We start from the raw sequence: 144,179 nt of genomic DNA on the forward strand, positions 1-144,179 counted from the left end.
TTCAACATATGCAAATCAATAAACATAATCCAGCATATAAACAGAACCAAAGACAAAAACCACATGATTATCTCAATAGATGCAGAAAAGGCCTTTAACAAAATTCAACAGTCCTTCATGCTAAAAACGTTCAATAAATTCGGTATTGATGGAACATATCTCAAAATAATAAGCACTATTTATGACAAACCCACAGCCAATATCATACTGAATGGGCAAAAACTGGAAAAATTCCCTTTGAAAACTGGCACAAGACAGGGATGCCCTCTCTCACCACTCCTATTCAACATAGTGTTGGAAGTTCTGGCCAGGGTAATCACGCATGAGAAAGAAGTAAAGGGTATTCAGTTAGGAAAAGAGGAAGTCAAATTGTCTCTGTTTGCAGATGACATGATTGTATATTTAGAAAACCCCATTGTCTCAATGAAAAATCTCCTTAAGCTGATAAGCAACTTCAGCAAAGTCTCAGGATACAAAATCAATGTGCAAAAGTCACTAGCATTCTTATACACCAATAACAGATAAACAGAGAGCCAGATCATGAGTGAACTCCCATTCACAATTGCTTCAAAGAGAATAAAATACCTAGGAATCCAACTTGCAAGGGATGTGAAGGACCTCTTCAAGCAGAACTACAAACCACTGCTCAACAAAATAAAAGAGGACACAAACAAATGGAAGAACATTCCATGCTCATGGATAGGAAGAATCAATATTGTGAAAATGGCCATACTGCCCAAGGTAATTTATAGATTCAATGCCATCCCCATTAAGCTACTAATGACCTTCTTCACAGAATTGAAAAAAATTACTTTAAAGTTCATGTGGAACCAAAAAAGAGCCTGCATTGCGAAGACAGTCCTCAGCCAAAAGAACAAAGCTGGAGGCATCACGCTACTTGACTTCAAACTATACTACAAGGCTACAGTAACCAAAACAGCATGGTACTGGTACCAAAACAGAGATATAGACCAGTGGAACAGAACAGAGCCCTCAGAAATAATTCCACACATCTACAACCATCTGATCTTTGAGAAACCTGACAAAAACAAGAAATTGGGAAAGGATTCCCTATCTAATAAATGGTGCTGGGAAAACCTGGCTAGCCATAAGTAGAAAGCTGAAACTGGATCCCTTCCTTACACCTTATACAAAAATTAATTCAAGATGGATTAGAGACTTAAATGTTAGACTTAAAACCATAAAAACCCTAGAAGAAAATCTGGGCAATACATTTCAGGACATAGGCATGGGCAAGGACTTCATGTCTAAAACACCAAAAGCAATGGCAACAAAAGCCAAAATTGACAAATGGGATCTAAACTGAAGAGCTTCTGCACAGCAAAAGAAACTACCATCAGAGTGAACAAGCAACCTACAGAATGGGAGACAATTTTTGGAATCTACTCATCTGACAAAGGGCTAATATCCAGAACCTACAAAGAACTCAAATAAATTTGCAAGAAAAAAAAACCCCATTAAAACGTGGGCAAAGGATATGAACAGACAGTTCTCAAAAGAAGACATTTATGCAGCCAATAGACATGAAAAAATGCTCATCATCACTAGCCATCAGAGAAATGCAAATCAAAACCACAATGAGATACCATCTCACACCTGTTAGAATGACGATCATTAAAAAGTCAGAAAACAACAGGTGCTGGAGAGGATGTGGAGAAATAGGAACACTTTTACACTGTTTGTGGGACTGTAAACTAGTTCAACCATTGTGCAAGACAGTGTGGCGATTCCTCAAGGATCTAGAACTAAAAATACCATTTGACCCAGCCACCTGATTACTGGGTATATACCCAAAGGATTATAAATCATGCTGTTATAAAGACACATGCACACATATGTTTATTGCAGCACTATTCACAATAACAAAACTTGACACCAACCCAAATGTCCATCAATGACAGACTGGATTAAGAAAATGTGGCACATGTACACTATGGAATGTACTATGCAGCCATAAAAATGGATGAGTTCATGTCCTTTGTAGAGACATGGATGCAGCTGGAAACCATCATTCTCAGCAAACTATTGCAAGAACAGGAAACCAATCACCACATGTTCTCACTCATGGGTGGGAATTGAACATTGAGAACACTTGAACACAGAAAGGGGACCATCACACACCGGGGCCTGCTGTGGGGTGGGGGAAGGGGGGAGGGATAGCATTAGGAGATATACCTAATGTAAATGACGAGTTAATGGGTGCAGCACACCAAAATGGCACATGTATACATATGTAACAAACCTGCAGGTTGTGTACATGTACCCTGGAACTTAAAGTATAATAAAAAAGAAGAAGAAGAAAAAAAGAGGCAGTATACGTTAATTCAATTTTTAAAGTTTTGAAAAAAATTGTGCTATTTAGGTCTGCAAAGCATTGTAAAAGACATTTTTATTCATTTGTAATGCTGCAAGTGTCTTTTGGTCTCTTTGATGAAGCCAATTTGGGAAGCCATGGGTAAAAGTAGAACAATAGTTAAAGCCAGCCACTTGGAAGTCACTGTGGGATTTTCATTCAGTGTTATCACCTCAGAATGAATTAAATAGGCAAAGGATTAGGGAAATTTGAATGATTTCTGCACTGGTTCTAGTATTAATCTGGTGAAAAATTTGGTTGAGTTTCAGCATTGCTGTCAGCTTCTCCTATTATATAATGAGTGAGATTGACCAAGTGATCTCCAAATACCCTTCCAGCCTTAGAACTCTATGAATCTGTGTTTATGTTTCTATTATCCAGGAAACAAAGCAAAAAATTGATTATTATATACTTTAATTTCAGCTAGAACAATAGGTTTTATGGGGTATGAGGCTCTTTTGCTCCATGGAAACTATATGGCCTGGGGTAAACTAAGACAGTTTCTTCAAGTGTCTGTGCCTTCAGAGGTGAAACAGTAATAATTTAATGGGTCCCACCAACCTCAAAGTGTTTTTACAGTTTTCCACTGAGAGAAAATAGGTGTAAAGACACTGCTAATTTTAAATACAACACAAACACATATATTTGTCTTCCCTTGACATACTACTTGATATGGTTTGGCTCTGTGTCCCCACCCAAATCCCATCTTGAATTGTGCTTCCATAATTCCCAAATGTTGTGGGAGGGACCCGGTGGGAGATAATTGAATCGTAGGGGTGGTTTCCCCCATACTGTTCTTGTGGTAATGAATAAGTCTCATGAGATCTGATGGTCTTATAAGGGGCTTCCACTTTTGCCTCTTTCTCATTTTCTCTTGCCACGGTCATGTAAGAAGTGCCTTTCACCTTCCACCATGATTGTGAGGCTTTCCCAGCCACATGGAACTGTGAGCCCACTAAACCTATTTTTCTTCCCAGTCTTGGGTATGTCGTTATCAGCAGTGTGAAAATGGACTAATACACTACATTTGTACCAGAAGATTGGGGTGCTGCTGAAAATGTGGAAACAACTTTGGAACTGGGTAACAGGCAGAAGTTGGAACAGTTTGGAGGGCTCAGAAGAAGACAAGAAAATGTAGGAAGGTTTATAACTCCCTCGAGACTTGTTGAATGGCTTTGACCAAAATGCTGATAGTTATATGAACAATGAAATCCAGGCTGTGGTGGTCTCAGATGGAGAGAAGAAACTTGTTGGAAACTGGAGCGAGCGTCACTTTTGTTACATTTTAGTAAAGAGACTGGTGGCATTTTGCCCCTGCCCTAGAGATCTGTGGAACTTTGAACTTGAGAATAATGATTTAGAGTATCTGGAAGATGAAATTTCTAAGCAGCAAAGCATTCAAGGTGTGACCTGGGTGCCATTGAAGGCATTCAGTTTTAAAAAAGAAGCAGACCATAAAAGTGTGGAATATTTGCAGCCTGACAATGTGATAGAAAAGAAAATCCCATTTTCTGAGGTGAAATTCAAGCCTGTTGCAGAAATTTGCATAAGTAACAAGGAGCCAAATGTCAATCACCAATACAATGGGGAAAATGTCTCCAGGGCATGCCAGAGATTTTTGCAGCATTCTCTCCTTTCACAAGCCTGGAGGATTAGGAGGAAAAAAATGGTCTTTCTGCTGTATGCAGTCTAGAAACTTGGTGCCCTGTGTCCTAGCTGCTGCAGTCATGACTAAAAGGGCAAAGGTACAGCTTGGGCTGTTGCTTCAGATGGTGGAAGCCCCAGCCTTGGCAGCTTCCAAATGGCATTGAGCCTGTGGGTACAGAGAAGTCAAGAATTGAGGTTTAGGAACCGCTGCCTAGATTTCAGAGGATGTATGGAAATGCCTGGATGCTCAGGCAGAAGTTTGCTGTAGGGGTGGGGCCCTCATGGAGAACCTCTGCTAGGGCAGTGTGGAAGGGAAATGTGGGGTCAGAGCCCCCCCATACACTCCCTACTAGGACACCACCTAGTGGAGCTATGAGAAGAGGGCCACCATCCTCCAGACCCCAGAATCATAGATCCACTTATAGCTTGTACCATGTGCCTGGAAAAGCCACAGACACTTGGTGCCAGCCCATGAAAGCAGCCAGGAAGGGGGCTATACCCCCAATGCCACAGGGACAGAGCTGCTCAAGGCCATGGGAACCCACTTCTTGCATCAGTGTGACCTGAATATGAGACATGGAGTCAAAAGGGATCATTTTAGAGCTTTAAGATTTGACTGCCCTGCTGGATTTCGGACTTGCATGGAGCCTGTATCCTTGTTGTTTTGGCCAATTTCTCCCATTTGGATAAATTTATTGGCTGTATTTATCTAATACCTGTACCTTCTTTGTAACTAGGAAGTAAACAACTTGCTTTTGATATTACAGACTCATAGGCAGAAAGGATTTGCCTTGTCTCAGATAAAACTTTGGACTGTGAACTTTTACATTAATGCTGAAATGAGTTAAGACTTTGGGGGACAGTTGGGAAGGCATGATTGATTTTAAAATGTGAGAGCATGAGATTTGGCAGGGGCCAGGGGCAGAATGATATGGTTTAGCTCTGTATCCCCATCCAAATCTCATCTTGAATTGTACTCTCATAATTCCCACGTGTTGTTGGAGGGACCTGGTGGGAATTAATTGAATCATGGGGAGGATTTTCCCCATACTGTTCTTGTGGTAATGAATAAGTCTCACAAGATCTGATGGTTTTATGAGAGGTTTCTACTTACACTTCTTTCTTCTTCTCTAGTGCCCCCACCATGTAAGAAATGCCTTTCAACTTCCACCATGATTGTGAGGCCACTCCAGCCACATGGAACTGTGAGTCCATTAAACTTATTTTTCTTCGCATCTCAGGTATGTCTTTATTAGCAGTGTGAAAATGGATTAATACACTCCTTACATAATGTAATGGGATAAAGTATTAAAGTACTAAGGAAGTATATGTGTTTAGTGTGTGTATTATTCTGACTACTGACATACACCTTACTCCATTACATAAAACTCTTTACCTAGTATTATATTTAATTTGCATAGGTCTTGTATCTGCACTACATTGTTATTCCAAGGCATTGAGCAGTTTCTTGGATTGAACAGTTTCTTGAGTTAGAGGTAATATGTTCAGTTCAGTCATCTTTAAAATTCCCACTGTCTCAACTCTTGTAGGTACTTTAGACCCAGTTTCAATGCCAAGCTTGGATTGCAGCCAGCCTACATGCTTACTGTCATCAACGATCATGGTATTAGCCTGGGCATTGCTGTGGAGCAAATGTAAGGCTGAATTTGATAAAAAATACAATTGACTGCTCCTTCTCCAGTCTCAGAGCATGTCTCTTTATTAATCCTTTTTTAAAAAACAGTTCTAGTAACCTATTGTTGAAATGCAATAAACTGCATATTTAAAGTATACAACTCAATAAGCTTTGACATATGTATAAACCCATTAAACCATCTCCATAATCAAGATAATATTACTAATTGATCCTGATGAATCTTAAGGGAATTCTTCTGTGTTCCCAGCTGGATAATTGTCTCCCTAGAGAGAGATGAAGTTGCGCTGTGGCATTACAAACCCTCAAATCTCAGTGGTTTATTTTTTGCTCACGCTATGCCTATTTTGGGAGGCTGGGCACTGTTCTGCATCCTTACTATCCTCATTTTGGGATCTAGGATATCAACACAGTAACTCCCTGGAACACTGTAAGTAACAATGGATGGAAAAACAAAAGAAAATGTGGAAAATAAGCACTGACTTTTAAAATTTCCACCTTCTGCCTGCAAATGAAAACTATCTCCAGTGCTCACATTTCATTGTTGAAGAAATCATAAAAGTATGACTGAATAAAATGCAATAGAGAAAAACAATCTCACCAATGTTTCCAGAAAGAGAGAACAAAACATTTATGTAAAGCCCCATTGCCTACCTACAACTATATTTTAATAGTTCACACTTCAGGAAATATATTTAGAAAAAGAGATAGCTTCTTGCTGTGAATGTCTCCATTTGGCCTGTAATTTATTTATTTATTCTTTCAACTTTTATTTTAGATTCAGAAAGGACATGTGCAAGTTTGTTACAAACGTCTATTAAGTGATGCTGAAATTTGATGTACAAATAAATCTGTCACTCAAGTAGTAAGCATAACACCCAAGAGATAGTTTTTGAACTCTTATTGCCCTCCCTCCCTCCTGCTTTTGTATTGCCATTTCTATTGTTCCCATATTTATGTTCATGTGTACCCAATGTTCAGTGAGAACATGCAGTATTTGGTTGTCTGTTTTTGTTTTAGTTTGATTGGTATAGTGGTTTCCAGCAGCATTCATTTTGCTGCAAAAGGACATAATTTGCTTCCTTTTTATGGCTGCATAGTATTCAATGATATATATGTACCACATTTTCTTGATCCAATCCTCTCCTGATGGACACCTATGTTGATTACACGTCTTTGTTCTTGTAAATAACACTGTGATGAACATAAGCATGCATGTGTCCTTTTGGTAGAATGATTTATTTTCATTTCAGTATCTAACCACTAATAGAATGGCTGGGTGGAATGGCAGGTCAACTCTTAGTTCTTAGTTCAACAGAAATGTCTGAACTACTATCCACAGTGGCTGAACTAATTTACATTTCAACCAACAGGGTATAAGTGTTCCTTTTCTCCACAGCCTTGTCAAAATCTGTTACTTTTTAAACTTTTTAACAGAAGCCATTTTGACTGGTGTGAGATGGTATTATGGTTTTGATTTGCATTTCTTTGATGATTAGTGATGATGAACATTTTTCATGTTTTTTGGCCACTTGTATGTCTTCTTTTGAGAAGTATCTCTTCATGTCCTTAACCTATTATTAATGGGGTGTTATTTTGCTTGTTGATTTGTTGAAGTTCCTTAGAGATTCTGGATATTAGACCTTTGTTGGATGCAGTTTGTGAATATTTTCTCCCTTCTGTAGGTTGTCTAAGTCCTTGAACGTTTCTCTTGCTGTGATGAACTCCTTTAGTTTAATTAGTTCCCACTTGTCAATTTTTGTTTTTGTTGCCATTGTTTTTGAGAACTTAGCCATGAATTATTTGCCACGGTTGATATTGAGAAGGGTATTTTCTAGATTTTCCTCTATAATTGTTATAGTTTAACATCTTACATTTAAGTCTTTAACCCATCTTGAGTTAATTTTTTATATGGTATAAAGAAGGAGTCCAGTTTCAATTTTCTGCATATGGCTACCCAGTTACCCAGTGTCATTTATTGAATAGGTAGTCTTTTCCACATTGCCTATTTTTATCAACTTTGTCAAAGTTCAGAAAATTGGAGGTGCGTGGCTTTATTTCTGGGTTTCCTATTCTGTTGTATTGGCCTATGTATCTGTTTGTGTACCAGTACTATGCCATTTAGGTTTTTGTAGTCTTATAGTGTAGTTAGAAGTCAGCTAATGTGATGCCTCTAGCTTTGTTCCTTTTGCTTATGTTTTCTTTGGCTATTTGGTCTCTTTTTTGGTTCTCTATTAATTTTTTGATAGTTTTTTCTAGTTTTGTGAAAAGTGATATTGTAGGTTGATAGAAATAGGATCGAATCTGTAGATTGCTTTGGCAGTATGGTCATTTTAATAATATGGATTCTTCCAATCCATTAGCATAAAGTATTTAATCATGAAAGAAATGTGTTTTGTTTTTTTTTTCCATTTCTTTGAGTCATCTACAATTGTTTTCAGCAGTTTTGTAGTACTCCTTTTAGAAATCTTTCACCTCCATGGTTACATGTATTTCTTGGTATTTTATTCTTTTTCTAGCTACAGTTAATGCGATTGCATTCTTCATTTGGCTCTCAGCTTGAATATATTGGTGTGTAAAAATGCTACTGATTTTTGTGCATTAATTTTTGTATCCTCAAACTTTATTGAAGCTGATTATCAGTTCTATTAATAGAAAGCTTCTGGCAGTTTTTAGAGTTTTCTTTATGTAGAATCATATTGTCAGAAAAGAGAGATACTTTGATTTATTTTTCTATTTGGATGCCTTTTATTTATTTCTCTTGCCCAACTACTTGTCTGGGACTTCCAGTACTGTGTTAAATAGGAGTGGTGAGAGTGGGCATTCTTGCATTCTTGTCTTTTTCTACTTCTCAAGGGGAATGGTTCCAGCTTTTACCCATTCAATATATTGTTGTCTGTGGGCTTGACACAGATGGCATTTGTTATTTTGAGATTTGTGCCTTCAATGCCTTGAGAGTTTCTTGAGGGGTTTTAACAGGAAGAAATGTTGGATTTTATAGAATCTTTTTCTGCATCTATTGAGATGATGATGTGGGTTTGTTTTTAATTCTGTTTATGTCATGAATCATGTTTATTGATTTGCACATATTGAGCCAACATTGTATCCCAGGATAAAGCAGAATTGATCATGGTAAATTAGCTTTTCATGTGCTCCTGAATTTGGTTTGCTAGTATTTTGTTAAGAATTTTTGCATCTGGGCTCATCAAGGATATTGGTTTGAACTTTTCTTTTCCGCTGTGTCTCTGCCAGACTGGAATGAGGATAATGCTTGCTTCATAGCATGAGTCAGGGAGGAGTCCCTCCTCCTCAATTTTTTTGGAATAGTTTCAGTAGGATTAGAAGCAGCTCTTTTTTATACAGTCTGGTAGAACTTGGCTGTGAATTCATGTAGTCTGGGGCATTTATGGTTGGTAGGTTTTTGTTATTGGTTCAGTTTCTGAACTTGTTATTGGTCTGTTTTGGTTTTCAATTTTCTCCCAGTTAAATCTTGGAAGGTTGTGTGGTTCCAGGAATTTATCTATTTCCTCTAGATTTCCTAATCTGTATGTAAAGAGATGTTCATAATAGTCTCTAAGGATCTTTTGTAGCCATGTGGGATTAGTCGTAGTGTCATTTTTTTCATTTCAGATTGTGCTTGTTCGGATCTCTCTTTTTTGGTTATTCTAGCTAGAAGCCTAACAATCTTGTTTATAGTTACAAGGAAACAACTTTTGGTTTAGTTGATCTTTTGTGTAGATTTTTGAGTCTCAATTTTGTTCACTTCTACTCTGATTTTGGTTATTTCTTTTCTTCTGCTAGCTTTGGGTTAGTTTGTTCTTGTTTTTCTAGTTCCTCCAGGTGCAATGTTAGATTGTTAATTTGAGATCTTTCTAACTTCCTGATGTAAATGTTGGGTGCTATAAATTTCCCTCTTAACATTGCTTTAGCTACATTCCAAAGATTTTGGTACGTTGTGTCACAATTTTCTTTAATTTCAAATAATTTTTAAATTTTTGCCTTAATTTTATTATTTACCCAAGTCATTCAGAAGTGTGTCATTTAATTTCCATGTAACTATGTGAACCCTGGAGGTATTCCTGGTATTGATTTCTATTTTATTGAACTCTGGTCCAAGAAGGTGCTTGGTATGATTTTGATTTTTAAAAATTTATTATGACTTGTTTATAGCCAAGCATGTGGTCAATTTAGATTATTTTCTATGTGCAGATGAGAAGAATGTATATTCTGTGGTTGTTAGTTGAAGTATTCTGTAGATGTTTATTAGGTCCAATTGGATCAAGTATCAAGTTTAAGTTCAGAATTTTTTTTTGTTAGTTTTCTGCCTTAATGATCTGTCTAACACAGTTAGTGGGGTACTGAGCTCTCCCATTATTATTGTGTAGCTAAATCTTTTTGCAGGTCTAGAATTTGTTTTTGAATCTAGGTGCTCCAGGGTTGGGTGTGTACATATTTAGGAGAATTAAATTGTCTTGTTGAATTGAACCCATTAACATTATGTAATGTCCTTATTTGTCCTTTTTTACTTTTATTGCTTTAATGTCTATTTTATCTGATATAAGAATAGCCACCCCTTCTCTTTTTTGTTTTCCATTTGCAAGATGGATCTTTCTTCATCCTTTAACTTTGTGCCTGTGTGCTTTGTTACATATGAGCTGGGTCTTTTTAAGACAGCTGACAGTTGGGTCTGAATTTTTCTTTCAACTTGCCACTCTATGCCTTTTTAGTGGGGCATTTAGACCATTTATGTTGAAGGTTAATGTTGACATGTGAAATTTTGATCTTGTTGTCATGTTGTTTTCTAGTTATCTTGTAGACTTGATTGTGTAGTTACTTTATAGTGTCTGTGGGCTATGTACTTAGGTGTGTTTTTGTGGTGGCAGGTATTGTTCTTTCATTTCCATGTTTAAGCACTCCCTTAAGGGTCTCTTGCAATGGTGTTCTAGTGGTAATGAGTTCCCTTAGTCATTCCTTCTCCAAAAAGGATTTTATTTCTTCTTTGCTTATGAAACCTATGAGAAATATTGGTCAGATATGAAATTCCTGGTTGGAATTTTTAAAGTAGGCTGAAAATAGGTCCTATCTCTCTGGCTTGTAAAGTTTCTGCTGAGAGGTCTACTGCTATCCTGATGGGATTCCGTTTGTAAGTGACCTGACCCTTCTCTTTACTTGCCTTTCCTTTTTTTTTTCATGTTGACCTTGGGAAAATCTGATGATTATAAATCTTGGGAATGGTTGTATTGTGTAGTATCCAGCAGAGGTTCTCTAAATTTATTAAATTTACATGTCTACCTCTCTAGTGAGATTGAGAAAATTTTTGTGGACTATATCCTCAAATATATTTTGCAAAGTGCTTACTCTCTCCTTCTCTCTCAGGTCTGCCAAAGAGTCATAGGTTTGGCCTCTACATAATTCTGTATCTCTCAGAGGCTTTGTTCAATAAAACTTTTTTTATTTATTTTTGCCTGACTGAGTTGATTAGAAGGACTTGTCTTTGAGCTCCAAGATTCTTTGCTTGGCTTGATCTATTCTGTTGTTAATGTTTCCAACTATGACTTGAAATTTCTATAGTGAATTTTTCAATGTAAGAAGTTTAAGTTGGGTGTGGTGGCTCATGCCTGTAATCCCAGCACTTTGGGAGGCCGAGGCGGGCGGATCATGAGGTCAGGAGATCGAGACCATCCTGGCTAACATGGTGAAACCCTGTCTCTACTAAAAATACAAAAAATTAGCCAGGCATGGTGGTGGCCGCCTATAGTCCCAGATACTCGGGAGACTGAGGCAAGAGAATGGCATGAACCCAGGAGGTGGAGTTTGCAGTGAGCCAAGATCCCGCCACTGCACCACTCCAGCCTGGGCAACAGAGCGAGACTCCGTCTCAAAAAAAAAAAAAAAAGTTCAGTTCAGTTCTTTCTTAACATGGCTGTGTCGTTTTTCAACTCTTGGGTTGTTTTACAGGCTTCCTTGAATTGGGTTTCAACTGTCTCCGGGATCTTATTGAGCTTCGTTGCCATCCAGGTTCTGTATACTATGTCTGTCATTTGAGCTGTTCCAATTTATTTAAGAATCATTGCTGGTAGCTAGTGTGATCATTTGAAAGTAAGGAGACACCCCAGTTTTTGAATTGCCAGAGTTCTCTTGCGCTGACTCTCATCTGAAAGGGCTGGGGTGTTTATCTTTTTGAATTTGCTGTTATTTGGATGCAAATTTTTGTTTTTATATTAAATTGAGTATAGTTGATTGGCTTCATTTCTGAGTGTTTTCAGTGAGCTAAGGCTGTTTGGAATCTTCATTTGTGGCTATATTCCTGCATTAGGTTTCTCAGGCAATGTATACAGGAAAGATCTTGTTGGTAATGTGATTCACGCTGTGATCTAGTGGATGGTGCTTGAAAGTAATGGCTGGCAGATAGATTCTCACTCAGCTCCAAAGTTCTGCATTTCAGTGCATACTCATCATTGCTCTGTATTTGGGGAGATAATAGGGTGCAATGACCCCTTTGCCAGGTCCATTCCCAGGCCTTATGGGATCCCCCTCCAATTGCTGGCACTACCTCTGTGTTTCCTTAGCCCCAAGGGTGCACTAGCCATCTGTGTTCCCCTTCCTGAGAGCAGCCCAAGCTGAAATGTAGGCTGCCAGGAGACCTGCAGCACTACAGAGGTCTGCTGGTCGTCTATGCTTAGCAGAGTCAGAGCAGATTGTGGTATGTCTGCAGGCCATTTGTTGATGCAGTAATTCAAGGGGAGAGAATCTCCAGGAGGGGTGGTGTTGCCATGGGCGTGTACCTGGTGTGGCACCCACATCCATTTTTTTTTTTTTTTTCTGAGCAAACAGCTGTGGGGACTACTTATCTCGCTCTCCCTTGACCAGGTCTCCTTCTGGTGGCTGCCCCAGAATCTCGTCTGACCCGCTAGTTTTTTCCAAGCCTTCTGTACCCAGATTGCTGAGTTACTAGGTGTTCCAGGCTCTGGTGCTCCCTTAGGCAGAGGATGTGGCTAGCAGACAGGTCACATTCTTCCTAGATTGGCCTTGTAGAGGGAGGCATACCCAGCTCCCGCACCATCCCATAAACTTGCATCTCACTCTTCTCAGTGTTCTGAGAGTAGGGACTCTTCCTCCTCTCAAGTGCCAGACACAGATCTCAGCTCAGCACTCCTGAACTCTAACCCTTGTTATTAGGACTGAGCTGTCAGCTTTTGTCCCCTGGATCCTCAGAGTCAATCTGTGCTATGGGGGCTGATGTGCTCCCAGGATACCAGCAAAGTACTCAGGCTAAGCAGGAGATGCTGTGCTGTAAATATGTTCTTGCAGGAGTGTTCAGGCAGGAGCCTTGGGAGGGGCTGATAGACAGGTGGGTACACAGAGTCAATGTGTCCCAGTCCTGCAGGAAAGAGAGCCCTGCTCTCTCCTGGCCCAGAGTCTGTAGTGGTTAGAGTCAGTCCGAAGAAGAGGGAGAGCCTTAGGTGATGGGCACTCATGGCCACATTTTGCTACAGCAGCCCCAGGTGCAAAACCCACTGGGCTACATGCAGGCTCCAGCTCGATCTCTGCCTACTATCTGGGTAGATCCTGCTGCCAATTCAAATTTCTATGGAGGTCATGGGATCTCCTGCAGGGAAGATCCCAGAGGTCTAAGAAGAGAGTAAGTTGCCCTGCAGTTGTTTCACTCACTCATCCTTCCTTAAGAGCTATTCAGGATCGGGAGTCAGTTCTGGTGCTCAGCAACCCTGTGCAGGGCTCCCAGCTTCCTCCATCTTCAGCCTCAGAGTCTCTGTCACTTCTCTGTTGGCTCTCAGTATGTTCTCTTAAAACATCTGTTCACGATGTATTAGTTTACTCAATATTTTTGTCTCTCTCAGTGGAAGAGGTGCTTCCTGGCTGCATCTAGTCAGCCATCTTGTCCTGAATCTGGCCTGTAATTCAAATCTCTGAGGTTTTAAGAGTCAAGAAGGCATGAATGTCTTTGTGGAAAAAAGAAGAAAAGATATAGGGCAAAATAAATAATTGATGTATTAATGCATTCTCCAGTCACATATGTGTATTCCAAGGGGAGAATATGATTGGACTTTTAATGTCATATAAACAACTAATGATCATAACAATATCACTGCAAAAGGACTTATTTTTATCTTATGTTTTACATTGGCATTTTTTACCATAGGTAAAAAACCTAACATATGAATCTCTGTAAACACACAGACCACTGAAAATATGCTTTTGGTTATTATTGTATTGGCAACAAAAAAATATTTTGAGCATCAACTCAACACTGGATCTTCTCTAGAAACCAAAGTTCTGTCACTAAACCAAGCAGATGAGATTCACTACCTTCATGAAGGCTTCAGCTGCAAGAAAGAGAAACTACAACAAATATATAAAACACCTGATACATTAAATGATGAAAGAGCAATAAAAATATAAAGCAAAAAAAGAACAAACGTAAGAAAATTAGAAAGTGAGCTGTTCAGGAAATTCAAAGTATTTCTAATTCTGGCATTTATTAATCTTACACATTTATGATACCATTAACATTCCTTTGGCAGATATTGCTAATTATTCCTGGATATCTACTTCCTAAATTTTGCCAGAGTCTGTGGCGAACAGTTAGAGACCAGTTTCCTTTGCAACTAGGTGTGCCAGGTGGCAATGCTTTGTCCAGTGGCACATGAGTGACATGTGAGCAATTTTTGCACTGAGTTCTTAAAATCCTGCTGCTCACCTCCAACCCACTCTCTTTTCTTTTCCTCCTTTTTCAAAATTGTTATAGATGGAGCAGTCCTTAGACGTAAAGAGATAACAAGATTCAGGGCCACTTGGCATCCACCAACCTCTCACCTCTGCATCATGTGAGACAAATAAACTTCTATCTTATTTAAGTGTCTGTCTTTGGAAATGTCTTTGTTAAAGGAGATTTGCAGCACACTAACACAATACCCGCTGCCCCAGATTAATTATTATCAGTCCCCCATTTCATGCTTGAAAGTGTCCTGGATTAGACAACAAATGACAAAATCACTATAGCTGTAAACACACAAGTGGTTATTACTATATCATACACTCATTCTCCAACTTTGAGAAATATTTTGCTCCATAAGCATTATTATTCAACTATGCTATTTGTTATAAGAAGCATTCCCACATGTGAACACCCTGAAGGGCAGAGAGTCATGTCTTTTTATGTTTTGAAAGTGAATTCAGACAAACTCTACAAAGCCTTTGAAAATAAAGACAGGACAATAAAGCAGCTCAGCACAATCTTTATTCTTGAAAAACATGGCTTTCAGAGTTATATTGTCATCTTAGAGTTGCCGTGGCTTTCAACTTGAAGATTTCCTGCCTACTAAAAATTAAGAAAATCCAGTGACTCCATGGGGACAGCAAGATCCTAGCCCAGAGTTAAATAGCAAGAGCAAGAAATGAGACCAGCCATGGTCTTGGAGAAGGGTAGGACTTTTAAGTATTAGATTGCATTTGAGAATTAAAGTAACTTAGCACTTTAAACATTTCTTGAAGATCTTGGGTGGAAGGCAAAAATCATATGACACAAGGCTGCAAATCAGAACTGGAGATAAATGCTGAAAAAGATTAAGGATCGTGGTCCTGTTCTTGCTTAGGAACATGTGGGCAGGACTACCATTCCTCCTTTCTCTCCAACAAGCAACACCTCACCACCACCTGCCTTGTGCCATAATGACTAACCTTGTGCCTTTTATTCTTGTTTTCATCAAGCACTGGGAATCCCATATAATCCTTCAGTTTCATTTTCAATTTCTTTCCATGCATTCTCTTTTCTATGTACTTCTACTGCCAATGTCCAACTCCCAAAAACTTTATCAGTGTGCTGAAACTGAAGGTCACGTATGAGCAAAACCTCCTACATTCTCAGTCTCTGTGCTGAGTGTTAATTTTACCTTCTTGCTGGCACCTGATTTCCCTTTGAGAATGCTGCTTCCTTACAGTTCTCTCAGTTGGTGACTTTTTCCCCCATATTCTTATGTATACCTAGAGGTGTGTGAGGTTTCTCCCTTATATTTATGATTGTTTTCAGATATCTCATTCCTTTTTTCCTAAAAATTCCTCAGATTGGAAGTTTTAACCATTAGACTACATTAAACATTACCCAAACTTTTCTGGGTTATTTCATATTTTAATTCCCTGGAGATTTTATCACCTGATTTAAAATTACTTCTAGAGTCTCTAAAATTACTTATCTAAATTCTTGGTAAATTAAATATATCTGTGAATGATTCTTCTAATTCCTTGGCCTCTCAATTCTTTTACTTGCTTTGCTCCAGAAATCTTGTTCCAAGATCTTCTTCCAATACATAGTAATTCACTCTCACTGATGTTTCCGGGTTCTTAATACTAATAATTGTATCCCTCCATAATATAATTTAGCCACCCCATTCAACAAGTAACATCTATCTTTGTAATATGCCTAACACAGGATTTCTTTAACTACAACTGTAGTCCTTTGAGCCTACCAACTTTTTACTCTTTTTCATTCTCTTCATGTCCTTCTCCCTCCTTTAATGAGCTTCATTACATTCCATGGTTAATTATTACAATATTTCCTTTGTATACATGCTCAATTTCCTTCTACCTCACTCTACTTGTTACTCTTAGCTTGTACAGCCTCAATCCTGATTAAATCAGATTTTGTACTCATTTGGCATAGAGAAATTGTTTGAAGAAGAACACACAATGTATTACATGGTCTTACATTTTCATGACCACTATCTTAGTCTGGTTAAGCTGTTCTAACAAAATACTATAAACTGGGTGGCTTAAAATCAACAAAATATATGTCTTACAGTTCTGGAGACTGGAAAGTCCAAGATCAAGGCCAACTCAGAGTCTGATGAGGAACTCCTTTCTGGCTCATAGACAATGCTTCCTTGCTGTGTCCTCACATGGTGGATGGGTCTAGCTAGCTCTCTGGGGTATCTTTTACCTCAGACACTCATTCTATTTGTGAAGGCTCTACCTTCATAACCGAATTACTGCCCTATGTCTTAATACCGTTACCTTGGGGTTTAGGATTGCAACATATAAGTTTGGGGGGACATAAACATTTAGACCATAGCAACAAATAGTCTCAGATAGTCCCTTAGTGCTTTCCCAAAGTAAGCACACTATGGCCCCAAGAGCCAAATCTAATCCATTGTCTGATTTTCTTTTAAAGTTTTGTTAAAATACAGTCACAACCATTTATAGATGTATCCATGGCTGCTTTTGCTGTTATGCAGGGCTGAGTAGTTGTGAAAAAAACCAGATGGGCCACAAAACATAAAATATCTGTATTTATTATCTGATCCTTCATAGAAAGTTTGCTCACCTCTTTTCTTATTTATTCACTCTCTCATTCTCCTGGTGGACCATTTTTAGCCTTGTTTATCTTCTTCTTAACTTTCCAACAATACTTTCTGAATTCTCACTTTCAACTGATGCTTTTGATTCAATTTTATTCAGTAAAAAAGAAGCAGTAAACATGGAAGATCTACTTTACCACCATTTCTCTTTCTGCCTACTGCTATGTATGTTAGTTTAATGGACACTTTTTGTTTCAATTGACAATTTTCTGTTTGTTATTACAGAGAAACACGCATGCTGGCATTTGCTCTAAATCCACTTTCCTGTAGTGTACTCAACATTGTCACTCTCGCAAATTATTTACTATACTGAGTTATCCATCTTCCCATCTTTACTGGATTATTCTCTTTAGCATACAAACACGCTGCAAATTATTTCATGTTCAAAATGTCTTCATCTGACTTTCAGCTAGTAACCTGCTTTCCAGTCCTTGTTACGGAAAACCTTCTCAAAAGGGCTGTCACCATCTCTATATTCTCTCCTTGAGCTTATTTGTCTCAGGCTTTTACTATTCTCATTCAATGGGAACTCAACTGAGTGAGAATGAAAATTGAAAGTTTTCTTATCGGGATTACTCAGGACCTCTATCTGCTAAACCCAGTGGCCAATTTTAAGTTTTTCTTATACATAATCTACTAGCAGAATACAAAAGAGTGAGTTCCTCCATTTTTCTGCAAACTCTTTCTTGAGCAGGCTTCTAGAACACCATACTCTCTGATGATTTTCTTCCCACTTGACCAGCCACTTCTCTTCCTCTCCCTGACTGCACCACTTTAATGTGAGTCAGACATACTTCATAGAGCTCTGTACTCTCTCTTTTGGTCACCTTATCCACTCTCATAGCTTTTGGCCATCTCTACCTGATGACTCCCAGACCTCTCATCTGAGGTCCAGATAGAGACAATCAACTATTTAAAGGTTTAAAGGAACTTTAAATGTTGCATGTCCAAAATCAAACCCGTGACACCCATCTCCCACCAAAATGTGATTTTGCCAAGAATCTTACCCATCCTAGACAGTGGCATCTCCTCCCACCTGGTTTCTATGGCCAGAAAGACTCCATTCATCTGGGTCCTTTTATTTCTTATTCTTTCTTATGGCAGAAGCTAAGTCCTTACAGTGTCCTGCAAGGTTCTAGGATTTGACTCTCATCCCCTCTGTAACTTACTTCTAACTATTTTTCACTTGCTCTATTTGTCCCAATTCTATAGCTCTTGATTTGAACTTCTAGGAATGTTTTGACCTCAGGGCCATGGTACTTATTTCTCTTTCCTATATCCTACTGACACTTCATAACTGGTATTTCTGCTTTATTTTTCTTCTTATATTTAACACATTCTGGTGTAGTTGTTTTAACAATATATTTTTCTCCCTCCACCCACTAGAATGTAAACTTTATAAAATAAGAATTTTAACATTTTGTTTTTGTCATTTTTTTTTTCAGTGCATTATCTCCTGCACTTGGAATAGTCTCTGGCTTGTAGAAAGCTTTCATGCCATAGTTCTTAAATAAAAAAATGCATTAACATTATTTAAAGACTGCAAAAGTCAGCAGGTATAAAAAAATGATGGAGGAGAGAGAATAAGATGGTTTTCTCAAAAAGACATCCTTTCTTGTCTGACCCTGAAATGCTAGTAAATACAATTAGTCACAAGGTTGTGTGTGCATATTTATTAATTTATATTCTGTTTAATAAAGTATAAGCTGTCAGTTCTGAAAGCTTTTGTTATGGGACCTGAAGTGGAAAATTGGCTGCCTTGCATATTTTCCTTCTTGTGAGTGGAGTTTGGGAGAAATCCCTTATGGTTACACTGAATATGTTCTATTAGGTTGACTTGACTTACAGAGTAGTTTACAGCCTTTTAATTCTCATTCACAATGTCTAATCCAACATAAGTCTAAGCTATAAAATGTTTCATTTTTCCCCAGGAAAAAATGGATTATTGATCATGCATCTGCTTGGGATGGTCCAGGTCGCCTTTGAAAAAATCAGGTAAGTAAGCTCTCACTATCACAGGAAGAGTCAAATGATACAAAACAGCATCTTCTATAGATCTGTGGTATGATGGTGTTCATTGAAATAATTAATCTCTGAACACCATTTCAGTGGATGGACAAGAGACACAGCCCAAGAGTTTACAAGATTGCTATTTTAGTACAATTGATTCATTCACTTACTGAATTCATTTCAACTCAATTCCTCAACTAAAATTTTTTGTGCATCTACTGTGTGCCAATCCACTATATAAGGAATTATAAGATTAATAGGAGATATATATATATATATCCTATTGCTTCTGTCCCTCTGGAGAACCCTTACTAATACACTATAGAAACCAAAAATTCCTATCTTTCTATTCCCGCCATCCGATGCCCATTCACACAATACCAGAAAACAATTCTCTGGTTTTGAGGCTTTCAGACATGGACTAAGCCATGCTACTAGCTTCTCTCTTTCCCCAGCTTGCAGGCAGCTTATTGTGGGACTTTGCCTTGTAATCATGTGATGGGATGTGGTAATAAATAAGACTTTATAATGAGTCACCATTATTATGGAGTTTAAATTCTATTATATGAAAATCTAATATGCTAACAAAAAGAAAATATCAAATAGCGATGATAATTTTGATGTACATAAAATGGTGATGTGATTGATTGGAGAGCTACTATAGGGTGTTTCAGTGAGTCCTCATAAGGATGAGTACTAATGACAAGATGAGGCCTAAATGGTCAGGAGGGAAATAAGAAGGTATTGGAAAGGATTATTCCTGGCAAAGGCAACCATACATCACGGTACTAAGACTTCCAGGCGGGAATAAATAAATACTAAATGTACAGGTGTGTACATTAATGGCCAAATAATAGATTAGCCACTACAAGTCCCCTCCTAGAAAACTTCATTAAATATATATTAATAGAGCAGACAATTTTTATAGAAACATGGGCAATGCAGGCCAATAGAAAGTTGCTAAACAAAAACCATATATATTACCACCGCCAAAAGATAAGTTACAATTTTCTATGAACATATAATGTGTGCATATTTATTTATATAATGTGATGAGCATACCTTATTAAATGTATTATCTCTCTTTCTTCTTTTTTTGAGACAGGGTCTTGCTCTGTTGCCCAGGCTGGAGTGCAGTGGTCTGATCATGCGTGGGTGAAGCCCCAAGGCCTCTTCCTGCCTTGTCCTCCTGAGTAGCTGGGACTGCAGGCATGCGCCACCAAGCCTGGCTAATTTTATATTTCTATTTTTGTAGATAGGGGTTCTCACTATGTAGCCCAGCCTGGTCTCAAATGTTATCCAGCCTGGTCTTGAACTCCTGGACTCAAGCGATCCATCCCCCTTGGTCTCCCGAAGTGCTGGGATTACAGGCATGAGTCACTGTGCCTGGCCATAATATATGGATTCTCTAAGAGGAAAACTCCCATTAACCAGATCCCAAGTTTGGTGTTTATGATTATGACAGACTTAGCCAGTAATTCTGGAATTCTGGCAGTGGTCTACCAACTTGTATCCTACAATCATGGCAACATTTTTCAATTTTGATTTAATTTTATTTTTGTTCATGTTAAACACTTACCTTATGCAAAAGTCATAACTATATGTGATGATTAATATTAGGTGTCCAATTTGACTGGATTAAGGGATGCCTGGATGACTGGTGAAGTAGTTTCTGCGGGTGTCTCTGAGGACGTTCCCAGTGGACACTGACTTTTGAAACAATGGACTAGAATAGAAAGACCCACCCTCAATGTGGGTGGACACCATCCAATCAGCTTCCAGTGTGACTGGAACAAAGCAGGCAGAAGAAGGAGAGTAAGTAAATTGCCTGCTGAGTCCACTTGCTTTCTCTCTTCCTGTGCCATGCCAGATGCTTGGCTCCCTTTCCTCCTGCCCTTGGACATTAGACTCCAAGTTCTTTGGCCTTTGGACTCTGGGACTAGCATCAGCAACCTCCCAGGGGCTCTCAGGTCTTCAGTTTCAGAGTAAGAACTGCATTGTCAGCTTCCCTAGTTCTGAAACTTTTGGACTTGGACTGAGCTATGCTATCAGCTTCTTTCTTTCCCAAGCTTGCAGGTGGCTTATTGTGGGACTTTGCCTTGTAATCAGGTGAGCCAATTCTTCTTAATAAACTCCCTTATATAAATGAGAATTTGTACAAAAATGAAAACATTATATGCATATTTAAGATGTAGTGCCTCTAATTTTCATATCTATAGCATACAATGTAAAAAATGCACGTGCCATCATTACCAAAGCTATTAGAATATTGTGTTCATCCATTTGAAATTTTTTTTGAAACAAAAATTTCAAAGTTATTCTAGGATAATGTTTAGGTCAGCTGGAAACTACATAAAAACTCAGGGTAGAGATTAATCTAATATGGTTTCTCCCTTTGCAAGTTCTCTCATTTCAGCAAGTAGAAAGCAAAAGAAACTTGTTTGAACTGTTTTTTGTTGTTGTTGTTGCCATTGTTGTTATTTGTTTAATGGAAATTCTTTAGCAAAAGATCTAATCAGTTGTTCATACTGATTGGTTAATTAGAATGCATTTAACCAAGTGCAAAACATCTGGTCAATTTGACTCTATTATTTAAGCTGCCAATTTTATTTTAAAGAAAGAAAACTGATAGCCACACTTGCATCATTACGGCCCCAAATTCCTAAATGGTTTGAATTACTCCCTTTCCTCTTTTGGTGAGAATGTTTGGTAGACTTAGTAACCAGCATAAGTATTCAAGTTCAATTATCTAAATAGAAATGGTACCCCAAATTTGTGTACTTCAAACTAAAACAAAGCCAATAAGGACAAGAAAACATGTTGCTAAAAATTGTTGACTCTGTTCTGATCTCTCAAAGCAGATGGACTGGATCATGGTAAGGGCGAGGAGAGCAACCTAGGCAACAGGCTTGCTTCATTATTGCTGTAATCCCAGGCCAGCTCACACAGTACATCAGAAGAATGAATCTCTTTCTCTGCCCATTGTATGCCTTATTTCACATAGTGATTCTGACTAGTGAACACTGAACAATGCAATTTGCAATTACATGAAGTATTAACCACATTGATCTGACCAGTATCAGTGGGAGAAGTGCCCAGACATTCTCAAATGCATGCTTGAACTGATCATCAAAAATCTCTGCTTCCTTTGTTACAGCATTTTTTAAAAGCTTAAATTTGAATGTAAAAATATGTTTTTGTCAGTTTCACACTTCATTATTTCACTCTCAACAACAGTAATACCAGGAGCTGCAAGTAATATGTATTGAATGTTTACATGGTTTATCCCTCCTGTTACCTTCATTTTTTAGAAAAGGGTATCTAGGCTTGGAGGGGCTAAGTAACTTGTGCAAGGTTAGAGAGCTACTAACTGATGCAACTGAATTCAAGTTCATGTCATCCAGCTCCACAGCAAGTGTGCTTAACTGCTGTATTAGCAGGTTCATGAGAATAGAGACCTGAAAACACCAATAATAATATCAAAAAGGAGTGTGACTATGCTCAAGAATAAATTTTATTAATTTATATTAAATAATTACAGGTTAAGCATTCATTATCCAAAAACCTTGGGACTAGAAGTGTTTTAGATTTTGGACGTTTTCTGGTTTTGGAATATTTTCATGTACATAATGAGGTATCTTGGGGATGAAACTCAAACGTGAATTCATTTATGTTTCATATCTACCTTATACCCACAACATGAAGGTAATTTTATACAATATTTTAAATAATTTTGTGCATGAAACAAAGATTGTATACATTAAATCATCAGAAAGCAAAGGTGTTGCTAAGCCACTAACGTGGACAATTGGTTGTTTAGCATCACCATCATTTCTGGCTTTCAATTTGTATGCTACTGATGAGCAATCACTTTCCTACATTTATTCACATATAAGTACTTAACGGTAAAAATATAACATATCGTTATTATGGTAAAAAAAAAATGTGTTCAAGGTAACTAAGCAGCACATTAGCATCACCAGAATACCTGTATCAGCTGTTAAACAATAGCAACAGTAAATGATGGCAGGCTTTTGTCTCCACTTACAGACTTACAGTGTTTTTTTTTTTTTTTAATTCAAAAGCTTACTGTACACTTTATTATTTTATTTTATTTTTTAGCTAGGAAGGAATATCAGAAACAGCTGAGGGACCATAACGTGAATCCCATAGGGATGAGGAGGCGTTCTGCTGAATCATTTTTTAAAATGCTTCTTCCAGAGTCATCTGCCTTAGTAACAACAGTTTTGTCTTAGAAGACTCTCTGATTTTATAAACTGACATGACTTCTTGTTCTGTTACAACTCTGTGCTGCTCTAATCCTTCAACAGGTCCATCACACATTTTTCCTGTGTTGTCTATAGGCACTTTTTCTGCAGTGTTAATAAAGTCATTTTTATCATTGGTATTATTATGATCACCTAGATTCAAAAGCATTTTGGCTATTTCACCATCAGTCAATGAATGAACAACTGGAGCATCATTATCAATGTTAAACAAGTTCTTCAATATTCACTTCTTTCAGCTTACTGATGGATGCTGAAGGTGTATTTTGTGCTTTTGTAAGGAGGTTGGACATCATTTCTTTTCCACACGTGATATATGGAATTCTTCAGTTACTACCTTGTTCATCATCATCACTGAACATAGTCACAAGGCAGAGGTTGTGCCAGGCATACACAACTGTGTCCTCAGTCACTGTGTTCCAAGCATTGGCAATGATATATGTGGCATCCATCATGCTAAAGTCCTTTTGAAAATCTTCCAGACCCATGCCTCTCTGTTCACTGCTGCTAGCATGGTATTCAAGAAAATACTTTTATATTTACTTTTCATTGATCTAAGGAGATCCTGGTCACAGGACTTAATAGTCATGTTTGAGGAAATGTATATGATGTAAATATTTCTTTTAATGAGAATTTCAGCTGGAAGAGGAGCAGAATAGTTGTCAAGGGAGAACAAAATATTGCAGTCATCATTCAGTCCACCTTCCCTGCAGTGAACATGAGCCACTGCTACAAAATGTTTGTGAAACCAATCAGAAAAGATATCCCTGATAATATTTGTCTATTTGTTTGCATAAAAAGTGGACTGGCAAGATGCTCACTACTTGAAAACAGTGAGGATGCAAGCTTTTGTCTATCACAGCAAGTTTATGTTTATGTCTGTCTGCTGCATTAGCACATCTCAGCATAGTTATTCTCTCCTTGATATCCATAATTCTTATTGGGACTCTCTCATCAGCTAAACTTGGTATCTTTCTGAAGCAATATGACAAAACAGTGATGTTTCATCAGCATTATAGAGTTGTTCTGGCATCAAATTTCATCAACAATGACTTTGGTAAACTTGTCAATGAAATTCTTTACTGATTCATGATCAGCAGATGCTTTATCAGCAAAAATCTTTAAAAAATAATGCCATGTATTTTCCTAAATTTCTGCAATCAGCCTGTTGAATATTTCGTTTCTTTCAATTTTCAGTTTGTTGTAATATATCTTTGCCTGTTTCATGATCAGCATACTCTTAAGTGACATGTGTTCACTGTGACTCTGAAAGATCCACATTTCAATACACAATTGAAATCTTCATTTTTAGCTATATACAGTGTTTAAAAAAATGTTTTTTAACTTACATTCATCACTTTCAGCATAAAATTTGAACAGTTTGTTCTTCTCTTTCTTCAGGTCATGTACAATAGCCACTCCAACACCATACTCTACTGTAAGGCATTTCACATTGACACTGCTGTCCAGTTGTTCTCCAACAGCTTCACTTTCTGTTCTATAGATAGACATAAATACTTCCGCTTTTCAAAATCACTGTTACTCATAGGGGTGTCTTCAGGCTTGTTGATATTTTCAATAATATCTTTTACTACAAAGAACAAGCAAAACAAAATGAGTAACACACACAGATCATGGCTCCATGTAGGGCATTATGGGGAACCTACCACTAGTGTGTCTGGCCTGTACACATGCCATTTTAATATCCTTTGTGGATGTATTTCCATGGGGAATTCTGGGCTGATGTGGCATAGAGATATTATAGATGAAGGAGTATTTCTTTCTCTTGGGGATACCAAATAAACTGTGTGTTGCCTGCATTTTGACTGTGAGGTCAGGGGTAGAACTTTCCATTTGTAGCATCATGCCAGGATTCAAAAAGTTTCAGATTTTAGAGCATTTCAGGTTTCAGATTTTTGGATTAGGGATTCTCAACCTGTACAGTCATCATATGCTTTTACCAGTTATCAAATGAAATTGTGAAGTCTATTATATTTTGAACTACTTTATGATATACCTGTCTTCCCCAATCTTGATAGGCTCCTTGCACATGTTTCCATTAGCAAGGCCAGGTGACCTGTTCCTTCTCGATCTTGAGCTATGCAAGGTCAAATAAATTTTTCTTCTTGTGTCTCCAGTAATTGTCACAGTCTTGGAAGTATAGTCCTAAAGTCTTAAATGCAGTGAAATAATTGTTGCTGAATAAATTTTGCTACTTACACTCAGAAGAATAAACAAGATGACCTTTGAATATCTCCCAACTTTGTTATTTCTTAACACAGGTCTTCATAGAAAACTTACTGTTCCTAACAGCTATTTAAAACACTGAAAGGTCTTGCTAGAGTAATACATTCAGATGTTTAGGAAAGTTAATTAGTCAGCTTTAATATAGCTGAAAATGACCATTTCTCAGCATGACTCAGCAGTTTTCATATGTTGGTACAGCAATGGGTTGGCGAAATTAAATACATATATTAATTTCCTAATGATAGGATAATTATTCTTAAGTAAATAACAGGGTTTTTTTTTTTTTTTTTTTTTTTTTTTTTTTTTTTTTTTGAGACAGAGTCTTGCACTGTTGCCCAGGCTAGAGTGCAGTGGCACGATCTCGGCTCACTGCAAGCTCCACCTCCTGGGTTCATGCCATTCTTCTGCCTCAGCCTCCCGAGTAGCTGGGACTACAGGCGCCCGCCACCACGCCCGGCTAATTTTTTGTACTTTTAGTAGAGACGGGGTTTCACCATGTTAGCCAGGATGGTCTTGATCTACTGACCTCATGATTCACCCGCCTTGGCCTCCCAGAGTGCTGGGATTACAGGCATGAGCCACCATGCCCGGCCTAATAACAGGGTTTTTAAATGTTCACTTGCCACAGGGCCTGAAAGCACAGAAGAACATGGCTGCTGGAATCAAACTTTGCTTTTGAAAGCTAACTCCACCAACTTCCGGATATAGAACCTTGGGCAAATTTTGCAAGCCATTTGCCTTAATTTTCCATAAGATCCTTGTGAGGACCAAATGAATTAAGCAATGTAAAGCACTTAGAACAATGTCTGACACACAGCCCTTAATATAATTTGTCTAACTTCATGTCATTTTAAAATTCAGAATATAATTATGAGATTACTCCTTTTTACATTTGCTTTGGAACTACAACATGAATAGACAACTACACAATAATGGCATTTTTTCTCTCAAAATGTATTTTCCAACTATAGCTTTATGTCTTAGTTTAATGAAAGGGAAGGCTAGGGGATCTACCACCTATCAGGCAGTGCCCCTGTTTGTGTGAACTTGTCTAATCCTCAAATCATCTTCATAAATGAGGCTTAGAGAAATTAACTTATTTAGAGTCACACAGCTTGTCAGTGGCCGAGGTCAGATTCAAACCCAGTTCTCTCTCATTTAGAAAATGATTCTCTAGAGCAATGTTTTTCATTAGGTGGGTTGAAGAGCTTTTAGGGACACTGGAGTTATTACAACTGGCTGTTTAATCTACATGTGCAGAAAGTGCTGTCTGCAAACTGAAGTGCTCCTATGTTTCATACAGATAGGAAACAGAATTTTAGCATGCTGTTAAGAATAAATACAAATGTAGTATTTTAATAAATTTATAAAATCTTGTTCTTATATAGTACTCAACTAACATATCATAAAAATAAAACTCATAATGTAGAGAGATCAATGAAATTTGTCATTTAAAGAAAGTTATAAGGCTCTGCTATAGATCTTCCTCTAAGACATGGAGGAGAACTACATAACTAGAGGGATCAGAGTCACAGTATATATCATATACAGGACTTATAATGGACCTAGAAGAAAGGTGAGGCCTGATATAGTAAGTGTCTACCATCATGAATTTTTATTGAATGAATAAATGAATACATATGTAGATACATACATAGAAATGGAAATGGTCAGTTTGTTTAAAGTCGGTGGAACCAGCCTAAGAACAATTAGGATGATTTCATTAGAAGGGAACTATAATTATCTCCCCTTTTCCTGCCCATGAGAAGATCTAAAATAGCTTTTCCCAGAAATGTCCATTCCAGGAAGGTGAGAACTTGTATTTCTTTATGGAAAGTTTTGTGTGGTCAAGTAAGTTGGCAAATGCTGTACTCTATAGCCATCTTTTGGAGATTTGCCAGGCACATAAGTAAATTACAGGCTCCGAGAAATCTTATGGTTTAAAAAAAAAAAAAATGAAAACTCAGAAATCCTCTAACCTATTGGATCACAGAAGCCCATTCTCCTGTAACACCTATTAGCCTTCTGCAGAACTAGTTATCCAAAGTACATAATTTGGGCAACAATCTTCTACATAATTCTTATCCATCAAGGTGCCAGTCTGTTCCCTTTTGATACTTCATGTGATTAGGCTATTAGTCTTTCTAGTATTTAAATATGAGGGGGGCTATTAGATAGTCTTTCTAGTATTTAAATATGAGGGGGTAAACTCTTTCATAAAAAGAAAACATGCAATTTCTAAAATGGATCTATAAATTTCAGAAGCTAGAAAAGCAAGACCCCTGCTCTTTGTGATGAGAGCTTATGAGTATCCAGTCAGCGGCACTTCATCTCACTAACTGCCCTTTCTCTGGGTGTTCAGTTGTGCGCTAAGGTTCAACTTCCCCAGGGAAAGATAGCTCTGGGGATTGTTAGCAGGTAACACAGCTGAGTCAACTGCAAAGCTGCTAGGAGGAATGTAACGCTTTTGTAGGTTGGGGAATAAAATAAACAAAACAACTACTCCTGGGAAATCCTATGACCCAATATAATTGGTACCAGGTGCCACAAACTTCCCACCATGGAACATTCCCTTTCCACAGCTGCTAGTCTCTGAAAGGCTTGCAGCTGGTGCCACTTAACAGAGACAGGGAGGCTTTGAGATCTTTCCAGGACCTACTGAGGTGTTGAGAGCAAAGATGTCTGTTTCCAGAAGGTGATCAGAGAGATACCTTCCAAATCCCTTTTAAGAAGGTAAGATATCCAGGTGTATGGCCTGATCCCAGGATTCCCTAAGAACATAAAAAGCTGAAGGAAAGCCACAAGCTGATATGCTCGGATCTTATCCACAAATCCTCAAACTTTTGCTCATTGGAAACTACATGCTCTGGACTACATCATCTCCATTGGGAGGTAGAAAGTGAGGAGCATAATGTTCTCTCTTTTGCCCCTCAGTGAACTTAACAGCTTATTTTGGTAAGATAATGTGGATGCACTTTAAATAGATAAATCATTATGCAAAGCAATTCATCATCAGCATCTGGCAAATGGAATGGGTGCAACTGCCAGAGGAGGATAGTCCAGGTGGGCAGAACAGTTTTGAGCAAAAACTGGAAGGAAGAAATACATCAGCTCAGTGGAGAAAGGAGAAGAGTTTGGATATAAAAAAGTTCAGACGGGAGACTTGATATGAAAATGGATCTTGGAGGTCAGGCTAAAGAGTGCAGTGTATGCATTAATATTTAATAAACAAAAAATGAGCTAGCTCCATCTATCTCTAATGTTACACCCTCTTCCCCTAAAAGCATAATCTCATTGCTCTGTTCATACCCAACTATACGCTATTACCCCCATACACCATGTTTTCTCATGCTTTTGTCTGTCAACACTATTCTCACTCTTTAGAATGACGATTCTATCTTTGCATCTTGTTGACTACACTCTATGGTTTAGGTAACTCAAATATTCCAGGTGAGCTGTTATTCAATACAAATGAGGTCATATAACACCAATGCTCAGACTACCAGAGTATTTAGCTCTGCCTATGTGACCATTAGATATCAGCCCCTTCTTAGCATCTTTCCTGCTACTTCTGAAGAGTTCTCATGAGAACTGTTCACATCACAATTTATTTTTTATTTTAATCTGTTGCCCACAGGCCAAGTACTCTTTGGAGAACTGTCTCTCCTGCTGCTGACTGAGCCATCATTCAGCAATGGCCATGCTAAGCTCTCAAAGGGCCAGAGCTTATGAACTAGAAATAACAGGGTTGGGGACAGGTGGTATGGGAGAACAGGCATTGTGCTAGTTTTTTCTCACCAAGTTTTCTTTGAGAAACTGAACTTAAAATTATGAAGCCATACAACTAATTTCTTGGCTTTTGTAACTGAAAAATTCATTCAGTCGTGGCTGGATTCAAGACCTTGTATGATGTCATCGGGACCTGAACTTGGTCACCCCTTCTATGTCCTGGCTTTGATTTTCATTTTTCTGCTTCAGGCTCAGGTACATGTACAGCTGCATTGCCAGTCACAGAAGAGCTTCTGTTTCACAGGCATGTCAAAAATGTACACAGATGACCTCCGCTTTGTCTGATTTATGTCACATCCCCAACCCTGAACCAAAAACAATAGAAATAGAACATATTGACCAAACAGGATTGTATCATGATTTATCCATGCATCTAAGGGTGAATAGGTCCTGCCCCTCTCTGTAAAAAGAGAAAAACCTGCTTCCTAATAGTAAAAGAGAAACTTGGAGAATAGTACCACAAAATTAATAAGTAGATGTGAAGGAAATAAACATATTTCACTCCAAAATGTAATTCTTTGACATATTTTGAGATGGCTATCAAGGGGCCAGCAAACAGAAGTTGCCTTGCAAAGCTGTCTTTTGTGGAGGAGATTTGCATCTGTAGAGAATTTGCCTTAATGCAGCCAGTCCTCTTGTCCAGATCTAGGAAATATTAAATAAGAGTCTGACACCTTTAAAAGTCTGAAAGAAAATTTACCATCCATTCTCTCTAAGGGCTGCTACTTGTGAGATTTCATCTACATAAGACCATCTTTGCTAGCTAAAATTAACTCATGATGAATTAAAGATTTAAATGTAAAACCTCAAACTGTAAGAATCCTGAAAGAAAACATAGGAAATACCATTCTGGATGTCAGCCTTGGGAAAGAATTTATGGTAAGTCTTCAAAAAAATGGTAATAAACCCCAAAATTGACAAATGGGAACTAATTAAAGAGTTTCTGCAGAACAAAAGAAAAGATCAACAGAGTAAATAGACAAGCTACAGAAAGAGAGAAAATATTCACAAACTAAGCATCTGATAAATGCATAATATCCAGAATCTATAGAAATCTTAATCAATTGAAAAAGCAAAAAACAACCGCATTAAAAAGTGGGCAAAGGACAAGAACAGACACTTCTCAAAAGTAGACATACAAGTGACCAACAAACATGAGAAAATGCTCAACATCTCTAACCACCAGAGAAATGCAAGTCAAAACCAAAATGAAATACCATCTCATACCTGTCAGAATGGCTATCATTAAAAAGTAGAAAAAACAACAGATGCTGATGAGGATGCGGAGAAAAAGGAATGCTTATACACTGTTGGTGGGAATATAAATTAGTTCAGCCACTGTGGAGAGCAGTTTGGAAATTTCTCAAAGAACTTAAAACAGAACTACCATTTGACTTACCAATCCCATTGCTGAGTGCATATCCAAAAGAAAATAAATCACTCTACCCAAAAGACACTTGCACTTGTATGTTCATCATAGCATTATTCACAATAGCAAAGGCATGGAATCAATCTAGGTGCCCATCAGTGGTAGATAAGAAAAATAAAATGTTGTACATATACATGGTGGAATACTAAACAGCCATAAACAGAAAGAAATAATGTCCTTAGCAGCTGAAGGCCATTATCCTGTTAATTAACACAGGAGCAGAAAACAAAATACTGCATGTTCTCACTTATAAGTGGGAGCTAAACACTAGGTACTCATGTACATAAAGATGGCAACAACAGACACTGAAGACCACTAGAAGAGGAAGTGGGGAAGGGTTGAAAAGGTTAGGTACTATGCTCATTTCCTGGGTGACAGGTACAATTGTATCCCAAACTTCAGCATCATACGATATACCTATGTAACAAACCTGCACATGTACCCCCTGAATGTAAAATAAAAGTTGACATTATTTTAAACAAGCAAAAGAAACAAAGATGATAACAGCCCCTTTCTGAAACAACCAAAAGAAACAAAGATGATAACAGCCCCTTTCTGAAACAAACCCCTTCCTTGCTTGTGGACCTGACCACCTTTGTAAAACTAGCAAATTAGGCACAAGATTATAAATGGCGCAGGGAGTCATGCAGCTAGAGGTCACAAGATTCCTAAACTCCCCAATTGCTCCTATAGATAATATCACAATTGTATAAACTAAGATTGGTGTTTGAAGTATTTTTCAGACCCTACTTTCTGATGGACCAGCTGGCAGCACCCAGACAGTTGAACTGGCTCATCTGGTCTTGTAGTCCCCACTCAGGAAGTGACTCAGCACAAGAAAACAGGCTCTGACTTCCCATAATTTCTTCTCCAGCACAAACAATCAGCATTCTCCATTCCCTAGCCCCCTGCTTGCCAAACTATCCTTTAAAAACTCTAGCCTCTGAATTTTCAGGGAGGCTGATTTGAGTAATAATAAAACTCCTGTTCTTCCACTTAGCTGGCTCTGCATTTTTTAAATTTCTTATTGCAGAAACCTGCTGCTATCAGTGCATCAACTTTTCTGGGTAGCGACCAAGATGAACCTATTGGGAGAGTACATAGGGTTTATTATTTATCATGTATATATGATGGTGATGCAGCTGTACATATGCCTGAGTCTGAAGCAGACAAATGAAAATCAAAGCTAAGACATAGAAGGAGTGACCAAGTTCAGGATGTGATGACATCATACAAGCGCTTGCATCCAGCCATGACTGAATGAACTCTTCAGTTATGAGAGCCAAGTAATTATTTGTATGGCTTAATACTTTTAAGTTTGGTTTCTCAAAGAAAACTTGGGTGAGAAAAGAGTTAACTCAATGTTTGTTCTCCCATATGTCCCATCCCCATATGTATAAAAAAGATAGAACCTATGTACTATCTTTGTATATAGTGTATATGTATTACATTTAAGTGTATACATATATGTTACATTTAAGTGAACTATTAAATGTTATAGATTTATATTATAATCACAGCAGAAACCTCTAACAATACACAAACTTCTAGAGCTAAAATGCTAATAAATGGATTAAGTAGAATACTTAAAAATAGTTAATCCAAAAAGAAAGAAGGAAAATAGAAAGATGAACTAAGAACAGATGGGACAAATAGAAAACAAAGAGAAAAAAATTAGGCAAATTCCAATCACAATATTAATTATATTAAACACAAATAAGATACACATACATTCAAAGAGGTGAAGATCACGAGATTATATTAAAAAGTGAGAGCTATGTGCCGTCTAAAATAATTGCACTTTAAATATAAAGAACTAGATAGCTGAAAGTCAAAGGATAAAAAAAGTTAAGCCATTTGAACAGTAAGCATAAGAAAGCTGGGTGATTCTCTTAACATCAAAGTGGAACTAAGAAAAGCTGATTTTTAAAAATGTGAATTATCTTATAGTTGAGTGAAATATTCTATAAATATTAATTGGGTACATCTAGTTGATAGTATTGTTCAAGTCTTCAATATTCTTACTGCATAGTAAGAATTCAAGTGAAATTGAAAACTAATATTTTTAGATTATTATTAGCATTTTTAGCAATAAAGTGTTTTCATTTAGGGTATGTACATTGCTGTTTTAGACATAATGCTATTGCACTCTTAATATACTACAATATAGTGTAAATATAACTTTATGCACTGGGAAACCAAACAATTCATGTGACTCACTTGATTGCAGTAATTTGTTTCATTGCAGTAGTCTGGAGCCAGACCCACAATATCACCAAGTGTATTAGTCAGGGTTCTCCAGAGGCACAGAACTAATAGGATAGTTGTATGTATGAAGGGAAGTTTATTAAGGAGTATTGATTCACACAATCACAAGGCGACCTCCCACAAGAGGCTGTCTGCAAGTCAATCCGAGTCCCAGAGCTGAAGAACTTGAAGTCCAATGTTTGAGGGCAGGAAGCATCTAGTGTAGGAGAAAGATGTAGGCTGGAAAACTAAAGCAGTCTAGTCTTTTCACGTTCTTCTGCCTGCTTTTATTGTGGCCACGCTGACAGTTGATTAGATTGTTTCCACCCAAATTGAGAGTGGGTCTACCTTTCCCAGTCCACTGACTCAAAAGTTAACCACCTTTGGTAACACGGTCACAGACACACCCAGGAACAATACTTTGCATTCTTCAATCCAATCAAGTTGACACTCAATGTTAACCATCACACTGAGGTATACTTTGAAGCCTTTTGTGACTTTGGGTCTTTCTATGAAGAATCGATTTTGGAAGTCACATCCTATGACTATCCTTGGAAGTTACTTAGCATTACTTCCAAAATACTTTGTTGACTAGCCACCAAGTCCAGCCCACATTCACAGAAGAAGTAGATTCAACTTTGAAGAGAGAAGTATCAAATAATTTGGGGACAAATTTTGAAATACTACACTTGACAAGGAATTTGAACAAGGGAAGTTTTGTAAATATTTAATGGTTTTAGGTTAACATACCTTGATTATCTCACAATGAAGGATTTAATCATGTTTAATGGTCCTGGTATACTTGAAATCCTTTGTCTGTAGATTTTCCCATTTGTTAGTGTTTGGATGGGCACTGTCTTTATTTGCTTCTGAAGAGAATGAAGACTAATGAGAGAGTGCATTCCAATCAGTGCTTGTGCAAAGAGGCCATTCAGAGAATTCAGTATGAATGAAACATGGGACATAAATGAGGGGGTAATGGCAAATGCAGTCGGATAGCTAGTGTCCCACAGTTTCTCCTCTTCTCCTTTCACCTTCAGTTTTTGTCATTTTTACTTTCACATTTTCAAGGGTAATATCATTTATTTTCTATAACCATAATGTTTTATAATTTGTAAGTTAATTCTTTTTTTCAACTTTCATTTTAAATTCTGGGGGTGTTAGAGTAGGCGGATTGGATACCTAAACATGAGCCCCTGAGAAAAATGGGGTCTGGAAAATCTCACGCCTCAGAGATCACCAGAAACATGCATGCTAGCTTTGAGCAGAGAGCAGACGGAATCCCTGTGCAGGAAGGAACACCCCTTAAGATGCCCAGTAATTGCTCACTCTGTAGTCGATCTGTCAGAATGTAGCTGCATGCTGATAAAGAAGAAAGAGGACAAAGGAGAAATTCCTAAGAGATACACAGGTGAAATAAGTATAGATTTGACCTCTGTACAACCATCCTGGGGTGGCGGTAATGAGCAATGCAGCCATTAGGTAGAATTCACATCTAACACTGGAACCATGCATGTGTACCAACTAATAGTAAAGGAGGATCCCACAAGCTTGGGGTGGGAACTAGGTGAGAAAAAGGAGGGGACTTAAGGCAGAAGTGCGAAAACTAGACCAAAAAAGAAAGTTGAAGACTTAAGACAGTTGGGAACTTCAAGAAAAAATCCACCACCATAAAAACCCAATGCAGAACCCTCGGGGGCTGCTGGGTTATTCTGTTTCAGTAGCCTGCTCTGCCTCATCTTTCAGAGGGTAATGTCTCTCTAAATAAACTTTCTGCTCTCCTTTTCTTTTCAATAAATTCGTTTTGGCTAAATTGTCTCTTGGCTGAAATCTTTCACCCAAGATGACTAAAGACCAAGGATTCCCCCACTTCCTGGTAGCAGGGGTCCATGTGCAGGTTTGTTACAAAGGTATATTGCCTGATGTTTGGAGTATGATTGGTCCCTCATCCAGGAAGTGAGCACAGTACCCAACGGGCAGTTTTTCAACCCTTGTTCCACTCCTTCCCTCCCCCATCTTTTATTCCCCAGTATCTATTGTTCGCATCTTTATGTCATGTGTACCCAATGTTTAGTTCTCATTTATAAATAAGGACATATGATATTTGTTTTCTGTTTCTGTTACTTCACTTAGGACAATGGCCTGCAGTTGCATCTATGTTGCTGCAAAGGATATAATTTCATTTGTCTTTATGACTGCATAGCATTACATGGTGTATCTGTACCACATTTTCATTATCCAATACACCACTGATAGGCACCTGGCTTGATTCTATGTCTTTACTATTGTGAATAGTACTATGATGAACATAAGCTTGCATATGTCCTTTTTGTGAAATGATTTATTTTCCTTTGGGTATATAGCCAGTAGTGAGATTGCTGGGTTGAATGGTAGTTCGACTCTTAGCTCTTTGAGATATCTTCAAACTGCTCTCCACAGTGGATGAACTAATTTACATTTCTAGCAACAGTGATATGCATTCCTTTTTCTCCACAGCCCTGCCAATGTCCGTTATTTTTTGACTTTTAAACAAAAGCCATTATAATTGTTGTAAGATGGTATCTCATTGTGATTTTTATTTGCATTTCTCTGATGATTAGTGATGTTGAGCATTTTTTAATGTGCTTGTTGGCCACTTGTATGTATTCTTTTGAGAGGTGTCTGCTCATGTTTTTTGCCTATTTCTTAACGGGATTATTTGGGTTTTTTGCTTGATGAATTAAGTTCATAATAGATTCTGGATACTAGGCTTTTATTGGATGCATAGTTCACAAATATTTTCTCTTACTCAGTATGTTGCGTGTTTATGCCACTGATTTTTTCTTTTGCTATACAGAGTATCTTAAATTTAATTAGGTACCACTTGTCAATTTTTGGAAAGCACAATATTAACTATCCAAAATGAAGTATAAAACATTTTAAATTCAATTTGTTCTACTAACTTCTGAAAAAAACAGTCTTGAACTCTTCAACTATAATTACAGATTTGTCTATCTTTTCCTTTTAGGCTTTATTAATTTCTGCTTCATGTATGCTCAAGCTCTGCTTTTAAGTGCATGTTCATTTGAATTTGCTATATCTTCTTTAGAAAATGACACTTTATTCTTCTTCTTCTTTATTCCTGGAAATATTTTAAATTCTAAAGTCTGCTTAGTCTGACATTAACATAGCCACTTCAGTTTTCCTTTGATGGGTATTCTAATGCTATATATATTCTCATCATTTTATTTTAATTGATCAGTGTCTTTTTTGTAGACAGAATATAAATGGCTTTTCTTTGGCAACAAGTCTGACAATTTCTGCCTTTTAATTAGAATGTTCAGACCTTGTGATGGTTAATACTGAATGTCAACTTGATTGGATTGAAGGATGCAAAACATTGTTCCTGAGTGTGTCTGTGAGAGCGTTGCCAAAGGAGATTAACATTTGACCCAATGGGCTGAGGAAGGCAGACCCGCCCTTAATCTGGTGGGTGCAATCCAATCAGCTGCCAGCAAATACAAAGCAGGCAGAAAAACGTGAAAAATCAAGACTGGCCTAGATTTCCAGCCTACATCTTTCTCCTGTGCTGGATGCTTCCTGCCCTCAAACATCAGACTCCAAGTTGTTCAATTTTGGGACTCGGACTGGCTCTCCTTGCTCCTCAAGCTTGCAGACAGCCTATTGTGGGACCTCGTGATCATGTAAGTTAATATTTAATAAACTCCCCTTTATAATATATATAACACATATATTACATTACATATGTATATATACATAGATTACATATGTATATATATTAACTGCCCCTAGAGGGACAGAACTAATTATCTATCTATCTATCTATCTATCTATCTATCTATCTATCTATCTAATATAGCAGAACTAATAGGATTAGTCAGGCAAGCCTGACTAATACAGACCTTTAATTAGAATGCATAGTTAATTTGATTGTTTATATGGCTGGGTTTAACTCTACCATCTTGCTCTATGTTTTGTTTCCCCTAACTGTATTATTTTCTTCTTTTCCCATTTTCTTTTGAATTATTATTTTAATGATTCTATTTTATTTTCATGATTGGCATATTAATGATATTTCTGTTTTTCAGTGGGGAGTGTTCCTTTAGAATCCAAAGTATACATCAACGTATTATAGTCCATATTTGTCTACCATATATATCTTCATGAATATTATAAAAGCTTTACAATAGTATACTTTTATTATTTCTCTCCCATCTTTTGTGCTATTGTTGTATATTTTAATTTATATCATTTATTTTCATGTTATAAATACAATAAATTATGGTTTAAATTTTTCTTTAAGTGTAAGATTATTTAAACAGGCTAGAAATGAGAGACAATATCTTTTGCATTTACTCACATATTTCCCATTTGGAAGGTTTTTACTTCTTTACATAGATCCAAATTTTCATTCTGTTTATTTCTCTGCTACTTAAACTTTTTTTTTCTTTAGTACTTCTTATAGTGCAGGTCTTATGATGGTGAAATCACTCAGCTTCATTTGCTTACAAAGTCTTTACTTTTCCTTTGCGTATGATAGAGAATTCTAAGTTAATTTTTTTCGTTTAGCACATTTAAAATGTCATTTCACTTTACTATAGGCTCCATAGATTCCGATTAGAAGCTCATCATAAGTCTTCTATTTATTCTTGTGCACATAATGTGTCTTTTTACTTGGACTTTTTAAAAATAATTTTTAGTTATTAGTAGTTTTTTTGCATTTTAATTGTTTTGTGCTTTTCTTTGCTTTTTACTTGAGGTTCATTGAGTTTCTTGGACATGTGTGTTTATTTTAGTTTTTATCAAATTTGGAAAAATGTTACCCATTATTTCTTTAACTATATTTTTCTACCATTCCCTAACTCCACTTTGAGGACTCCAATTTCATATATGTTAGATCACTTGATATAGCTCGTTTCTGCTGTTATTTTTCAGACATTTAAAATATTTTACACTTAATTTTGGAAAGTTAATAGTTCTATGTTTTCAATCTCATTGTTTCATCTACAGTGTCTAATCTACTGTTAATTTCATTCAGTGTACTATTACAGATTTTTTCTTTCCAGAATTTTCATTTTTGTTCCTTTTTCTATCATTATTATGTTAATGTTTTAGTTTATATCAGTGGGCATATTAACAATATTTATAATACATTCTCTAAGGACCTTGTCTGCTAATTAAATGATATCTATTAGCTGTCTGTTTCTATTGATTTCTTTTTTCCGCTAGAGATGGGTAGTATTTTTTTGCCTCTTAGCATAGCAGGTAAGTTTTTAATTAGGTGCCAGATGTTGTACCTTTTTGTGTTTGGCTTCTGATTTTTATTCTATTTCTCTAAAGAGTATTGGATTTTGTTTTTTGTTCTCAACTAAGTAACTTGAAGTCACTTTATCTTTTTGATATTTGCTTTTATGTTTTGTTGTGATTGATCCAGAGAAGCCTTTATTCTTGGACTAATATAACTTGGACTACTAAGGAATGACCCTTCTAAGGAAACTTACTTGTTATGAGTTGAACTGTGTTCCATGAAAAAGATAAATTGAAGTCCTAATCCTTGGTATCTTAGAATGTGACCTTATTTGGAAACAGTATCGTTGCATATAGTTAGTTAAGCTAAGGTGAGGTCATACTAGAATAGAATGGGCCCTTAATCAAGTATGGCTGTTGTACTTAAAAGAAGAAGAGAAGAAACATACAGGAAGATGGCCATATGACAACAATTTCAGAGATTAGAGTGGTTTATCCACACGATAAGGAATACCACAGACTGTCAGCAAACACGAGAATCTAGGTGTGATTGGGAAGATTTCTCTGTTGGGGATTACAGAGGGAGCAGGGCCCTTCTAACATCTTGATTTTTGACTTTGAGCCTTCAGAACTGTAGGGCAATACATTTCTGTTGTTTTAGTGATACTTTGTTTCAGGAGCGCAAGAAAACTGATATACTACCAATGTTCCATGTATTACAAGATGTCTCTCTTTTGGTCACCGGGAATAGAAAACTCTTCCCAGCCCCATGTGGGTATCAGAAATTCTTTGACCTATTGCTTTCTTGAAAGAGTTTTATGATTTTGTTTTTATTTTTCTTTTATTCATTTGAGTCTCTTGTCCTTCTTCTCAGTCTAGTTAAAGGTTTGTTAATTTTGTTTACCTTTTCAAAAAGTCAACTGTTAGTTTTGTTAACTTTTAAAATGTATTTCTCATTTTCATTTCATTTATTTCTGCTCTCATCTTCATCTCAGTTTGGGTCTCCTAAGTGTTAAAGATCATGCTGAATGCAAGAAAAGAATGTATGTGCAAATAAATAAATTACCATGATTTGTGTCATGTAAGTTAAGCCTTCACTTACTGGATGATCTTGGTTATTATAAGAAAACGAACTATTGAGAGCTTGGGTGACAAAATAATATAGTATTTTCCCATAATAATTGAATATCTATTCTTTTTAAGGCTTTGTGCATACTATTCACATGCATCTTCTAAATAAATTCATTGAGAAAACCATGAGAGAAGGTTAATATTGCCATGCGTGGTAACTCACGCCTGTAATCCCAGCACTTTAGAAGGCTGAGACGGGCAGATCACCTGATGTCAGGAGTTCAAGACCAGCCAGGCCAACATGACAAAACCCCATCTCTACTGAAAATACAAAAATGAGCTGGGCATGGTGGCACATGCCTGTAATCCCAGCTACTCGGGAGGCTGAGGCAGGAGAATTGCTTAAACCCAGGAGGCAGAGGTTGCAGTGAGCCGAGATCGTGTCACTGCACTCCAGCCTGGGCAACAGAGAGAGACTCTGTCTCAAAGAATAATAACAACAACAACAACAACAACAACAACAACAACAACTCTGAGAAGTGGAGGTTAAATTATATACCCAAGGTCATATAATCATTCATGGGTATGAGCAAGACAGAATACAAATTCTGACTACAAAATTCATTCTCTAATATTTGCTTCTGTAATCTACCAATGAAATATTACTATCTGCTTTCTCATAGACAAAGTACAAAAGCAGCTAAATACTCTAATCATGTTTACTGGGCACTTATAATAAAAGCCAGGATAGAATGTCATGAACAGATAGAGAAAAAATTTGATGAATAGCTGAAAACATATGGGCAAATTCATACAATAAGACATTCCATTTATGTATAATCAAGGAGACAGAGAAACTCTCATTGGGAGAGGTGATAAGTAAGAAGAGATTTGCAGGTATTGGATATTTACACAAAAGGATACATTTTGATTTCACCTTCTTAGGGAATCGCTAATTACTATCTATGTTAGATCATTTCATGTCACATACTAGTGCAATAGTGTAAATAATTACACAATTCTTGTTCTAAAATAATGATTCTGCAAATAATGATGCTGAAAATAATTAGACAGCATTATAAATAACATTACATAGCTAGAACAATTGTTACATTCTAATTAAACTCAACAATTAGATTCTGCTTAGGCAGTGGAAATGGTATCATGCATTAATTAATCAAAAGTCACATACAGGTTTTACTTATTGCTAATAATACAATCGTGTCACTTTGATTGCTTTATAATTAATTCGTTCTTCAAGATAGCTTCTTCAACACTGAATGTTAACACTGCTGTTGCAAACACTATTTATTTATTTATTTATTTATTTATTTATTTATTTATTTATTTTTGGTTTTCCTAAGTTCAGTTTTATTTTTTATGGGTAGCTATTTTCTTTATCTGACTATGTTGTAAGTTTTTCAAATTGATGGACTTTTTTACCCACTTTGATTAATGGACATTTGGGCTCGTTCCATATTTTTGCAATTGTGAATTGTGCTTTAAGTTATAAACATGTATATGCATGTATCTTGTTCGTATAATGACTTCTTTCCCTCTGGGTAAATATTCAGTTGTGGGATTGCTGGATCAAATGGTAGTTCTACTTTTACTTCTTTAAGGAATCTCCACACTGGTTTCCAATAGTGATTGTAATAGTTTATATTCCCACCAGCAGTGTAAAAGTGTTCCCTGTTCACTGCATCCCCACCAACATCTATTATTTTTTTGATTTTTCGATTATGGCCATTCTTGCAGGAGTAAAGTGGTATCACATTGTGGTTTTGATTTGCATTTCTCTGATCATTAGTGATAGTGAGCATTTTTTTATTTGATTCTCATTTGTATATCAAAATGTATGACAATACCTCTTGAGAATTGTTTATTCATGTCCTTAGCCTACTTTTTGATGGGATGTTTTGCTTTTTTCTTGTACTTTGTTTGAGTCCTTGTAGATTCTGGATATTAGTCTTTTATCAGATTTACAGATGGCAAAGACTTTCTCCCACTCTGGGGGTTGTCTGTTTACTTGCAGACACATAATTTAAAGAGACACATCAAGAAATTCAAAACTCACTGCACTTTTTTTTTTGGTATACATTTGACATTTGACTTTGGAAACATCTTACTTCCTGTCTTTCCAGGAACCTATCTTTTGACTCATCTGTGAGTATCTATTTTGCAGGATTGTTCGTGTTACCAATTTTTTATTAGTCAGGGCCCAATCAAGACACAGAAAGCACTGCAATTATTTTAACGGAAATAACTTAAGGATGCATTTGTTTGCTAGGTAACTAAAAAGGCAAAAAGAGAGCATTAAAATATTGTGAAGGATGCAACCATAGGAAATGGCTATGACCTGTAGAGCTGAGGAAACAACAAAAAAAGAGGTTGGAAATTTTAAAAGTTAGTAGCTTGCAGCAGAGGTCTGAAACTGGAGCTGCAACTTAGATGTCTCAGAGGACAACATCATTCAGCTTGTGCTGGTTTTCTGAGATCAGAGAATGAGCCCATGGGGTTGTGACCCAGATCCCTGAGGATGGAACACTGACTAATGCTGATATCTCTGAGAGACCCACAATAAGGCTGAGTCTGCAAGTGTTAAAAACAATGTGAGCTTGATTCCTGAGCTGCCATAATGAACTTATTTACCACTGCTGGGTGGAGAAGCAAGACTGGGGCGACGCTGATAAGAGCATGTTAGGAGCAGGGAGCAGATATGAATCCTGGTGGAAGGCAACAAGAAGCAGAAAAGAAGGAGAATGTCCTTTCCTCTCTTCCAGCCTTGAGTCTTCCTCTAGAATCCCCAATAGTCATGGCCTAATAGGGAGCCAGATGGAAAGGCAGAAAAGTGGTTTTCAGACTTCAAGCCCAGGCGTCATCAAGTAGAGGATAGAAGCATGAATTTGGAGCTGAGAGACCATAGCTTAATACGTGCACATCCTCCTTGACATTTCCATTTTCCACTTGATTGAGAAGACCTTAAAGGCAGCAACATTTCTTATTCACTTCTACTTCCTATGTATCTAGCCTGGTGTCAAATTGAAAGGAGCATTCAATTTTTTCTTTCATTTAAAATAAAGAAATGTTAAACTGTATATATGAGAAAGAGACAGAGACAGGCTGGCAGAGACAAGAGGGAGTATGTACTATGTGCTGGACATTTTCTTTCGGTGATTGAACAGTGAACAAAACCAATGCCCTGCTTTGATGGAGTTTATACGCCCAATAAGTGTTGAATTAATAAATACCTGATACTGCCAATTTCTCCTTTTCTCTAAAATGTTTCCCTACAAGCCACATTGCCTTGCCTTCTTCTACCTCTTAATGGTTTCTCTGGGGATCCTTGGTGGCTCCTCTTTCTACCTCCATTCCTAGACATAAATATTTCTCAAGTTTCACTTGTCATGCCTCTGCTCTTTCCTTTCTCTGCTCTCACCCACTGATACCTCATCAATTCTTACGGATTAGACTGTAATGCATATTGTCCCAATTCAAATGTTTCATCAATTGTCTGCTGGAAATGTCAATTAGGACACCCACCTGTAACTTTGGACTCAACATATCTAATGAAAGCTCCTCTCCTCTCCCTTTGAGACTACTCATAAATAGTGAAGGTAAATTTCTGGCTTAAAGAATTTCACATAAAGAATTTCAGTTTGTGTATGTATATAAACATATGTGTGTATATATGTATATGTGTATGTGTATACGTGTGTGTGTGTGCTTGTATATGATGGATGAACAAAATATATTTTCTACTATGAGCTGTGGCCAAAAATATTTGAAAGCCAATGGAGTATATGAGCTCCAAATTCTAAGAACTTAAAAACATGATATGTTAATATACCTTAAACTCACAAGAATTCAATTATTATAGCAAAATTTATAGCCGTTCTACCGTGTATTCTGCTCTGCTAAGTGCTGGGATCACTGGTGATGCGCTTGTTTACTGTATTTTTCCTGATGAGAAGGCACCTTTTCCCAGGGTTGGGCCATTGAGAAGGCACCCTTTCCCAGGTGCCTTCTCATTAGGAAAAGAAACAGGAAACAAGCAAACATGGCCAAAATAACTTGACAGGTATTGTATGTTTATACATGATGTGATGTTTCTGCTGTGGCCTGATATATGTCTTTCTGAAAAATCTTCTGTTGTACAAAATTGAACATGAAAATAGCAGGGCTTATATGACTAATACAAATCAGAGTAGATCACTCAAAATCAATACAATATTTTAATCAAAGCAATAACAAAAACAACAATTTATATGCTACCTGATAACTTGGATATCCTAGACAAGCTGCTTCTGCAAATTATAAAAGTTCACATAAAATAATAGCCTTGGAGAGCTGGCTTGCAGGTACTGAATAAAAGCAGATACAAATGGAGCTCTGAATCAGCAGGGTTGCTGTTAAGGCGAACAGAAGAGGAAGTGAAACCTGTCTTTAGCAGAGGGTCACACAGGTTAGGGTTCACACCTCTGTGGGGAAGGAGACTGAGCGCACACATTTATTTTTATTTTATATTTTTTATTATTTTATAAATAAATGCCTTTTATTTGTAGTTGACACATAATAATTGTCCATATTTACATGATATACAGTGATATTCCAATGTATGTATACAATGTGTAGTGATCAAATCTGGGTAATTAGCATACCCATCACTTATCATTTCTTTGTTTTGTGGACATTTAAAATCTTTCCACTATCTATTTTGAAAATATAAACCAAAATATTATTTTTAAATGTGCCTTTCTTCCCTAAAGCTCTTTAGCCCTAAAATAGAACTAAAGCATTTCTATGCAGCAGTCAAGCTTGGAGCATTTTTTCCTTCTTGGTAAAGTTTTAAACTCTGCTGTAGTTATTGTGTCTCTCCTTGTCTAGAAAAAAAAATCACAAATGAACAAATACTCCTTCCCTACCAGAATATCAGTATAAGTCCCCTGTCCATATGTCTGCTTTGTTTTGCCTCAAGTCCATGGTGCTGGCATAGTTATTAATAGCACCCCTTTCATTCTCAAAAGTATCTGACTTTGCATAACAAATTAAATGGTCATACTAATTATTTTGATATTTAACAATCTATTGTAGCAAGGAAGACTGAAAATTCTGGATAATAGGTTGTGATAAATACAGTGATAATATTAAGCATGTGTTGATAGGACTAACAAGAAAGACACATGTAAAACATTTCAGCACTAGCTCCAAGGAGAAGACATTTAAACTGAACCATAAGATGGAACCGGCAAAAAAAGTTATTATCAATGGAAAAGGAAACAGAGAAAATTGCCTGTGCAAAAGCCTTGTGGTGAGAAACAGTCTGGCAGGTTAGAGGAACTAAAAAGCAGCCAGCATGACTGGATGTGGAGGGAAGGGAGTCAAGGATGGTGGCTTGAACTTAGGTGATCTCAAGGTGGACAGTGGGTGCCATGAGGAGGTTTGGAAATACAAATGGCAGAACTTATCAATAGATTTTAAAAGTCATAAGGGAGAGAAAGGAGACAGGATGACTCCCGAGTTTTTAGAATAAACTCAAGAGATAAGGATTCAATTTCTAGCTCTCTTTCTTAATTCTTAGATATTTTTAGTGAGATCACTTTCCTTTGGGACTCAGTTATCACATCTATGAACAGAAGATGAACCATATGATATCCAAGCATACTACCACCTTTGGCATTTTACTATTATAATTGCATTTCTCTAAGCACTTGGTTCATATGCATATTGGGGCCTGTTCCTTCATGCACATCGGTCCCTTTTAAGGAGTAAATAAAACATTTATCTCAACAAGTAAACTTATCCTTCTGCACATTTTCTCAGTGTAATTCCTCCAGGTTTCTCTCTGTTGTAATGCATTTCTTCTCATTCCCCTTTAATTCTGAATCTACTCCTTTTAGCCTTTCTGGGAATGAAGATTGGCATAGATAGTCCAAAATCAATTGGCTTTTACCACCCACCTTAAAAAAATAACACAGAAAGAAAACATAAGCAAGCAAACTGGAACCCTGACATAAGGTCACCTCCCACTGCATTCCACTGCTGGTGAATCTCCCTGGAGTAATTTGATTAAACACATTCAATTTACTTTGCAAAGACAGACTCTGCTTCTACTGGCACTCACAGACTCTGGGGGGAGTTTTCAACATTTAAAGAAATGTGTCTATTTATTTAACGGAGTGTTATTTTCTCCAAAAAAATCCTGCTTCAATTACTCTAGTGTATTCTTTCTAGGTACCTAGAAAATGTACAAACTAAAACCAAAGTGAATGTATGTGTACACACATGCATATAAGCAAGTTTATGCCATTGTTGCTTTCAAGGCTAGATATTAAAGTGCAATTGATAAAGCACATATTGGTGCTATGGAAGTAGCCCAGGCTCAGAGAGGAGCTGACCAGAGAACATAAACACTTCAAGTTTCCAGTCTTCCAGCTTTTCCCAGAGGAAATGCCCCCAAGGCAAAAGTAGAAAGAGTGAATTAAGAACAGATCCCTTCAACGTGTGATCTGAAGACAATGTGCTTTATTAAAACTGTTGATTCCTGAGCCCTATGACAGAATGGCTGATGCAGAATCTCAGGAGGCAGGGACAAGATACAAAGTTTCTCAATGTTGTACCTGTATGTGACTCATCTGGGGATCTTGTTAGAAACACAGATTCGGACACAGGAGGCCTGGGATTGGGCAGGAGATGATGCCTTTCTCAAAGCTCCCACGTGATGACATGCTGTTAGTCTGTGGACCACACTCTAAGGAACAAGGCACTCAAGTTTGGGCACTAATGTGTAGTCTAATACTGGTGTCCTGTCATTAGCAGATTCCTCTTGCCAGCTTCATTTCAAAGGTGATTGACTCACTGCTGAAGGCCTGAGAAGCAATACATAGTGGAGAATGCTTCAGATAATACGGCTCATTAGAAATGGTTCAAAAAACAATATAATCATTTTTACAATTTGAAAATGCCTATGCAATTTACCTTCTTAACACATCAACCATAGAAAGGCTCAGCGAGGTTTCATCCACCTGTCCAATTTATTTCCTGAGCAATTGTCATGTAGCATTGTCTGTATCACCTTTGTTACTATCACAGCAAAGTGGAACAAGCTGTCAGTCAGCTTTTCTAGTCTTTGATGAAGGAAAATTGAGCTTCTCAACACTGATTCTCAGCTTTTTATCACTGATTGCCCCTCAGCAAGGTAAATTCAGACTTAAAACAGCCTTTTATGTTAACATGGCTGGGGAGGGCAAGAGGTACCTGCAATATCAGCATTTATTCCTTTTTTTTTTTTTTTCTTCTTCAGATGGAGTCTGGTTCTGTCCCCTGGGCTGGAGTGTAGTAGCGTGATCTTGGTTTACTGCAACCTCCACCTACCAGGGCTTATTGCAACCTCCGCCTCCCAGGTTCAATTGATTGTCCTGCCTCAGCCTTCCAAGTAGTTGGGACTACAGGCGCTCGCCACCACACCTGGCTGATTTCTGTATTTTTAGTGGAAACAGGGTTTCACCATGTTGGCAGGACAGGTCTCCAACTCCTTACCTCAAGTGATCTGCCAGCCTCAGCCTCCCAAATTGTTGGATTACAGGTGTGAGCCACCACACCTGGCCCACATTTATTCTTGAGCTAACTCATATGCTGCTTTTTTGCTGTGGCATTTTAACATTTGAGATGCTGGCTTCCAAGCTTGCGTTATTTTTAAGGAAAATCATTTCATCTGAACGTGCTCACCAACTCCTACATGTGTTGATTTTTTGCATAGTGCTGACTGAAGTTGCCAAAAATAAAGGTAGGAACTAATATTGATCAATTTCTAATTAGGTAAACAACAACTACATCTTTATCTGATGTAACCTTCATAGTAATACTCTAGGTATGTTTAGCTACTTCCATTTTCAAATATAAAGAAAATAGGCCAGCAAGTTTAATGGAACCAGTAATGGAACTAGTAATGGAAATAATGGGAAAGTCAATTCAGGCCTAGATACCTCACTTGCAAACCCACAAATTGCTCTACAGGTATCTAGGCCTTCTGGATACTAGAATTAAGTGAGATGAGATGATATTAACCACTGGTTTACAGGCAATATTTATATAGGAGACATTTGAGCAAAATGGTCTCAAAAGATTCTTTATAATTCTAATGTTCTAATATTTTATCAACACATGAATAAAATATTTTATTCATTATGGATTGTAAACACCATGTTCCACTGAATCACACATAAGCTTAAGTAAACTGACAAAAACTTAATAAGTGATTTAAGTTAGAAGGAAGTAGAACAAAACAAAGTTTATCCTAGAACATCAAAATCACTAATAAGTGCAAGATAAAGGAGACATCATAGTTTGGGAACAATTTATGTTGAGAAAACAGGTAAATAAAAATCCCGGGGCCAGGCGCGGTGGCTCAAGCCTGTAATCCCAGCACTTTGGGAGGCCGAGACGGGCGGATCACGAGGTCAGGAGATCGAGACCATCCTGGCTAACACAGTGAAACCCCGTCTCTACTAAAAAATACACACACACAAAAAATAGCCGGGCGAGGTGGCGGGCGCCTGTAGTCCCAGCTACTCGGGAGGCTGAGGCAGGAGAATGACGAAAACCCGGGAGGCGGAGCTTGCAGTGAGCTGAGATCCGGCCACTGCACTCCAGCCTGGGCGACAGAGCAAGACTCCGTCTCAAAAAAAAAAAACAAAAAAAAAACAAAAAACAAAATCCCGGGTTTATTTGACCACAAAGTCAATATTATTGAACAATACAAGCCAAGAGTACTTAAGGATCATTTAAAGAAAGAGTTGAGTAACTTCCATATAGAGAAAAACAGTGTTGCTAAGTTCTGAACTAGTTATACTGTAAAATGGGTTTAACAGAGTAGGATCTCTGTTTTTCACCTGTAAGACTCTTTGAAATTATAATGATGTATTACGTTCTTGAACAATAACAAAGTACATTTTAAAAATCAAAATTGGTCAATTATATCTAAAATAGTTTGAATCAAGGATTACAAGCTCAAGGGCTGGTGGGGAAGAGGCAGGTAAGATAATTGAGTACAATCGACTTTGTAGAGATTGGGATAAACTGGGGTATACTGTTCTCATGGAGAGGATACCTGACCAATACATCAGATAATTGATGTATTGGAAGTAATTAGCCAAGGTCAGTTTGTGAAAATATCAATTAACAGAAATGACCACTTCTCCAAAGATTATCTCACATAATGAATGTACTGAGTAATCATTTACCAGATTACTGGTTCAACAGAAATTTGTTTCTATTCACTAACTTCTAAGGAGTAGAGCAATTTGTGTTGCTTATATGTTCTAAAATCAGTCTTTGGAATATTCTTCGTACAATTTGAGGGGAATGAGCTTCTTTTGAATTTAGATTTTAAGTGCTGTGCATTGTTCCATGTGTCAAAGATTTTATCAATGGTAAGTAGGGCAGGTATCTCTTTTCTAATTCATTTTCAATTAAATCCACTGTGTTTTTTTAGTTTTCTCATTTAATAGTTTTGCTTTCTTGAGTGGGAGAAAAAGGAAGAGTTAACAACTAATGCATAGGAATTGAGACTTGAGGTATCTGTGTGAAACAATAAGAATAGTCATAATTATTTTAAGGGATTGTTGGAGAATCAAGCCAGGCAAGTTATCTTAAAGTTCATAGTAATTAGAGAGCAATAAGTATACAATTAGGCATTCATTTCTTCCTCTGCCCATAGAGAAATATCATCTATGTATTCTTATATCAGAAAAGCAAGGAGAAATTGCTTCAACAAGAACTTTGCATTAAATTTATCATATTTCATATTTCTACTCTGTGCAGGGAAGGCCAGGCCTGGCAATGCCAAGAAGCCAGCACTATAAATGTAAGAATGAACACTAACATATTTGAAGCAGAAACAGAAAAAAACCCCATCATTTTAGGAAGTTTTTAAAAATGTACGCAAACATGTCACAACCTGATTCTTTAACAAATATCTTAATACGTTCATAGAAGGTTTTGAAGGATATTCACTAACAAATACAGAGAGAAGAAATAGAATGGAGTGTTGCAGAACAGTAACAGATGACAAGATAAAAGATGGAGAAGGGAAGATAACAAAAAGTAATTCCAAGTGGATTAGACATTGAAATGTTTTTAAAATCTTCTACACCCTTTAAGACAAAATATTGAAAAATATGCTTATCATATTACCACAAGGAAAAGTTCTCTAAAGCAGCCATAGAAAGCATGACTATAAAGGAAAAGATAAGTAAATTTAACTACAGAAATTAAATATTTCTCTGTGGAACAAAGGACAACCCTTACCGAGTCCTCAAAAAAGCAAACGCCTTAGAGAGTGGATTTGCAACCCATATCAAAGGAAACTGATTAATGTCTGTTATGGTTAGAGAACTCCTCCAAATTAATTTTAAAAGGCTAGTAATCTGATAGAGACGTGAGCAAACAATGAATGAACAACTCCCAGAGGAAGAATCCTGTTTAGACAATAAATACATGCAGAACATTAATACCAGTAGTTATTTGGTACACACAAATTTTAAAAAGGTAATATTTATCTCCCACTAGATTAGAGAAATTTTAAGGAAACTGACATTAAGTGTTGCATAAGATGAGGGAATCGCTAGCATGCAGTTTGTATAAAAAACAAATACTTTAGAGACTATCTTGGCAAAATTCACTTTCATTCTTTGCTATGTCAGAAGCACTCTTCTTAAAGTACATATAAAGACATATACAAATATATTGTTGAAACAATATTTATGGCAGTAAACATTTGAAAAGAAGAAAGACTATCCAAATAACCAAATTGTGGCATATCACCCAATAGAAGACCATATAACGGCTACCATAAAGAACTCAGGCTACCTGCATTAACTGGGATGATTCACAAACACATTATTAAGCTTAAAAAACCTAATGATGATATATAAACCATGCACTATTTTGAACAATTTTCAAACATGATAAAACAGTAGTACATATTGGTCTTTGAGAGGCTCTTGTGGAATAAAACCAAAAACCTAGGCAAGAAGGAAGCAATGCAACTTCAGCATAGTAATTACCAGGAGGAGTATGAATAGGACATAACTATTTTTCCCTGTATTCAAAATATTTTATTTCCTCCAAAAATATGAAACGTTTATACCAAACCATTATTTTGAAAACCAAGATAGGTTTGTGTTTCCTTGTATTTATCCTGATATTTTCCAAATAAAGTATTTGAAATTATTCATAATTAGAAGGGAAGAGTAAAGAAAAATGAAAGAAAAAAAAGAGAGTTACAGTGTGAGACAAAGTAAATAGTCAAGAGAAAGATAATGACTAGGAAAGAAGGAATAGAGATTAAAACAACAACAACAAACAAACAAGAAAGGCAGGGCAGGGCGGCTCGCATCTGCAATTCTAGTACTTTGGGAGGCTGAGGCGGGCGGGTCCTTTGAGCTCAGGAGTTTGAGACCAAACTGGGCAACATGGTGAGACCCCATCTCTACAAAAATACAAAAATTAGCCAGGTGTGGTGGTGCAAGTTTGTAGTTCCAGCACTTGGGAGGCTGAGGTGGGAGGATCCCTTGAGCCCAGGAAGCCAAGGCTGCAGTGAGTTGAGACTGTGCCACTGCACTCCAGCCTGAGTGACAGAGTGAGACCCTGTCTCAACAACAACAACAAAAGGGCTGGAGTGTGGGGGTGGGAGGGGTGGGAAAGAAAAAGAAATAGAAGAGAACGAGAACAAAAAGATACTGTAGCGGGAAGTCTCAAGCACTATCTCTTGGTTGGGTCTCAATTTCCCCCCTTTCTTGCATGCTTTTTCCATTTTCCCCAGGTCTTTTTTCATAGGACTTAAAAATATGCAACATACTTAAAACCAAGCAATTTTTACAACCTTATCGTATACACACATGTGTTCACGTTATTGTCTGAAACAAAATCCTCTGAGGAAGCCCCACAGCAAGTGTGTGCCGTGAAGCAGTGTTGCTTCGTGGCCAGTAAAGGACAGAAACTGGGCATGTTTAGAAACTTTCATAGCAATTTGACAGAGTAATTTTATGTCCCTTGTCATAACAATACAAAGTGTAGGCTTGTGTTTTACATATCATCTTTTAATTTCGTTGTTCTGTTATGTTTATTATATTTTACAGAGGCATCTGTCTGCAACAGGTTGAAAATTAATAATAATAATGAAGGGTTTTTGAACAGATTGATAAGCACTACTCTAAAAATCAGAAAAACAGAAAGAATTGTTCCCTTAGGGGATGTGTGTGTGTGTGTGTGTGTGTGTGTGTGTGCGCGCGCACTCCCACACATGTAAATTTGACTTTAAGGAGGGGCTGTTGTTTCTCAGTGCTCCCTGGAGTACTTTTATTCATTCTTAGATCTAAGTTTGTCATGGAAAACCTAAGCAACCAAATGAACTAAAATACCATTAATCCATTCCTCAAGAGAAAGGACCTTTACATTTAATTTACAAACCACCTTTGCTAAGGATTAAGAGAGAACCGAACTATCCTCAAAGCAACGAAAATGCAGAGCCGCCTATACCTGCTTAGGAGACTAAAATCCAGCCTGTTTGGAAAGCTAGTGTTGTCCAGTTATGCAATTTTTTTTTCTTTCACACTACGTCCTGTTCCTGTGACTTTGACCAAGAAAGCACTTTCTTCAGATCTTCAGTTTCTGGCATTGCTAGCACCCCCTTCTTCAGGGAGGATTACCAGACAGGAAAAGATAACAGAATGCTTGAAAGTCTAAGCTTTGGCGCCCGATCAAACTAGTTTCATAACTTGCCTAGGCTACTTTAGGTAATTTTTGGAAGAATTTTATAACCATCCTGAGCTTCAGTTTCCTAACACATAGATAGAAAAATGAGGATAATGTACACCTCTCTCAGAAGGTCACTGTGAAGAAAGCAGCAGCTGATATACAAAAGTGCTCTTCTCAGTGACTGAAAGGGTCAGTCATTACTATTTCTACTACTACTACTACTATTATCAGTACTGTATTAGGAGCCATATTTGTAGCCATCCCTCAGGAGAATATGGGTCATACTCAGAAAAAAGAATAATGTAACTGCATTTACTCAAAATTATATAAGATATAAATTTTTAGCAGTTGAAAGTTTTGAGAAACTTGCAATAAAAGCAAATTCAGCAATCATATAAGAATTATCTTCTGGAATTTTACAAACTATCATAGTTAAGGGTGAATAGACACTCTAGGCTGCTTAAAAAGTCAAAACATGAATCAGTGGGTGAACTTAAAGGGTGGCAGATTTTGAATCAAACAAATGGCTTTCTTAAATACTAGAATTCCAATACAGAGAAATGGACTGAAACACAAGGGAGTATACCTATATACTCATACAAATACACACACACACACACACACACACACACACACATACATATGAACAGAGAAAAAGAGAGAAATTTGTATATCAGGCTATATGGAATGCTTTCCATGTAATATACTATCTCATTTAGTTTCTCAAATGTCTTGATATTTTCTACTCAGTAGATAAACCTGGACTTCAGTTCCTTTTAGGGATTGCTTGCTCTATTTGCACCATTGTTCTGAGAAAAGTAATTCCCCATGTAAATGCATGTTACAAGTCACTGGAAAACTCCAGGCATTCTGTTTTTTTCCTGCTGCATCACATCTTGGAAATTGCCCACCATTGTGGTTCTGCTATTTTAGAAGCAGGAGCAGAAGGCAGCCCTGCATTTTCCATGAAAGGGCCCCATAGGCTTCATTAGGGAAAGACATTTCCCCTTGAATTTCCACCTCCTCCGCTGAGACTCCAGCTCCAAGCTGCATGTGGCTGGCAGAGGAAAATGAGAGAGTTTTGAAGGCATCAACAAGGCTTCCCTGACAGGCAGAAACCTGCCTTTGACACAAAGCTATGGCTTGGCTGTATGCCTAAGATGTGGGTAGGCACAAACTGATTTTAGCACCTGTATCACGATTCTATTATCATAACTGAAGCATTTACAATATGGAAAAGTGGCTTACTACCTTCAATAGATTCATCTATAGAACACTAGAAAAAATAATCTTTATAAGATCTTCTTTATCTTTGAGGAAAATTAAACTGTTTTAAATTCTTGACCTCTTTGTAAACCAATACAAATGCAAAGGTGAAGATTTATATAAAAATACAAATCATAGAAAAACATCACAGAAAGTTTAAAACTGAGAAATACTTTTAAAGTCTTTAACTTAGTATTTTACATGAGAAAAGTGTCTTTTATAAATGACTAAGTATGAGTTTACTTGAGCCTAATGCCTGAGGATGGTCACCTGGTAGAAGATTCAAGTTGCCCTTAATAAACACTCCTGAGTACAGTTTTTGACTATAACAAATGTTAAATGTGTATCTGTCAATAAATCTAACCATTAATCAATGATTTTTAAATTTCTGTCAAATTATAACTAGTCACTGTGACACCTATCCATGGTTTAGTGAAGATCCATCTTATTAAAAGGTCAAGACCTAAAATGAAATGTTAGTAATAGTCATAAATAATTTACATGTTAAAAGTTTATTTTGTGCCAGGCACAGTGTTAAGTGCTTTGTGGGACAAATCACATTTAATTTGCACACAACTCCTATGATGTAGGATGCAAAATTAATGTTCCCCTTTTATAGACAAGATAACATGGATTTGTTCACAAATATCAAATACATTGAGTTGGTTCACAACTAGATATGAACCCATGTCTATCTGAATCTAAAACTTATCCTCCAAACGACTATGTTGTAGTCTGCATGTATCAGTCATACTATCTCAATTTGAACTTGTACTTACTGAGTAAACTGGTATGGAGGTACCTGTTAGGAATTATCCCTCAGGAGTCACTTATTTAAGTTAAAATCCTAGAAAGCCTAACTCAGCCTGGAGGGAGTGTCTACATGCCCCCATAGCCATACACAGCATCAGGGAGGATTGTATCTGAGGCATCCAATCTCCCCAACTGCTTGGGTGTCATCTTGCTGTTTTGCTTAACTTGTATATCCAAAAAGTTCAAGGCTATTATAACTGTGTTTGTATTCTGCCTATAACTGGGCTGGATTATTCCTGAGCTCCTGGGATCCTGGTGGGTTTCATTGCTTGTGGACTTTATACTGCATCTTGAACCTTCAGCTCTATAGAGGCTTAACTGAGCCCAGGTAATCTTATTCAACAGGTCAAGGGAGAGCCGTTTCATTTGAATTTCATATTCACAGAAGATTTCAAATGTACAATTCTGACATTATCTGCAAAGAGTGGAGACACACTTGCAGGACTGATACATTTGCAGGACTGGAGCGTAATATACTTATCATACATCTTTAAACAAGCATTCCATTACCTGACCATGCCACTGTAATGTATTAACAACTATTTTTAAGAATTATGTAACCATTATGTAAATTGTATAGTCAAACTGCATTATACTTTGTGTTAAAATTATTTTTAAAGAAAACTTTTAAATTATATCAGCTCTGGTAACCCTATTTTGACAATTTTTTTTTTTTTTTAGATTCTTATCTATCTCAGTAAAAGCAAGCGGCATGAGCTTCTTTTGGCTTGTGAAGAAACTTGTGTATCTATCCTTGAGTTCTATATGCACTAACTCATAATACAAGGGACAAGCCTCAAGAGGAGAGTGAAACACAATGATAGGAATAAAGAAGGAAAATTAGTGGCATGTCATAGTTATCTTTCTTACTAAATTAGAATTTCCTTGAGAGTAGGCATTCTATTTTTTATACAGCCATCATGTTTTACAGAATGTAAGTTTTTATTTTTTTCTACTTGGTGGGTTCTGAAGGATGACTGTCTTAGTCCATTTTATATGGTATGAGAATGCCACACACTGGGTAATTCATAATGAACATGAATTTGTTTAGTTCATGATTCTGAAGGCTGGAAAGTCCAAAAGCATGGCACTGGCTTCGTGATGCATCATCCCATGGCAGAAAGCATAAGAGCAAGAGAGCAAGAGGAGGCTAAACTCACTTTTATAACAAACCCAATCTGGTGATAACACACCTACTGCTGGGATAATGACATTAGTGTACTCATAAAGGCAGAGCCCTCATGACCTAATCACTTCTTAAAAGCCTCACCTATCAAAATTGTTGCAATGGAGATTAAGTGTTCAACACATGAACTTTGGGGGATGCATTCAAACCATAGCATTATGCTCCTGACCAGCAAAATCCATGTCCTTCCCACAATGCAAAATACATCCATACCATCCCAATAGTCCCCAAAGTCTTAACTCTTCCCAACATCAATTTAAAAATGCACAGCTCAAAGTTTCATTTAAATCAGATATGAGTGAAGGGGCACAATTTATCCTGAAACAGATTATCTCCAGCTATGCAATGATGGGACAGGCATAGGAAACAGATAAATAGGCAGGAAAATGGGGTATTGATTGCAAATAAGTCTAAAATTCAACAAAATTTACAAAATTATATTTTAAGACTTCAGTATACACTTTTTTGACTCTGTGTCCTGCCTTCTGGGCACACTATGGTAGGAGTTGGGCCTCTCAGACCTCAGGCAGTCCCACCCTATAGCTTTGCTGGGCTCAGCCCACCCAGCTGCTCTCATTTTGCTGGCATTGCAAGCTGGCAGTGCTTCAGTTTTGGGGTCTCAGGGGTGACCTCTCTTTCACTGAGTGGCCGCAGTGTCCACTCTCACTAGGGCATTATCCTAGTGGAGACTCTCTGCAGAGGTCCCATTCCCACAGCTATGCTGGACATTGCTCTAGTGGGGGCTTTGGCAGTGGCTTTGTCATGCAACAGATGTTTGCAGCATCCTTTGAGATCTAGGTAGAGACCACAATGAACCCACAGCTCTTGCATCCCACATACCTGCATAATTAGAACCACTTGGATGTTGCCAAGGTTTACAGCTTGTGCTTTCTGGAGTGGTGGGTTGAGCTGCACCTGGATTTACTTGAACCTGGCTGGTGCAGCCAGGTGAAATATGAAAAGCATTATCCTGCAATAGCACAAGGCAGCAGATGCTAAGATCCCACAGGCACTTCTCTGGGCCCTGAAGGTCCTAGTTTGCCTTGAAGATCATTGAAATATTTTCATGGTTATTCTTCTACTGTCTTGATGAACAGAACTTGGCTTCCTTTTACCTATATTAATCTCTTTAGCAAATGATCACTTGTTCACACCTTTGGTTTGCTCTCCTAAAGACTCCTTTTCATTATTTACATGACCAGGCTGCAAATTTTCCAAATCTTTTCACTCTTCTTCTTATTTAATTACAAATTTTGTTTTAAATTATTCATTTCCTATGGTATCTTACTATATGTAGTTAAAAGTAGCCACACCACTCCTTCAATATTTTGTTTAGAAATTTATTTCACCAGATATACTTGTTTATTGCTATTAAAGTCCACCTTCCATAAAGTGCTAGGGCATGAACATAACTCAGCCAACTTCTTTGGCAATTTATAACAAGGAAGGCCTTTACTCCAGTTGTTAATAAGATATTCCTCACTTCTATCCGAGACCTCACCATAATGGCCTTTACTGTGCATATTTCTAACAACATGCAGGTCACAACCACTGAAGTAATCACTATAAAGATTTAGGCTTTCTACAGCTCTTGTGTTCTTCTGAGCCTTCACTACAATTTCACTTAATGCTCCATTCACAGCAATCTAGGCTTTTCTTAGTCTGCCCCTCCAAATTAATTCAGCCTCTAACCATTACCCAATCCAAAGCCACATTCACACTTCAAAGTATTTGTTATAGTAATAGTCCTGCTTCTTATTACTAGTTTTCTTTCTTAGTCTGTTTTATGATACTATGAAAGAATACCAAAGACTGAGTAATTCATAAAGTACAGAATTTATTTGGCTCATAGTTCTGGAGGCTGGGAATTCCAAGAGCATTGCACCAGACTCTGGAGAAGGCCTTTGTGCTATAGTGTCTTATGATGAAAGGGAGAAGGGTAAGAGAGGATGAGAGCAAGAGAAGAAGAGAGTGTTAAACTCACTTTTATAACAAACCCACTCCCACAATAACAACATTAATACATTCATGAGGGAAGAGACCTCATGACCTAATAACCTCCCAAAGGTCCCACCTCGCAGTACTATTGCATTGGAAATTAAGTTTCCAACACACAATCTTAGAGGACACATTCAAACCACAGCAATGACATTAAACTCTTCTAATCTCATCAACTTTATTCATAGGGAGACTTTAATGGGACAAATTATATTTTATCCAGTTGTAATTATTTCAAGCTTTTTTCTACCGTCGCTACAATAAGGTAGAAGCAACATATTGGAGTGCCAGAAAAAGACAGCAACAAGATGCCAAAAAAGTGAAGATGGTAAAATTATTGAAATAAAAATATGCATAAGACATGACCAGCCATTTCCTCAAAGCAAATACACTGATTTAAAATGAGTACATGAAAATAAATTAAACATATTTAACCATTATAGAAATGCAAACTAAAACCACAATGAGATAACAATGACAGATAATGCATGTGTCAGAAGGGCTAAAATAAAAAATAGTGACAACACCAAAGCCTGTCAAGGATACAGAGAAACTGAATCACTCATATGTTCCTGCAAATGCAACTCAACTCTGAAAAATGATTTGGCAGTTTGTTTAAAAACTAAACATATCACTACCACATTACCCAGCAATTGTATTCCTAGGCTTTTATATCAGATAAATGAAAACTTATGTTTACACAAGAACTTATACAAGTGTTCAAAGAGGCTTTATCTATAATAGCAAAATATTGGAAACAACCCAATTTACTTCAGTGGGTACACAGTTAAACAAACTGTGAAATTTACATATAATGGAATAGTATATTTCCAGGAAAAATGGAATGAAATTTTGACACACACAACAAATTGGATGAATCTCTAGAGAATTGTGCTAAGAGAAGAAAGCCAGTTCTAAAAGGTGACTCTATTAGTTCATTCTCATGTTAATAAAGACATAAGCAAGACTGGGTAATTTATATAAAAAAAGAGGTTTGATGGACTCACAGTTTCACATGGCTGGGGAGGCCTCACAATCATGGCAGAAGGCAAAGCAAGAGAAAGCATGTCTTACATGGAGGCAGACAAAAAAGCATGTAGAGGGAAATTCCCCTTTATAAAACCATCAAATCTTGTGAGACTTATTCACTATCATGAGAACAGCATGTGAAAACCCATCCCCGCGACTCAATTACCTCCCACTGGGTCCCTCCCATGACGTGGGAATTATGAGAGCTACATTTCAAAATAAGATTCGGGTGGGATACAGCCAAACCATATCAGTAACATACTGTATGATTTCATTTGCAAAATATTCTAAAAATGACAAAATTACAGAAATGGAGAAGAGATTAGTGGTTGCCAGGGATGAAGGAGGGTATAGGAGCTGGATAATGGAACTGTTCTTTATCTTAACTGTATCAATGTCAATATTCTGGTTGTGCTACTATATTATAGTATTTAAAAATGTTACCAGGGAAAATTAGATATAGACTACATGAGATATCTTGGTATCATTTCTTACAACTAGATATGAATCTAAAATGATGTCTACTTTAAAAATTTAAAGAAAAAAAGGGCTTTAAGTATTTTCAGTTTTGCAGGCCATACAGTTTCTGTTGCAACTACTCACCTCTATTCGTGCAGTGTGAAAGGAGTGATTGATAAGAGTAAGTGGATAAGCATGCTGTGTTACAATAAAACATTTTTCACCTAGACAGGTAGCAATAAGATTTGCTCCACGGCCTATAGTTTGTAGATGCCGGTCCTCAATTAAACAACTCCTAGAAAGATGATTACATGTAACCTTTAAAAAATATCATATACCTGGTCCAATTCTAGTCATGTTGCATTCAAAGAGACAGTTCAGCAGCCAGAAGATAAATATGAAGAATGAATGCTTCACTTGAATTTATAATACTACAAAAGAACATTTATATACTACAGCAAATTCTCCATTTCTCTCCTTTACATTTTTCTTGCACATTGTAGGTGCTTTTTCACTTCTCCAGTTCCAAATTCTTGAAAAATTCCTTCTTTAATCTCCTGCTCTCATGGTTTTTAACTCTATGTCTTTCTCCCCAGTCTTAATAAACAGATTGGCAAATTATTTTGCTAAGTCACCCCCTTTCTCTGTTATCCATCTGGTCCTGTTCTCCACCCATAACCATCAATTTTTCATTAGCCCAAAAGAACGAATCTGTCCAGAAAGATCCATCTTTAAAGAATGGGTGAGGGGAAGAAAATAAAATAGCAAAGTCACAAGTCTTCTTAATGGTGGAGGGTAAGGTAAAAATTGGCAAAAATCCGTGCATTAACCATATCGGTCTGTTCAAGTTGCTATAATAAAATATCGTAGTCTGGGTGGCTTATAAACAACAGCATTTCTTTTTCCTCACAGTTCTGGAAGTCTGGAAGTCCAAGATCAGATACCAGCAGGGTTGGGTTCTTGTAAGGGTCCTCTTTCAAATTGCAGACTGTAAGCTTCTTGCTGTGTTTTTACACGGCAGAAGGAGCAAACAAGCTCCCCGGCCTCTTTTACAAGTGCACCAACCCCGTTCATGAGAAAAGAGCCCTCCCAAAAGACCCTACTTCTTAATACCATCAACTTGGGGATTAGAATTTCAATACATAAATTCTGGGGGGACACATATACTCAAACCATAGCAAGTAATTGTTGTGATGCCTCTTAAAATCATAACTGGTTTAGGTGGGTCATAGCCACCTATTTAAGGATGCCTCTTGGACAGGTAACCCGTTCATAGATTACTGTTTTAACAGTTCTGTGCTACACACTAAATGCATCAGGAAAATTCTTATGACACACTTGGATTGGAAGATAACTAATTCCACATTTAATTTTGTTACAAGAGGGTAAGGAAGTTTTTTTGGTCTGTTTTGTATTTGTTTTTGTATAAAACCTGCTCTCTGTGAATCCAACAAATTTAGCCATGGCGGGCATTTTGTGTTTATGATGAATGATGACATCCTAAATTCCTTCTTGCATATTACAAGTCCAACTCTCACTTTAAACCCTTTGGCACTGCACGTTTTCATCCATCTTGAAAAAGAATGCCCTAAATCGATGAAAGAGAGAAATGAGGCAATCAAATAATGCCTGTCAGAAAACAAAATATGCACAGCATATTTCTTCTCATTACTGCATATTATGAGGGCTAATGACAGAGATGAATATCTCTAGTCACAGCCACTTATATAGGAATTTACATTTAAAAGTAATTGCTATAGAACATAATTGGTTGATTAGGTGTTCTCAACTCCTTAGGCCCTTTTCAAGCCTTAACTATATGATACATGCCAGGCTTTCAGAGGACCAATTTGTGTAAAAAGAAGTGTAATTTGTCCCTTATAAAATATCAAGTTAGAAAATGTTATCACCTACTCCACATCCTCCCAAGGCTAGTCATTGCCTTGCATCGTAGCAGTCATTGGTTACCAGGATGGGTGTAATTGATGTGGAGATACCAATTATAGACTTGGTTCCAAATCCATCTAATGTGATTGAGCGATTGCATAAATTACTTTAACAAAAATCCAGTAACATTATTTTATTAATCTTAGGAATCATAAGTCTCCATATCAGTAGGGAGTTCATTATATCCCTCTATGGGTTTCACCTTCTCAAATTACATAAGCTCCAATAGGCTTTATATTGGGGTGGGGGCAGTTGGGCTTCTTTTTTTCTTTTTTTTTTTTTTTTTTGTGGAGGGGAGAGAGTCCTGCTCTGTTGCCCAGGCTGGAGTGCAGTGGCACGATTTTGGCTCACTGCAACCTCCGCCTTCCGGGTTCAAGTAATTCCCTGCCTCAGCCTCCCAAGTAGCTGGGATTACAGGCAACCACCACTACACCCGGCTAATTTTTGTATTTTTAGTAGAGACGGGGTTTCGCCATCTTGGCCAGGCTGGTCTTGACCTCCTAACCTTGTGATCCACCCGCCTCAGCCTCCCAAAGTGTTGGTATTAAAGGCATGAGCCACGGTGCCTGGCCAGTTGGGCTTTTATACTGCCACAGGAAAAAAAAAAATTGGCATCTTTGTATTTCATCAGTACTCTATTGTCTTCCTTTGTGTGGCTACCCAGGTTGTGTGTCATCTGTGGGCTCTATCCAACCTCAAAGAGAAGGAGGGTACATTACTGAGATAACAGTTCAGAGAACTGAAACCCACATAGATAATCCTTGATTTTTCAAGAGGAGACAATCTCTGCACCTCAATGCCAAACTCAAACCTAAATACCCTGCCGTAGGGTTCCTGGAGTTTCATCCAAAGTCATTTCATCCTTCCAATTCACATTTGCATCCTTAAAGCACAGGAGCAAAAAGGACAGAACTAGCGTTTGTGCCCTGCACCTCGTGGACCTAGAATTCCTAACTCTTCTCTCGGCAGAGATTTGGCTATAAAAGTCAATCAGGCCTGGTGCAGTGGCTCACGCCTGTAATCCCAGCACATTGGGAGGCCATGGTGGGTGGATCTCTTGAGGCCAGGAGCTCGAGATCAGCCTGACCAACATGACAAAACCCCATCTCTACTAAAAACACAAAAATTAGCCAGGTGTGGTAGTGCGCACCTGTAGTCCCAGCTACTTGGGAGACTGAGGCAGGAGAATCGGTTGAACCTAGGAGACAGAGGTTGTAGTGAGCTGAGATTGCACTACTATATTCCAGCCTGGGTGACAGAGCAAGATGCTGTCTCAAAAACAATCAAACAAACAAGAAAAACCTCAAACAACAACAACAACAAAAACCCAAAAGTCAAGCAGATGTTTTTTCTCCATAGTTAAAAATTAATAGGGCTGGTCACATCCATTTCCCTGGACGGTAAATCCACTTTCTCAAAAAAGACTGCCTTTGAGTAATTTGTAGGTGATCTAGTCTAAGAAAAACTTCTTTCAAGTGATTCCAAGGTAATTTTTCTGTTACTACTCTTACTTAGAAAAGAGACAAAGAAAAAAAAATGTAACAAATTTAATACCGATGAAGGTAATTTTCTACCATGCACCCAGTATTATTTCAGTGAAATAAAATCTCCCTGCATTTAAAATCTCTCTCATAAACCTCCTGTGACTTAATGGTGCTTCATTAATTGAGGCTATTTATATATTTATTTATATCTGATATGGTTTGGCTCTGTGTCCCTACCCAAATTTCATATCGAATTGCAATCCCCACGTGTCAAAAGCAGAACCTGTAATCCTCACGTGTCGAGGGAAAGAGGTAACTGGATCATGGAAGCAGTCTCCCCCGTGCTGTTCTCATGATGGTGAGTGAGTTCTCACGAGATCTAATGGTTTTATGTATTTGACAGTTCCTCCTTCACACTCAGTCTCCCTCTCTCTCTCCTGCTGCCTTGTAAGATGTGCCTGCTTCCCCTTCTGCCTTGATTGAATGTTTCCTGAGGCCTCCCCAGCCATGTGCAACTGAATCAATTAAACCCCTTTTCTTTATAAATTACTGAGTCTTGGGTATTTCTTTATAGCAGTGTGATAACAGACTAGTATAGTATCTCACTTAATTTCACACATTGTATAACCTGAATTATTTCACATTTTCAATCCTTGCATTATTTTCTCTCAATGAAAGTTTACAAAGGGCTCTTCCCACAGAACATTTATTTGTGTTGTGTTTGTCACCATGTTGGCCTGCCAAAGAGATTCCTAGGCAGGCCCTGTGCCATTTCACCGTTTTATCCACAATCCTCGGCACGCTGCCTGGCACTTTAAGATGTTTAGCCATTCTTAGCAAAAATGTGTTCATTTATGGATAAGAGGGAAGACAGAATAGAGAGAAGGAGAGGGAAGAAGATAAGGAGGGAGGGAGGGAGGGAGCCATAATGATTTATGCCTTTGGTTCCTGTCATTTTAGTCTCTAGATATCTTCTGATCAAAATAAAAATAAATTCTGAGAAGTAATAGTGATTATATCATTAGTTGCAAAGACATTGATGGGAAATTATTTGACTGATTTTATAGTAGTGACAACTTCCTCAGTAGGATGGATACCAGTAAGTAAAGCTGTCAATAATAGAAACTAGAGCATGACAGAGGGCAGGTGTGACCAGGAGGCTACAGTCCAAGGACTTTTGTACAACTAAGGCCACCATAAGATTCCAGCCACAAGGATGAATGTCAAAAACTGGGTAGGAGAGTTGAGAGGTTAGGGGAAAAAATTACTGATAACTCTTCCTCCTATGTGCCAGCTTATGAACTTTGGGCTTGGAAGCAACATGCTCATCACACAATGCATCCTGTCGGTTTCATTAGGTGAAAAGGAGCAATGGATGTCAGGAATGATTTAGGAGGAGGATCAGACTTGGAAACAGAAGAATTGGGTTTGGGAATACCTCCACCACTTCCCTACTGTCTGTTAGCTTACCTGAACCTATAAAATGTGCATAATCATAATGGACCTCCTAGGGCTGTTGTAAGTACAGAATCAAATAATATACCTGAAGCCTGCTGATGAATGTTCAAGCACTGGGCAGACCCAATGAGGTGTTTTTGTTGCCCGGAGATAACTGAGACTAAAATCACTTTTGAGAGACAATCGAAAGTTTTCACACTTTGATCTCGTATATATAATTTGGAAAATTATAGTGCATAGTCAGTTATGAAACAGGAGGTAATTACTTATCTTTGACTTTCAAGGATCTGGGATGAAATTTGAAACCAAAAAGACAAAGAATTACCTTGTGAAACATGCAGAAATCCCAGTCCACAACTGTGAAAAGCAAACTCATTTTAACTCTGAAATCCCCCACTATGGGAAATTTCAGAATATTTTCTTTGCACAAATAATACATTGATTATAGACCAGAAACCACTGTAAATTCCAGTTTCTGAAAAAGAAAACTACTGTGTGGGACAACCGTTGTCTTTCTTTTAAAGCATAAGTGGTTAATTAAGACAGAAATAAATGTGCCTGGTGGCTCTTTAATTCTCACCAAAAAAGATCTACTAATGGCTAAACAAGTATGTGTAGCAGTTGAGTCTCTGGAAATTAAAAAATCAGTTTCACACAGACTTTCCAGAAATGAAACATCATGTGTAGCTAGCTACTCCTTCGTTCTTACTTAAGTTACTAAGTGTTAAGTGTGTCCACTAAAACCTATTAACAGCTAGAGGGTAGCTGATAAGAACAATATTCACTACAACTCAGTAGTTAATAGCACAGATTTTACCAATCTCAGATCTGAACATATGGTCAAGATTTGATATCTACTACACAAATGTGGGAATGTTCTTTTAATCTGAAAGTCTCAGTTTCATCCATAACACAGGGATAATAATAGCCACCTCATAATGTTGTGAAGGCAAAATGAGATAGAGCAGGCAGAGCATTTGTTACAATGCCTGGCACAGGTTAGTCCTCAATAGGCCTTTGCTATCAAAATAAACTCACCTAGACCTAAGCATCCAGGTACACAGCCCTAAGTTAGCCTATAGTACTATCACAATACAGGTTGATGTTATATTTGCCTTCATAATATGTCTCTATCTGTTGAATTCTAAAGGCATATTTATTCCAAATCATCAAGCCAAATGAACATTTCAGAAAAAGAAGCTGTGACTGTCCTATAGATTTTTATAATTATGAGAATAGAAGTACCAAGCACAAGTTAACACCTTGCAGCCAAGAACCCAAACATTTTGGTTTGTGCCCTCAGTATTGAAAGTTAAACACGAAAGTTAAAATGGAAGGAGAATTTGGCAAATCAGTTTCCTTCTGACGGTAAGATGATCTTATTTCACATATGAATCCATTTAATGACTTGAATCACATAACTAAAATCAATCAGGTATTTTACCTAATGGAATCTAGTTCAACCAAGAAAGAATTACCATAGAAAACCTGGGCTTACTGCTGGAAATAATACTACAATACAAAATGTATTGACTCCACAAAAGAGCTCAAAATCATGATGATTTTACATTTTATTTCTGAAATGAATCATACCTCTCCTCTTATACCTGTTCAGCCCTTTACTCCCAAATAAATCATAGGAACATGGATTGGAAATAGCCTTAAAGAAAACATACTTAATACAGCACTCTGGTCCATGTAAGTTCTGACAAATATAGTCTTATGATTTCTAATGGCTTTGCAGGAGATGACAAGTGCCCCTTTGAAGCACTGTCATTGTTCCATGTTGGAGAATGGAGTCTACTGGTACACCAGCTCTCCCTGACTGTGGCTAGATGAAATGGCATTGCCCAGGGAAGAAATAATGGGACAAACCATTGTTATAAAGACAATGTTATACTACTCTACAGAGCTTCATTATAATTCTTTAAGCATTTCTTACTCTATTTTGGGGCTCCTCTATTCTACTACACTGTATTGCTGTCTTAAGTTTATGGGGCTCCCTATCTCAGGAGAATATCTCCAAAATCACTAACTTGCCTGAAAAAATTAATGCTTCCCATTATTTCACGTAACTTGAGAATCAAATCAATATGGAATGAAAGAGATCCTGCTGTTTACTAGACATGAGAACTTGAGCAAATATCTTAGCTTCTTTGTGTCTTTTATTCCTTACTTGGGATAATATTGTTCTGATGATGAAATGAAGTAAGCATTCCAGAGAGTTCAGCACAATGTCTAGGATGTAATGATGTGCCAAATAACCAGTAGTTTCTTTCTCTTTCTTTTCCATGCTGGTTCATAACACAACACTCCCAGAAATTTAATCAGGCTAGATTCTGGAGAGGTAGATCTTTACAAATTGAAAAACAATGTTTCTGATTAAAACAATGGCCTGTGTCCAGAAATGATAGTAAGAGTATATACTTCTTGGTATTACATTTTACATGTTTAATCCCATTCAATACTCTCAGAAGCCTTGTGAGGCAGGTATCAACATTATTTCTTTTATAAAGGTATAAAAGCTGAAGCTCATAAGGGTTAATCATTTGCCTTCTGTCTCCCAGCAAATAAGTGAAAAAGTTACAATGCAAACTTAGCTCTCTCTGCCTCAAACTCCTTCCTTAATTGTATATTAGTGGTTACTGAGTAGTAACATAAGAATTGGGCTCCAAGCAGTATTCTTTAAAGTAGAGCCCTTGAAATCACCTGCATCAAAATCAATTGTGATACTTATCAAAAATTCAGATTCAGGGACTGTCTCCAACCCTACTAAAGCAAAATATATGGGGCTTTGGGATCTCAAATTTTGCACTTTTAGTAGGTTGTCCAGATGTTTCTTCTGCTAAGTAAATTTCAAAGCCTTTATCGTAGTCTATTGCTGATGTCTGTCTTAGTTATCTTGGGCTGCTATAATAAAAATACCATAGACTGGGTGGCTTAAAGAACAAACATTTATTACACACAGTTCTGGAGACTGAGAACTTCTAGAAGGATTCCAGGAAATTCCTTCACTGGTGAGGGCCCTCATTTTGGTTTGCCATCTTCTCATTATATCTTCCCATGGGTTGGGGAAAAGACAGAGAGAGAGGGAGCAAGAGAGAGAGAGAAAGAGAGTGAATGAGAGAGCTAGTGCTCTGTGTCCTCCAGCCACTTATGAAAACACCAATACCAACATGGGGGCTCCACTCCCAGGATGTTATCCAAACACAGTTACCTTCCAAAGACTTTATCTCCAAATACCATCCCGTATCTCCAAATACCATCCCATCTCAACATATATCCAAATGTATCTTCAAATACCATCCCATCTCAACATATACATTTTGAGAAAACACAAATATTCAGTCCATAGCATTCTGCCCCTGGCTTCTCCAAATTTATGTGCGTCTCACATGAAAAATACATTCATTCCATTGCAACAGCCCCAAAAGTCTCACCTAGCACAGCAGCTCCAAAAGTCTCACCTAGTTCCAGCCTCAGCTCTCTAGTCTGAAGTCCAAAGTGCAATCAAAATGTTATTTAATTCAGATATGCATAAGAGGCAAGGTAAAATTCCTCCTGCTTGTGAGACCAGATAAGTCATGTGCTTGCAAAATACAATGGTGGGACAGGGATAGGATGGGTAGGTAAATTCCAAAAGGGAGAAGAAAAAAAGTGGTGATGGTTCCCAAGATTAAAGTTTTACAGGAAAAACTCTATTAAAGCTTAAGGTTTGAGAAAAACCCACGTTGGCTTGAGGGTCTGCCTTGTGGACCTAGTGGATCCACTGGGTCTCACCCCAGGGCACTCTCTGCCTAGCTCTTGTTCCATGAACTCTAGTGCAGGATTGGTCAGTTAGTCTCTAGTGAAGTGACAAATACCCACAGGTTTTACTCAATTAAAAAATAATTGAAAAAAATAAAAGTTTGCAGCCCTAAAACTCTTTTGGTGCCACAAGCAGAACAGCAGACTGGATTTTCCACTGGTCCTTGTTTCCACGTTTCTACCCATTGGAGACCTTGGCAGAGTGTTAGGATTCTAGTCTGCATACATACATATATAGTCCAACAGAAATATGCAGGCTTAATTATTTTGCCCTTTTCATTACATTAGAAAACTATGCTTCAATTACAGGAGAAAACTTTCTTCTTAAGAAAGAGATGGAGACTGATAAGAACAGATACTACACTTGATTGGTGGCTCATGCCTGTAGTTCCAGCATTTTGGAAGGCTGAGGCGGGTGGATCACATGAGGTCAGGAGTTCGAGACCAGCCTGACTAACACGGTGAAACCCCATCTCTACTAAAAAATACAAAAATTAGCCGTGTTGGTGGTGGGTGCCTGTAATCCCAGCTACTTGGGCGGCTTCAGCAGGAGAATTGCTTGAACCCAGGAGGCGGAAGTTGCAGTGAGCTGAGATCATGCCATTGCACTCCAGCCTGGGCAACAGAGCAAGACTCTGTCTCAAAAAAAAAAAAAAAAAAAAAAAGAAAGAAAGAAAGAAAAGAAAAGAAAAAAGAAAGGGATGGAGAAGCTGGATTTTGACATTTCTTTCTTCTTTTCTTTTTCGACTTCCCAGCTTTTTTTCTTTTTTTTTGTTTTTTTTGTAGTATACTTATTCACTTGCTGAAAACTATATTACTCAGTAAGTAGTTTGCATTTAAAGTTAAGGCTTTCAAATAGGGAACAAATATGTCATGAAGACTCTAAAATATTACTGTGAATCAGCGAAAGGCAGTTCTGGGTTTCAGGTACTAGAAATGTACTGAAGAATATATTACAGAGTCTGTGCTACCAAAAGAACATCCCGAAGAAACAAATAGATCTATTTATCCTGAGGCCTGCCTGCTTCAGCCTGCAAGACGTGATTTGCTGAATGACAGAACTTATTTCTATGAACTAACAAAAGCCAGAAAGGGGTCATTAGGGAGCCAGATATTGCTGAATTTCCATTCCAGACCTTGAACTGCACACAATAAATGGTGAAAGGGAAAAGATGCAAAGATCAAGAATCATTGATTGGTACCTTTGTGAAGACGTTCTCATAACTCAGGGAAAAAATATCGAAGTCTTTCTTCTTCATCCTCCAGAAGCTCCCTGACTCAGTGAATTGAAAGGCAAGTGAGAAAACCAGCAGCTCTGGAGGACTGATTTGGCTTATCACAAGATCTGGGTCTAAAGACCAGAGGTTCCCTCAGCTTGAAAATGGATGTAACCAAGCTAACCATTCTTTTGTCTCCTGGGTTAGAAGGTGAATGGGAGTTACCTCTAAAGGCAGACAAAAACCTATTACAAGCAGTGGATGAAAAATATTTTTAGAAATAAAATGAACTAGGCTGGGCGCGGTGGCTCACGCCTGTAATCCCAGCGCTTTGGGAGGCCGAGGTGGGCAGATTACGAGGTCAAGAGATGGAGACCATCCATCCTGGCCAACATGGTAAAACTCCTTCTGTGCTAAAAATACAAAAACTAGCTGGGTGTGGCAGCGTGTGCCTATAGTCCCAGCTACTCAGAAGGCTGAGGCAGGAGAATCGCTTGAACCTGGGAGGCAAAGGTTGCAGTGAGCTGAGATCACGTTACTGTACTCTAGCCTGGTGACAGAGCGAGACTCTGTCTCAAAAAAAAAAAAAAAAAAAAAAAAAAAAAAAAAAGAAATAAAGAAATAAAATGAACTATAGTGGGCAATGGTGGAATATAGTCTTCAGTTCCTGGAGTGGGTGATAGTTGGCCTAGGTCAATCAGTGTAAGCCATCCTGTTACAAATAGTAATTTGTTCAGGTCCTTAAACAATCAGGACATGGCTCTTGCCTAGCCAGAATGCCAGATATTTTTATCTATCTATCTCTCTCTCTCTCTCTCTCTCTCTCTCTCTCTCTCTCTCTCTCTCTATCGATCTATCTTCTGTCAATCCACCATATATTTCTATTCAATCGTTGTATTATGAAAATTATCAAACATCCCACACAGTTGAAAAATTCTATCCCTTATTTTTTATGCATTTCAACATAAATGTTTGAAGTCAATGACCTTCACCATAAATAATACACATTTAATTGAATTAAGTATTTGATTATAAATGTTTTCATCTTCAGATATACAATTTACATACTATATATTTGCAGACATTTTCCTGTGGAATAAAATGTAAAAGAAATAAAAATTTAAATTTACATACAATAAAATACACAAACCTTAAATATATATTGTCTACATTTTGACAAGTGTGTACATCTCTGCATCACAAACCTTACCAAGATATTGAACATGACCAGCATCCAAGAAAGTATTCCTAGCCATGCTCAATCAAATCTTTTCATGCTCCTTTGGAGATGACCATTGTTCTGATTATTTGGCACCACAGTATGAGTTTTCTTTTCTTGAATTTTTGTATAAGTGGAATCACACACAGCATATTCTTATGTAAAGCATCTTCTAGTTAACCTCATATTTTTCAGGTTCATCCATGGTGTTGAATGTGACAGTAATTTTTTTCAACTACTCTGTAATATTCCATTGTATGAACATATCACAGTTTGTTATGCATTTGACTGTAATTTTTATACCTAGGGTGTTCCAGGTTTTTGAATAAAGCTATCAAAATTATTCTACAGTGTGCATAGAAAAGTCTTCTCCAACAGAGGGGAGCTATTTTAACACTAACATTGTTTAGAATTGACAGAGCACAGCGATAAAAAGCAGGCTGATTTTATTCATTTTTATTCTTGTTCTTAAACTCTCTACATACAATGCAACAGCTTGTTGCTTGTACTTAGGATAAGCTGTTTCCACTGCCCACCACATCCTCTGTTTTAGAACATCACTGACTGGCACCATATCTCCTTGGTTTATTTTTATTTGTCCACTGTCTAGTGTGGTGTCTGGCACATCCTTGGCTCAATAAATACTTATCAACTTGCTAAATGAATGATCTTTAATTCACAGTGGTAGAGAAAAGCAGGAGAAATCAAGTGACCCTTCTGTTTTTAAAGTCTCTGTTATACTCTATTATACCCTAGAATAAATATGCCAAAACATGAGTTAACACTTTTACTTTCATAAAAAAATTTCTCAGAAATTCTCCTGGAGATTTTTTAATTTTAGTTATGCAAGTCATATCTCATATCATTATATTTGACATTAGTTTAAGTGACATATTACCCCTGTTTGCAGAAATTTAAAATGCATTTCCATTAAATGGGTCTTTTCTAAGCGTTTAACACCAGCTCTTAAAAAATAGCCACAATTTACTTTCGTAGTCTTCAGAGGAGTTTGTACCTATGTAAATAAGTGGCTTCAGTTTCAGAAACGTAATTTGAAATATTGTATTTGGCTATTTTCAGGGCTGTCTTTACTAAGTGAGAGAGCCAATGTAAAATGTCACCACATATTTGAACAAATACAAATCGTATTCTTAAAATTATACTGAATCATTAAGTGTGCATAAATAACCAGATATTTTTTTGTAATTAATATGCTATTATATTTGAAATTCTAATTTCTTGCATTTTTCTGATCTCCTGCCTGTGTTTTTCCAACAAATAAATTATTTTATGTAATGCTTTATTAAGGGAAATGGCTAGCAAATACACACAAAACACAGAATTACTCTTTCCCTAAAATGAGCACAAAATTACTGCTGAAGATTTAAAGACAAAATTTAGGATTTAATTTTTTATAATAAAGAAAGTATGATTGCAGACTTTGGATTCAAACTTCTGCTTTTCAGACCCAATCTCACCATTTCCTATTTATGTGAGCTTGAAAAAGTAACTAAACTTCCTGGTGATTTAATCTCCTTTTAAAGCAGAGATGACCTACACTGAACCTAGGTCACAGGATGGTTGTGAGTGCCAAATGTGTTTGTACATGGACCACATTCAGTATGAGGACAACTGAGTGCTGGGCACATGAAATATGGCGATATCCTCTTGCTTACTATTGTTTTATCTTTATTCATTGACAGCAGAGATGTATTCTTTACATCTCCCACACATTCAAAGTGCTCACAGTTAGTAGGTACTTAATAAACACCTATTGATGCATCCACATTCACATTCTACAACAACTAGCCCTTTTATGTGACCTCTATCCACACCTTGACACACCTGGTATGTGTCAGAGCCTCAGATTATCTCTTTCAATGTTCAACATCCAATAACCTTTCTTCAGTGTCAACAGGCAAGGTCTGAATATAGAACTTTTCCAGACAAAGTCATTATAGCTTTGAAAGGCTAGAGTAGTATTAAAGGCTTTCTGGGTCTAAAACATTATCTCTTCACTTCCTTCTCTGTTCCCACGCAATTACATAATAGCTAAATAAACAGGGTTAAGGCTTTTTTACTATTTTACCAGTGCCAAAAAGAAGGAGTTTTACTGCATTTAATAAGTCCACAACATCACAAGTTTGATAGAAATTCCCCTACCTAAAGTTTTACTTAAAAGTTGAAGAAGTAAAGTTATTCTGAATAGATTATCATGTTCAGTAAGCTAAGAAAACTGGCTTTTCCTGAAATGAAATATGCAAAATTTGCCTGAATGTTTGAAATTTAAGACCTTACCATGTAGGTCCCTGTATTTCACTATCTTTGATTTCATAGGCAAGATAAATTCTCCAAAACATATCCATATATCTCCACAGAACAAAATATTCTCAAATTTATTGGACTAGTTGTGTCATATGCCATTTGATTTCAGTATTGCCACCTTGCTCTCTTAAGGATCATACATAGATAGAATGTTACACAAGGGTAGTGTTGAGACACATTGCCATACGTACTTTCCTGAGTCCTATTCAATGGTCAAAGGTGGAAGGTGAAAATAAATATACAATCCTCAGATAGGAAAGAGAATCAGTGAGGTAGAGAATTCCTGAATCATTAATCTTTGACCTGCTTGACAGGCAGGGAAAGTGTAAGCTAATGATGTGTAAAAGGTACAAATCCATTTCTAGATTACTATCTGTCTTCAGAATGATGGCTCAGAGACACCCAAAATGAGAAGGCACAATCTGGCAAGACACACATGGCTCTAACATCTTCCCTGCCATCTTTTATTTTACAGTGGGTAAATCCCTTTAAAGAAAACATATTTCACATCTAGGAGTAGGAGGGGCTTTGTGATTTAGGATATATGGTGCATGATTGTAATTTTTGAGAAACTAGAAATCTAATATACAGAGAGAAAATAAAACTACTTAAATATCATCTGAATTTGAGTTTACAATTTAGAAACAGCTGCATGTTCTGTAATTTCTTTAAGCTTCCCACTTGGGCAACATCTGTTTACACAGCACATATTTTCCAAGTACCTCTTTCTATTTATCTAATCTGTTCTAGAATCAGACAGATTTTCACTAAAATAGGGTTTGGTTGATTATGAAATTATCTCTAATAGTGGATTCGTGTGTCCAGATCATTAAACAATCCTGACATGAACTTAAGCCTGTGGTTGGGTTGTTTCCTTTATTTCTCCCACTGTTCACTCCTGGGTTAGAATTTTTCAAGAAAACAAGAGTGAAATGTAGGAAGGCACAACTTCATAGATGTACAAGCTGGGAAACTGCCCTCTTAAAATTGTTATTCATTTTATTGTTAAACTTGTGCTTTGCCTGTGAAGTCTGATGAGGCAAGAGAGCATGTGCATGAGCAAAGGATGTACATGCAATGTGCATCTCTGCCGCTGTTCCATGCCACCCTATTTGCATAGAGTGCCATTAATGGCCCATAAGTACAGAATTCCAATGAATCCACAATATGCGACAGTGCAACAAGACTAAAAGTAAATGCAAGGTAAAGCATAATATTTTATGATTGAGTAAGTGGGGTGTTCTTATTTCTGAGAAACCACACCTTCTGTTCAAACTAGAACTTGCTTTGAAGACAGAAAGAAGGCAACAGCATTCTAGGGGACATGAGCGGCGAAGAAATCCATCACATATTTCCTTACTTTATTTTCCTTTATTAATAGCCACAATAACATTTTGTTTCCTGACACATAAGAAAAGGGAAATACAGGGAAACACATAGTTTCCTTTTTTTCAGTTCCTCCTTCCTCATTTCTAAGCCAAAGATAGCATTGATAGAAGGTGTGCCTATCAAATTAAATAAGAACAGTTGAGTTAGTTTACGAACAGTCTATTCAATTCTTCAGCTAAGAATGAAATACATATGCATATAAGCTGGAAAATAGTAATTGTGTAATTTTCATTATTCCATCTATAAGTTCATTCTATATTTGCATTTAAAACTGGCATTGTACAATGTAAAGATGAATAAAAGCCATGCTAATAATGTTAAAATTTAAATTTTTTACTTAAAAAGGCTTTTACTAATGAATAATAATGACAAATGAGAGTAATAGTCTGCAAACTAAAGAAAAAGCTGTAGATTTTAGTAGCTTTAATGGCACCTTTACCTGTTTTTTGTTTGTTTTTTAAGGTGAGGATCTGAACTTTCATTTTGTACAAGAAATGATACACTACCCAGATGGTCCTGAATGAAGGGGAATCATTTTAGCTATTAGAACAAAATACTATTCCCAGAAAGAGTTGTAAGTGTTTTGTGGATCCTAGAGGAATATATTAACTATAAAGTAGATGATTTAGGGAAAAAAAAGGAACTTATATAATCTTGCTCCTCCTTCAAAACTGTGCTCTGCACAGTACATAAATTGGCCTTATTCTGTCCTCGTCTTATTCTAAGATCTCTATATGCTACTAAAACTAGCTTTCAATATTATTTAATCAAAGTCAAGAACAATGCTGTATTGGTTTGTTTGTTTTTAGGGGGATGACTTAAGAGTTTTAAATGATGGCCAAACTCAGCTCCTGATAGACATTTTATTGTCTCTTCCCTTTGTCAGGAAACAAAATGTTCCAGGAAAGGTGGAATGGATCATCTTGGTAGATTAGCTTATGATCAGCATTATGTCAGATGGTTGGGAATGTAGATTTTGACAGATTTCCGTAGATATAAATATCATATTCAGAAAAAAGCATATGTCAATCGTTGTCCCATATAAACCATAGTTTTGGAGATGCCCATGGTAGGCCCTGCACCAGAGCTTGCCTTCTAGGCTTAAATTTTTTATTTTTTTTTTGGAGCAGTAGTAAAATTGTGAATGAATAATAGGAAAGGATTAGAAGCTGAGTGACAAGCAAATCTCATGGGCCCATGTCCTTTCATTAGAATACTAATATTCTATAATATTCATTCAAATATTTGCTGAGCATTTGCCCTGGAAAATGTATGATGGAAATTCCAAGAATGATGACAGTAGTTCAATGTGTCAGGAAAGATTTGGGAATGATCACATCTCTCTATATAAGTCACCTTTATTTGTACCCCAGTTGATAACTAATTTCTCCACTTTATCTTCAATGAGATTCTAATCAAAGTAGAACTAGAATAATTATATATAAAACAAGCAAAAATACTTTTGCTGCACAATAGAGCTCTATCAAATACAAAGATAGAGTATTTTGGAGAAAAAGTAAACCAACAGGAGTTAGACTGGAGCTTGAATGCTTCAATTGCTTACTAATGTGTATTAATTCTGGCTGTTTCATACAAAAATGCATAGACAATATCACAGGAGAAGCATGCATGCCTGAAACAAAAACAGGTAAGCAAAGTGGCCTTAATACCAACGTCAATCTTCTAAGAAAATTTTTGTTTGAAAGAAGGGGTGAGTGGCTTTACATAAAAAGTAACAAGAAGCTCCCAGAGAAGAAAACAATAGGTCTAGAAAAAGAGAGAATAAATTATAAAGGGATTTAGGAAGCTATCAAAAAGATGGAGGTAGATGACTATAAACAAAGAGATGTAAAGAAAAGAACATAACAATTACTATGAGAAATGTAATTACAGAAGAATATTTTTAGGAAGATTTTCTGTGTATTGCATGATGAAATTTCTCAATTGTTATCTCTTGCAGAATTCTTTTGTACAGATCCACATTACTTATCAAGGCCTCGTAAATTACCATTTGAATTTATTTTCCAATGCAACATTTTACCTTAAGGTGGCTTGTCATATTTACATCAAACTGAAAAACCTGTGAAGAAGATAGAAGTAGGCAATGCCCATAGCAGAGAAAAAAAGTAGGGGAGGTTAGAAGTTAACAAATTGACAACAGAGGAAAAGAAAAAAATGCAAAGAAAATGAGATTTCACCATCTTATGAGGACAGAGCAGGTAGCCCCTGTAAACAATCATACAATTCTTTGAATTTATAGGAATTTAGAAAATAGAGTGGGAGAAAATGAAGAAAATACTGAAACCTTAATTTTGCCCTACTGAAGACAGTTCAGCATATTTAGAAAGTTATCTGCCGATGAATAAGTCAAGCAAAATAATGTAAAAAAATCAACAGACTTGGGGGTCAAATTGAATTATACATCTTCCACTTGCTAGTTGTTATTCACTCTCTTTGAGAGTTCGTGTTCTCATCAGAAATGGATAATCATTCATACTTGTTTGTTTAGAGGATAAAATGAACAAATATGCATATTAATGTAGAACAGTGTCTAACACTAGCTCAATAGATGTTAGATCCTATTATTACTTTTTTAGAAGATGTTGTGACCTCATTCATTCAGAATTTAGATTTTTTAGTTTAGAAAATATAGAACATAAACCACCGGGGGGGTCTCAGGCAGCAATCCATAGTTGAATATTAATATTTCTGCAACAGAAGTTATGAATATACATAATACTGTTTAAAATAAGTATTATAAATAGTCTCTCATTAGATGAGATCAGTTCTTATTGCCAGATGAGCTATAAAACAAAACCAAAAATTGTTTTTCAGATTATTTTTCAATTTTATAATTATAGATTAAGGATATTGAACCTGGACTTAAGCCATGGTATCATTTTTGTGACGTTCAATTGAATGTTTTCAATCATCTTCTTGTGAATCTCTACCACACCAATATCACTACCATATCAATAATGGATATGAACTGAAAGGAAAGTGAAAATAAATTTTATTTTGTAAACACCTTAAGAAATTCGAGGCAGGCAGATCACAAGATCAGGAGATTGAGACCATCGTGGCTAACATGGTGAAACCCCATCTCTACTAAAAAAGATACAAAAAAAAAATTAGCCAGGCGTGGTGGCAGGCACTTGTAGTCCCAGCTACTTGGGAGGCTGAGGCAGGAAAATGGCAGGAACCTGTGAGGTGGAGCTAGCAGTGAGCTGAGATTTCACCACTGCACTCCAGCCTGGACGACAGAGCGAGACTCTGTCTCAAAAAAAAAAAAAAAAAAAAATTAGTAGGACAATATAAAATTTTTCTAAAATAATGGAAGTATTTAAAATATGTAAATATAAAGAATTTAATAGCATGAAACACTGTTTAACTCTTAAATGAAAAATCAATTTAACAAAATTATATAAATGTGAATGTTTATGCTAAAACTGCAAAATACGGATATCACTAAATAATGAGATTAGAAGCAACGTATATTTTTAATCTGTTTTTCAGTGTTCGTACTTTCTACAATAAGCTTTATTGGTTACATTTTTAGGTATTTTAAGGTATATAAATTGAGTTGGGAAACTAGAGGGGAGGTTGACATGGGAAATATTTTTGACACTGCTACGACAAGATGTGGATGGAACATTGATAATTCCCCAGCGAAATTGGTCAATACTGAATGCCCAAGTTGCCATTTAAGAAACAGTGTATGTGATGCAATAAAGATGACTTTAAACTCTTTGGCATTTTTCCCATTAGTAGAGAGGGACAATTTCTTCTTCTTTTGAATGTGACTCACTTATAACCACACAGTGAGACATCTGAGCTGAAGTTAGAAGACACCTGACAGCTTCTTTGATTTCCTTGAATATTTGCCTTTTAGCAGCTCCCTCTTGGGACACCTGTCTTGGAACAAAGTTGTCATGCTGTGAAACTCCCATTACCCATGGAGAGGCCACACGAAGGTGCCCCAGCCAACAGCCAGCAATTCATTACCAGCTATGGGAGTGAGACAGCTTGAATGTTGTAGCCTAGGCAAATCTTCCGTAGATGATGATAGGCTCAGGAACTCTCCAGATTCCTGAGCCCTGAAAGTATGAGAGAAATAGAATAGTTATTTTAATCTATTAAGTTTTGAAGCAATTTGTTATGCAGTCAAAAATAACCTTGAAAAGATCAGGTACGATGTCCTTGCTAAAGTCTTATCCCAAAGCACAGTTATATAATCCCTACTGTTTGTACTTCTAATACAAATAGGAAAAACTAGATGGTCAAGTAATCAGGAGGATTTTTTACTGAAAAACTATCATGTGATTCCAAAAGACAACATTTTTTTAAAAAGGCCATAGACATATGTAATTAAATATATGTTGGAATCACTAGGGAAGTTTTCCCCAATCAACATGTTTGAGGTTTCATAATTCACCAGAGACACGTGACTCTCACTGTGAGTCACTGTATGCATAGTATGAGAAAAATTATATTAATGCAATGCATAAAATTTCCCCAAGGGCTGTTTATTAATTATTATCCAACTTTATAACTATAGTAATAGTAGAAGATGGAATTCTTTTTTTCTTTTCAATGGGCTTTTGCTCTCTCCTTTTTAAAATCAAAGAAGAGCATATTTGATTAAAATCTACTCTGTAAGAATCAGTAAAATACTGATCTGTACAACCATTACTTTTTAAACATCTATTCCAATTTAATTTCTGAGAACAGAATAGGGTAGAAATGTAGAGCAAACTTCTTGTTTGAACATGGATATATTCAATTCCCCAATTTGTAGGGTGATGACATACCACAGAGAGAATCATGTAAACTCTTTATCTACTTCTAACCAGCAGAACTTTCTACCTTATTTATAGGGGTAATTCTTTCAGGCTCCACAGACAAAGACAAGAATAAAAATTTTGAAGAGTGACTGCAGCAAAGCTTGATTGAGAATACAGCTGTGAATACTTTTCTTACTAATCAGAAGAAATTCTTACCAAATTCAAAGTCAGAATATTTGGAGAGCTAAACGTATACCTTGCAATTAGATTGCTTTGCATTCCTTTTGCTTTCTGGGATGGATTTATTTTTATCAAATTTGGCCATAATATAAACATGTCAAGAAAACCTGCTTCCCTCTATCTATCCATGTCTTTGAATCCTAGAAGATGAAAATTGGAAATAACAGAGATTTTCTACCTCTGTGTTTTTAAAACTCTTTCTATGGATTTCTGTGAATTTTTTATAGGTTCCAAAACTTTTGGATCTGCATTTAAAAAATATATATTTCACTTACTTTAAGAAATGTAAACATCATCTATATTAAAGATACATAATTATTATATTAAAAATCCAATGATCTGCAGAGACATCTGACAGAAGAAGATACACAGATGGCAATTAAGCACATGAAAAGATGTTCAACACCATATATATTTAGAGTATTGCAAATTAAAACAACAATGAGATAGAACAACACTCATTAGAATGGCCAGTATCCAAAACACTGACAACACCAAATGTGGCAAGGATGTGAAATAGCAGTAACTCCCATTCATTGCTGGTAGAAATGCAAAATGATACAGATACTTTGCAAAACAGTTCAGCAATTTCCTAGAAAACTAAGCATACTCTTTTCCTATGACATAGCAATCATACTCCTTAGTATGTACCCAAGGGAGTTGAAAGCTTATGTCCACATAATAACTTGGACACAGATGTGTATAGCAACTTGATTCAAAATCACCAAAACTTGGAAACAATGAAGATGTCCTTCAGTGTGTGAGTGGATAAACTGTGGTACAAACAGTGGAATATGATTTTGTGCCAAAAAGAAATGAGCTATTAAACCCTGAAAAGACACTTAGATATTACTAAATGAGAGACGCCAATTTGAAAAGGATTTCTGACTTTTTGGAAAAGGTAAAACTATGGAATCAGTAAAAAGATTAGGTTGTCACCGGTTGGGGGGGGAGAGGGATGAACAGGTGGAGTACAGACGACTTTTAGGGCAGTAAAAATACCCTGTAAGATACTATAATGGCAGATACATATCATTATACATTTTTCCAAACCCACAACATGTGCAACACCAAGAACAAACCCTACTGTAAACTATGAATTTCAGGTGATAATAATGTGTCAACGTAGGTTCTTCCACTGGAACAATTGTGTGGGATCACTCATGTGTGGGATGTCGAGAGCAGGGAAATAGTACATGTGTAGAGGAAGGAGATATGTAGGAACTCTGTACCTTTCACTGAATTTTACTGTGAACCCAAAACTGCTCTAAGAAATATAGTTTATTAATAAAACAAACCAAACAAAACAGAGATCGCTAATATGCAAATTATGCTAGCAAGGTTATTTGTTTTAGACAGACATTAGAAGTAAGCTTATGACTTTTTTTACATTGTAAAGATGTCACCCTACCAGGGACACTTTTCCTCTAGACATTTGAATGGACGGTTCTTTTTACTATCCAGAGCTCATCTCAAATATTAGGTTCCTAGAGAAGTTGGCTGTAACAACCCTATGTAAAACAACTGCACATCGTATATTTTAATACACATTTAATCATGAAAATATTATTTGATCATCTCCTAAAAGATTAAAAAATGATAACCATTAAGGATTTTTTGAAGGAGGCAGTTTTGCTTTTATAGGTTTTCTTTCCTGCTTTTCTATTTTTAACTTTTTTTCTTTTGAGACGGAGTCTCGCTCTATCGGCCAGGCTGGACTGCAGTATCATGATCTCGCCTCCTGGGCTGAAGCAATTCTTCTGTCTCAGCCACCCGAGTAGCTAGGATTACAGGTGTGTGCCACCATGCCCGGCTAATTTTCATATTTTTAGTAGAGACAGGGTTTCACCATGTTGGCCAGGCTGGTCGTAAACTCCTGACCTCAGGTAATCCACCTGCCTTGGCCTCCCAAAGTGCTGGGATTACAGGCGTAAGCCACCACACCCGGCCTTAACTTTTATCTTTTTTTTCATTTTGTTTACTTGGGGTTTAACTTGCTCTTTTTTTACTCATTTTTTGTTTTTGTTTTTGTTTTTTACGATAAAGATTTAGGTTGTCGATTTGAGACTTTCCTTTTATCCTAATAAATACATTTAATGCTAGACTTTTCCTGTAAGGACATGGCTTTGTCTGCATCCCCTAAATTCCAAATGTAGCAGTTTCATTTTTAAGAAGTTCAAAATATTTTTTTATTTGCCTTGAGACTTCTTTGATCAAAGGGTTATTTAGATGTGTGTTGTTTAATTTTCTAAGTTTGAGGAATTTCCAGTTCTTCTTATTTTATTGATTTCTAGTTTAATTTTATTATGGCCTGAAGACACATTTTGTATCATTTTTTCTTTAAAATATACTATGGTTGTTTTGTACCACTGGATATATCTATCTTAGTGAATGATCCATTTTAACTTGAGAAAAATGTTTATCATTGCATGGAATGCTCTGTAAATGCTAAATTGTTTATACCAAGTTTTTTATAGCATTGTCCCGGTCATTTCTATTCTTTCTGGTTTTCTGCCTTCTTATTATATACTTATATGAGAATATTAATAGCTCTAACTACAGTTGTGGGCTCATCTATTTCTCTTTTCAGTTCTATCAGTTTCTGTGTCATGTAACTTGCAGCTGTTATTAGCATTAGATGCATGCACCTAATAAACAAGATTGCATGTTTTCTTGGAGAATTGACTTTATCACTGCCTAACATGTCTCTAAATCTTTGATACTATTTCTTGTTCTGAGGTGTACTTTGCCTGATATGACATTGCTATTTCAGCTTTTTTTTTTTTTTGATTAGTGTTTGCTTAATACATCTTGTTTCATCCTTTTACATTTAACTTATCAATGTCTTATATTCAAAGCAATTTTCCTACAGATAGAATATAGTTGGGTTTAGCTTTTTTATCAATTTGAGAGCATCTGATTTTGTAATTACAGTATTTAGACCTCGCATAATAAGATTATTGATACAGTTGAATTAAAATAAATCTTCACTGGACCTGACGGCTCATGCCTGTAATCCCAGCACTTTGGGAGGCCAAGGCGAGTGGATCACCTGAGGTCAGGAGTTCCAGACCAGCCTGACCAACATGGAGAAACCCCATCTCTACTAAAAATACAAAATTAGCCGGGTGTGGTGGCACATGCCTGTAATCGCAGCTACTCGGGAGGCTGAGGCAGGGGAATCGCTTCAACCTGGGAGGCGGAGGTTGCCGGGAGCCGAGATCGCGCCATTGCACTCCAGCCTGGGCAACAAGAGCAAAACTCCGTCTCAAAAATAAAAATTAAATAAAATAAATCTTCAAGCTATTTTTAGTTTATTTCATCTCTTTTCCCCTCTTTTTCTGCCTTAAGTTGGATGTACATTTTTTATTATCCTATCTCCATTATTACCTTTTTTTTCAGTGGTTGTCTGGGATTAACAATACACCTCTGAAATTAATCAGAATCTTTCTTCAAAGGTATAGTTTAAGGACCTTACAACAGTATAGTCTCAGTTTCTTCCTCCACACTTGGCACTATTGTTGCCATATATTTTACTTATACTATGTTATAAACTCCCAATATTGCTACTATTTCTTAGAGTATCAGTTATCTTTTAGAGCAATTAAAAATAAGAAAAATAAATATATTATTTTGCCCTTGTGTATTTGATTTAGAGCATTTTACATTTTTTGTGTAGCTTCCTGTTTCATCTAGTATCCTATTCCTTCTCCCTAAATTACTTTCTTTAATATTCATTGTAGTGTAGGTCTGCTGGCAATAAATTCTCTCCATCTTTGTTACTCATGAAGTATTTTTCCTGTGTTCTTAAAAGATATTTTCACTGGATATAGAGTTCTGTGTTCACTTTTATTTCTTTCAACATTTTAAAGCAGTCACTCCATTACCTTATGGATTGAATAGTTTCCGATAAGAAGTCTGCTATAATCCTTAAGCTTTGCTCATTTTTTTTTTTTTTTTTTTTCATTTTTATCATTTCTACCTGGATACGTTAAGGACATTCCTATTGCCTTTTATTTTCAACAGTTTGAAGATTATATGCATAGGTGTGAATTTGATTTTTAATCCTGCTTGGTATTCTCTGAGATTATTGTGTCTGTGATATTTGCTAGTCATTAACTCTGGAAAATTCTGTTAAATCTCTAATAATTCTGCTCCTTCTCTTTTTGTCTATTATTTTGATTACATATGTAGTAGATTGTCTGATATTATCCCACAGCTTTTGGATGTTCTGTTATTTTTCACTCTTTATTCGCTTTGTGATTCAGTTGTGGTAATTTCTACTGATCTATCTTCACATTCAGTGAATCTTTCTTTACTTGTGTCATCTCTATTCATTAGCCCTTTGGAGGTGTTCTTTGTTACTGCTATTGTGTTTTTCCTTTGTTAAATTCTCAAGTAATTTTTTTCTTATAGTTTCCATCTTTCTTCTAAAACAACATTTGTTCTTGGATGTTGTCAACCTTTTCCATTAATAACCTTAAGATATTTATTACAAATATTTTAAATTGTCTTCAGTCCCCAAACCTGTGTCAAATTTGAGTTTGGTTCTGCTGATTGATTTGTCCTTTGGGGGAATGCTTTCTCAGTTTTTTAAAACTTCTGTTTGGTCTTTTTATGCTGGGTAGTTTTTGTTGTTGTTGCTGTTATTGCAGGTAAGACCACAGAGATTGGGGGAAGCAGCTTTTATGCTTGGAAAAAAGCATTCCTGTTCTTCTGCGAGGCATTTGGTGTGGGTTGTTTTTCTCAACTCCTGGTCAAGAGTTAAGCTGGGTTTGAGGTTCATTGTTGCTTTAGTCATCTTGAGTATACCACAGGCTTCAAATTCCTTTAGAGATATCTTACGTTTAGGGTAATAGCGGTTTTTCCAGAGGGCTTTCATCAAGATCACCCTGAATTTCAGTTTTAGGTCCTCCATTCATGCTGTGCCTCAGTGGGAGTCTGTCTCTTCCAACTCTTCTGGCAATATTTCATTGTTAGTGGCTATTTAATGCCCCTCAGCCTGGTGACGGGGATCAGTGGGGAGTGTACACTAGTGATTGTAATTAATCTTCTGTCTTAGGAAACCACTGTGTTCCTGGTATCATGGTGTAGCCTATTCAGTTTTCCAGCTTTTTCTACCATGGTGGTTCCTCCTGCACATATCCCTACCTTTCCCGGGTAATACAAGGGTTTGTTTCTGTTTCTTAGTCCCTTTTCCCCATTACCTTAAGGAAGATGGTTTATGTTGCCATTCCCCTCAGATTAAGGCTTTTCTTTCCATCCAGGGAATGGGAAGAGGAGCACAAGGGAGTTCTGTGACTCTCACACAGCAGTTGTTATCACCCTTTGTTATTTCAGCCCAACAAGGGAAGCTTTATCAGCAGCTTCCATGGTCTTCCCTGGGAACAACTGGTGGAGTTCAAGGCTCTAAGATTGAACTGTAAGATTCAAGGCTGTAAGATTGTATGAACTATCTCCCATATGACATCCCTAGGGGCTGAAAACTCTCCAAGGCCTGCACTCAACACCCACCAATTCATCAACTATTTTTACTTCACTCAATATTGATGAGAAAGTGGGGATATAGTGGTGCTCAGAAGTGACTGAATGCAGGAGTTGAGACTGGAATTCCAAAAAACTGTACTGTCTGTTTCCCACCTTGACTGAAGATCAGTAGCCATTTCTTTCCTTTAGGCATACATTTTTCCTCTAGAATTGAAATTCACACATTAATAATAAAAAACCACAAATTTAGAAGTAGGTTAGTTCACTCACTCATTTATTTCAGTGAGTATTATTGCTTAGTCACACCAAATAGTTCATTTCTCTTTGTTACAAAAAAATATTTGTTTGTACCTAAAATATGTTCATGCATCATTCCTTCTACTCCTACCCTCAAAATTCCATTGTCTTTTAAATTCCATTTTCTTCTTTATTGTACTTGGAGTTCCAGGTGGTATATCTGGCTGTTACTCACAAACAAATTACTTTTCTATGGCTTAATAGAGGCATAACTGAATATAAAAACAAGGTCTATAAAGTAATTTCAGTACTCTAGTACAAATCTGATTTACTAATGATAGAATAAAAAGCACAAGAGTGAAAATTCAAGAGGACTCAATAGCCATGTAAAGACCAAGTAGCAGAATGAGTGAGTGTGTTAACACATAAAGGCACACCAGAGACAGTGCCCTGTTGTTTCCCACTTTTCCTAAAACATGTAACAAGAGGTAATAAAATGGAGGCATTTAAAATGTTTCTGCAGCTTTTCAGGTGATTGTTTAAACTTTCTTTACTCATCAACATTAATGTCAGGGATTAGAGAAATGAAGTAGCTACAGTAACATTCAAAATAATTTTATAGAAAATTGTATTTATTTAAAAAGTCTTCACTAAAATGTACTTTCTCATTCCCAAATCACCTTTAATATTTTCACTGAATTAGTATGCATAACTCCAAGAAGTCAAAAATAGAGATTCAGTTTTATAGTAAAGATGGTCAAAGGCTAGGTAGTAGACACTTGTTGAGGTATTCTGGCTGTTGTTAAAATCCTGATCAGCACCTCCTGGCACTGGTGAGATGCTGAAACTCTCCACCATAGCACCCGTATGGACCCATCATTGCACCATCTAATAAACCAGATCATCAACTCTCAACCTTTTAATTTTTTCTACTGAATAACAGATTTCAGAAAGTACAAACAACTTATATAGTTGCTTCTTAGAGGGATCAGACAGGTAGTAGTTCTTGAGGGTTTCCAGTGGCTCCTACCAGGGTTTGCACCTAAAGTCACCCAAATTACAAACAAATTACTTTTATGTGGCTCATATCATTTAAACCACAAATTCCTTTTATATGGCTTAATAATTTCAGTATTTAGGTCCACGGTGGTCATAATGCACCAGGGGCAAGACAAAATCATTTTCATTTCTGCACCACCAAATCAGAGTTTATCTCAGATATCTATTACCATTCATTATAAAGGATACAACTCAGGAGCAGTCAAATGGAAGAGAAGCATGGGGCAAGGTGTGGCGGAAGCGAAGCACAGCTTCCATGCCCTCTCTGGGATGCCACTCTCTTAGCACCTCCACGTGTTCAGTGTTCATGAACCCAATTGCTCTATAGTTTCTCTTTTCAGTCATAAAACAGTTTCTAATTCATACATGTTAAAATTTATCTTAAAGAAAATTGATATGTTGAAGAATGTTATTATATATAAAGGGCACCAAAGAAAAGATGAGAGGACACCAAAAAGACACCTTCATCTTAACTCCTTTGATCAGATAACATTTTTCTTCCCCAGGTGTAACTTTTTCTGAGATTTAATGCTTCCTGAATCATAAGCTATGGGAAAAACAGTGATAGAACTTACGGAAGTATCCTTCATATCTACGAATAAAAAATAAAATAAAATTAATTCAGCAAGACTACAAACCCTATAATCCTACGGTGAGTATCTCAAAAAATACATTTCCCTTGAAGTTTTAGAAACACCAATTGACCGTTGTAAGTAGAAGAGGTAATGACCTCTACAAAATGCATATACCACATGCACCAGGTAAGTAAGTGCTTCCATCACAGATTTGTTTCCCTCAAGGCATCTGTCTCTCCCCAGATTTTCTTCTAGTTGATTGTTTCGAGATTTCAGCTCGATCACAGTTTACAAAAAAGTTATGAACTTGCACTTCGTCTGTTTTTTTCCTCGTAATTGTTGAGGCAGAACTACTTCTGACTCTCTACTGTGGTAGGCATTGTGTGGGAAATAAAGAGAGAAAGACAACATAATCCCTCCTGACAAAGATGCACACATTAACAAGGAAAGTAAGCCATAATCAAAGTAAAAGTATCACCAGTTTGGACCTGTGACCTTCCTAAAGAGACCACCTAAGACTTCAATGAAGAGATAACATTTGGGCTGGACCTCAAAAATGCAGGATTTTATCAACTGGAGAAGTACAGTGAAGATGGTCTGGGGGAAGGCAAGGAAATGAATAAAGCCTAAGGTGGGGGATTCAGAAGATGCCAGTTCATTGGAGTATAAGGCCCAGGAAAATGTGTAGCAGAAATAAGACTGAGAAAGTGACTTGGGATTATATCATGGAGAGCTTCAAACACCAAGCAAGACAGTTTGTATTCCTTGTGTCTATACCTACACCCTAAACCTTCCCAGGGGTACCCTTTTATAGTAGGCAAAAGACCTATTTCTAGAAATCAATCTGGAAGTCCAAAGATATATGAGCATTACAGGAAAGTAAAGTAAAAAGGGGGTGTCTTCCATCTATTCAAAGTCTGGGAATGTTCTACTGACAGCCAAGTATGTGAGCTCTGCAATGCAAGCCCTTGTCTTGCCAGATATTGACTGCATACCAATTACATTTTTAGCATGCTCACCTCTCTTCCCCAGTAGACCCTCTGTCCTGAAACTCATGCCTTCCATATGCTCAGCAGATACATTAATAGGGCAATGACACTTTATGCTGAGGCTACTGCTAATACTTGTTCTTATCTGTGTGATCATGAGTAACTCTCAGAATAAAGTGGAATAGCATTGTTCCAGGACTCATTCAAGCATATAATACAGTTCCAGTAAATTACAGCAGGCTCCTACTGAAAGTACCATTTGGCTAGTTATATTCGTGAAAGGGTTGGACCATTCTTTTTATGCACTTTGGTAGACAGGCTTCTGCAACCTGGGATGTATAGAGTTAGATTTATGTTTTCCCTGAGGTATCAGGTATTATGATATACCTTGAGGTGTATCGGTACCTGCATCCATCAGCATTGCCTAAGGGGTGATTCGAGGGAGAATTGAAGAACCACCCTCTTTACCTTCTGAGAAGCATAAAATTCTTTCTTAGAGAATCAATGGAACCATGACTTAGTAAGTAGGAGTTGTCCATCTATTCCATCTGCCTTTGCACTAAGGCTTTACCTCATCTTCAAAATTCCCTGTTAAACAGAAAATCCTGGCATGGTAGCATGTAACCAATCAAATCTCTTCTTCATGGGGCTTAGCTTGTTATAATGGTTTACAGCGTTTGCTTTTCTTCCTTAACTCAGTTGAGGAACGATGATACTCCCATTAATGCCAGTAGCTCACTAACTACATCATCATGAGAATGAAATAAGAGGGGGAAGAAAAAAAGGTGGAGAATATTGATAATTATATCTAATACATTGATTGCTTATCATGTGTTAGATTTTATTTCTAATTAATTTAAAATATTGTCATCTGAGCATCTCAATAACTTTATTAGTAACTATTATTATTACCATTTTAATTAGCACTGAGAATTAAAGATCTTAAATTTCGTTGTTGTTTGTTTGTTTTTGAGACGGACTCTAGCTCTATCACCAGGCTGGAGTGCAGTGGTGCAATTTCAGCTCACTGCAACCTCTGCTTCCCAGGTTCAAGTGATTCTCCTGTCTCAGCCTCCCGAATAGCTGGGACTACAGGCACGCATCACCACACCCAGCTAATTTTTGTATTTTTAGTAGAGACAGGGTTTCACCGTGTTGGCCGGGATGGTCTCGAGCTCTTGACCTCGTGATCCGCCCACCTTGGCCTCCTAAAGCGTTGGGATTACAGGCGTGAGCCACCGTGTCCAGTCAATTGTTTTCTTAAATTACACATTAGGATGATAAATATGTTAATTTGTTTAATGCAGTGATTAATTCGCGATGTACATGTATGTCAAATCATCATATGGTACATCTTAAATATATATAATTTTTGCCAATTATACATCAGTAAAATTAAAAAAAGTTAAATAAAGCAAACAGGTTTTTAATAAATGACAAAATAGGGCATGGCAAAATCAGAATGCACCTCTCTATCTGATTTCACTGTGTTACTCTGCCTCCCACTGGGGGAAAAAGCATTCCATCACAAAGCTTCTCAGGATGATTGATACATCAAAGTGAAATTTTTTTTAATTAATTTATTATTATTATTATACTTTAAGTTCTAGGGTACATGTGCATAACGTGCAGGTTTGTTACATATGTATACTTGTGCCTTGTTGGTATGCTGCACCCATCAACTCGTCAGCACCCATCAACTCGTCATTTACATCAGGTATAAAGCCCAATGCAATCCCTCTCCCCTCCCCACTCCCCATGATAGGCCCCGGTGTGTGATGTTCCCCTTCCCGAGTCCAAGTGATCTCATTGTTCAGTTCCCACCTATGAGTGAGAACATGCGGTGAGAAAGCTGAAACTGGATCCTTTCCTTACTCCTTATATGAAAATTAATTCAAGATGGATTAGAGACTTAAATGTTAGACCTAATACTATAAAAATCCTAGAAGAAAACCTAGGTAGTACCATTCAGGACATAGGCATGGGCAAAGACTTCATGTCTAAAACACCAAAAGCAACAGCAGCAAAAGCCAAAATTGACAAATGGGATCTAATTAAACTAAAGAGCGTCTGCACAGCAAAAGAAACTACCATCAGAGTGAACAGGCAACCTACAGAATGGGAGAAAATTTTTGCCATCTACTCATCTGACAAAGGGCTAATATCCAGAACCTACAAAGAACTCAAACAAATTTACAAGAAAAAAACAAACAACCCCATCAAAAAGTGGGCAAAGGATATGAACAGACATTTCTCAAAAGAAGACATTCATACAGCCAACAGACACATGAAAAAATGCTCATCATCACTGGCCATCAGAGAAATGCAAATCAAAATCATTCAAAGTGAAATTTTTGAGAATGATTACTTATGAGAATACTTCACTTAATGGGGACACAAAGAGGAATGCAGTGGTCCTCAGAAGTGGCCTAGGGCAGGAGGAGGAACGAGAACTGTCCGCTTCCCAGATGGCCAAAGATCAGCAGCTATTTCATTCCTTCTGTGTGTTTGGCACACATTTCTTTAATTTTATCTTGAAGGAGAGAGACATATTAAGGAAAACTAGTATAGACAAAAGAAACAAAGAGAACACTAGTCCACACCGAAAAGACATCTTTAGCTTAACTTTTAAAATCAGGTTCCCTTTCTGGGTCATAATTTTTTCTGAGATATAATGATCGATCTCAGAGGAATGAAGCTTTTCATGGATCATGTGTTACGGAGAAGATAGTGAAATTGAGGGAGTACTCCTCACTTATAAATGAGAAATGTAGTCATCAAGACTACAAAACCTGTCATCTCAGGCTGATTATTTAAAAACAAAAATTATCCCTGAAGTTCTACAAGTACTTATTGACCATTGTAAGGAGAGGTAATGAACTCTAGAAAAATGGATGCACTTTCTAAGAATAAAGAAAATAGTCGTTTATCCATTTTACTGGCCAAGGTAATTTGTTTGGCTGTTTTGCTTTTCAGAATGTGTTCATATATTTTGTGGTAAGATTTCACATTACTCAGTAAACAAAATTAAACAAACTAGTTTTCAAGGGCAAAAATAAACGTAGCATTTGAAGAACTACCCCTTTTGACACTATTATCATCATCAGGTAAAAATTTCTGGGCTATGTGCTATTATCCATTTTTAAAAGAAAACACCTGACACTTTCTTCAGATTTTTTGCATAATTAAATATTTTTCTTATTTTCAAATATTGTTTGCTTGCCAAAGTCAGCAACACAACTCACACTTGAAACAAGAAAAGACAGAGAGAGAGGAGAAAAGGAGAGAGAGAGAGAGAGAGATAGAGAAATTATTTGCTAATGTAACTAGACAAACAATATGATTGATAGTTTACTGGATGCAGACAAAGCTGTATCCAGGCACTCGAACCAATCCTCCACTCTTTCTGTCTCTTCTGGCTTTTCAGTAATCCCTCTCACCTCTCCTACCTTTTTCTCTCTCTGTCCTGCTTAGCTTTCATTGACTTGATTTACTCATACGCCCTCAACACATGGTACAAAACATGTTTCCTACAAACTCCAAGATTATACAGTTCCTACAGCTTAAATCTGGGAAAGATATAGACTTTCTCAGTTCTGAAAAACATGGATGCTGATTAGTCCTGCTTGAGAAGGAGCTCACGCATTGTTCACTGAAAAGAGTCTTTGAAGGTCTATTCCTGGTCATGTGTTCTCTTTCGACATGTAGAACCTTGAGAGAAAACACTTCCAAAATCATCCTGGAGAAATAGATGTGAAACGTAATGTTTCAGGGCAGAAGACGACAATACCAGTCATCTCTTAATCTACCTTAACTAAGAGAGGCAGTCTCTTCTAATTCATTTATTTCTACTTGGGTTTGTTTGGTGCATCTAAAGATGTATACATGCTTCCTTTTAATCAATAGCTCCATTCTCTTTATTACTAATTATTAAATATCCAGGTATTATCATATATGCAATTTGGATTAACACAATTTGCTTTGAAGAGTCTCAAATTCTCTCAGAGAAGACAGATATCACAAATGTGGCAAGTCCAGTGGTCTTAGGACCATCAATACCATAAGAGTTTGGGGGAAATAAAAAATACCACCATGTTCAATGTACACAGCAATTCTAAAATGCATGCCAATAAATTAAGATGCATACTTTCTAATGGTCCAATACAGCAAGTAGAGAATTTTAGTGTCAGCAATAGGAAATCAAAGAAACTTGTAGGAATACTATAGGAGTATATTATAGCTAGCAGACAATTATTCTAGCATAATCCAGAAAAGCGGCACAGGGGAATGACATTTGACCTGCTCGAATAATTTTGGAAAATATGAGAAATCATGTCATGGGTGTTCAGAAAGCTTGATACAGGTATACAGTTGGTCCTCTGTATCCATGGGTTCTGCATCCATGGATTGAACCTGCCATGTATCAAAATATTTTTAAAAGTTGTGTCTGTACTGAAGAACTGCATACTTTTTTGTCATTATTTTCCTTATTATAGAGTATAACAGCTATTTACATAGCATTTAAACAGCATGTATTATGTATTATAAGTAGTCTTGGGATGACTTAAAGTACATGAGAGGATGTGCATGGTTTATGTGCAAATACTGTGACTTTTTATACCACGGACTTGAGCATCTGTGGATTTTGGTATCCAAGGGAGGTTCTGGAACCAATTCCCATGAATATCAAGGCATGACTATACTTCACTTTAAAAAGAATAAAATTCATACACAGAAATTTTTAATAAGTAATAACATTTATATATGATTTATCCCTGGTATGTCTTAAAAGCAAAGATAATGTTATCAGGAAACTCTAATCAGGAGGAAATAAAAGACAAGAGTGTTTCTTCAATTATGAAAATGAACAGCAAATAAAGTTAGATTTTCACATTTCTAAATTTGCCTCAATGTCTTCATCCACAGGAGACCATTTCTTTTCAATGAAAAGGCTCTCTCCAAATGAAATTGAGCAATGAGCAGAATTTCTATTGAATTTTGTGATGTAGGCATTTTTAACTTCTGTCTTAAAAAGATAAGTGACTTTCTTGATATGGATTCCATATTTTAATGGATACAGTCGTTGTGAGGAAGAAACTCACTTGTTTATATAAACGCTGTATTTTGGAACTTGTTTTAAGTGAGATGAATGCAAAGCCATTTTACATCTTTAGTGTACACACAGAAATGCGAATCTGTAAGTCTAGTAGTAGATTTCAGAAAAACTGACTAAAGAGGAGAAATTGTTTTGGATGAAAAGCTCTGCATGATTTTTTTGAGCTAATATCAAATATAAGTTCATTAAATACATAAGCAACATACTGAAAACAAGAAGTTTGACAAGACTCTGAAGTACATTGTGTATTTTTGAAGAAAACAGAACTGACAGCTATCCACTCACCATAATAGAAGTGTGTTTACTAAACACAATGACAAAGAGGCAACTCCATCTCAGAAATAAACGCATTGCATTATGCTCTTTGACAGTGTCCCCCAACTATGTGATATTTTATGTATGAAAATTATACAGGGAACAATTGCACATCTGCTTCAGTGTTCTTATAAATAATGAAGGAGAACTATTTCTTGATGATGTAGACTCTCACAAATTTTCTCAGGTCAAACCAATTGTGACCCAATTTTTCAAAATTTCAAGGCCACCTTTCACTTCCAGTTGTGACATAAAATATTTATGGGATTGACTAAAGGAAGAAACTGGGGAAAGGAACTTTCAATTAGAAATACTCTGCCCTACTGTCGTGAAGCACAGAGCATGGAAGCACGTCCTATCATAGCTTTGCAGTTGTCTGGTGAGAGGGGGTCAATCAGAAGGAAACAACTTTATTCATTGGTAAAACTGATCCCACAACAAAAATAAAACTTAATTGTGGATCAAGTCACATGAAATCAGGTGCAAGCAAAACTCATAAGAAGCATTCAGCTTTATCCAATCAAATCATAGTTCAGAAACAAAATGGAGCTCTAAAATTCATAATACTGTATGGGTTCCTTGAAGCATTGAAGCACTCTGAAAACATGCCTCAGTAGAATTTTGTAACATCAGGACAGAATGTTGAGCCTCCTGTCTTCTTTCTCTGTTTAACCAAAGCAACTCTGCTTTTGTGTGTGTGATGTACAAGGCTTCCATGAGGTCTTCACTTGAGGAAGGGTTCCATGACTTTCAAAACTTTGAACCCAATGGGCCAATATCTTACAAAGCATAGAATAGTGAAGGATTTGCTAGAAGTAACAAATCAATCATTGATAGAGTTGAGATGAAATTCATGTCTCCTGACCACAATGTGTGTGTGTGTGTGTGTGTGTGTGTGTGTGTGTGTGTGTGTTGTTTGCTTGTTCATCGTTATTATTCCTCACTCTGGCCAATATTTTTTACCTTGACTTAAATTAGAATCACTTGGAGACTCCTTATAAATTCCTATTCCCAGGGTACAAAACAGTCCCATCATTCAAAACTTCTGGGAATAAGACCAATATCCCGCATGGTTTTCGTTTTGTTTTTGTTTTTGAGGAACAAAGAATTAAGTCCTAACAGGAGAAATAGCAGAGTTGTTGTTTTTTGTGCTTTAGTAACATCTTTTTTGTTGTTTAAGTTCTGGGGTACATATGCAGGATGTGCAGGTTTGTTTCACAGGTAAACGTGTGCCACGGTAGTTTGCTGCACCTAGCAGGCCATCACCTAGATATTAAGCCCAGCGTGCATTAGTTTTACTGATGCTCTCCCTTTACCCTTTGCTGTCCCCCAAAAGGCCCTGGTGTGTGTTGTTCCCCTCCCTGTGTCCATATGTTCTCATCATTCAGCTCCCACTTATAAGTGAGAACATATGGTATCTGTTTTTTTGGTTTTTTTTTTTTGAGATAGACTCTCACTCTGTTGCCCAGGCTGGAGTGCAGTGGCACGATCTCAGCTCACTGCAACCTCCACCTCCTGGGTTCAAGTGATTTTCCTGCCTCAGCCTCCCGAGTAGCTGGGATTACAGGCCCACCATTACGCCCGGCTAATTTTTTGTATTTTTAATAGAGACTGGGTTTCACTATGTTGGCCAGGCTGGTCTTGAACTCCTGACCTCATGATCTGCCTGCCTCGACCTCCCAAAGTGCTGGGATTACAGGCATAAGCCACTGTGCCCAGCCTGATGTTTGGTTTTCTATTCCTGCATTAGTTTGCTGAGGATAATGACTTCCAGTTCCATCCATGTCCCTGCAAAGGACATGATCTCATTTCTTTTTATGGCTACATAGCATTCCATGATGTATATGTACCACATTTTCTTTATCCTGTCTATCATTGATGGACATTTGGGTTGATTCTATAAGACCCCTATTTTTCAAAGTATCCCAGGTGATCCCAATGTGTAAAGTGAAGAACCAGTGACCTCAGCAAAAATTTTGAATTCTATGTTTCTCAATAAACAAGTCCTAAGCTGCCAAAACTTAAGCATGAGTGATGTCTTAAGGTCTCAGTTTTCCCTTTAAAGCATGATGAAATTGGATTAGGTCCGTGTTTTTTAGCTCTGCCCTTGGAAACCCTTATGATTTCTGAAAACACATTCTTACGGGAATGAAAACTGTAGGAGAAGCAAGAATAGATAAGATTCGGGAACTTTAGCCCACCACCCACCTTTATCTTTTTCCAAAAATATTCCTAAACTGAGATTTTGTTTGAAGAAAAAAAAATATGCCTTTTTTTTTTTTTTTTCTTAAAGTTACAGGGCTAGACTCCTAAAGTTTCTTCTAAATTTAATACCCAAGGATGGTAGAATTCTGTGGAGAACTAATCAATTAGCTGCTTCAAGGTCAGAATTATTTATTTTTCTTTTACTTTCTTTCTATTTTTGGAGACAAAAAAAAGAAACAAGTCTTGCTCTCTTGCCCAGGCTGGAGTGCAGTGGCATAGTTATGGCTCACTGCAACCTTAACCACCTGGATTCAAGCAATCCTCCTGCCTCAGCTTCCAGAGTAGCTGGGACCATAGGCACATGTGCCACCATGCCTGGCTTTAAAAAAAAACTTTTTGTGGAGATGAGTTCTCCCTATGTTGCTCAGGCTGGTTTTAAACTCATGACCTCAAACAATCCTCAGTCTCCCCAAAAGTTGGGATTACAGGCATAAGTCACTGTGCCTGGCTGAGGTCAGAATTCTTGAACTAGTGTTTACAGATCTCTCACACTCACTAGTGTGTTCTCATCACATATTGGGGAGAAAGGGGTAGACCTAGAGAAGCATTAATGTTAATTACTCCTGGTTATCTAGTGCTTAATCCAATCCTTCCTTCTAGATACCTGATAGTTTCTAGGGACACCAACTATGCAAGTTTACTCATGGCTGTCTAAGCAGTGAGAGTCTCAAGTTCCAGGTAATCCCTCAGTCCTGAGATAATGAGACAGTTGGTCACTGGATGAGTACCAGAGAGCTAGGGGCAGCTCTACTCCATTTATGAATTCATCCCAGTCTTCTGTGTCTACCCAATTCATGGAATGCAGGGGCCTGGATAGATGAGTTGTTATAACCGAGAAATCAGCCATCTCCTTTCCTCTGAAGATCTTTGGAGGGCATCAATAGTAGCTATATAGAGAGAAGAAAGCTATAATAATCCATTGTGTTTGGCTAGCACTTAGTAAATAAAGGCACTTCCAGAAATAATATCTCACTGAACTGGCTTTTGTATATTTTACATTAGAAAAGACTTTCATTGTATCAATTTCTATAACTTCCTCAAGTCAGCACAATATCTATGAGCCTTCAGACATGTATGCACTGCTTCCAATGAGTATACACTAAAAATCCTATTTTCTTCCCTTCTTGTTTTTCTCTCAGGCTTCTAGTCTATCTTTCTTTCCTACTTTTATTATGATTATTTTAGTTTTGGAATGTGTTTCTACACTTGAATAGTTCTGCTGTGTCAGGAAGTCTTTATGCCTAATGTTGTGATGCTTTCTCCTGCCTTCGTCAGCATAGCAACAGTAATTCCTGTCATTTGAGGGCTTATTACGAGCCAGGCACCGTGTTAATCAGCTGTGATTACATTATCTTATTTGATGTTCACAATAATCCTAGGGATTAATATTTATATTTTTGTCTTACAGATAAGCAAATAATGACTTTGTAAAATTAAGGATCTGGCTAAAGTTTACATGGAAAAAATAGCAAAAGTAGGATTTGAATTCCCGTAATCAAAATCATCACACTAATTTGCCTCCCCAAACATATTCACGTTGCCATGTGCTCCTACTTCTTCCTGTACTATATATCAGTTGCCGCAAACATGCATCCCTCCACAAAACCACTTTATGCTGAATTGGGCAGGCATTATTATTCCCATACAACAGATAGGGTGACAGAGACACAGACTTTCCTAAGATGAAAAGACCAGAGCCAAGAATCTTCACTCACTTAACTGTTTAAGATGTTTCCAAAATCAAAATTCTGTTGCCTCTGGGAGGTTTAGGAATGAGTTTTAGGAGTTTATGAATTATTCCAGACTTTTAAAAAATATTTCATGTCTTTATTTCAATAATAACAAGAGACAACCATATAAAGAATTCTTCATCATTGTGGTCTAATACAAATTTCTGTGAATATAAAAATATTCTATATAGGAATATTACACATATGCATTGTTTCAATATGGTAGTCACTAACCATATGTGGTTCTCAAACATTTTAATATGGGTAATGCAGCTGAGAGACAAAAATTTCATTTGCACTTAAATTCAAAGTCAATAGTCACATGTGTCTAATGGCTACCATGTTGAACAGCACAACATCTAAATCAGAGGTCCACAAACTACAGCCCATAGGTAAAATTTGGCCAGCTGACTGTTTTGTCAATAAAGTTTAAGAGTAACACAGGCACACATTTTTCTACCTTATTTATGGCTGCTTTTGTGCTCCCATGGCACAGTTTAGTAGTTATGATGGAAGTCATGTAACCCTCAAAACCTAAAATATTCACTATATGGCTCTTAACAAAAAAAAAGTTGTCGACCCCTGGTCTGGATGGCCAATTCAGGTATGCCTAGCTTTGCATTTGTGTTTGTAATAGTCTTGTGCTGTTAAAATTTGAAAAAGAAAAAAATATGATAGGAAAAATGAGTAAATCACAATAGCACAGGTATAGTGAATGCTTAATAACCTGCCCCATAGACATCAGTTCTATCTTCAAATCGCAATAGAGATAATGAGTTGGTCTCAGTTTTGTAACCATTCACTATAGAACATTAATAGAAAATATGATGGTACTAAGTACACAATTAAAATTTTTCTGTCCCTAATTTATTCACTAAATAGACTGGATATTAATTTAATTGCGATTTTAGTAGTACTGTAACACTACCATTACCTTCATTAAACAAGACCTTTGTGTGTGTGTGTGTGTGTATATATATATATATGTTTGTATGTTAAAAGCAGCACTGGAGCACTGATCAATAACAGAATTTGGGTTAAAGATGAATTTGAATACCCTAAATTTAGCTAATGCTATTCATGTTTTATATAATACCTTATGAAGGTAAGCATTAGTTCTGTTCAAGAAAAAAGCAAAAACAACACAGAAATAAGTTAAGTACCAAAATAGACCTAAATTTCTATATTCTTATTAACCTTGAAATTTTGTTGTAGTCAAACAAGATTATCTATCACATTTAATTAGTAGTAGTTATTTGAAATTTATCTTATTTATTTATTGTATTTATTTTGTACATATATTTCACATCTGCAAGGAAAGGAAAAGAAAAAAGAAGACAGGGAAAAACTGATGTGAGTGGAAAGTGATACAGGAAATTGACACTCAATTCAAAGGACCCTCAGAGTTTGAGAATTTTCTAATGTGGGTGCATCACAGAGACCTCTCCCATCAACTCTTCTTTCCACCCTTTACTGTAGTTACAATGACTTTAGAATGAATATGGAATCACAAGCTTTATAATAAAATATTTCTTATAAAATTTAAAAACTTCTGTGTGTAAAATATTTGGAGATGCTCAGATGAAAGAGACAGTGTAAGAACAAAGTATCATTGTGGTTAATAAAATTGCATAAATAGCGGCAGTAACCCACAAAAGGAGCCGCCTTTAAACTTTCACATCAAAGCAAAAAGCACCAGACATTGAGCCCTTTCTACAACCTCCATTTTGTGGAAAAGATTAAAAAACTCTTCAGACTTTTGCCATAGTCATACTCTGGTCACTCGATAATAAGCAGAGTTGGAAATATCTCCAACCTACTGCCACAATCTTTTAAAATCCCATCAAGAGGTGATGGTTTTTCAACTAACTGATTTTATATTATTGGTATAAATAAGATATAAGCAACATTGTCACAAGATAGTCAGCACAAAATGTTTTAGAATATGTATGGGAAAAAAGAATCTAAATCTATCTGCTGCTTGACTTCAATATAATTCAGGATGACATCTGATCACCAGTCATCAGATTATTCTATATTTCATACTATGACATTTTATAATAGGTATAACCCTTTTTCCATAATACATAAAGCGAGTAAGAAATAAGATCTAAGAAGATAGTTTAGTTATAACTCTGCTAATAAATGTCTAATGTTCTGGAGGCTAAGAGAGAGAGAAAATAGAAGAAGGGAATTATGCACCTATTTCTTGAGCTCATAGTTAATCACTAACCCTCATTTTTGGGCTCACCAAATAAATCTCTTCCCAATTCCCACAAAGAATGTAAGAAAAATATCACATATTATATCATTCATATGTAATATTAGACACCATTTGATCCTGCAGCATCAAGTTTTTAAGAGCCAATAGATACAATCAGTATCTTGGAAGTAAATCTATTACTAAATTTTGCTGAAAAATGTCTTTCTTACACTGATAAGGAAGCACATCTCCCAAAGTTATGTACATACTAAGTGTTGCACTTCAGAGATGCTTCCTTTATACTATACTAAATAAGAGATTGCGAATGGTTACTCAGCTGCATATATTAAGCCTGATTGATGTTAATCCATTTTATACTTAATAAATCTCCAAATCATTGCTATTTAAGACTTCATCATATAAGGAGCAGGAAATGTTTTCACTCGCAAAAATGCTCAAGGGAAAAACAAATCCACACACACATAGAAAAAAACATGCATACTAATATTGAAATAGGAAGGGAATGTTAATGCATTAATCTACAAATAAAATATACCCCAAATTATTTATGGTTCAGTAAGAAAGAAAACTCCATTAACCTTTAAAAGGGAGGTCACACTGCACCTATATTCAACTTGGAAAAAAAATATCCCAATTATTGACCACCTAAAACTGAGGTGATGGAATTACTTCTGAGCTCCATGGATTCAAGGCTATTTGGTTTGATTGGCAAGGGTATGTGGGGAGCTTCCCCGAGGTGCACACATTAAGCTCTCTTGCACTGAAGTAGAGTAACCACTGATAAGGATGCCAAGAATTCCACAGTTTTAAATGCAGACATTTATAGTTCTTAACTGAGAAAAAGGAAGCTAAACAGAAGGGCTCATTTGCTAAAAATTAGTTCATGCCTACCATGTGACAGGTGCTCTCTCAGGTCTATAGTCCTGAGTAAAATCAGATGCAGTTTCTGTCATGAATAAGTAGAGAGGAGAAATAAGTATATATCAAATAATTGGTGTATTGTGACATACTCACACACAAGATAAAATGACCACAAATACTACCAAAGCAAGTTATATTTTGCCAATAATACATAATATGTGCAATTCAGCCTGGTCAGAGAGGTTAAAGTTAATGCTTTAAGGAAGAACATTCCCAGCAGGGGAGTGTAATGTTGAAGAAGGAAGAAAGAAACATGAAAAGCAGCTCAACAATCAAAGACAGGTTTATTTTGGAGGAAAAATCTGAGAGGGGCTTCTGGCTGAGTTAGGTCAGGAGCACTCTCTCTTAGAGACTAAGAGTATTTAAGGGTTCAGGGCAGGAGAGCTTGTCACAGGCTCAGAATGTTTCTGTGTTTCCTTGTCGTGCTTATGTGGGAGGAAAAGTTTTGTGTCTGTTCCCATACATCTTCCTGCAGCTGCAGGCATGCCCAGTGAGTCTACTTTTAGCTTCCCTGTCTTAGTGCACTTAAAGAGAAAGGCATATGCTTATTAGGGTCCACTGTTTTACTGGGTCCCACTGTATGAGTGTGAAGTTTGGTGGTTGCCCAAGGGGCTTTCCCACCTACCTCTGTGCCCAAGCTGTCTTGTCTATGTTTTACTCTCTGCTCTTTCTGGCTGCTTGTTGTTAGAATAAAAGTGATTCCTTTTAAATGTATAAGGTTAGAAAGGGAGCTGGAACTTAAAATGGTGGTGGTTGTCCAAGATGAAGGTGCTCCTGCTCTGTCAGGAAGAATGGTATATCCAAAGGTACTGGGACAAGAGAGAAAATGGCATAGTCAAATGGCTGGAGGAAGTCCAGTGTTGTCAGAGAGGATAGACTAAGAAGACTCATGAAAAGCAAAAATATCTGACTTCAGGTTTCTAGTTCAACATGTAAACAGCTTGCATTTCATCTCTCCTGTCCTTGAACAAACTGGGAAGTCACACTTCTTCTAAGATGTGCAGAAAATTGAGATCACAAGGCAAACTGTCAATTCAAAAATAGGAGAGACAAGAAAATAAGGATAAAATTTACCAGAAGCAAAAACTATAGCTCTCTTCTGGCAGGAACACACAAAGGGTAATTGACTAATTTCTAGACAATAGGCATGGACTAGTTGATAGAGAAACTCTCATGGTGGGGAGCGGGGGTCAGCCTTAGGGGAACCTCCACACTATTTTTGAGAATTACTTCTAAAAGTCCCACACTTTTGTGACTTTTACCTTTAAAAGCTCTCACCAGGTTCTCAGGGTGATGACTGCACAAAAATGCCCTCTTGTTTTTGGCAGGAACAGGGGAAAAGTTACCATTCGAAATACATCCAGAACATTATATTCTCAATAACAAAGGCTAGTGTCATAGAAAAAAATGCTACTAGAACCAACAACCATGAGCTAGAGCCTAACTGACAAATAAAAATGGTAATACCTGACTCCAGGACCTTCGGACATTCCTATTACACTTAAGCAGAGAAGGGGAGGAAGGGATGTGAGAAGCACCTTGAAGAGGCATAGTCCACTAAAAAACCAATGCCTGCTTACGGGAATATGGAGTGGTTTTCCTCCCCACACTGCACTACCCCATTAACAAGGCTTCTGGATAATAACAGGACTACAGTTGAAAAAAACCCAGAAACTCTGACTCCAGTTCAGAGAAAGTCTCTAGGAAAACACAAAGATAACAGGGGAGGCAAAAGCAAGAACACACAGGAAATTTTAGATTCTAACATCTACAGGTATAATAACAATATACCTGTCTAACTACTAAATATAGTCTAACTAGTGGCCAGTTAAAATTAAACCTCACTCACTAGGCCTTTTCCCCAATACATCATGTCCGACATTCAAAAGTATTGCAAGGCATACTAACAGGCAAATAACACAGTCTGAAGAGATGGAGCAAATACCATAACCAGATTCAGATATAGTAGAGACTGGAAATAATCAGACTGGGAATTAAAATAACTGTAATTAATATGCTAAAGGTTCTAATGGGAAAGCAGACAGCCTGTAAGAACACATGGGTGGCTGGCGCGGTGGGTCACGCCTATAATCCCAGCACTCTGGGAGACCAAGGCGGGCGGATCACGAGGTCAGGAGATCGAGACCATCCTGGCTAACATGGTGAAACATCATCTCTACTAAAAGTACAAAAAATTAGCCAGGCGTGGTGGTGGGCGCCTATACTCCCAGCTACTCCAGCTACTCGGGAGGCTGAGGCAGGAGAATGGCGGGAACCTGGGAGGCGGAGCTTGCAGTGAACCGAGATTGTGCCACTACACTCCAGCCTGGGCAACAGAGCGAGACTCCATCTCAAACAAACAAACAAAAAAAAAAAAAAAAAAGGAAAAGAAAAACATGGGTAAGCCTATTGGTGGAAACTTTAAGAAAAAACATAAAAAGTACATCGTAGAAATTAAAAGCACTGCTACAGAAATGAAGAATACCTTGAATTTTCATCCATAGACTGAACAGTCAAGGAAAGATTCTGTGAGTTTGAGTTTATGTCAATGGAAACTTAGCAAACTAAAAATAAATTTAAAAGGAAAAAAGAGCTTAATATTCAAGAACTGTGAGATGATTACAAAATGTGTAACATATGCACAATGAGAATACCAGAAGGGGAAGAAAAAAAAGAAGTAGAGGAAATATTTGAAGAAATAATGCCCAAGAATTTTCCAAAATTAATAGAAGCAAGCAAAGTACAGATCTAGGAACCTCAGACAACACCAATCAAGATAAATACCAAAACACACCAAAAAAAAAAAAAAAACAAAAAAAACAAAAACAAAAAAAACAAAAAAAAAACCCCAAAAAACCTATACCTAAACGTGTCATATTCAAATTGCCAATGCTCAAAGACAAAGAGAAAAGTTTTAAAGAAGTTATAAAAATGTTGCCTGTAGAGGAACAAGAATAAGAATTACATTGGACTATCCTTTAGAAACCATGAAATTAAAAGTGAGTGGAGTAACTTATTTGCAGAAAGAAAAGTAAAGGCAAACCACCAAGGCACATGTTTACCCATGTAATAAATGTACATATTCTGCACATGTATCCCAGATTGTAAAGTAAAATAAAATTTAAAAGAAAAGAAAAGAATGACACCTACTGCAACGAAACACCAAATGAATTGACTATTTGGGTTCTTTTTGGGTTCCATATTGATTTTAGAGTAGTTTTTTTTTTTTTCTTTCTAGTTCCATGATGTTGGTAGTTTGGTAGGAATTGTGTTGAATCCATAAATTGCTGTGGGCAATATAGTCATTTTAATGATATTGATTATTCCAATTCATGAGCATGGTATGTTTTTCCATTTATTTGTGTCATCTCTGATTTCTTTTAGCTGTGTTTTATAGTTCTCCTCATAGAGATTTTTCACCTCACTAGGTAATTGTATTCCTAGGTATTTTATTCTTTTTGTAGCAATTGTAACTGGGATTGCATAATTTTTCTTTTTATTTGATACATCGTTGCTGGTTTGAATGGAATTGCACTCTTTATTTGGTTCTCAGCTTGAATGTTATTGGTGTATAGAAATGCTACTGAATTTTGTACATTCATTGTATATCCTGAAACTTTACTGAAGTTATTTATCAGTTCTAGGAGAATAGATAATCCAGAAATCAAACAGCACATCTACAACTATCTGATCTTTGAAAAACTTTACAAAAATAAGCAATGGGGAATAGAATCAATAAATGGTGATGGGATAGCTGGCTAGCCATATTGTAGAAGTTTGAAACTGGACCCTTACCTATCACCATATATAAACTTAAATCTAAGACCTCAAACTATAAAAATCTTAGAAAAACTAGGAAACTAGGATCTTCTCCAAATCCACCTTGGCTAAGAATTTATGGATAAGTCCTCAAAAGTAATTGCAACGAAAACAAAAATTGATAGGTGGGACCTCATTAAACTAAAGAGAAGAGTATGAATAAACAGCCTACAGAATGGAAGAAAATATTAACATGCTAATGCATCTTACAAAGGTACAACATTCAGTATCTACAAGGAAATTAACAAATCAACAAGAAAAATTCAATAACCCCATAAAAAGTCGTCAAAAAACATGAACAGATACTTTTCAAAAGAAGACATACAAGTTCCAACGAACATATGAAAAGTGCTCATTATCACTAATTATCAGAGAAGTGTAAATCAAAACCACAATGAGATACCATCTCACACCAGTCAGAAAGGCTTTTATTAAAAAGTAAAAACAAACAAAGAAACAGAAACATAGACACTGGTGAGGCTGTAAAGAAAAGGAAATATTTATATATTGTTGGTAGGGATGTAAATTAGTACAGCCACTGTGGATAATAGTTTGGAGATTTCTTGAAGAACTAAGAGTTGAACTATCAGTTGACCCAGGAGTTCCATGGCTGAGTATATACCCAAAGGAAAATAAATTGTTCTACTAAAAGGACACATGCACTTGTATGTTAATCAGAGCGCTATTCACAATAGCAAAAACGTAAAATTAAGCCAGGTGTCCATCAACAGTGGATTGAATAGAGAAAATATGGTACACACACACTATGGAGTACTATGCAGCCATAAAAAGGAAGAAAATTGTGCCCTTTGCAGCAACAGGAATGCATCTTGAGGCCATTATCCTAGGAAATAAAGATGGAAACAAAAGACACTGGGGACTATTAGAGAGGGCAGAGAGAGAGGGGAACAAGGGCTAAAAAAATTACCTATTAGGCACTATGCTCACCACGTGGGTGACAGGTTCAGTCACATCCTAAACCTTAGCATCATGCAATATACCTTTGTAACAAACCTGCACATAAAACCCGATTCTAAAATAAATTTGAAAAAGAAAAAAATACATATATATAGTGTTAATTGAAAGTGTACTTACATTAGATATAAAAATATATTGATGTCTTAGTCAGCTAGGGCTTCCATAACAAAATACTTGAGCAACAGAAATTTGTTTTCTCACTCTTCTGGAGGCTAGCAGTCCAAAAAGAAGTTGTCAGTATGATTGAATTCTGGTAGAGGCTCCCTTACTGTGTTGCAGACAGCTGCCTTCTTGCTGCATTTACATTTGGGAGGGGGAGAGAGAGAGATAGAGACAGAGACAGAGAGATAGAGAGAACCAGATCTCTGTTGTCTCTCCTCATAAGATGCTAATTCCGTCATGACAGTTTCACCCTCAATACCTCATCTAAATCTAATTATCTCCCAAATGTCCATCTCCAAATATCATCAAGTTAGGGATTAATGTTTCAACATATGCATTTTGGGGGACATAATTCAGTGCATAGCAACTGCAATCTCTAGGGCAAACACTAAGTTATTTTAAAAAGAAATATAGGCTAAGAGAGGAGAAAAATTGAATCACATAAAATACAAAATTAAAACCAAAAATGGCATAGAACCCCCATCTCCAATCAGCATATCGGCAAATAAAAAGTGGCATTTTTATTCGTATATACCTATTTTCTGAGAGAATGAGGAATATTATTTACTAATCCTCTTAAAACATCAATTGGTTATAAAAAGCCAGGAGTGGAGGAGGGCAGAACAATTGCAGAGGCCATAATGACTTGACCTAGGGTGATAGCAGTGGGAATTAGAGATATGAGCAGATTCTATCAGCATTATTTTATGTCTTAACAACTTTATTTTCTCCCATTTAAAAATGTAACAATAGCATATTATATAACAGTCATACTGAATAGTTGAACATTTCCAAATATTTCTAGCCTCTCAAAACAGTAACATATTGTCATTAACATTACTTATGTCCTTAAAACAAAGTCCCTGAAATTTAAAATAGCTAAACAAAGTGAAAGGGAATGGAAAAATTGGACTTCAGTGTAACCAGACCTAGATGATATACTAAATGTTTTTTAAAGGTGTAGTAACTAATTAGCAAAGATATATTCCTTCAAATGATGCAATTTATACTAGATTAAGTTTTTATTTTGAAGATCTTTAAAAATGTATAAGAGCACATGATAGATATTTGTACATTCAGGTTTATAGCAGCATTACTCACAATAGCTAAAAGATGGATGTGACCAAAGTCCAAAAACAGATACATGTATAATGGAATATTATTCCATTTTAAAAAGGAAGGACATTCTAAAACACACTACAACATGGAGGACCCTTGAAGATAATAGTCTAATGGGAGAAGGCAGTCACAAAAAGACAAATATTGTGTGAATTGAGACCTCATGTGATAACAAAAGAGGTCAAATTCATACATACAGAAAGTGTAATGGGTTGTTGTTAGGGGTTGGGAAAAGAGGAAAGTGGGGATTTATTTCTTAATGGATGTGGGGTTTCAGCTTGAGAAAAAGACAAAGTTCGGGAAGGATGATGTTGATGGTTGCACAATAATGTGAATAATGTGAATGTACTAATGCCACTGAACCGTTATGGGGGGAACCCACACCCGATAATTCAATGTTATTTCATTTGGGTTCTCTTTTATTTCCCTAAGTGTCGGCTGGTCTGATAAATAAAGGGAAAGAGTACAAGAGAGAAAATTTAAAACTGGGTATCCAGGGGAGATATCACACGTCAGCAGGTTCCATGTTGCCCCCCAAGCTGGAAAGCCAGCAAGTTTTTATTAGTGATTTTCAAAGGGGAGGGAGTGTATGAATAGGGTGTGGCTCACGGAGATCACATGCTTCACAAGGTAAAAAAATATTACAAGGCAAATGGAGGCAGGGCGAGATCACAGGACCTGGGGCAAAATTAAAACTGCTAATGAAGTTTCAGACACACATTGCCATTGATAACATCTCATCAGAAGACAGGATTTAAGAGCAGACAACCAGTCTGACTAAAATTTACTAGGCGGGAATTTCCTCATCGTAATAGGCTTGAAAGCACTACGGGAGATCTGGGCTTATTTCATCCCTTATCTGCAACCATAAAAGACAGACATTCCCAGAGCGGCCATTTTAGAGACCTCCCCCTAAAACCACATTCTCTTTCTCAGGGCTGTTCCTTGCTGAGAAAGAGAATTCAGCAATATTTCTCCTGTTTACTTTTGAAAGAAGAGAAATATGGCTCTGTTCCACCCAGCTCTCAGGCAGCCAGACCTAATGGTTATCTCCCTTGTTCCCTGAACATCACTGTTATCCTGTTCTTTTTTCAAGATGCCCAGATTTCATATTGTTTAAACACACATGCTTTACAAACAATTTGTGCAGTTAATGCAATCATCACAGGGTCCTGAGATGACATACATCCTCAGCTTACGAAGATGACGGGATTAAGAGATTAAAGACAGGCATAGGAAATCACAGAGTATTGACTGGGGAAGTGATAAATGTCCATGAAATCTACACAATTTATGTTCAGAGATTGCAGTAAAGACAGGCGTAAGAAATTATAAAAGTATTAATTTGGAGAACTAATAAATGTCCATGAAATCTTCACAATTTATGTTATTCTGCCATGGCTTCAGCCATTCCCTCAGTTTGGGTCCTGACTTCCCACAACAAACTGTAAACTTAAAAATGGTTAAAGTTTATGTTATGTATATTTTACCACCATTAAAAAATAAAAATATAAAAAACTTCTGTAACTGAATGTTGTTGATTTTATAGCCGTGTGAATTTATTTAATGCTGGTGAACTATACACCTAAAAAGGTTAAAGTGGTAAATGTTATGATATGTGTATAACATGTATATATCACTACAGTAGAAAAGTATATGTATACATTACTACAGTAAAAAATGTCCATGAACATTAAACAGAAGAGAGAGAAGGCAGAAAATAATGCAAGATAAAAAAGGAAATATGTGCAAGTCAATTGATTTTTATTTATCAGCAATGAACAACTGGAATTTAAAAATTAAAACATATTATTTATATTAACATACAAATAATTAACAAAATATGTATATTTAACAAGATATGTAGATGATATGTGGAAAACTACAAAATTTAAGCAAAGCAATCAAACAGGATCTAAATAAATGGAGTTATTATATAGTCATGATTAAGGTGGCTCAATATTGTCAATATGTCTTCTTACCAACTTAATCTATAGATATAGTGCCATCTCAACCAAAATCCCAGCAAGTTAATTCATGCGTATTGAAAATATGATTCTAAAGTTTACATGGAGAGGCAAAAGTCCCAGAATAGCCAATGTAATAGTAAAATGGAGAAACAAAGTCAGAGGACTGACACTAGCAGACTTCAGGGTTTACCGCACAACTACAGTTATCAAGACAGGTGGTATTGGTGAAAGAACAGACAAATAGATCAGTGGAACAGCAGAGAGAGAGTTCAGAAACAGGCTCACACAAATAAAAACAGCTTATCTTTGACAAAAAAGCAAAGGCAATTCCATGGAAAAAGTGTAGTTTTTTCAACAAATAGTGCTGGAACAACTGTACATCTACATTGAAAAATAGACAAATAACTTACACCTTTCACAAAAATTAAGTCAAATGAATCATGGACCTAAATGTAAAACTGTAAAAGTTCTAGAGGATAACATAAGAGAAAATCTAGGTGACTTTGAATTTGGTGATGACTTTTTAGATAGCACATCAAAGGTAGAATCCAGGAAAGAACAGTTGATAATTTGGGTTTCACTAAATTCAAACACTTCTGCTCTGAAAGACATTGTTAAGATAACAAAAAACTAAACAAAAGATAACTAAAAGATAAGCTACAGGCTGGGATAAAATACTCCCAAAACACACATCTTATGAAGAATTTATCCCAAACATACAAATAATTATTAAAACTCAATAATAAGAAAACACATTTTAAAAATGTGCAAAAGATCTGAACAGACATCTCACCAAAGAAGACACACAGGTGGCAAATAAGCACATGAAAAGATGGGCGACATTATATATCCTCAGGGAATTGCAAAGGAAAACAATATGATACCATGTATAACTATTAAAATGGCTAAAATCCCAAACACTTAAAACATCAAGTGCCAACAGGTTGCAGACCATGAGGAATTCTCATTCACTGCTGATGGAAATGCAAAATGGTACAAAATCCCCCAGTTTGGAAGACAATGTGGAGGTGCCTTACTAAGCAAAATATGGTCTTATCATAGAATCCCAGCAATCATGCTCCTTGGTATTTATTCAAGTTTAAGTTGAAAACTTATGCCCCTACAAAAACATGCACAGAAACATTTATAAGACATTTATTCATAACTGTACCAAATTGGAAGCAATCAGATGTACTTTAATAGGCAAATGGCTAAACCACCTTTGGTACATCCATACAATTAAATATTATTCGATGATAAGAAGAAATGAGCTATTAAGCCACAAAAATACACAAAGGAAACTTAAATGCATATTACTAATTGGAAGAAGCCAATCTGAAAAAGCTACCTATTATAGGATTCTAACCATATGATATTCTGGAAAAGGCAAAACTATATAGAGAGTAGACAGATTAGTGGTTGCCAGGATTCAGAGAGAAAAGGGAGATGAAAGGGTAAGCAACAAAGATACAGGGCAGTGAAGCTGTTCTGTGTAATACTGTAAGTGTAGATCATGACATTATGCAGTTGTCAAAAATCCATAGCACTGTGTAACACAAACCATGAACCCTAACATAAGCTGTGACTTCTGTTAATAATGTAATTATTGGTTCAATTTTTAAAATGTGACACACTAATGCAAGATGTTAATAATTGGGGAAACTATGTGATCGGATGTGTGGGACAAAAATGGATACATGGCAGCTCTCTATACTTTCTGCCCAATTCCTCTGTAAATGTAAAACTGCTTGAAAAAAATAAAGTCTATCAGTGAAAAGCAACAAGACTAGAAAAATAAAGATTATGTCATGCCAGATTTTGTAGACTCTATGGAATTTTGTCTTACTCTTAAATGCAATGGAATAGTAAAGGTTTGTCTGAGACAAGGAGGGCAGCATGGTCCAATCTATGTTTCAAAGAGGTAATACTGCCTGCTCTGTGCAGAAAAGTTTGGCAGGTGTGCAGAGTGAAAGTGATGATAAATCACCAATAAGATGATTGCAATATTCCAGGTGTGAGATGAGAGTTCATGAATGGCAGAGATAGAGAAAAGTAGATAGATATGAAATATATTTAGAAGGCAAAATAAAGCGAACTCGGTGATTCATGCTTTCATGGAGTGTGAGATGAACAGAAGCAACGTAAAAATGTTGGCTCCCGGGACATTTACTGAGATAAGGCTGTGTTAGAGTTCTAGGGCCGCTATAATACATCACCACTAACTGGGTGGCTCAAAATGGGAACGGTTTCCCCCATGCTATTCTCGTGGTAGTGAGTGACTTCTCGCGATAGCTGATGATTTTATAAGTGGAAGTTCCTCCTTCATTCTCTCGCCTGTCACACTGTGAAGAGGGTGCCTGCTTCTCATTCGCCTTCCGCCATGATTATAAGTTTCCTGGAGCCCCCCAGCCACGTAGAACTGCGATTCAATTAAACCACTTTCCTTTGTAAAAACAAAAAAACAAAACAAAAAAAAAACCAGAAATTTGTTTTCTTGAAGTTCTGGAGGCCAGATGTCAAAAATCAGGGTATAAGCAGGGTTCCCTCCAAAAGTTCCCTAGGAGAACTGTTCCATGCCTCTTCCAGCCTCTGGTGGCTGCAGACATTTTTGGTTGTGACAGAATTCTAATTTCTGTCCCTGTCTCCACATGATCTTCTCAGTAGGGCTGTGTCTTCTCCCTGATATCTTTTATGAGGTCACTTTTGATTGGATCTAGGTTCCACCCAGATAATCCTAGATTACCCCATCTCAAAATTCTTAACTTGATTACATCTGCCAAGACCCTTATTCCAAATAAGCTTATATTTATAGGTTCTTGATGTTAGAATATAGACATGCCTTTTTGAGAGCCACAATTTAAAAACTGATATGTTAAAAAGAACTTTCATCAAAAATTTCGTGTTGGATTTTGAACCTATTAAGTTAATGTGCCTTTATGACCACTAAGAGAAGATGACAGTAGTAATTCATTTTGTGAGGTTAAAATTCAAGGGACAAAGAGAAGTCAGACATATAAATGCAACATCTAAATCGTTTATCAACTTCTTTAAAAATGACCAAGAAAACAGAGCACGCTTGTGTTTTTTTCTATATAATTTGTGAATCTTAGAAATAACTCAAGCTATTTTTCCAAGCAGATAGAAAAGCATGTAAGGTAAGCCATTCTAGTGTACAATGCATGCTCATGATCTTATCAAAAACACAGGGATTTATTTAAGTATTTCCATGAGATGTTTACTTTATTCCTTTGAAATTAGGGTTGAAATGCTGCATTTTATCAGGAAGAGTTCATTCTGAGACTACCAGGAGAGAATACAGAACTTCCAGAAATAGAGGTTGGCAAAGTAACGTCACTCAGAGCTGAAGAGATGAGAGAAGTTATGCTTCGTCACAGGAAGAGAGACAACTTTTTCATGGTGTGGCCATTTTTATCCATATGATCTTCAAAATTATTTGAAAATTAACATGCCAAATAAAATACAATTCCCTCACTAATTCACCTACTAATACAATGTTATTTCCAGAATGTATTTGTTGAAGTTTGATTTACATAACTGAATAGACCTTTATTTGTTCAATTACTTGGCAAACATTGGCAAAAAAGCATTGCATGTGAAGCTCTTCAAAATAGATCTCTCATTCCTCTTTCCAGTCTTATACTGTGTGCTTTAAATTACAGTCAGATCTGACTCCTGAACATGGGATAACTCATGCCTACGTTGCCACCTTTAAAATTCTTTGTTGATACATTAACGCCAAATGATATGCTTTGCCTGTGATTTTAGTTTTTAGTCTTCAACACTGTTTTAATCTATGTTAAATGCCACTTCCTCCAGCAAGCTTTATCCATCCACTCCCAATTGACTACCTTCAGCCCCGTTAAAAGTTGCTCTGTCTCTATTTAGTATTTCCAGAATATATTTATTTAAGTTTTATTTACGTAACTGCATAGATCTTTATTTGTTGAGTGATTTGGCACACATTTATATTTCCAAGCTGCCTAATAAATACACATTAGATAAAAGGGACTTTGTGTAATCATCTTTTTTTTATCTTTTATTTTTCTAAATAATTGCAACTTTTATTTTAGATTCAGGGGGTACATGAGCAGGCTTGTTAACTGGGTATATTGCATGATGCTGAGGTTTGGGTTATGACTGATCCTGTCACCCAGGTAGTGAGCATAGTACTTAATAGTTTTTGTCCTTACCCCTTCCCTCCCAGTGTCTGTTGTTCCCATCTTTATGTCTGTGAGTGCTCGATGTTTAGGATGTTTAGCTCCCACTTATAAGTGAGAAGATGTGACATTTGGCTTTCTGTTGCTGTGTTAATTCACTTAGGGTAATGGCCTCCAGCTGTATCCATGTTTCTGCAAAGGGTATGCTTTTATTGTTTTTTTTATGCCTGAATAATATAAGCATTTCCTTTTCTCCACAACCTCACCAGCATTTGTTGTTTTTTTGACTTTTTAGCACAAACCATTCTGACTGCTATGAGATGGTATCTCATTGTGGTTTGATTTGCATTTTTCTGATGATTAGCAATGATGAGCATTTTGTCATGTTTGTTGGCCCCTCACATGTCTTCTTTTGATAGGTGTCTGTTCATATCCTTGGCCCACTTTTTATGGGGTTGTTTTTTACTTGTTGAATTTTTAAATTCCTTACAGATTCTGGATATTAGACCTTTATTGGATCCATAATATTTGAATATTTTCTCCCATTCTGTAGATTGTTTACTCCACTGAATTTCTTTTGCTGTGCAGAACCTCTTTAGTTTAATTAGGTCCCACTTGTCAATTTTTGTTTTTGTTGTTTCTTATCCTTATGTCTTCAGAGACAACAAAACTGTACTTGAAATCTGCATTTATCAAGGCCACACACTATTTAACATTTCACCCAACAAGAACGGGAGCCTATATCCTCTTTCTGCGAATCTGGGTGTGCTGTGTGACTGCTTTGATATGGAACTTAGTAGAAGTGATGCAATGCCAGCCTCTGGACCTAGGCGTTAAGACACTGGTAATACCTACCTTCCTGTCTTTTCAAATGCACCGTCTTGGAACCCAGTTGCCATGCTGTGAGGAAGCCCAACAAGTGATATGAAAAGGCCCACATGGAGAAAATGTTCCCTAATTGTCCATCAGCATGAAATTGCATGCCATCTAAGTAAGGTGTCTTGGAGGTGGATTCTCCAGCCAAGGTGAGTCCTGGGGTTGACACTAGATGAAGAGGAGAGGAATCATTTCTTCAAGTCCTGTTCCAATTAAAGATTGAGAGCAAAATAAGTGGTTGTTGTTTAAGTCAGTAAGATTTGTCCAGACAACGGGTTATAAGCATAAAAGACACATCAATTCTAGGCCACAGCAACTAATAGCTGTCACAAGAGGCCCTTCCCATCTCTTTATTCTGTCAAGAGGGTTTGGATGAGACTTTTGTTGAAGACTAGCTGACTCTCTGTTCAGAGACTCCTGAGGCTTAGTCTTTACTTTAATACACATTTACAGTAGAGAATCTTGAGAATGTTGGAACTTAAAAATAGGTTTTCCATCGACTTACAAAAGAATAAAACTATTTCGGAGGACAGAGAGTCAATTTGTACAGTCAATACACATATTGGGATGGGGAGAAAATTGAATTTGTCTTTCTGTAAATTCTGCTAATTATTTTTGGACCAGCAAACTGAACTTAAAAACCTACCTAAGGTTACGGTGCAATAAACAAACCAATATAACAAGCAAAAATCTTAAACCAGTGTTCTGATTTGATTTTTTTAAACAGGACAGAACATTTTCAAATATAAATGCATGCCTTTTATATTTAAGTAAAACATTTTAAAGAGGCCTTGCTGTTATTTTAAAGATTTACTATGGAAATTGTGAGAAGTTGCAAAGGCTGTCAGGCTGTGGTTAAGTATGAACTAATTACCAAATCTTTTTAAATCTGGTAGAATTGAGAAGGCCCTGTACTTTCAAAATGTTACATGATTCCAATAAAGGTATTATGCTGTAGCAATAATTTGAATCTCCCATTTCCAAAACAAAACAAAATAACAAACAAACAAGCAAAAAACCTCATCAAGGACACTTTTTTCCTGTGGAATATTTATGGTACAAATAAACAATAAAGATACTATTATGCCTGATTCTTCTTGCATCTCCAGAACTCATTTCCATCTCAATAAAAGGTGTCTTCATTTACCCAGATAGTTGCCTCTGCACAAAAATATCTTGAGTCCTCATTGATTCCTCTTGTTTTCTCACAGAGCACTTCCAGTTTGACAGCTCTTCCTTTAAAACACTATCATATCCGACCATATTTACTACTCATGATTCCCATTCTGAGACAATATCACATCTCCTGTGGAAATTACAGCAGTCTCTGGCCTAGAGCACTCATAGGCCTTATAGAGTCCTCTCTCAAAAGCCAGAAGGGATTTTTTTCAGAATATAAATCAGTTAGTTCATATCTCTTCCCTGGTCAATACCTTCCAATGGAAACACAAACCCCTACCCTGGCTCACAAGGCCCTAAGTGATCTGACACACACCCACTTCTCCAAATGTATCTTCCTTCACTTCATGTTTGACTAATTCCCTTCCAGCCTCAGGGACTTAAGCACATCCCACAGGTCCCTATCCAGAAATACTCTTCTCCCTGTTAACCTCCGGCTCACTTGGTTCACGAGTCAGCTTAAGTGCCACATCTCAGAGAGGATTCTTGGACCGTTGGATCTAAAACACAGCACACACTCTATTCTTCTCCCTACATTATTTTTTCTTCAATTATCTCTCCATCAACACAATGACTAAATCAGTCTGTATATTTTTGTTTACACTTATTAAAATATAGGTGTTATATTTCTTCATTTTTATGAAAAGTGTTATACTATAACATCAGTTTTTTAAATGAATAATATATTCTGAAGATTTCACCATAACAGTAGAAAGAAATATTCCTCATTATTTATCCATTATGTTTATGGCATCTTCTTCCTCTCTTAAGTTGTAACATTTCTCCATTGCTTATGTATCCAAAGGGAACAAAGAAGAAGAGGGCTTTGGTCAGTGACTCATTCTGACCACCGCTGAGACACTCATTGAGGTAGGACCACTCTGCATGTGGCATACCCTTCCTCCATGCGAAATGCAGGAGCCCATTGGAAGAGGGGGTGCCATGAATAAGGAGGGCACATGTTCTTCCTACTCTCACAGCAGTGGCTCTCTCTGTACCCCCAGTCTTAAAGAATCCATCTTATAGGTCTACCTCACTCTTCTCCAACCATAACTTCAGAGTTCTCCCCTTCTGAAAGAAATTATCCACACTACTTTCATGAATCTAAACTTTTACTGGAACAGTTGATTTATTCTCCTTCTAGAGCTGAAGGATACAAAGGTCTAACTCTCCTCTGTGGAGGAAATAGAAGAAGTAATAATTTTTTTTCTGATGGAATAATGGCAACATTAAATGAGAGAACAATTAGTTTTGTTTCAATTTATCCTCATGTGAAAGCAATCCCATAGTCAATGGCCATCCACATTATACAATGGACTTAGTAGGGTTAAGGATAAAGAAATTTTGCAGAGTTCTAGACTAGAGGAACTTGCTCTACTTTTGCTTATATTTTTCTGAAAAGAGGTACCATAAATGAGGTTTTAAAATTCTTAATAATAATAATGGATGGAAGTAGATCAATTTAAGTCTGTAATAAAATGTCAGACAGATCAAGTAAAATTGAAATGATGTCTAATATATTATAAGAAATTGCTATGTACTGGTCAAATAGCTGTGATTTATATACTTATATAGAAAGGAACTTGAGACTTAAGGGAGTTAAACACCTTTCCAGCAGCACAAATTTAGTAAATATATCAAGGTTAAAAGTAAAACTCATATATAATATTTTTCTCACCGCTAGTGATTTTCTTGAATAACATGAATACTTGGATACTATATGAGACAATATCATAATGGTCTAAATAAATTTCAGCTTAATGACATCAGTTTCAAAAAATAATAAAACTACTATTAAACTTTATGCCACTTTTGGGAAGTCGGGGCTCAGAGCTAAATTAGATTTGATTTAGAAACAACAAATATTTGTAATGTTTGGCTCCTCAAATGTACTGAATTGAATATTAACTGATATACTTCAATCCACACGGCCTATTCTGTTGACTGGCTTCCTTTTCTTCCTCTCTCAGTCTTGAGCCTCAATATCTGTGCCTATAATATCTTCATTATTCATATGTTTGAATTTTCTCCTCTTCAGTCAAACAGCAACCATCACATCTAATTAATCAGTGTGGTGCATAACCTCTGACAGATCCAACCAAAGTGGCTTCAGCAACAGAAAAAAAAAAAAAAAGTTCAGTGGATTGCTCAATATTTAAGTTTTCACTAGCCCTTGAGTCATTGGAAATTATATGTATGCTTTCATAGTACCTTTTACAAGACAGAATAAAAATAATGGATATATATATAGAGAGAGAGATGTGTATATATATATATATATATATATTTGAAATTTTGAGAAAGCTGTAGAAACTGATCTAATAAACATTAAAATAAAACAAAGGATTAATAATGGACAAACATCCATTTCTTCTAAAATTTAATCAACCTTCTTGTTGAATATAATGTTTCTTAAAACTGGGTTTTTAAGCATTAATCGCCAATTGCTTTTTTCAAATAATAATTTAATAGTAAGTTCACAATATTATTTATCTCACTGATTTATCTAATTTCTACATACTCTTGGCCTTTATTAAAAAAATAGTTCTCAAAACTTAGGAATTCTGTGAAGTCATTATTTGCATGGAGGATTTGTTTTGTTAAATACTGTTGTCTCACAGACCTGTGCTCTCAGGATCAAGTCATTTACAGGGTAAGAACACTCAGAATAAAATGCTCCCTTTCTTTCTTCTATCCTTGCACATAAAAGATGAGGATAATTCTGTGTCATATCTTTGTCTCCTCTAAAATCACCATGATAGCTGCCTTGGCTATTAAAGAAATCGAGGTTTATGTTGCACCTTGCAGTCTATAATTTTTCTCTATCACTTGCCCTGTTCATTTGATCTTTGCAACAGTTGTGAGGCAGAAAAAAAAAATTAGGCTCAGAAAAGCTGAGATCTCCTGTTCCATGACATACAATTAGGAGATAGATGGCCCAGGACATGAGGTCTGACCAAGTTTTCCAACTTCAAATCAGCTCTCCTTTCCTCAGCATTTATGTCTGAGAAGAACACTAAATAAGGTGAAGGTGACAAACAGGTTCATAGTAAAGGTTAACAATCAAATCATGCTAGCTGTTACTGCCAATAAAGTTGTATTGAAACACAGCCACACCCATTCATTGTAGATACTTTCATCACACGACGGCAGAATTGAGTAATCGGGATTAAGATTTTATGGCTCACAGAACCATATTTACTTTAGGACTCTACAGAAAAATGTTTTTTTACCCAGCATTTATATACACAGCCATTTATATACCTGGGGCAATGTGATCAATTGATTAAGAACTTAAGCATGGTTGGAACTTACATTTGATTGAACTTTGTTATTACTGAGAATTATAATGTTTGCAAAACAGCCTCAGAATTCTCTTAAAATGAGCCTCCCTTCCCACTCCAATACATAATAAAAATGTATGTAAAATAGTTTGTGGTCTGTGATATACAAATCACTATTGAAAATTTCTATACTAATGATGTAAGACCTATTATTAGAGCTGTAAGAATACTTTTTAACGGAAATTTGCTTGAATACTTTCCGTGTCAGAAGTGTGAAGTTAATATAATCTAAAATAGCTCTTTAACTATTGGGCAGCTCTGATGCTTGAAAGTTTCTTTGTATTACCAAAAAATTATATGTTTATGAAAATACATCAAACACTGGCAAATCTTGCCAATAGTTGAGAAGAATTTAAATATATTTTAGATTCAACTAAAAGTTTTTAGATACGTAGAATATTTAAGGCACTGAAATAGACATGTTAACATATTGTGATGATTAAATATGATTATATATGTCAATGTTATATTTTCCCATTTTAAAAATTAGAAATCAATTTCATTATCACTCTGCAAGTGAGAGAATCAGAATTTAAATCCAACTTTTCTAGGAATTCAAATCTGAGGCTTTTTGTTGCCTCAGTGATTTTCTACTTTCTGGCTTTTTTCCATGCTGTTTTTCCATATCTACCAGTTATCCACTAAAAACTCTTGTTTTCTCTCTTTTGAGTAGACCAAATAATGTTTCTTGTTCTTGTCTAGCTGAGTTTTTGTCTATCTGACCTATTTCCTTTGGCAAAATTATGAAAGCATAGAGCCTGCATATTTGTTTAGTCCTTTCTGTTGTTACAGGAATGTGTACTTTTCAAATACTAGCTCCCTCCTAATTCCACCCTGACATTGAGAGGTGAAGCTGGCTGGGCTTCTGGGTGGAGTGGGAACTTGGAGAACTTTTCTGTCTAGTTAAAGGATGGTAAATACACCAATCAGTGCTCTGCGTCTAGCTAAAGGTTTGTAAATGCACCAATCAGCACTCTGTAAAAACAGACCAATCAGCACTCTGTAAAATGCACCAATCAGTACTCTGTAAAATGGACCAATCAGCAGGATGTGGGTGGGGCCAAATATGGGACTAAAAGCTGGCCACCCAAGGCAGCAGTGGCAAGGTGCTCAGGTACCTGTGGAAGCTTTGTTCTTTTGCTATTCACAGTAAATGTTCGTGGTGCTTACTGTTTGGGTCTGTACCACCTTTATGAGGTGAAACACGCACTGCAAAGGTCTGAAGCTTCGCTCGTGAAGTCAGTGAGACCACACACCCACCGGGAGGAACAAACAACTCCAGACGTGCCAACTGTAAGAGCTGTAATGCTCATTGTGAAGGTCTGCGGCTTGGCTCCTAAAATCAAGCAAGACCACAAACCCACCAGAAGGAAGAAACTCCGGACACACCTGAGCATCTGAAGAAACAAACTCCATCACACCATCTTTAAGAACTGTAACACTCACCGCGAGGATCCGAGGCTTCATTCTTGAAGTCAGCAAGACCAAGAACCAACTGGAAGGAATCACTTTGGGACACAATATTATTTTGAGTAACTGCTCAGTGATGTTAGCTATGTTAGCTTGATTTGTTGGTTCATCCAGTTGTCTGATATGTATCTGTTGAACATCCTTCAGTATTCACCCAGGACTAGGCACTAGGAAAATACAGGAATAAGAAAGCCATTGTCCCTGCTCTTAAAAACCTTAACGTTTACTCTGAGAGGTTAAACTAAATCCTAAATGAAATACGTATTGAATTTAACCTGTCAACCCTTTCTCTAAGGGACTATTTCAACAAATGGAAAATTGGGAAAATTATTAATATGAAACACAATATCTAACATTTTATTGGGTAATTTTTCTGTTTCAGCCACTGTTCTAGACTTTATGGAAATTATTTCATTCATTTCGTACAATTTAATAAAGTGTTCTTATTATCACTATTTTACAGATGAAGAAATGAGGGCATAGAGTAGTTAAATAATCTCTATAACCTGTAGAGTACACAGGCTATTTGTGAAATGTACCAAACCCTTGGCAAAATAAATCAGAATCTTAGGTAATGTTGACCTGTGCATTGCTGTTTTGTTTTTTTTAATCTTCTAGATGATACTAATGTGCTATCAAAATTAAGATCATAGCTCTGCTCAAATCTCTCTCCCTCATATCCTAAAGGTTTGGTGTGTTCTAGCCCTTTAAACATGAACTTTCAGGTCTCCCTTGTGGAAAGAAGAAAATATTCTCTTTCATTAAAGTTTTTATGTTCCAGTGTCAAATATGGGTATAAACAATGGGCTCATAATTTGGAGAACACACTCACACTTTTTCCTCTAAACCCTGATAAGGTTGGTATTTGTCCTTGGAAAAGCATTTTCTGCCTCTGAAGATTTCAGTTTCTATCTGTAAACTTTCTGGAAAGTTTATAAAAGGACAGAGTTATGGACCTCATTCTTTTGGATTTTGGTGTATTAGTCAGTCCAGGGTAGATTATGTTGCAATGATGCAACATCTCAGTGGATTAAAACAAAAATCAAAACCTTTCCCTACCTATAAAAACTTCGTAGGGTTTTTAGTGTGAGCGGTCATGAAAGTGAATTAAAATAACGCTGAAACTGGTTGGTATGACTTCACTGGAAGTCAAGAATAACAGAAAAAGGCAATTACCAGAGTCCACCCCTCCTGTCTCTTTTGTTAAAGATCAGCTACTCATCACGGGAGGCAGGTTGTCATGGTAATGGAAGTAAAATGGGCATGCCGTAGAAATAATAGGCAAGAGGTTATTTATAACTTCTTTGTTAATGTATTTTTTGTCATCCCGGTATGGAACAGGGTTGCATCACCTGTCCCCTCATGAGGGAAGGATGATTTTCAACATCAATGAAGTCTCCCAAGAGACCAGCCTCTCTGTCTTTTCTAAATTAATCCAGAGTCTCGAAAGGCTACAACTATAGGCTGAATATTGTGGCTACAAAAGAATTGGGGATATCCAAGTTGCCTTAGACAAGGAGGAATTAATGAGGCAAATGAGAAAGAGTGTTCCAGGCAAAATACAAACCAAAAAACAACATGGTGTTCCAAAAAACAAACAAACAAACAAACAAACAAACCATGGAAGCACAGGAAAGCATGACACATCTTTGAAAACTACAGTAATTTCATATGGCTGAATAGGCCAGACAATAGAAGGCCTCATGTATTATGCTAAAAATTTAGTACTTTAGCTAGAAAAACAATTTTAAGTTGATTTACTCAAAGTTATGCATCAAGTTGAGAGCAGAATATTGATAGGAACATTTGGCTCTCCTCATTCCTAGGTTAGCAGACATGTTTGTAAAGGCATATGATACATATTTAATAACCATCTCAAATGGGGGGACACATCTATATGAAACACTGATATCCAAATTTCAGTGTTTGACCTGTTAGTGAATTGTGGCACACACTGTCCAAGCAGTAAACAGCACTCACTTACATCCTTAATCTTTTATTACTGGCATATATTAAGCTCCTTTGAAGCTGGAAAATATATGTAAATACATCATTTTTTTACTTTTTTCTTTTCTCACTGCAAATGCTATAACTTCTCCCCTGATATTCCAGAGACATTTAGGCAACTACTATCCCTTTTATTTGCTTCATTGCTGAGTCTTAACAACTTCAATGATATCACCAAAAACTGCCACAACTCTAGGATCACCGTGTTGTGAAAATTCCCATTAATTCACTCTAAAGTGCAACTCTTTAAACAACAGGGACATATGTTTGGTATTTTAAAATTCACTAGCAATGGCAAAGTAAAATTCACCAAAAATCTAATATTAGTCAAATACTAACATTAGGCATCAGCAGCAAAGAACGGTCATTTTTAATGAGCTGCAAATCATATATGTATCCTGTCTGGAGGCATTTTCTGTCTTGTGACAGTCATCTAAACCAAGAGGTGACATTATGTGTAGGATGAGAGGGCAAGCAACTGTGAAACTTCTGACTTACAGGCCTTCCACTCTCCTGCTACATGAATCAATCATGAGTTGAGCTGTAGTTAGGAGTAGCAATGGATTTATAAGAGTATAATATAAAAAAAGCTTTTCAGAATTGTGAAGCATATCGGAGTGTGAGAGGTAGGGGTAAGACAGTAAAAATGGAGATGTAATGACCACTCTGTTCCATTCCCATGTTCGCCATCTTGTCCAGAGCGTGTACATTAAAGCAGGACAACAGAGAAGAAAGTGGCCAGCTACAAATATTGTCATTTGACAGGCAGGTCCATGAATCCCTCAACTGATGTATCTTCCTCTCTAACCCCAAAGTTCAATGCCCTATCCTCACTTAGGTATCTTATAATTTATGTGATCCAGAAAATGAATATGCAAATGGCTGCTTACTCTATTCAGATCAAAAGCAAGTCACACAAAACAAACACATTTATGTTTAGCATGAGAAAGAATAAGATACATTAATTACTGGTTAGTATTGTTATTAGGGTTCTCTAGAGAAATAACACACACACACAGACACACATGTATTATAAGGGAAGAAAAGAAAGAAAAAAGAAAAAGGAGAGAGACAGAAAGATGGAGGTTTATTATTAGAAATTGATTTACCATGTAATTACAGAGCCTGAGAAGTCCACAATCTGCTGTCTGCAAGCTGGAGACCGAGGCAAACTAACTCCAAGGCCAGTCAGAAAAGCCAGTGTTATAAATCCCAGTCTGAAGGCAGGAGATGAGACGACCCAGTTCAAGCAGTGAAGCAGGAAAAAAGGGCAAATTCCTTTTCCCCCCACCTTTTCTTCTAGTCAGACTCTCAAAGGATTGGAGGATAGGTACCTACATTGGGGAAGGAGTTCCACTTTACCCATCTTCTGTGGAAACACCCTCTTAGATCCAGAAACAATGTTTAATCAGGCACCCCAGCCCACGCAAGTTGACACAGAAAACAAACCAACACACGTACTTTCTTGCTTAGTTACACACAGCTTTATTTTCACTTTTTTTGGGTCCATCCCAAGGTAGAAGCTTATTCACTCTCAAGAAAAGCTTTCTAATAGCTATTAACAGGTGCCCCACATTCCTTGCCTAAATTCTACCCCTATCTCTAGCTCTGTGTTGTCTAGTTTTAGAATATTGGAAATGAAAAATAAAGAACTAATAATCTACTGTACATGCCTCCTGCTTCACACCTCCCACCTCCAAGACACTTCTCGTTTTCTATAATTGGAGATGAACCCCATGGTCACCTATCAGCCAAGTGCTGATGTAACATCTTACAAAATTCACACTGACACCTTCCCACCACTGTGTTAGCTCCCTTCACCCAGAAATGTCTTTTTATTTCAGAGTCACCTATTCCGATATCAGGGTACAGACAAATAAGATCCTTCTGATATGCCCAGAGACATTTAAGCCCACTGTCCACTGTGTACTTGTATATACCTTTAAGAGATACAAACAACGTTCATCCCTTTCTCATTGACCATAAGCTTGTTTTTAAAATGCTTTCATTTTTTTGTTTTTAAGTTTTATTGAGGTGTAGTTGATATATAAAAGGTGGTCACAGTTAATGAATAATACATTTTGAGGAGTTTGGGCAGATGCATATACCGTTAATACCATCACCACAATCAAACTACTAAACATCGATCGCCTCTAATTTTCCTGTATCCTTTTGTAGTTTGTTTTCTGTTAAGAAAATTTAACATGAGATCTCTCCTCTTAACTTGTTTTAAAGGGTACAATGTCATGTTATTCACAATAGGTATTAGGTTGTACAGCAGATCACTAGAAATTAATAATTTTGTATCATGTAATGTTAAAGACATTGTGTGACAACTTCCCATTTCTGTCTCACCTCAACTGCTTACAACCACCTTTCTAACTTCTGCTTCTGAGTTTGACTCTCTTAGCTTCTTCATACCGATTCTTAAGGGTAGTCATTAAATGCATTCATCTTTGTGTCCCCAGTCATGACCATGATTTACATATAATAGATACCTCAAAAAATAGTGGCTGAATAAATAATGAGTATATTAAGTAGCTTTGTGAAGTTTCCTAGCTTCTTCATAAATTAAACTTAGACTGAAATGTCTCAGAATTCTCTATAATAGCCCAGAAAAGATGCATTATTTAAAGTAAATATCACTATGGCCAAATATGTTTCTTTTAAATTCCATCTATTGAAAGACAACACTCTACCTTTTACCTCCTTTATTAACATCAGACATTTAAACACATTATATGAAAACTTAAAATATTGCATGTAGCCAAGTCTGCATAAACTGACACCACAACAGAAACATCCTATTTCTTGGTAGGGGGATAGAGGTAATAGACTTCGGGATGGTTTATGAGCTCAGGCTCCAGACACAAGCTACCTGGGTTCAATATCCAGCTTTACTTCCTAAAGACGACTTTGGGAAAATTGCACAGCCTCTCTGTGCATTAATTTCTTCATCTGCAAAGTGGCATCAAGTTACATGATGAAAGAAGCGACCAGTGCATAGGATTACTATACGGATAAATAAACTAAGGCATGGAAAACAACAAGGAGCTAGGCACATGAACTAACTCACTATCACAAGAACAGGTTGGGGGAAACCACCTCCATGATTCAATTATCTCCACCTGGTCCCTCCCACAACATGTGGGGATAATTGAAACTATAATTCAAGAGGAGATTTGGGTGGAGACACCGCAAACCATAACACTGAGGTTTTCTCATCTGAAAAGAGAAGTGGTAATACACAATTTGTAATGCAGTGTTGGTGACATGAGAAAATACAAGTTTTAGAAATGTGGATGATGTCAAGGCATTTTAATTTTCTCTTGTCTCTCCAATCACAGTTCATTTTACAGACACTATTTTTACACACCTCTTGTGAATTGGAAGGAGGTAGAGAACCCGGATGTCACAGAGTAAATTCGTCAAACTTCCTTCAGCATTATCTAGAGAGACAGACCTTGTTTCAAAAGGGACATTTGACTTGAAATCTAATAATTCCTGTCTTTAGATGTTATTAATAGTCTGAGTATACCATAATGTGAGAGCAACATTCACATTGTATGATTTTCCACATTAGACGTATGAGAACGTCCCAACAATCATTTTGTGGCATGTCCTGTTTTTGCAGACATATTTTCAATAACATGATGCTCCTTCAGACAGCTGCTGTCAGAATCAAGCCTTTCAGCTGCCCTGATTCCTTCCGAGTTTCTACTGCGTACGCTACCTGATATGTTCTCCACCTGGCAGTTGGAGAATCGCTAGCTTAACACTACCACCCTCATTGACTAATTTTCTGTATTAGTTTCCTGATGAAAGAAACAAACATGGAATTCAACTGAAACTAATTTTTAAAGAGATTATGGTAGGAATCGTCCCTGTGGGACACGTTCAGAGAGTGCTATAAACAGAACTAGCCTCCGAGGGAATAGAGTGACTATTAACCTGTAATAGTCTCCAAATTTTGTTCTTTGAGGACATGTGATTTAGAAAAAAGAAACAGAGGTCCAGGTGTCCGGATACCACCTTCTTACCTTAGGACCTCCATGACTGAGCAGGAGGAAGCATATGCAGACAGTGTTTACAGTCCTAGCTTCCTGCTTGCCACCTAGGATGAGCTCAATACATGGTTGCTGAATGATTGAACTAACTTGAGTCCCTGAACACTGAGTGTATTAGTCTGTTGTCACATTGCAGCAAAGATACTACTTGAGACTGGGTGATTCATAAAGGAAAGAGGTGTAATTGACTCACAGTTTAGCTTGGCTGGGAGGCCTCAGGCAACACACAATCATGGTGAAAGGGGAAGCAAACACGTCCTTCTTCACAGGGCAGCAGGAAAGAGAATGAAAGAGTGCCTAGTGAAGGAGGAAGCCCCTTATAAAACCATCAGATCTCGTGAGAACTAACTCAGTATCACAAGAACAGGTTGGGGGAACCACCTCCATGATTCAATTATCTCCACCTGGTTCCTCCCACAACATGTGGGGATAATAGAAACTACAATTCAAGAGGTTGGAGGCGCGGGAGGGCAGCGAGAGGTTCGCTGGTGCAGCGCACAGGAGATCATGTCCGGGGGCAGCAGCTGCAGCCAGACCCCAAGTCGGGCCATCCCCGCCACTCGCCGGGTGGTGCTCGGCGACGGCGTGCAGCTCCCGCCCGGGGACTACAGCACGACCCCCGGCGGCACACTCTTCAGCACCACCCTGGGAGGTACCAGGATCATCTATGACCGGAAATTCCTGATGGAGTGTCGGAACTCACCTGTGACCAAAACACCCCCGAAGGATCTGCCTGCCATTCCCGGGGTCACCAGCCCTTCCAGTGATGAGCCCCCCACAGAAGCCAGCCAGAGCCACCTGCGTAATAGCCCAGAAGATAAGCGGGCAGGCGGTGAAGAGTCACAGTTTGAGATGGACATTTAAAGCACCAGCCCCTCAGGGCCTTCCTGGGAGGAGTCCCACCAGCCGGGCCTTATGAAAGTGATGATACTGGGCAGGCGTTGGCGTGGGGTCGGTCACCCCAGCCCTTTCTCCCTCACTCAGGTCACCTGCCCCCTCCCCTTTGTGAACACCAGCAGATACCTCCTTGTGCCTCCACTGATCCAGGAGCTGCCGCCCCAAGGGGAGTGACCCCTGCCAGCACACCCTGCAGCCGAGGGCCAGGAAGTGGACAAGAACAAACCCTTCCTTCCGAATGATGAGCAATTCCAGCCTCTCGCTGCTGGGGGCGCAACCACCCCTTCCTTAGGTTGATGTGCCTGGGAAAGTTCCCTCCCCCTCCTTCTGTAAGAGAGGAAATAAAAGCCACCTTCGCCCTAGGGCCAAAAGAAAAAAAAAAAAAAAAAAAAAAGAAACTACAATTCAAGAGAAGATTTGGGTGGAGACACCACAAACCATATCACTGAGGTTTTCTCATCTGAAAAGAGAAGTGGTAATACATAATTTGTAATGCAGTGTTGGTGACATGAGAAAATACAAGTTTTAGAAATGTGGATGATGTCAAAGCATTTTAATTTTATCTTATCTCTCTAATCACAGTTCATTTTACAGACACTATTTTTACACACCTCTTGTGAATTGGAAGGAGGCAGAGAACCCGGATGTCACAGAGTAAATTCGTCAAACTTCCTTCAGCGTTGTCTAGAGAGACAGACCTTGTTTCAAAAGGGACATTTGACTTCAAATCTAATAATTCCTGTCTAACTGGTGACAGATCTAATTATGCCAGTCCAAGTGTATTCACCACTTATAAACCAACACCCAATGTTTTTCTTTTTCATTCTTTTATTAAAATAGTTTATTTATGTAAGAAAGACATGAACAGTAGTCTAAAGTAGTAGTTGTCTCAGCAGTAGTTATTGTATTTTAGCAAAAATAAAATATTTTGCTAAAATACAATAACTACTGCTGGTGATAACATTGAAGACAGTAATGATAGTAAGTTAATATTGAACAAGCTCTTATTTTGAGCTAGAGGCTGCACACTTGCTATGGTCATCTGGGGTGCTTGCTCTTCCAGCATTGATCATCCCTTTTTCATCCTTTCTTGGTGAGGGTGGTCTAGGTTGCCCCTTCCTGCTCTCTGGTAACAGGAATGAACATTTAACCTACACCTGGCCAATATGCATATGTCCATCCTCCTGGCAATTTAAGCCTGATGATTTCATGAAACAATGAGAATCAGAAATTTCTCTTTTCCCTCAATTTGACAAAAGAGAGGATATAAGCCTGACTTGCTGGTATGCCTTCCTTTACATTACAGGGATAACTCATTTAATGAAGCTAGGGAAACTACAACCAAGAAACAGAACAGATTTCTGATTCCATCCTTTGAATTTCTGGAACCAGCTATACCTGAAGCCAACTAATCAGGGACTTTAAAGCCATATGAGCCAATAAAGCTCCCTGTTTACTTAAGTGACTTTGAACTCAGTTTCTATCATTTATTACCGAGAGATCAAAATAGCTCTCCCAATTTTTTTAAATCAAGAATGGCCACAGAAGTCATGGGACTTTATCACTCTATGGATTTAACATTTCTACCAAATTCTCATAAAGGCAACTTCAAGAAAGTCCCACAGAGGTTGTATCTAAGTACATAATTCCAACCTCCTGAATACCACACTATGCATTATTGGGCTGCTAGACAAGGTTCTCAGGATCATCTTTTACCCTTCCAAAATATATCCACCAGCAGTAATTTGAAAATGTGTATCCAGTTTACGAAGTCTAAAAACTATTTTAAAATTCTGCAATAAAATACAATTTTGAATATGTGATGCTCCCCAAATATAAGCCTTGTATTTAACACTGAAGTATGGTTGAATTATAGAGAATGTGACTGGAAATCAGAGCAATGGATTCTGGCTTTGGTTCTAGTAGCTGCAAGTTTCAGCAAGTCACTTTACTTCTCTTATTCTCTGCTCTCTCACTTATGAAATAGGAGTAACAGTAACGGGCACTTCAAATGAGAGTAGTAAGAATCATAGCGATGAGCAGCTAAACTTTGCTGGAAAATGCCTGGCAACTACTCAGCCATCGTGTAAGAGGCAAAAAAGTGCAGCAATATCTCTAGACTTAGCTGCCCGTTGGACAGAGGAGGAAATAAAACATCAAAAGGGTGAAGGGATTTGTCTAGGCTCATTGAAGTAGCCACGAAGCTGGCCAGAGGCTCCCTAGGTTTTTCTCTTTATTGTGTTTTTCAACTTGCATAATCAATCCATACATAATCTTTCTTTGAATCCTGTTCTCTCAGCAACATCCCTGTTCTGTGAACTACCTGGATGTTATTTAAAACGCTATTTTTTAAGTATCTACTCTAATATGTTCTAATTTTGAGTCTGAGATCAGGCCCAGAAATCTGAGTTTTAACAACCAGGCCTGGAATTTCTGATAAAGGGAGGCCACACACCAAACTTGGAGCAGCATTCAGTCTAGCCTATATGTATGAAAAGTGAAATATATATATATATATATACACACACACACACACACACACACACACACACATATTTCTCTTGGTTTATAATTATCCTATTCTCTAAAGTATTTAGATTTAAAACTGGCCACATGCACTACAAAGGCTCCAAGAAAGATCTTAATATAAAAATTCTTTGGAGAAAATCTCCCCATCCAGTGCACATTATGAGCAAAAATTCTATTTAAAAATTGCCTATACTTTGGGAAACATGTGAAGTAGTATTATCACACTCTTCATGTGGCTAATGTTAGAGTCAAGAGAAGGTAAACTGAAAAATATATATCTTTTGTCTGACTAATACTGTAATTGAAAACAACCAATTTCTGCAGAGCATTTTGTATCCTCCTGTAGCTAGGCATGTGGACTATAAATTAATATGCTGCAAAGCAACAAGCTTTCTGAATGAATGAGTGCCTATGTTGTTTATGGAAAAACAGCTTCAAGCATTGTTTATAAATATTCATATTTTCTTTCAAATAGTGAATGCTACTTCTTTTGAATTTTTAGGAAACAAAACAATTTTTTAACCTACAACTTAAAGGAAACTAACATTGTGTTTATTCAGAATTGAAGGGGACCCGTGTCAAAACGTTTTAACAGAATTTTATTCACTTTATTTCCAAGTATTTTTGGAAGACTGGAATGCAGGATGAGCAGAGTACTTGTTGTTGTCCTCCTTCCAGCTTTTTAGTTTTCCACTTGCAAGCATTATGGTTTAAATTCAACCTGTAAAGCAGAAAGGAGCCATGGAGTTAATCTGCCCTGACATCTTGGCTTTATCTGTAAAGACTAGGAGGGAGGGGCATGTCAATTCACCAATGGAGCTGTAGGCACCAAATCAATTACATCAGTCAGATTAAATCCAGAACTTACTTCCTCCTGAGCCAATTTTTCCCATTTCCTGAACAGAGCTTCCCAAAGGAGAAGAAAAGAGAAGTGAATGGCTGTTTCCTTGAGGCCAATAACTTGCCTTGACTAAGTGGTCCTTTCCTTTCATATTTGGCACTCTTAGCTGAGTAAGTTCATACCATTTGTATTAGTCTGTTCTCATGCGGCTATGAAGAAATACCTGAGACTGCGCAATTTATAAAGGAAAGGGGTTTAATTGACTCACACATCCACATGGCTGGGGAGGCCTCAGGAAACTTACAATCATGATGGGAGGCACCTCTTCACAGGGTGGCAGGAGAGAGAGTGAGGGCCAGCAGGGGAAAGGACAGACACTTATAAAACCAACAGATCTCGGGAGAACTCACTCACTATCATGAGAACAGCAAAGGAGAAACTGCCCCCATGATTCAATTACCTCCCACCTGGTCCCTCCCACAACATGTGAGGATTTTGGGGATTATAATTCAAGATGAGATTTGGGTGGGGACACAGCCAAACCATATCACTATTCTATCCTGTGGCAGTGCTAATATTAGTTTTCAAAGGCAAATGTATCACGCAGTGAAATTCATTAGGTTCCTATAAAAAAATACTGCTTCACACTTGTATAAAGTTGAAAAGCATGTTTCTCTTTTGTAAAGTAATCAACTGAAAGTAGATTGTGGGGAGATCCCTCAGCTCAGATGACCAGAGCTCAGAGAGTCTAAATGCCTTGGCTAGACTCCTGGCTCAAGATGCACGTAGATTTATGACTGGTGGTATCTGCTCCTATGCTGAATTTCCATTGAGCAGCCCATTTCACATGGCTAACTACCACCCAGGACATGAGTCGTTTCTACAGAGGTTCAGATGTTAACGCATGTTGAATCAGTTTGTTTCTCTAGATTACTCAAGGATTTTGAAAAGTCACAAATGCCTCGATCTGATGAAAAGATACCCTAATACATAAACAGAGACAATATGGGCTTTTCTAGCTGGGCCTTGAGAGTCACAGTCAAGCTGAGCAGGATGAACAACATGTGATTGGCTTGCTTTGCAGTTTCTCCTTTCTCGTTTTGGTCTAAAAAGCAGATAAACCAAAATCATCCTCATATAAATCAGTCGCACCTATCTGAATTCAGTATCTCTGGGCTATTTGACCTGTAGTCAGACAATCATAACTTGTATCTTAGCCAACCATAAGACTGGGAAATCCTAGGCTTTAGCCTCATAACAGAAGATTTTCTTTGAAGATTTATTACTCCTATTCTTCAGGTCCTTGAGAGAATTACTGACCTTGTTGTTCTAACAGTATACAAAGACCACAGGTTGAAAGGAAAATATCCCTTTGTTTTCTTCTGTTCTGAATCACTAGCCATTAAAAGGAAAAACTCAATTTTTTTCCCAACCTCATAATAGTGATCAGAGGTTACAATATACTCTTTAAAATGAAGAGTAACCTTGGGTCCAGATTTATAGATAGTGTTGGCTGACAGGAGGAAAACACTCCCACACACACACACTATTCTCCTTTGGATTAAGCCTCAGATATAGAGAGCTAAAAGAGTTTAAAATGAAATTGAAGTAAAAGTAGAACTTTCAAGGAAAATCAACAGAGTAGGGGAAGTGGAGAAACAGATGGCAAAAGAATAGAGCGATAAAATTGGACACTGGTATGGACAAAACCGTATCTGTTCTAACTTCTCTGGAATCCGCCCTACCAAATGGGAATATTACTTTCCAGATCATCAGGAAAGATTTAATGCATATCTGCTTAGTTGTTACATTAAGACAAAGACATATGGTTTGCATTGACTTTTTGTAATATTGATTAGCCCTCCCTTTCTGAAATCTAAGTACTCAGAAAACTAGTAACAAAGTCTCTTAGAAGGCATTATGGAAGGCATTGATTAATATTTGCTGCCATGTAGTCAATGCTGATAATTTATCATGGTCACCTTCTAAATCAGCACTCAAGCAGATACACATACTCCAGTGAGCCTTCTGGGTATTAGTTGATGTATAAAAGTACTTTGCTCAAACACGGGGTTTCTAAGGAGAAATATCAGGATTCTGTTTTTACCCATCAGCATGTTCTGTTATTTGTTAAGCACTGACTAATAATATTTTCTCTTGTGCATAATTTCAGATTAAATAGCATTGTATGACCTGAATTTAAGATGGAATGAAGATACCTGGGTAAAAAGCCAAGCACCACTATTTGTGAACTGGGTGACCTTGTATAAGTTCTTAAACCTCTTTGAGCCTCAATTTTTTAAATCAGTGAAATTCAGTAGTCACTACCTTATAAGGTTCCTTAGCAGGTGAATTGGAAAGCCTCAATAAATGTTAGCATTATGTTACATTTTTGGTCATTATTTTAGGGTCGACATTCTGCTTCCTCAGAGGTTTTAGTAGAAACAGAAAGTAAACTTTCAGCATGTGGAATGGCCTCCTCAAAACTGACAATTAAGACCCCTTTAACCAGGGGTTGTTAGCTTTGTCTGCACATTGGAGTCACCTAGGGAGCTTTGAAAATTCCTAGGATTTAGTATGTCTACCAAGCCAAATAAATGAGATTTCTCTGGGGTTGAGATTCAGATATCAGTATTTTTAAATGTTCCCCTGGAAATAATTCCAATTGACAGTAAGGTTGAGAATTACTCTTTTAAAAATATTGGAGATCACGTAGTCCAGACCAGAGGCACACCCTATGGAAGGTTTTTCTCCATGCCTTCTGGCATATCTCTTTTTATGGATTGATTTCTCTAAAAGAGAATTGGAGTCAGTAGGAATCTTCTTACTCCATCCACAAAGTGCAATGATCTTTAGACATTTTGTGATAGCATTTTTTTTCTCATTGAAATCTTCCATTAGAAAACAGTACTCTATTAGAATAAAATAATTTATAAATTATTCCATTGTATGATTAAATTAATAACAAAATGGGGAATCTTTAGATGAACACAAACTTTGTGTGTGGGTGTTTTGATAAAAAGTAGCCTCTTTTGGGCTCAACACCCCAATTGTTACTGTGTTTATTGTTATAGCATAAAGGCAAGTAAATTTTGATTTTCAAAGTATTCCTTGACAATGGTAAGAGCTTTTTTTTTTCTCTTATTTGTATTTTTTTTTAAATAATTGCAATCACAAGATATTCTTTAATTAACTAAATTAGATACCTGAAAGGATATCAGTATTAGGGGATTGTTTCAAATGTGTCTACTAAAAACACCTAACACACATATGTCATAAATATAAGTTACCCAAGAAGTACTAAAATTTAAAATAATTGCTTAAACTATTCAGAATATAATTTGTCAGGGACTGACAAGAGAATTCCTTAAATGTAGATAGCATTCTTAGGTCTTGCATGACATTTAAGAAAATGTAATGCCCATGAACTGTATAATTTTGTATGAGAGGATATGCAATTTTAAAGTAAGTGGACATGCAAAAGCCTTTGATTAAAAAGAGAGAAAAATATGGCCTTACAACTTTTCCTACCAATGTATACATTATAAAAACTCAAATATATGCATTAGGATGGAAGAAGCAATTTCATTCAAAAGCCTGTACAGACTTGCGAGTTAAAGCATTGGTAGTTTGAGTTCTTTGTAGGTTCTGGATATTAGCTCTTTGTCTGATGAGTAGATTGCAAAAATTTTCTCCCATTCTGTAGGTTGCCTGTTCACTCTGATGGTAGTTTCTTTTGCTGTGCAGAAGCTCTTTAGTTTAATTAGATCCCATTTGTCCATTTTGGCTTTTGTTGCCGTTGCTTTTGGTGTTTTAGACATGAAGTCCTTGCCCACGCCTATGTCCTGAATGGTATTACCTAGGTTTTCTTCTAGGGTTTTTATGGTATTAGGTCTAACATTTAAGTCTCTACTCCATCTTGAATTAATTTTCGTATAAGGAGTAAGGAAAGGATCCAGTTTCAGCTTTCTACTTATGGCTAGCCAATTACCCCAGCACCATTTATTAAATAGGGAATCCTTACAAGAAAAAAACAAACAACCCCATCCAAAAGTGGGCAAAGGATATGAACAGACATTTCTCAAAAGAGGACATTCATACAGCCAACAGACACATGAAAAAATGCTCATCATCACTGGCCATCAGAGAAATGCAAATCAAAACCACAATGAGATACCATCTCACACCAGTTAGAATGGCAATCATTCAAAAGTCAGGAAACAACAGGTGCTAGAGAGGATGTGGAGAAATAGGAGCACTTTTACACTGTTGGTGGGATTGTAAACTAGTTCAACCATTATGGAAAACAGTATGGCGATTCCTCAAGGATATAGAACTAGAAGTACCATATGACCCAGCCATCCCATTGCTGGGTGTATACCCAAAGGATTATAAATCATGCTGCTGTAAAGACACATGCACATGTATGTTTATTGCGGCACTATTCACAATAGCAAAGACTTGGAATCAACCCAAATGTCCATCAGTGACAGACTGGATTAAGAAAATGTGGCACATATACACCATGGAATACTATGCAGCCATAAAAAAGGATGAGTTTGTGTCCTTTGTAGGGACATGGATGCAGCTGGAAACCATCATTCTCAGCAAACTATCGCAGGAACAGAAAACCAAACACCGTATGTTCTCACTCATAGGTGGGAACTGAACAATGAGATCACTTGGACTCGGGAAGGGGAACATCACACACCGGGGCCTATCACGGGGAGGGGGGAGGGGGGAGGGATTGCATTGGGAGTTATACCTGATGTAAATGACGAGTTGATGGGTGCTGACGAGTTGATGGGTGCAGCACAGCAACATGGCACAAGTATACATATGTAACAAACCTGCACGTTATGCACATGTACCCTAGAACTTAAAGTATAATAAAAAATAAAAAATAAAAAAGAGTGGTTAAAAAAAAAAAAGCATTGGTAGTTAGCTGGGAATGGTGGTGAATGACTGTAGTCCCAGCTACTTGCCAGGCTGAGGAAGGAGGATTGCTTGAATCAAGGTGTTTGAGGTAGCAGTGAGCTACGATAGCACCACTGCATCCCAGCCTGGATGACAGAGCAAGACCTCATCTCTTAGGGAAAAAAAAAATATATATATATACACACACACACACACACACACACACACACACACATACACACACACATACTCACACATACACATAAAAGCATTGGTAATTTCCAGTGTTTTAAGTTTTCATATGATTACTACATATATTGGTTCATTACTTAAAAATTCAATTTGGCCAGGCACGGTAGCTCACGCCTGTTATCCCAGCACTTTGGGACGCCGAGACGGGTAGATCAAGAGGTCAGGAGATTGAGACCATCCTGGCCAACACAGTGAAACCCCGTCTCTACTAAAAATACAAAAAAAAATTAGCCGGGCATGGTGGCAGGTGCCTGTAGTTCCAGTTACTCAGGAGGCTGAGGCAGGAGAATGGCGTGAACCCAGGAGGCAGAGCTTGCAGTGAGCCGAGATCGCGCCACTGCACTCCAGCCTGGGTGACAGAGCGAGACTCTGTCTCAAAAAAAAAGGAAAAAAATAAGTTATATTTTTATAAAATATATACAGACCATCGCTATTAGGTTTGACATATAAAACTAATCATAGATTTTCACTGTACCTATGTAAAAGAAGACAGAACTAGGAAAACTACCTTAGCTCCTTGCTCCAGCAAATGCAATTCTGGAAGATAAGGCTTCAAGTAAATACAATAGCATCCTTTTCAAGACTGACAGCTTCCTCATCAACAGTCACTTCAAGAGACTCACCTTACTATGTCCACAATTCCAACACCATTATGTCATAAACTCAGTCCCATTTCATGCAGTTCTTCACCTTGCAAGATCAGCTTCAAATCACCCACAGCAGACCCCAAATCACTGTTACCTCTGAATCCCCATTTCTAAGACATGACAGATATTCTATCACTGTGGCCTTCTTCCTTATGCAATAGGCTTAAGACGCTAAGTTTTGCTTGATCAACAGATTTTCCTAATGGTCTTTTGGAGAATGGAAAGGAATAGCCAGAGTTAACACTTTAAAAATGGGAAAAAAAAGAAAAATAAAGTACAAAAGTGGTAAAAGGCGTGAGCAGGCAATTTATAAAAGAACCCTATAAAGTCATGGAATACACTCAAGGGAGGGAGAGTATTTCTAAATAATGCAAAAACGAACGATGAAATACAGATGAAAATACACAAAAAGCATTCAAACTTAGTCTCTTTTGAAGGGCAGGATTTCCACAATCTGAATGAGAGGTGGATGACACCATATAAATCGTTGAGGCCAAAATGGTCGGGGCTACTACAGAAAATTTAAATATGTGATGGGGTTAGTAGGAGAGTCTTACGGGTCAAAGAGAAGCAGGTTAAAAGGAGCTGAAGAGCAGATTGTGAAGGGTCTGGAGTTATTTTGAAGACATAATATAAAGCAGATGGCAGTCCCATACCTGCGCTTCATGCTCAGGTTGCTGTTTAACTCTATAGGAACCTCTGCTTGTTTGCTCAAGTGGGCTAAGAGGTCCATCAGGACAGGAAAGACAGGGATTTTTGCTGTGAAATGCAGCATCCACCGTTTTAAACTAGTGCCCTAGACATAGTGCTTTGAAGGCATAGATTGAAAAAAAATAAACACAGCAATTATCTTTTACCAGTGTCTGATATTTGTGTAAGAAATTCATAGCAGCTTAGTGAGGCAGGGAGGCAAGGTAAGTCTTCGTCCTTGACAAATGATCAAACTATGCTTTAAAGAAGAACAGAGCAGCAATTGTGAACCACCTGCAATGCGGTCCTGTGTGTGCATGTGTATGCATACTTGTTTATGCTTATATGTACATGTATGTACATGTATGCACACACACACTTTTCTTGTTAGTGCTACAAGTCTATAAGGAAGATTCTATTATCTTTTCAAAAACAAAGAATCTGATGCTTGATTAATTATCTTTCCAATCTTGGTGGGGCTGACACTGGAACTCAGATTGTCTGACTCCTAGTCTGGTATTCACTTCATTATACCATGTTCCTTCTTTTGTCTTGTCATTTTCCACAGCTATTTTCTAAGACTGCTTTTATTTCTCTTCCTACAAAGCAGAAGCAGATCCAATTGTTGAGCCAATCTCCCTTGACATGTCCTGGGCAGACACTGCCAGTTGTGCTGACTTACTTACGGTTTTAAAAGAAAGAGATCTTTCCACTGGTCACAGACTTAAGACTCAGGAATACTTGGACTCAGACCCCAGTCTCCAAAGACAGGTGTGTGTAACGTTCAGTCTGTAAGTAAAACTTGGGATGTGTATGTGCTTTTCCTAGCAAGCTTAGACAAGCCCTGTGACTCTAGTTCAGGCTTCTGTCACCAGCTTCTTACAAAAAAATATGAATGTTTTGAGAAGACACCCAACTATCAAATGTATTCAATTTCTCACAAAGCTGGGAAGAATTTACCTTGACTAGTATTTTGTAACAGATTTGAAAAGTAGGTCTTTTTTAGGAGAGATACAGAGGTTATTTTAAAAAGAATTTCTAATTACAGCAGCATCAAACACCCTGCTTACGGAAAAAGCTCTTCGTAAATCACATGGATTCCACTGCCTCCTGCCTCATCTCACTTTTCATTAACTATCAACTCTTTTATCTGCATCTTGAATTTTTCCTTATGATTACATAATCCTTGACATATAGTAGTTTCCCACATTTTTAAGTGATGTGTTTGCAAAGCACAATATGATAAACTATCTACCTCCTTTTCCAATCAAGCTCTTGAACATGTCTCTATGTCAGTAACATCAGCATCTGATTCATAATAGGACAAATATGGGTCAATTAATTAATTGTAAAAGGTTAATTGAGAAGTGATATTTAGAACCAGAATTTTGAAATACTATCCAATGTATTTAAAAGAAATATACCAACCCATCAACCCAAGGTCAACAGTTATTTTGAGATACCTACTGAATATAGTCATAAGTAAACCAGTGTAATTTCAGGCAAAAGCTATGAGTTAGAATGTAGAGGGAGAGCAGGAAATCTGATTTTCCTCTATTTTTAAAACCCACTGTGAGTTTTAATCCACGTATCAGCAAAATTCTTTCTATATTCAAAGCTCTGTCTAGTCATTCAAAGCAAGTTAGAAAATAAGGCCAAGTTACTAGATTTTTCTGGTCCTTCTTAACTTGGACAACAAAAATACATAAATAATTGAGATTAAAAGATATAGGACTGGAAGCTGCTGGCGAGTACATTTCCTTATATTCTTTGCAAAGAATGCAATCTTTGACTGTATCCACTGAACGATTATTGACAAGAAGATCTCTTTTATTCCAGCATCCTACTGGGAACTGAATTAAGACCCACAAATACTTAACCTCTGCTGCTGGGTCCACATTGTGATAGGCAAAGATAAATAAAGAGGCAGAGCTACCCCAGACAATTTTGCTTGCATATCAGCTTAGCATTCCTTTTTATTTCCGATGAATACTCAAGTTATTAGAAGAGCAATTCGACTTCTAAACCTACTTATTTGTCTCAATACACTCATACTGGAATAGTCATTGTATCTCTGCAATGTGTCAGTTACAGTTTTAGGCACTACTGCCACCGTGAAGAACAAGAAAAGTTTGGTTCTTACCTTCATGAAGGCAAACAAACGTTTCATCTTGGCTAGCTCTGGGCTAGGGTTATAAAGACCTGACAGCCAATCAACTGTTCCCAGGCTACTACTCTATGCTTTGAGTAACTTTAGAAAGGGAGAAATTAGTTTTAAGGGTAAAGAGTTACCAGTGGCTGCCTTTAAAAAGACATCTTACAAAAAGTAGATTAGAGGTTCCCAGGGGTTTGTGGAAAGGAGAATAGGGAGTTTCTGTTTGGGGTGATGAAAATTTTTGGAAATAAATAGTGGTGATGATTGTACTAACTGAACGAATGAATAAATAAATAAATAAAAGGACATCTTAGCCTGATAATTCAAGGCTCATGGGCACTTATTCACAGAAGATATGCCAGTCCAAGAGTACTTGGAATTGGAGGATAAAGAAAAAACTATCATCCGTCAGGCTTTCTTAGTTAAATTTACAAGTCCAAGAGCAGAATAGCAAGAATATACTAATATGTTTATTTGGAGGCATTTTCTGCAAATGGTACATATGCACACAAATATGCATATGTGTATATCAAGATACCCTGAATTGCAGGGAAATTTACTGCTCTCATCTGAGGCTGATCCCTGGGAGCCATATCCAGACACTCGTTAACATACTAACATATCACTATGGCCTTTTAGAAGCTGTGTCTTTCAAAACCATTCAGGATCATGCCCGCGTTGTGACTCATAAAGAAAAACTGGTAATTATATACTACCCGGAGTTGCAAAGCAGAAGTATGAGGGGTGTGTGTGTCTGTGTTTATGTGTGTGTGTGAAATAAAAATCCAGCCAAGGAATGAGAGGAGGGGTAGGATCTATTTGTCTAAGCATCTTCACACTAATTCCTGAGAAAAGAAAAGTTTCAATAATGATATGAGTTGAGAAACAATAAGTCAAAATTTTTTCCTTTAAAAGGAAAACCATGCCAAGCTTCCTGTGAATTTTCCATGTAAAATGGCAAGCTGAACTCAGAAGACAGGGCATTCACGGTCCTATTTAGTTTCAGGATTTATTTCTGTTTCCATGGCAATTCTGCCACATAAAACTGCATTACTCCTGGTAAGAGGCCTTTCATTTGTCATGTAAACCTGTAACCCAAATGGTGCCTTCAATGTCTGGGTCCAGTCCTAAATGCACAGCAAACTGGCTAATATATTTATTTTAAATCAATAGTGTCGCTACATTTTAATAATAATGGCATTCTTATTTGGCATTTTATTTGCTACATCAATTCTAAAGTCCTATTTTATTAGCTAGTATGGGCCTTCCGAATACAACTGCACTGGTGCTGCAGAAGTCAATAAGAGTAATAAATTAAATGTACAAGTCAATCATTTTTCCTTTGCTCAGCTCAACAAATCCCTGTGCAGCCCTAATAGAACTGAAAAACCCCATGCTAATGTCCTCCACTTATGTCACTGTTAAAAATAATAATAGAATGAGACTCTCTATTAGACTGGAGTGTGATTCAAGAGCCATTTGAACCTCCACCACCATAAAGGAATATTACCATCAGGTTATTAATATTCCCCTGGGTACTTCTTCCAGTGAATGCTCACACTTGACCATTCTATTCTGAGCCCCTGTCAGGCCATCTGATCACCGCTGTGAGTAACGTAAGTCAGAATCATGGCTTTAGAGCTAGAGGGAGCTTGGGGGTCTATATACTCCAATCTCTTCCTTTTAAAAATGAGAATAGAAACCTTCGGAGCTTAAGTGATTTATGTAAGGTCAAACAGAAGTGAAGCTGAGAGGAGGAGCAGAGATTTTACTCAGATCCAGGCAGTTCTAGACAATACACAAGTACACTCTTTTACTCCTAAGAATAAATATTTTCAGCATTCCCCAGAGGTGTTTTCTAAAGATCATCAGTAAGCTTTGAAGTTGTAAATACACTGTTTTAATCAGTTCAATTGAACTGTGCATTAGCAGTTGTTTGAACATTACTCAAATATAGTAAGTTTAATTGTATAGAGTAATTCTACATATTAAATCCTAAAATAGACTAATTACATTAATTAAATCCTAAGAGACGTTGAGTTTCCTATTGAAAAGTTAACACTTCTGGCAATGTTTTATGTGACTAGATGTTTGGATTGTATTGCTGGTGAGTGCATACAGTACGACTGCATTTATTGGGTTACCTCTATGGATCTCGGAAACTATAACCAAGACCATCTGTTTAGCTGCCTAATATGGGATCCAGAATTTCCAAATAAAAAGGGAATCAACCCTTATCAAAGCATGACAGCCATCTTGAAAAGATCTATAAACCTTGTATGAGTGATTTCATCTGATGATAAATTATTTCCCTTATCCCCTGCTAAGTCAATTGATAGCCAACTGTGTGTCCTTTAGAAGCCAGTTGGTGCCTGAACTCTTTGTTCAAGGGGCATGTCATCCAAGAAGCACTCATATTACCCTGGTCCCCTGTTCTACTTTTCCTCTGACCTGGAGTTAGTTTGGGTATCCAGGGAAGGTGGATGGCCCAAGCATTTTTTCGCTACAATCAACACCATTTTCAATGGCATCATTCGGTGTGGGAGGGAAATGCTTTTTTAGATTTAGACTAAAGCAAATGTCTATAAAGTCTCCTGGTACTTCTTTAAAGTTGCAACATACTTAGTATATCAGTATTTATAGTCCCCCCAAAAAACAATATTTATTGGGCACTTATTATGTTTCAGATAATAATCTAGCTGTCATATATAATATTGAATGAGAGAGAGAAAGAGGGAGGGAGAGAGGGAGAAAGAGAGAGAAATGTCCCCTTTATAATGTTCTCTTTGCAATGGATCCAGAGAGTTTTCTATTTACATTGCCAGAATCTGTTGATAAATGCTTAGAATATTATTTCCTTCACTGAAATTTGTATAACAGAAATATGAAGTTTCCACATTGTGATATGACACCTGAATTTAATCAAGAAATGATCATAGGTGCCCAGCTCTTTAGCTGTTTATACAATGCGTAAATGTTAGTGGTCATGTCTCTGAAACTGCCAAATTTCAGGACCAATCTAATGGCATATGTATAATAGGACTAGGATTAGGGGAATCCCAGTGAAAGTTTTAATGCATTTGAAGTCACGAAAATGAAGTCGTTCAATAGTTAGATTTGTTTGGACTTATATATAGGCAAAATGTAGCTTTTCAACTTGTGATATTTTTCTTGAGTCTTTATGGTGAGCTGTTTCTAACTAGGTACAAATTTGGAGATCAACTGTTCTCATCCTCTGCCAACATCCCTACAACATATGACTAAAGATCACCAGATGGTCATGCAGTTTCTACTTGAATACCTTGAGTGATGCATCACTCACTAACCTCAGAATAATTGTTTGAGTTATAAGCATGACAGGTTTATGTTCAATTAAACAATTCTTTACCTTATAGTTTCTGCAGATAAGGCCACACAGAAGAAATATGACCTTTTAATCTTGACATATTGTTACATTTTTAAAGACAACTGTAGTTGTTGTGGCTTCTCTGAGTAGTCTCTACTCCAGGCTAACAAGTCCTAGTGGTCCTTGCTCCTATATGGAAAAGGAAAATATTTACGTGACGAAAACTCTTGTGTGCCACAAGACTTGCTTCACATTTTCTCCTTCTCAAATTTTACTTTTTAATTAAGGTTTTAATTTTCCTAATTAGAAATAAACTATAATATATTACCAGGGAGGATTAATACCCTAACCTTTGCTTTTATCAACAAATATTACCTTTCACTCGGTAACTTGGATATATCCATTAGTACAAGACAGCTCAGCCCTTAATGAGTTTACAGCCTTTGTATAAAAGCCTTCCATCCATCCTTCATCCATTACTTCATTCAGTATGTATTGAGCACCTACTATTGGGATCAGCACCAAGAAGGCATTTAGGGTTCAATAGCATATGAGATAGATAAGGTCCTTTCCTAGAACTTACATTTTTATAACATGAAATGATCAAATGACTAGAGTCCTGGAAAAGGTTTGGCTTATCATTATTACAGAGTAAGACACATTTTAATGGAAATGAATGAAAAAAGGAAGACTCCTAAATGCAACTTGTGTGAAGAACGGGAGAGCCTCGGTAGAGACAGGGCAGCCTGCTAGGCAAGTTAGTCTGATACCATTTATTGAGTGTCTACAGCACACAGAATAACTGGTCAGGCAATAGTTCAGAATAGACTAAGATACTGGAGTAATTCCCTGAAGAGACAGGGAGAGAACAATGCCACCTCATTTCATAGGCAACTTTAGAGTTTGTAAAATATTTTTATATAACAACAATAACGCATAAATAGAGCCTATTTAGTTAGCTGGAAATATTTCTACATATCTTGTTAAAGGGGTCATTAAACCCATCATCTCATTTAATTCATATAGCAACTATGTGATTTAGCAAGACAGAGAATTGCTAGGAAAGCTCTAGAGGTTAGGAAAATAGAGCTCTCAAGGAAGTTAAGAAACATTGTCCACACTCTTAGTAATTTGTTGGGGCCTGGAAATTAAATCCGGCCTTTCTTCTCACTCACGATTTTTTTTTTTATATATATATATAGATGAGCACCTATTTAAATCAAACAAGGCTAACTCTTATATCGGAAATTTGAGTCTTGACCAATGAACTACTTATAGGCTATCCTACCCCAGGATAAATTGGGAATGTCAGAAAATAGTGAGACATTATTGAGTGCTGTTTGGATTGTCATAGAAATTATCCTTGGCAAATGCATACTCTTCCTTATGACAACAGTGTTGAAAGGTACTCATACCATGTTATGATCTGAGAGTTTTATAAATGAGGGTTTCTCTGAAGTTAGGCATGTTTCACAACAATAAGGATACAGTACTAGGATGTCATCATGATCTCTCAGATGTTTTCTTTTTTTTTTTATTATTATTATACTTTGAGTTCTAGGGTACATGTGCATAACGTGCAGGTTTGTTACATATGTATACTTGTGCCATGTTGGTGTGCTGCACCCATCAACTCGTCAGCACCCATCAACTCGTCATTTACATCAGGTATAACTCCCAATGCAATCCCTCCCCCCTCCCCCCTCCCCCCCCCATGATAGGCCCCGGTGTGTGATGTTCCCCTTCCCGAGTCCAAGTGATCTCATTGTTCAGTTCCCACCTATGAGTGAGAACATGCGGTGTTTGGTTTTCTGTTCTTGTGATAGTTTGCTAAGAATGATGGTTTCCAGCTGCATCCATGTCCCTACAAAGGACACAAACTCATCCTTTTTTATGGCTGCATAGTATTCCATGGTGTATATGTGCCACATTTTCTTAATCCAGTCTGTCACTGATGGACATTTCGGTTGATTCCAAGTCTTTGCTATTGTGAATAGTGTGTCTTTATAGCAGCATGATTTATAATCCTTTGGGTATATACCCAGTAATGGGATGGCTGGGTCATATGGTACATCTAGTTCTAGATCCTTGAGGAATTGCCATACTGTTTTCCATAATGGTTGAACTAGTTTACAATCCCACCAACAGTGTAAAAGTGTTCCTATTTCTCCACATCTTCTCCAGCACCTGTTGTTTCCTGACTTTTTAATGATCGCCATTCTAACTGGTGTGAGATGGTATCTCATTGTGGTTTTGATTTGCATTTCTCTGATGGCCAGTGATGATGAGCATTTTTTCATGTGTCTGTTGGCTGTATGAATGTCTTCTTTTGAGAAATGTCTGTTCATATCCTTTGCCCACTTTTGGATGGGGTTGTTTGTTTTTTTCTTGTAAATTTGTTTGAGTTCTTTGTAGGTTCTGGATATTAGCCCTTTGTGAGATGAGTAGATTGCAAAAATTTTCTCCCATTATGTAGGTTGCCTGTTCACTCTGATGGTAGTTTCTTTTGCTGTGCAGAAGCTCTTTAGTTTAATGAGATACCATTTGTGAATTTTGGCTTTTGCTGCCATTGCTTTGTCCCTCTTTGCAGATGACATGATTGTATATTTAGAAAACCCCATTGTCTCAGCCCAAAATCTCCTTAAGTTGATAAGCAACTTCAGCAAAGTCTCAGGATACAAAATTAATGTGCAAAAATCACAAGCATTCTTATACACCAGTAACAGACAAACAGAGAGCCAAATCAGGAATGAACTTCCATTCACAATTGCTTCAAAGAGAATAAAATACCTAGGAATCCAACTTACAAGGGATGTAAAGGACCTCTTCAAGGAGAACTACAAACCACTGCTCAGTGAAATAAAAGAGGACACAAACAAATGGAAGAACATACCATGCTCATGGATAGGAAGAATCAATATCGTGAAAATGGCCATACTGCCCAAGGTAATTTATAGATTCAATGCCATCCCCATCAAGCTACCAATGAGTTTCTTCACAGAATTGGAAAAAGCTGCTTTAAAGTTCATATGGAACCAAAAAAGAGCCCGCATCTCCAAGACAAT

At 37.0% G+C, this 144,179-nt stretch overlaps 1 pseudogene; it reads left to right on the top strand.

Annotated features, from left to right (window-relative positions):
• Positions 1–125,281: 125,281 nt before the first annotated feature.
• LOC103227952 (eukaryotic translation initiation factor 4E-binding protein 1 pseudogene) lies at positions 125,282–126,110 on the top strand (annotated as a pseudogene).
• The last annotated feature ends 18,069 nt before the right edge of the window (positions 126,111–144,179 follow it).

Source organism: Chlorocebus sabaeus, chromosome 22 (genome assembly GCF_047675955.1).
Source record: "Chlorocebus sabaeus isolate Y175 chromosome 22, mChlSab1.0.hap1, whole genome shotgun sequence".
NCBI lineage: Eukaryota > Metazoa > Chordata > Mammalia > Primates > Cercopithecidae > Chlorocebus > Chlorocebus sabaeus.